At 41.7% G+C, this 132,139-nt stretch overlaps 7 protein-coding genes and 2 long non-coding RNA genes across 15 annotated transcripts; 5 read left to right on the top strand and 4 right to left on the bottom strand.

The window, feature by feature from the left end:
- Window positions 1-13,567: 13,567 nt before the first annotated feature.
- slc17a9b (solute carrier family 17 member 9b) lies at window positions 13,568-25,561 on the bottom strand. The gene is made up of 13 exons (XM_030423763.1): window positions 24,995-25,561; window positions 23,093-23,290; window positions 22,558-22,697; window positions 21,742-21,841; window positions 21,236-21,366; window positions 21,003-21,099; window positions 20,104-20,200; window positions 19,192-19,279; window positions 19,064-19,098; window positions 18,795-18,910; window positions 17,196-17,251; window positions 17,073-17,102; window positions 13,568-16,670 (listed from the first exon to the last, which is right to left on the bottom strand). The coding sequence occupies exons 1-13, from the start codon at window positions 25,120-25,122 to the stop codon at window positions 16,492-16,494; spliced, it is 1,395 nt and encodes a 464-aa protein (XP_030279623.1). The 5' UTR covers window positions 25,123-25,561; the 3' UTR covers window positions 13,568-16,491.
- LOC115585421 (uncharacterized) lies at window positions 25,330-25,941 on the top strand. Its single transcript, XR_003984705.1, has 2 exons — window positions 25,330-25,463; window positions 25,550-25,941. It is a non-coding gene; the product is annotated as an uncharacterized LOC115585421 (long non-coding RNA).
- Window positions 25,942-27,748: 1,807 nt separating this feature from the next.
- On the bottom strand, window positions 27,749-30,277 carry LOC115585255 (glucose-induced degradation protein 8-B homolog). The gene is made up of 5 exons (XM_030423497.1): window positions 30,150-30,277; window positions 29,696-29,825; window positions 29,383-29,579; window positions 29,067-29,264; window positions 27,749-28,870 (listed from the first exon to the last, which is right to left on the bottom strand). Exons 2-5 carry the CDS (start codon window positions 29,811-29,813, stop codon window positions 28,697-28,699), a joined length of 687 nt encoding a protein of 228 aa, XP_030279357.1. The 5' UTR covers window positions 29,814-29,825; window positions 30,150-30,277; the 3' UTR covers window positions 27,749-28,696.
- Window positions 30,278-31,851: 1,574 nt separating this feature from the next.
- On the top strand, window positions 31,852-55,520 carry dnah12 (dynein, axonemal, heavy chain 12). Its single transcript, XM_030423496.1, has 73 exons — window positions 31,852-32,072; window positions 32,222-32,309; window positions 32,415-32,441; window positions 32,543-32,732; window positions 32,816-32,885; window positions 32,985-33,143; window positions 33,260-33,455; window positions 33,829-34,017; window positions 34,151-34,304; window positions 34,390-34,481; window positions 34,596-34,774; window positions 34,854-34,989; window positions 35,091-35,216; window positions 35,305-35,439; window positions 36,017-36,210; window positions 36,289-36,532; window positions 36,613-36,798; window positions 36,887-37,087; window positions 37,236-37,430; window positions 37,531-37,652; window positions 37,741-37,876; window positions 37,960-38,106; window positions 38,258-38,377; window positions 38,672-38,828; window positions 38,935-39,107; window positions 39,221-39,373; window positions 39,467-39,706; window positions 39,899-40,144; window positions 40,264-40,383; window positions 40,475-40,584; window positions 40,698-40,881; window positions 41,030-41,170; window positions 41,265-41,348; window positions 41,543-41,731; window positions 41,859-41,978; window positions 42,135-42,323; window positions 42,400-42,551; window positions 42,713-42,851; window positions 43,007-43,173; window positions 43,269-43,524; window positions 43,624-43,920; window positions 44,148-44,326; window positions 44,467-44,659; window positions 44,805-44,966; window positions 45,068-45,262; window positions 45,504-45,637; window positions 45,728-45,890; window positions 45,984-46,064; window positions 46,156-46,332; window positions 46,418-46,549; window positions 46,668-46,757; window positions 46,849-46,989; window positions 47,078-47,319; window positions 47,415-47,562; window positions 47,674-47,813; window positions 47,960-48,174; window positions 48,270-48,462; window positions 48,556-48,748; window positions 48,863-49,035; window positions 49,599-49,739; window positions 49,841-49,999; window positions 50,122-50,417; window positions 50,509-50,762; window positions 50,869-51,009; window positions 51,105-51,242; window positions 51,318-51,551; window positions 51,662-51,850; window positions 53,080-53,183; window positions 53,273-53,477; window positions 53,597-53,734; window positions 53,828-53,919; window positions 55,033-55,100; window positions 55,213-55,520. The coding sequence occupies exons 1-73, from the start codon at window positions 31,852-31,854 to the stop codon at window positions 55,404-55,406; spliced, it is 11,928 nt and encodes a 3,975-aa protein (XP_030279356.1). The 3' UTR covers window positions 55,407-55,520.
- Window positions 55,492-56,282, bottom strand: LOC115585256 (uncharacterized). The gene is made up of 2 exons (XR_003984678.1): window positions 56,183-56,282; window positions 55,492-55,623 (listed from the first exon to the last, which is right to left on the bottom strand). It is a non-coding gene; the product is annotated as an uncharacterized LOC115585256 (long non-coding RNA).
- Window positions 56,283-56,462: 180 nt separating this feature from the next.
- LOC115584356 (homeodomain-interacting protein kinase 2-like) lies at window positions 56,463-60,904 on the top strand. Of its 3 annotated transcripts, none has more exons than XM_030421717.1 (12): window positions 56,463-56,583; window positions 57,324-57,524; window positions 57,839-58,030; window positions 58,124-58,305; window positions 58,452-58,575; window positions 58,729-58,839; window positions 59,003-59,083; window positions 59,187-59,335; window positions 59,517-59,704; window positions 59,789-60,165; window positions 60,296-60,390; window positions 60,476-60,904. In XM_030421717.1, exons 1-10 carry the CDS (start codon window positions 56,578-56,580, stop codon window positions 59,899-59,901), a joined length of 1,347 nt encoding a protein of 448 aa, XP_030277577.1. In that variant the 5' UTR covers window positions 56,463-56,577; the 3' UTR covers window positions 59,902-60,165; window positions 60,296-60,390; window positions 60,476-60,904. The 3 variants fall into 3 exon arrangements, with proteins under 3 accessions (XP_030277577.1, XP_030277578.1, XP_030277579.1); XM_030421718.1 differs by having other exon boundaries at window positions 60,479-60,904; XM_030421719.1 differs by having other exon boundaries at window positions 59,792-60,165.
- Window positions 60,905-62,800: 1,896 nt separating this feature from the next.
- On the top strand, window positions 62,801-70,583 carry asb14b (ankyrin repeat and SOCS box containing 14b). 3 transcript variants are annotated; one of them, XM_030421715.1, is made up of 10 exons: window positions 62,801-66,784; window positions 67,202-67,365; window positions 67,460-67,512; window positions 67,597-67,728; window positions 67,836-67,994; window positions 68,079-68,324; window positions 68,421-68,589; window positions 68,679-69,213; window positions 69,296-69,449; window positions 70,163-70,583. In XM_030421715.1, exons 2-10 carry the CDS (start codon window positions 67,241-67,243, stop codon window positions 70,339-70,341), a joined length of 1,752 nt encoding a protein of 583 aa, XP_030277575.1. In that variant the 5' UTR covers window positions 62,801-66,784; window positions 67,202-67,240; the 3' UTR covers window positions 70,342-70,583. The 3 variants fall into 3 exon arrangements, with proteins under 3 accessions (XP_030277575.1, XP_030277576.1, XP_030277574.1); XM_030421716.1 differs by having other exon boundaries at window positions 62,801-66,335; XM_030421714.1 differs by having other exon boundaries at window positions 62,801-67,365.
- Window positions 70,584-71,859: 1,276 nt separating this feature from the next.
- On the top strand, window positions 71,860-85,812 carry tasorb (transcription activation suppressor b). 2 transcript variants are annotated; one of them, XM_030423155.1, is made up of 23 exons: window positions 71,860-72,267; window positions 73,839-73,984; window positions 74,089-74,181; window positions 74,268-74,340; window positions 74,726-74,817; window positions 74,909-75,043; window positions 75,173-75,297; window positions 75,429-75,460; window positions 75,849-75,954; window positions 76,170-76,273; window positions 76,531-76,640; window positions 77,111-77,183; window positions 77,309-77,383; window positions 77,678-78,535; window positions 79,006-79,316; window positions 79,415-79,517; window positions 79,761-80,647; window positions 82,393-82,515; window positions 82,754-82,913; window positions 83,006-83,114; window positions 83,196-83,374; window positions 83,545-83,679; window positions 83,918-85,812. In XM_030423155.1, exons 1-23 carry the CDS (start codon window positions 71,985-71,987, stop codon window positions 85,153-85,155), a joined length of 5,550 nt encoding a protein of 1,849 aa, XP_030279015.1. In that variant the 5' UTR covers window positions 71,860-71,984; the 3' UTR covers window positions 85,156-85,812. The 2 variants fall into 2 exon arrangements, with proteins under 2 accessions (XP_030279015.1, XP_030279016.1); XM_030423156.1 differs by having other exon boundaries at window positions 83,921-85,812.
- An 8,160-nt stretch (window positions 85,813-93,972) lies between these two features.
- LOC115584475 (amphoterin-induced protein 3) lies at window positions 93,973-100,135 on the bottom strand. 2 transcript variants are annotated; one of them, XM_030421916.1, is made up of 2 exons: window positions 99,927-100,135; window positions 93,973-97,973 (listed from the first exon to the last, which is right to left on the bottom strand). In XM_030421916.1, the coding sequence occupies exon 2, from the start codon at window positions 97,923-97,925 to the stop codon at window positions 96,528-96,530; it is 1,398 nt and encodes a 465-aa protein (XP_030277776.1). In that variant the 5' UTR covers window positions 97,926-97,973; window positions 99,927-100,135; the 3' UTR covers window positions 93,973-96,527. The 2 variants fall into 2 exon arrangements, with proteins under 2 accessions (XP_030277776.1, XP_030277775.1); XM_030421915.1 differs by having other exon boundaries at window positions 98,906-100,135.
- Between the last annotated feature and the right edge of the window lie 32,004 nt (window positions 100,136-132,139).

The following is a 132,139-nucleotide window of genomic DNA, read 5'->3' on the forward strand; positions in this document are numbered from 1 at the left end:
TTTATGTACATGTACGCTGCATGGACAAACAAACACAGACAGAGTACGACTAATGTGTGCAAGAAAAAAATGCGTATTTGTGTCAAAGTTGTGTGCGCTCGCAGACATCCACGTCCACTTCCTTGCATGCCTCCCCCTGTAGGGAAGAGCCATCTGAAGGGGTTTTGGCCCTCTGCCTCTTTGTGTGGTCTGAAGGGTGCAGAGGCAGAGAACTCGCGCTCACTTAAACTAATGAGAGTTTTAGATGCAGTCAGAGAGCGGTGTGAGTTAGTGTTCCTCAGCCACCCGCTGGACATCAATCGCCCTGCGGCCTGAAGGGGTTTGCTCACATCCCCTGTGCTAAACTACACCCATCCCTGCACTTTGCACACACACACACACACACACACACACACACACACACTTTAACAGGCCCACATTCTCGGACACAGTTGAGGCATCCTGAGGAGTTAAAAACTTTCTGTGATGCGCACCAGAAAGAACATAGTCTGGAGGAGAGAGAAGCAGGAGTAAGAGGCGAACACTCGGCTCCTGAATGGCAACATTGTGATTTTGCTGCCTACAAGAAGTGTAACACGACAACAAAACTAAAATCTTAGGTTAAAGGATAAGTTCACCCAGAAATGAAAGTTCAGTAATTATTTACTCATCCCCGTGCCGACGGACAGTCAGGTGAAGTTTTGTAATTCACGAAAAACATTTCTGGAGCTTCACAGCTAAACAGCATTTCAGCATTCACTCTTAATAATTGAAGCAGATGGGGACTTGTTTTAAAAAAACAACAGGAAAACAAACATAAAATGGCTGCATCCTTTTAGCTTAGCAGCCATAGTGAAGATTTCGGCGTTGAAAAGGGTGTGAATAACATATTTTTCAGATCAATTTGGGTTCTTTGTCTTCCAGAGAATTGGATTACGCCAGACTAGCTGTATGGAGCCATTTTATACTTTTGTTTTTGTATTTGTTTTCTTTTTATTCAAGTTTTTTTTTATTAGTATTATTTTACCCTACACTCTGTGGTGTATTGACCACTTAAAGTGCTGTGGAGCAATGTTGTTATGCGAGTATCCGTGGGGAAAGTAAGCAAATAATGCAATGCACATTGCTGCCCCTGCTTGTAGCTTTTCTGTTAATTGACAGTTGAAGTCAAAAAGTAAAGCAAATTTAAGTAAAGAAGAAGACGACTGTGAGCTTGCAAACATGAATACAAACAAAGCATGGTTTTATATATTCAGTAAACATATTTGCCAATGTTTTAGGCAGCAGGGACTGCATTCAACATATTCATTGGGGCCTCAAGAATAACCACAAAATTCAGTAACACTGAATGTAAACATAGATGTGTTTTTTTTAACAAGGAAGCCCTTACTGCCACTAAGGGTCATTCAATCAAAACAACAGAGTTTGATGATGTCATAAAGTAGCTATGGGTCATGATTATTGTTTTCTTTAATGATAAACATCCATGATTGCAGATGAAAATTCTTAACAAGTGAGCAATACGAGCAGAAGCAAACAATGGACTGGCTAGCCAGTTAGCTCACAGATTTCCTTCTTCACTCTCTTATATCATCAGGAGTTTTCCGTGTTTCCCTAGAAGTATAATGGTAACAAGAGGGGTGAAAGCGATATGACATCATCGACAGGCAACCAAATTAAACCCACTGTTACCTCAAAAAAAATTAGGATTTCTCTGGGTTTGAGAATTGTTGAAAACATTGTGGATAATGTGATAATGTAAGTGCACATCTCAACAAAATATATATAAAAAAGGGTGTTTTAGATGTTTTAATGCACATAATTATTATTTTAATGTTACACTATTATTTGTGCCTGTAAATTTGATTACAGCTAAATGCAGCACAATCCAAAGCTCACGATGGTGAATGCCAGTGAGGTGTTGTATCAACTCTCAAAGTCAAAAGTGTGTAACGTCAATTTATTAAATTGGATTTTATTTTAACATTATATTTCAGGTGTCTTTAAAAACACCACATATTATGGTTCATCACATGAAGACCACAAACTGTGGCTCTAAAAAAGTTATGAAAGAGCGTACCAAGAATCTCATCAGAGATTGAACCTTATAAGCTTTGTGTTTATTGCACAGCTATTGCATTGTGTTGTATTATATTGCGCATGTATTCACATTTGTTTGTCCATTGACATTCCCATTGTAACACAGACAAAAGAGTGGCAGCCTCACATGTTGGCTGTTACTGATGAGACCAGAATGTAAGATTCAGACGGTCAATATTTTCTTTGTCGCACGTTAATGTGATATTATCTATCAAAAGGCCGTAAACCTTTGACTGACGCTCCGATTTATTCCCCTTCAGAGTCACAGGATGTTCACAGATTAGATATCAGATATCTCAGGTGTCCTGACATGAATTCCACCGTCCTTATCTATTAATTCCGCCCGCCGTGTCTACATCTTTTCGCAAAGTACAACCCCTCCCCCCCACAAAATGCAGTAAAGACAAAACGCATTACCACCATCCCTGTCTGTCCTTTTGTCTCTTCTCCACCCGGCTCCTCTTCTGTCAGTCACCCCGGTGCCCTAAAACTGTCCTAAATGACTTAATCTACAGAGCGACAGTGCTCCACAGAGGCTGCTGAGTGAGAACGGTCTCTGTGTGCTGTAAGGGGATTGCTGTAATTACTGGGATCTGTGCACCGTATTTATCTTTTCAAGGGACGGGTGATCCTGCCATAAAAAGCCCAACATTTGGCAGTTAACTAATGCACACCATTAGATTGATTGTGCTGGATTTGTGTTTGTGTGTGTATGTGTGTGTGTCCCATATTTCCCCTGCTGCTGTCATGCTCTGTGATGTGTGTTAAATAATGCTCGGTTGTTCTCTGTAATCCTGATTAAATGGGGGTTAATGTGTGTCTGTTATACTTTTTCATGGGCTCTCCAACTGTGACCTTCTACAACTGAGGAGCGCGTGTTAAAAAAAAAAAAAAGAAAAAAAAAAAGGATCTGGCTCACGAGATGAGACGGAGGGAGACGCAGGTAGCATCGCCGGGTCTGTCTGTATTCGCTTGTCTCGCTGTCTCTCTACGTGGGAACGAGGGAGGCAGAAAGACTGACATTTCGTCGCAAAATAAATAAAAACCATTGTCTGACGTGCTCTTTTCTAAAACATAAACCCCTCAGCAGCTTTCAAAATCTGACATTAGGAGTACAATAAAAGGGAGAAAATAATGAAAGAAAATGAAATTATCACTCTTCTTGGATGTGGCAGAGAAACAAACAGATTGACCACGCTCTTCTTTCCAAAATCCTCCCCCGTGCAGGCAACATGTTCCTCACGTCCATCTTGGCTGTTTTTTCAGATATTTGGTGTCAGTGTGTGTGTGCGTGTGTGTGTGTGTCTGTGTCTGCCTGTGTGTGTGTGTGTGTGTGTGTGTGTGTGTGTGTGTGTGTGTGTGTGTGTGCGTACGTGTAAATGCGCGCAATGGTTTTGTGTGTGTACGGGTTGTGAAGACGGAGGCTGCACCAGGCTGTCCAGCCTACACACAAACCGTCCCGTCGTTAAATCACCTTACTGTTCCATCCACCATCCACTGCCCTGAGCATGTTTTTCATTTGATGTGTGTTTTGGTTGAAATGAAAGACACACGGGGAGAGGAGAGAGAAAAATAAAAAATGCAGGGTTATCGAGAGAAGGGATGCATGAACACTGGATGTCAGAGTAACTTCGGACGGCGTTCTCTTTGCATTAATAAAACTAACTTTCGCCATCTTTGTCACTTCAAACTCTCTCTCTTACACACACACACACACACACACACGCACACACGTACACACTCTCATTTTAATCTCTCTACTCTGTCCCCTTTCTCCCACTTGTTCCTTATTAATTTTTATGTTTCTGACCTCGGAAACGGGCATGAGTACACAGATATATTATAGTAATTATCTAATTTTACAGTGCCATTAAATGTCACCGAAATCCAGAGTTATGACATTAATACAATAAAGAGGGTTTGGGCCAGAGGGATGATAACTTAATACAGGGCCAGTCAGTAACAAACTGCCTACTGTGGACATTTGCCAGTTTTTTTTTTGTTTTGTTTTTTTTCGTTTTTAACATAGTCAGTCTTTCGTAGTTAATCTGACACCGCATGATAAAAAAAATCTAATAACATTAGGTGAAAATGTCCGTGCAGTGTGTGTTTCTTTATACGGAGCGGAAATCACAGCACAAACATACATTTCACATCCTCGTTTCTGTAGTCCGATGAAGTTTTCCACCAGAATTCAGATTTTTACAACATATTATATTTAGATTCTCCTCATTTTCCCGTATCCTGGCCGGCAATAGTGTTATTTACTGTGGCTCTGACTGAGGCACATTTGGGAGCAGTTCAAATTCAAAGCTGTGCCAATCTACTCGCTCCTTTTTTTGTCTTTTTTTTTTTTTCAACCCCCCCCCCTCCATCGCCCTCTATTTCTCTCACTCACTCTCAACTCGCTTCTATGTACCTATGTCCCAGTAGATGGAGATGTGAAATATTTAAACGTACTTTGTTGTTGGGGGACAATGCACTTCAGCAGATGGGCCATCGCCGCACAGACCCCAATGTATGCAAATCTCCATACAAAGCAGCCCAGGATGTTTTCAATATAACACAAGTGCCTCAGGCCCTGTTTTAATCCCTCTTTACCCGCAGCCAATGCACTGTTTCATCCAGTCAAACGCCTTAAGCGCTATGTCAACTTGGACATCTGGCCACATAACTGAACCCAAAAAAAAAAAAATGTGCATGTGTGTTTGGAAGGGAGCATGTTTGTGGAGGTTTAGAAGCAGAGATAAAGGTGATATAGTGCATGCTGTTGACGGAAATATCTAGAGATGAAATCGGCCGTGGCATCAGGGCATCATAGAAGCAGGCAGTGTGGTTTCTGAGGTGGATTCTTCGCCCTCTACACCCGGGGAAACAGGTGCCAGTGTTGCTTTCTTCATTGTCTCTTAACTTGTTTTGCTGTTTTCTCACTTGTTTTTCTCACCCCCACCCTCTAGGAATAAAGCAACACACAAGCACATGTGCATGTGCGTGCACAGATGCGCCGGCAAACACACATTCGTGTGCACAAACGTGGCACGGTAAGACACACATGCTGCCTGCAGACTTTCTGGTCAGAACACTGATTTCTGTCGTTGTGACATCTGAAGGGTGCTACAGCACAGCCAGACACCTGGATACACATGGCATCCTTCACTACTGTGTGTCAAAGACCACCAGTGTGTGCGTGTGTGTGTGAGCACGCATGTGTGCGTGCGTGTGAGAGGGTTTTGTGTGCACGCTAGGTGTCCGTTAGACGTGGGGGAAGGTGCCATAGGAGGCAGCATCTCCTGAGGGTAACTCATCAGCTTTTCCTGGATGGACCACAAGTTCAGACGCTTGTGGCAGTGTTGCATGTCCTCATTGACCTACATGATACAGAATACATGTGAACATGTACTGTATGCGCCACATACCTGCATGCAAACATGTTTACTGCAAGATTCATGCACTCACCTGGGAGAATGAAGTCATATCTGTTCATGTTAAACCTTTGTCAAGGAATATGAGGATCAGATGGTTTATTAGCTCCAATTTCTAATTAAATATCACCTGAATTGAGGTTGTCAAGGAAAATAAAATAAGTAAAAGACAGCAGTTTATATTGTATTTGTGAAATACATTATGTGTATATTGAAGACTGAGGTATTTCATTTGCACCTTTAAGTTTTAAATTATCTCTGGTTTATTTGCATAAACGACACATTTAATGCGCAAAATCACAAAATGAAAAAAACATATTTTAAAAAATAATAATAAATAAGTACTGCATGTATAAATATATATTTGCACAATATGTTCATACTGTTCATTATCTCTATATAATATCTGAAAGAGGCTAACCTTTATAAATAGCGTGAATCAATTTAACAGTCAAGTTGCATTTCAAATCCAGGTCCATCCAGACTCTGTAATTTATGTCATGAAGACTTGAGGGAATGTAATATAAGGTAATAAGTGTCCTTCTTGGTGAAATGGAAGTTATTACTAAATTGACACGTCTGATTTCAGTGACTAAATTACCAGTGATACCAAATATGCTCTCTTCATTTAAAGACTGTATCTACAGAAGAGTGGAGAGGACTGATGGAGAGCTTTGTCACATGGTGCGACGACAGACACAAGATCAATACTAGCAAAATCAATGAGCCTGTGGTGGACTACTGCCATGCTGTATGTCCATGTTAGTGTGTAAGTTCATTGAGATAAAACAAAATCCAGTCAAGTTCCTTGTATGTGTTCACAAGCACGCCTAATACAGCTTGTTCTCATCAAACACAAAGAAGCTATAAATTATAAAATGTTCAAGGTGGGCACCCGAGAAAAGCTGACCTTTGACCTTTTAGACATAAAATGTCATCACTTAATCAATTTTATCCTGATAGGCATTTAGTGAAATTTTGTCAAAATTAGCAATAGACTTCTTGAGTTATGGCTAGGAAACTGTTTAGTGAGGTTTCAGTGAACTTGACCTTTGAGCACCAAAATCTACTCAGTTCATCCTCGAGTCTCAGTGGACATTTTTTGCCAAAATGTTTTTAAAAATCTCTATAAAGGTGTTCCTGAGATATCGCATTTACAGCAACAGTTTTGTTTTTTCGTTAGCAGCCAGTGTTTACCTGTATCATGGAGCATTATTGAGACAAAAACAGGCTGACAAATAGTGAGGAGGCTGGCTAGCCAGGTGCTTAGCCAACGTAATAACATTACGCATGCTACCAATGTGAGCTAAATATGTCAACTTCAACTTCCACTAAACTAAACTATTACTAACATGTAAATTAAAATACGTTTGGCCTTTCTTTAAAGATTTTTGTTTCAGCCTGCTAGCTTGGCACATTCATGCAAGATGCCTGTGCATGTGTCATTGATGATTAGCGACTAGAAAGAGGTAAGCAGAGGTAAAATAAAAGGTTCAAAACACTACAAATGAGAACTATTGAGAAGAGAAATGTGGGGAAGGGGAATATGTCGATCACTTCTGATGAAAATTAAGTTGACGACTATGAACCGAGCACAAGTGCTAGTAGCCGTGCGACGCAGCGGAGCTAAAACATTCGCAACGCTAACGTTAGCAGCAAATATTGCCAGACAGTAAGCTTAATATAGTGAGCCTGCACTACTGTATTTTAATATTTTCTGAGGTGGGTACACAGTATATAAAGTTAGAGAAACATGGAGTTAGCTAGTTCATTCATGCTAACTTCCTGTGGCATACTAGAGTAACTGTACTCTAGGTGGACCAAAATAATGCCTCTCACATTTTGAACTATATAATTACATTTTTTCAGAACGGAAGAGATGTGAAACGTCTTCAAGAAACTGAACGTCCAGTTGCCTACGATACAACACTTAAGAATTACCATGACCTGGATGACTGGGAACCTTCATCACAATGCATATATTTTAATACATATCACATTAAAATGCTTTAATAGCATTTTATTTTCTTGGTTTCTAATTTACCTGTAACTGATGTATTTGGAAGACATTAATAAATACCTGCAGTATGTTATTTATGGCTTAATAAAGCCATCTGGATAAAAATAGAGCTGCACTCTGGTAATGAATCAATACGGAAACATAGTCTAAATATTATATTTCACATCCCTATTCAATCTCGCTGCTGATTTTCATCAAATTGTAAAATGGGTTCAGGTTATGAGTAGCCACTATATATATCGGAGCTCTGTAAGCATATTCCTTTTGCACTGTGTTTGTAGCTGGCATGAGAGAGACCGCCTGCAGCTTGTGTGATGGTCTGTGGATATGTGTGGATGTGGGGGGGCTCGTGTGTGCATGTGTACTTAAACCTCAGGCCATGAGACTGTTGTGTGTCTGTGTGTGTGCCTCATTATGTGGATGCGGTTGCATGAGTATGTGTGTGTGCATGTGTGTGTGTGTGTGTGCACACAGGCAAAGAAAGAGTGTAGGTGAGTGCAGAAGACAAACCTGTCAGTTTCACAGCTGGTTTCTCTGGCTGCAGGGCTCAGGCCGGAGCAGGGTGACACTCAGCATCACAGCACCACAGCACAGGGCCCCGGGTAAACACACCATCATATACTGTAGGCCGATGAACAAACACACACACACACACACACACACACAGACACACACGCGTACTTTGGTTCGTTGCCCTCGCCCATAAGACCAAGAGAGCAGTGAAACACACCACCTGGGCAAGACATCATATCTTGTCTGAGATTTTTTTTTTTCCTTTCCTTTTTGGCTCGATGGAGGTGTGAACAACATCACAGACCAGATTGCCTGGCAATGGACTGACCATCATGTTGTAAGGAAGGGGTGGGGGGAGGTTGAGAGGAACACAGAGTGAGAGAAATAACAAGAGAAAAGTATAATGTAAGATGAGAATGGCTCCCTTTTTTATTAGCTCTGCTGAAGGACGGCGTTGGCTTGTCTCCCCGCATCATGAGCCACAGTTGCTTGATCGGGACTATCGCGGCCGCTCTTGACGCATTATCGATGATAGAGGTTGATGTGGACTATTAGCTGGACGGTCCCTTCCTGCGTCGAGAGTAGATTGGTGTTCCCATCCTTTGGTCTCATTCCGCCTCTCGCTTCAGAGCGCGTTCCCGAGCGAAAAGTGACGACTCTCTGTGGGGAAAAGAGCCCCGGGCAGTCCCACCCTTCCCAACCAAAGCATCCCCCCACATCCCCCGCCATCCCCGCGCATTTCCATCGCCGCTAAGATGGAAGTGATGGCAATTTTCTTCAGGGTATTTAGAGGATGTTAGCCCCTTTTTCTTTTCAGTTCTCATAACCAGTGTAGTTTATAAACAAAAAAGCACATCAAGGTAAGACGAAAAAAAAAAGGACAGCTTCAGCACCGAGGAGACGTATTCATGGCCGGCGTGCAGTGTTAAAGCGATGGCTATGATTCTGTAGAGAGCCGATGAGAGGCCAGAGCACAGGTGTGTCTGGAAAAATAAACAGCCACATTGTGAATTCTGTTGACATTTTGGGGAGAAAGACCCTAAGTGGAGTCAATTATAAAAATAAAAGAAACATGTTGACAGGAGCATAGAAACTGTGTTTTGACTGCTGCTGTCAAGGGAGGTTCCCCTGTCTAAAGTTTACACAGCAAATGATTATGCCTCAGTGATTCGGCCCTGGATATGTGTGTGTGTGTGTGTGTGTGTGTGTGTGTGTGTGTGTGTGTGTGTGTGTGTGTGTCGCTGTATGTTTGAATGCGTGCACTCTGCAATCAACTTCTGCTAAATACTAATTACTGAATACTTAGTACGGATGCCCTTTCTATTGGAGTCCCTTTAGTATAAACATTCATTATGGCTCTTTTTCTCCTTTGTAGCCACATCATCATTATTCCATCGCAGCCCCCGAGGAGCGAGACAGAGCTGAGGCCGGGGCCGGACCAGGCTGGGGGAGAAAACACTGCAGAACCAGAGTGCCAGGACCTGGGAATGCACACAAGTGATATTTGTGCGCAGAGATCAAAAAGCGTTTACCTTTAGATGTTTCCCTGATATGAATATTCAACATCCTTATTGAAATCTAATTTGGGTCTCCTTGTCTCAGGGGTCTTTTCATCAGTGCCTGTTGCCTGAGGCCACTGCTGATTGACAGCCAAACTTTAGTAAAGAGCAAGCAGGAAAAAAGGGGAGATCTGGTGGTGTTGGAGATGTGAGCGGTGTGAAGCCGGGGAGAGCTGGAGCAGATGAGTACTGTGTGTGTATGGGGGGGGGGGCTCTTTTTTTTTTCCGACGGGGGTGGGGTATTTAACCTCCTTGTGTGCATGCACAAACAGAATGCTGCAGATTATCAGGAGGCAGGAGTGAATAAAGCAAATCAGAGGTATTCAACACAATGTCATTATTCAGGTTTTCTCCTCTGTTCATCTCCCTCTGACCTTTAGTTGTTAACACACAGGTATTATTTTGTTTGTATATTTCTAGTATCTGAATAGAGCTGCAATGATTTTTTTTTTTTTTGACGAGTTGATCAACAGAAAATTAATCCGCCATTATTTAGATTACCAATTAATTGTTTTCATCCTTTTTTTCCAGCAAACCAGGCCGAATTTCCTCTGATTTCAGCCCCTCCAGGATGAGGATTTGCTGCTTTTCTGCTCTTTCATATCATTTCAAACTGAACATATTTGGGTTTTAGACAAAGAATCTATTTGAAGGCATCACCTTGGATTCTGGGGCATTTTGATGGACATCTTACGCTATTTTTCAGATTTTTGGGCGACTCTCAGATGAAAACAATCACCAAATAATTCAACGATGAAAAAAGTATTTCCCTAAATCACGTAAAATATGTTGTGTGTGTTTTTTTTTCTTTTACAACAATCAACTACTGACTCTCTGCCTCGATTTATCCTCACTACACCAAGTATACTTTTCACTCATAATCAATCAAAATGGATTCAAAATATAGCAATGAATGTGCTCGATATGCTTTTGTAAGTTTTATAATTTACTAGATATTTGATCCGATAATCAGTAGACACAATCAATGAGTCAATCGACATAAAAATTAACACGCAACTTTTCTGATAACTGACGAATCCTTTAAAATAAATTTTTAAGCATAATTATGAGTTCCAGCTGCTCATGTGTGAATATTTGCTGCTTTTCCATGTGTTGCTCGGCTGAAACTGACTGACGGCAATTTGAATGTTTACTGTTTTCTTTTTTTTTGTAGCATTTTATAGTTGAAACGATCGATGGAGAAAACAATGAGCGGACTGAGCTCTACTGGAAATAACTGTTAGTTTCAGCCACACTAAAGACAAGTTCAATAAAGTCATTTTCAGACCGTCATGTTTAAACTATGGCAGCATTCACCTTTAATTAAAAACCGATTGGAATTGTTACGGGTGAATTGGAAAGGATTTGCTATATTTAAACAGTTGTGGGAGTATTTCATTTGCTCTCCACTTGTCTTAAAACGAAGCATCTGACGCTTCCTGCCGAAGGCACGGCACCATATTGTTTTCTAAAATTACATTTCTAAACATTTGTTCAGTAATTCGTCTCCGTTTCTGACTAAGAACCTGTGAACTCCAGAACCATTCATTTGGCAAAAATACGCCAAACAAAAAAAAACTAAAAAAAAAAATTTATGTACTCTCACTCTGACTGCAGGGGAGAAATGGTCTGCAATGATGGAGTGCGTTTGTGTCTTTATTTTTCTGGCTTATATAATAACAGATACAGAATCAGCCTGAGCTGCTCCTTTCCTGGTGCGGCTGTGAAAACAAACCCTGTTGAGATGGATTTAAACCGAGCATACCTGTGGAGCCTATAGGGGCAAAAATTACTGCACAAAAACTGTCAGTGTTGGATATTATCATTATTGTTTTTTCTCTACAGACTAATATTCTTATTACTGATGGGCTTGAATTAGGAACAAGTGATGCATGTGCACAGCCACACAGCAACACACACAAACCAACACTGTCCTCATCTGGCCAGTGGGCTGAGCACGGTTTAATGTTATTATTGCGCAGGTGTGGGTCCCGTCCCTCAGGGTTCCATTAAAATGATGCCCCACTCAATGGCGGCTCCATTTGCTCTTTAGATTTAACACAGGCCATATGTCTAGCAGGAGGCAAACAGCTGACGGGGTTTAATTGACAGAAATCAACATATTTGGTTGTGTGTGTGTGTGTGTGCTGGTGTGCTAATGGTGGATGTGTCTGGGGCGTCGGGGGATCCCTTTAAAGGGTCAATTATGTATCAGAACAGAGTTTGGAAAGCAAGGAAAAAGAAAAAGGGAAGAGGGCAACAGAGAAGAGAGAGAGGCAGAAGAAGAGATGCTGATGGCAACAGGAAACAAGAGGAGCTCACAAAGGAATCAGAGTAAAACTCAAAGCACAGTTTAGCATTGCAGGACATAACCGCCGCACATCAATCTGTGAATACATTTCCTTTATTTCCAAGCTGACATTCTTGTCCATCGCAGGAATACCGCTGTGTACAGAGTGTTAACTTCATGTTTCATCTAGCTTCACAGGGACACTGTCCCCGGCTGCAGTCAAATCATGTAAAATTACCTCTGTCACAGAGCTGATTTAGGCTCAGGAGGGGAGCGAAAACAAATGAGTGCGTGTCCGTTGCCGGGCCCTCGAACTCAATCAGACCGTGTGCGACACTGAAATAATTAGATTTGACGTTATATGCTCACTTTGCGGAAGCAATTCTTGGATATATCGGAAAGCCAGAAGAATGGATAAAAGTAGTTCTAAGTCATGAGGGATAGCCCAACATTAGGCTAACAGGCGCAACGCAATTAGCACATAAAACCTGTCAATGGCCCTCAATATCACGGCCCTCTAAGGAGTGGCAGACTTATAGAGCCTCCTGATCTACTACTACAAAGTGATTAATCCTCCACACACAATGACCAGTCTTAAACTGGGCCTCTATATCATTAGGTAGTCCTATATGGCAGTTTAGCTTCACACTAATTAGCATTCAGATCAGGGAACGGAGAGACGGGCCCCTCCACCACAGAGGAAGGACATAGGATGAGATGGCGACACAGTGAAATGTCATTAACTTGATGTTAATTACTAATTAATGGGGCTATTTCATTTACATGTATCTCTAGCTCTCTGATGGGGCCTGCCTTTACTGGGTTACTCTTACCAGCCGACAAGTTGGGGGAGGGTTTATCTCCCCTCTCTCCTCTCCTCTACACTCCCCTTACACTGTTTCATCTCTGCTAATTAAATAGTGGGCCACTCATCATGATTATGTCTGCTTTTTACAACACCATTTTCTGTCAGGGAGAGCACTCCAATAAGTGGCCGACCACCTCTTTAACACCGTGGCTGTTTTTTGTGCGTTGCAAAAAAAAAAAAAGAAAAAAAAAAAGCCAAATCCACTGCCAACTCACTCCACTGACTTCTATCTGACTTGTTACTTTCGCTCACTTGTGACCCCTCCCTTTCTCTTCATCGCCACGCAGCAGCCACAAGCCACCCCCGTCTCCATGGCAACCTGAGCTGCTCGGTCCCATGAGGAGGGAGTGGGTTGGGTTGACTAGCGTCTGGCCATTCACACGTGGGCAGTGCCAGCTAGCCAACATGGCACACAGCATCCTGCCATATGGTGCCACCACATACGTCCTGCTAGCCCGAACTCGGGGTTTGGGCCTGTAGTGAGCGGGACGGGCCTGCACTAGAACCTATACAACAGCTGATCCACATGCGTGATTGGATATACTGGTGTACAGACAAATAGTTCTGAGTTTCATTGTGGAAAAAAAAAAAAAAAAAAAACTGCATGAAGTGCTAGACTCTTGTGTAATCATGGGTGATATCTGCAGTGAGCTAAAATTAATCTTTCGAGATCATGATTATAAAAAGCCTCTATTATACATGAAAGGAAATGTTTGTAAAGTATCTGGATTGCTGGATGGCACCATGTCCGCCCCTCATCACTGATCCTGCACTGCCTCTCTGTGGCACTGCGGAGAAAATACACGCACACGCCGATGCTGACAAAATATATTTTTATTCAAAGTTATTGTATGCTTTTAAGTAAAACATATCTTAAAAGCATCTGAATACTGCATTGTCTTGCATTCATGTGTTTTGTTTAGTTTAGTTTTTTTTTTATCATACATACCTTACATGTTTTTTTAGAAAAAAAAAACTAAAGGCTTTCAGGACAGAACTCCAGCTTTTTCTCATGTTTACATTTTGCGGGACGTCAACATAGAAACAGGGGAAAAAAAAAGGTGTACGCAATGAAGGTAGTTGTCATAAATGCACCTCTGCGAGGACTGTTGGGTTTCGGTTGGAGTATTTTGTGCAGTGCTCTTAAAGGTCTTGTACGGTCACTACAAAATATAGTGTACAAATCTAAGTAAGATATCGGATTTCAGATCAGATATCAAAATAAATTACTCTATATATTCTGTAGGTTTGCGTGTCGTCATGGCACACGCAATCTATACATGCTCGCTGTACAGAAAAATACATCTCGACTCTGAAAGATGTTGAGAGACGAGAGAGGAAACGTTTGAACAAATCCTCTTAAGTTTGTTATGCCACATTTGGTAACCACTGGCCCCGACAATGTAGCAAATAAAACACACTGGGCATTTCAGAAAAAAATCTAAATCTGCACTGACAAAATATGCAAACCAAAAGGACAGACTTCCAAAAAATCTAACGCAAGTCTGGCATTTCTATGGGAATAACAATAAATATAATAACACAAAAACAATTGTAATCATTCATCGACGAATCACACGAAAGAAACGAAGCTCCACCAAGGAAGGCAAGAGAAGGAGCGAAGTGCATTGATCAGTAACTGACACCGTGCGACCACAGTGAGCACATTTTACAATCCTCTCGTTGCTTCAGCATCAGGCACAAAATAATAAATGCATAGATTGAAGGTACAAGTGTCAAGTAAGCATCGAGGCTGGAAATGAAATCGCGTCAATGTGAGACAGAGACTGTAAAACTGCGCAGTGAATGCCAACACTTTCACTTCAACATTCAGCAGTGTTATAAAAAAAAATAAAAATACATCCAGGAAATGAAAGAACAGACTTCACCAGAGAAGGTCAACAACCTTCAAAATGATTGACTAACAATACCATGACTAAACGGGGGAGGTCCGACCAAATATCGCTGATGAGACTGCCAATACATGCTGTACGGGACGAGATCAGGGGGCGAACGGAAGAAATGTGTCGATAGAAAAAAATAAAAATAATCAGTCGTTAACATACTCTCTGAAGTGTGTTCTTTTATGGTCTGGTGGCATTTCTTCATCAAAAGTCGTACGACATAGATATGTTGGGTTTTTAGTGTTGCTCTCCATGCACCTCCCATAGACTTCAATACAGGTGTAACCAGTCCGGCACCAAAGAGGGATTCAGTGACGTAATGACCCTACTTTCTTTTTTTAGCTCCTAGAGTAACAACGTTGTCAATTGAGACAATAAGGGTGGATGAAATGCAAAAAGGCCGCACAGCCTGCTCTTCTGCCAGTGCAGCATTCCTCAAGAAAATTACATGAACGCGTTTTTGTTTACTCAGACAGGAGAGTGCAGCACACTTGCGATAGCTTACTACGATCTGCCGTCATTTCACCCCGTAAATGATTATTTTCCTGTCATCTAGTTTAATATAATGCTGTCAAGTGCGATACCAAGGGCGGATCCAATGCAAAAAATCTGGAGAGCTTGTCTACCCGTGCAGTTTTCATTAAGGTATTAACATCAACAAATTTCTGTTTCCTCAGACAGGACAGTGCTGCTCATAGAAGAAGAATAAGTGAGGCAATGAGATCGATCCATACTGCATCACACTTTTGATAACTTACTCTGGTTTTGCCATCTTACCTCATAAATATAGATTTTCCTGTCATCTAACTTAATATATTTTTCTTTTCTAACAAAATTAATTTGACACCAAAAAACTCTCGCCATATAAATACTACATAAGTACCCAAAATAATTAATTGAGGTATTTCTATTACATGCAACCACATAGAAGGAAAATAAAAAAAAATAATCCATTAGCTTTGGTATTTTCGACTCCAAACATGTTCCTTATGACCTACAAACAGGACAAACGCACACGGTCAAAGCCTTGTTGCTTTTTTTGTAGTTGATAAAAGGTTCCCATGACCCCTTAAACCACCTCCAATTTGTAACGATGAGATGAGCCCGTAACCATGAAGCTGGGGACTATAGATGGTAAATCGTATAGGACATTAGAGCGCCTGCCAAGTAATTAGTGCCTGGCTAATGAGGTGTCACTCAGACGGTTCACTTAGCGATGGGTGAACGGGGCGAACTAATAAAAGACTTCAGGTATGAGAGGCTGGACTCTCCCCGCATTGCCCACCGTGTGCCGGCGCCGCCTCCCCCCTCGTCCCTGCAGGGTAACAACGTACCACCTTGGCCTGTGACAACTGTCAGAGAGCCCCTGAGACGAACACACCCATCACTCACACGGCTCCTTCGGCACAAAGGAAAACCGCCACCGGATGACAATTTCCATGACATTTTTTAAGTAACACATTATGTAAAGACAAGTGTAAACCACCGCGCGCTGCACAAGCTGGGACCTGGAGGTAGTCTGGACCGTTTTTCTCCTCTAACCTTTCTCATTCCACCTTGAACTAACGGATCATCTGATAACACAACTGTTTTTTTTTTCTCCTAGGATTCATCACTCAAGGCCCACAAGACTTTCCAGTATCATTGTGCCGGCTTCTGCTGTGTGCTTTTCAGTAACTGCTGCAGTGCTTCCTCTGCCGGACGCAGAGCCGATCAAAGTCATGCGCAGGATTCATCCGTGTGCCACTAGCTGTCCATTGGCTGCTTCTCCAATGCTCTCCAAGCTGCTGGTTTTTCCTAAAAGTCGTATCTCTAGTCCCTCTGACGACCGACGGTTTAGATGTGGATGTTGTGGTGGCGGACCTTACAGGCGTCGATGTCCACCCGGCGAGCCTCAGCGAAGGCCAGGAAGGTGCACAGGCCCAGCAGGTTGACCGTGGTGATGAGGGCGAACACGGTCGCCCACGAGCCTGTGGCCTCGATGAGATACCCCGAGAAATACACCATCAGGACCCCTGCAGGATCACACACACACACACACACACACACACAATAAAAAGCATGTTAACACAAAGATACAAACAAAGCACGGAGCAATCTTCTATGTGATTGTGCAGTTTGTTTTTTTCCACAGAGAAAATGTCACAGTCCATTACACATCCCTCACTGGACTGCTAACTGTCATCCTCCGCTCCCTGTATTATTCATCTGACGCAAAACTTCGTTACGCTCCCTTGATGAAATATACATGGCACATAGGAGCCAGCGCGACTGACGGGAGACACATCAGCTCAGAGTTTAAATCAAGAGAAGCGGATGAATTATTTCATTAAATGGAATTTTTGAAGGCTGAAACCGAAATTTGGCAAGCTGCGGTTGAAAGATTCATCACAGACGTCTTTTGTTCTCAAACTCACCTGAGAAAGCACCGCATGTATTCATAACACCTGGAAGAGATTCAGATACAAGCATGAAACATTTTGAAAACATCATTGAAACTTGCTGGAGTGTTGAATGAGTGAAAGCTTTTTCTGACTTACCAAATAAAGCTCCTGCACAAGAAGGAGCAAGATCTTGAACATTTACAGACACACCGCTGCAATAGAGATACACGTTATGAGTCATCTTATGAGTGCACACAATGAACTGACCCAAGAGTAATAACAAAGAATTAGCAAGATAAATTGCAGCCATAAATAGATTAGAACAACATCAGAATAGAAACTACATGTCTGTGCTCTGGGAACTGTATTGTGGACGGTCTATATTCTTTTCCCAGCCTGCTTAGCATCGACTGCATCCATTTTGTTCCTTGCACGTACAGTATGTACTCATCAAGTCCGGATCCTGAATGAAAACATACACTTTCTTTCATGAGAAAGTAAACGTATTAATGTCTGGATCCACAACTATAAAATAACCAAAGTACTTGAGTCATAAATTTGAGTAAAATTAGCAGAAAAAAAGTTGGTTTTACATGATATATAGTGTTTAGCATTACGTATGTAACTAATAAAAAGTAACTACAACTAATACCATGTCTCACAAATATTAAGTATCTTATTTGTATTTTTAAGATATTCCCCAATACATGAAAAACAAACAAAAGACCAGAAAAAGAAGGAAATTCAAAATTAGAAGCAACACTTAAAAAGCCACGCTAAAAGCAAACTACTAGAAAATGGCTCCAAACTAGAAAAACCTAACAGATAGTAAAGTCAGGAAAGGAAGGTCAGGAGGTCACACCACAGCTGATGATTCTCCCTCATGCTCACTCTTTCCTAGTAAGCAATCATGCATTTACTTTAGAGGACTTGAAAGGATTAGGGCTGGTGTTGTCATATATTTTTGTTATTATAAAAAAAACTCTCACGAAAACCTCGAAACCAACAGTGAAAAAAAGTATTAGCAAGTCTGAGCAGTCAAAGTTTGATTTATCTTATTCCTCTGTGCCATAGAGCTCCACTGTTGTCCAAAAGCTATTAAAAAACACAGAAATGAGCCACACTGTGACATTTCCTGAATTACCATAAACACATTCACGTTAGTTTATTTGAGTCAAACCCACTCATACCGTCTCGCTGCCATGAATACTCGCTGGCACTTGTTACCTCTCCTCTGAAGTGCTTTGTGTAGTTATATATTATTAACAAAAGAACACATCAAGGATTAATGAATAACAGTTTTTAGCAGGTGTGACCTTTTTCCAGGACCAACGGGAAATGTCCTTAAGTGGTTAAAGCAAGAGTGCAAAACACAAAGCAATTCAATAAATCAGCGGTTCTGTGTGGGTTGAACTCCAGACTAAACTCTCTAACTGCAGGCCTAATATAAGCAGAGATGCTGCCAAGTTCTCTCTGGATAAAACTGGTGGAGCTTAGTACTGGATAGCGTAATTTGTGACAACAAGCAGACTCAAACACTGAATGAAGGTGGTGGAAATACAGCACTTTAATGTCTAAGAGGCTGTGATGAGGTTCTGTCCTCATTGTGATGGAAAAGAAGTTACTGGTTTCAAATGGTGTCACCAAGAAAGCAACATGAAAACATGAAATGGACACACTGACCTTTGCGGAAAACACTTTAAATCACATTTAAATCTAGAAAGAATGTGTTGGAGTGTGAGGGCCAGTCAGTACCTGTGACTGAAGGTGGTGAGGCCCATGGTGGCAGACACAAATGCTACAGCCCAGGGGAAGGTGGTGTTGCCACACAGAAGAAGGGTAAACACACCGGACACACCCATGGAGAAAAACTAACAGGAGGAATGATTGCACACAAAACCACACAAATTAAAAATCTTACATAATACACTATGTACAAGTGTAAAGAGGAAAGAGGACATCCACAATGCGCCTAAACACATAACATGTACACATAATAACAAGACAGCTGTCATATATTTTACCTGCATCAACTTCCTCACTGAGGCTGTATCGAAGCCTGCGGGAATCAAGAGAGAAATTAGGAAAATTACACATCTGCTTTACGGTAAGTGTAAGTGTAATTATGATATCTGCTCCTAAATTGTCCTACCTTGACTGATGAGGTGGTCAGACAGGCAGCCACTGAGGAGGGATGAGGGGATGGCCACCAACCAGGGAATGACATTGAACACCCAACCCTGGAAGGGCAACATATTTTAAAGGCAGGAACAGCAGGGAACTCTAGGTCATTTCTCACAGTACAGTGTGTTAGGTCACTTGTCCCCATGGTTAGTCCGTCCACCACTGTAATATGTGGTCATGAGACATTCCTGGTGCCCAGAGGATTAAACCCAATGACTTTGGTGATCCCCTTACTTTTTCTCTACAGCCACCCCCTCCTGGTTGACATTTTAGATTTCAGTGAAATGTCTTAATGACTGTTCGATGGACTGCCATCAAATTTTAGACATCAGACATTCATGGTCCACAGAGGATGAACCCTAATGAATTTGACTTTTCACGTATGTCAAACTTCTTATTTATCTGGTTTAAAATGCTTGAATGATTTTAGTCTTTTTAAATATATAATATGCAACATTTACACATCATTATGACTAAAAATTATAAACCATTTATATATATTTTGTTGAGCTGTGTACATACATTATCCCAAATGTTTTCCAAAACAGTTCAAACCAAGATAAATATCCACTTTTAATTCAAGGTAACAGGGCATGTCATTTGCTCACCTGTCAATGGCGTCATATGCCCTTGACTGCCTTTAGTTGCTAACGTGAAAAAAAAACTTTTATAAGATTACATACATGAACACCGAACTGCACCTTTTTTTTATTTTTTGAATGAGAGACCCCTCGCAGCAAAATTGACATAATGTGTGTTACTATAACGCTCCATTATTTCTTGATTTCAACCCTCCTGGCTGGTTCATCTGAATCATTTTTCCTGTGATCCTGAGGTCAAATATGCGATCAAAGGGAAGATGGAAAAGTAGACGGTTTACCTTGGCGTCGGGGAAGGTGTCTCTGAAGAATGTCGGCAGCCACGACAAAAGAGTGAAGAAGGTGCTCGCAGTGCAAAGGTGGGTAACGATCACGGCACTGGTCAGAGAACAGAGAAAGAGAAAATAAGTACTGATGTGTACTGTAGGTATGCAGTGTTGCTAACAAAGATGATGTCCTATTTCTTTGAGCAGGTGTCATGACTTGACAGAAGTCTGTGCTTCTCTATTCCGTCTAATTTACACCTGTGTTCAGACAGGTAGCATGAAAGCAGCAAGAATTAGGGATATTTTAAGCCTACAGCTATCAAACTATCATCTTATCCATTACTGTCACAGTGGAAACATCAAATACTGTAAAACCGCAGAGGGTCTCCCTGTCACTGAGAATAGAGCATATCAGTTGCACTGCAGTGTATAAATATCTGGGCCGCCGGGAAAGACGGGAAGGACATGGAAGAACTCAATATCAGAGACAGTAACAGACAGCTGAGGCAACCAGGGACTCGGCTTGCTATTCTCAAATGTGGTACTAAGCTGAATCTTAGTCTACAGTAACGATGGTCTTACAGAAACCTGCTCGCTCTCACCGAGTTATTATCTGTAAAGATGTGATGATTCATACGTGTTTACATCTTTCCTCTTAAATTATTCTGACAAAATCTATCCCCTGACTCATATCTCCATGGTTGGAATACACATGCAATCTGAGTTAGGATGTTGCTGTGATATAGCCACGGGGGTGACAGTAGAACTTCCTGTCAAAAAATGACAGCTGCTCGTTCATCTAATTATGAGAGCAAACAAACAACTTTGTCCATGAAAGAAGAGGCTACACAGAATATGAAAGGCACAAACACACACACACACACACACACACACTTCCTTAATCTTTATCTCACCAGACTGAGGGTTGTTTAAGCAGCCGCAACCAATGTCTTTTGGACAGTTTGGACTGGGGCCCACCACTTCCCAGGGACTCCAGGGTGATGATAGGCCCTGCAAACAAAGACGAACACCGGCCCATGGGTATACATGAGGACACTGACTCCAATTATACAAATGAGCAGCTGCGAGATAAGAGCGTGCAGTGTCGCTGCAGATATACTGTCAACACTGTTAGAGCCTGCCTTGCCTTCTCCTTTGAGCAGATATTTCCACATGCAGTAGGCCCACAGGAGTGAGAGGAGACCAGACACATAGAAAACACTCTCCCAGCCATACAGGTCCAACATGAGGGAGCCAGCCCCTCCAATGATGAGAGTGCTGAAAAGAAAAAGACACAGGAAAAAAAACACACACACACACACACACACGCACAACAAGACATGACAAGTCAGACAAATACACCCTTGCAACACGATGTTTTAACATGGTAAAGTACTGGATTAGACGCATAAACGGCATGAGCTGCGTTTGGGAAACAGGCTAGAAACATGTGAACTGTCTGCACATTTGCATAAAGATAAATAAACCGCTATTTTTAAACACTAACAGGTTTCAGTAATGATTCTCTAGAGCACAAAAGCCACAGCTCTCAAACAAACCCGTTCCTCTCCACCCTACACGACAATGATTTTCTAGGACAAACATTCATTCCCGTCGCACCATTCCCTGTTTGTTGCACAACGCTCGACTCACCCCAGGTAGGAGCCGCTACCCACGGTGCTCATGAGGAAGCCTCGCTCACTTTCCACCACCTTTTGAGAGCACAGACTCGCCAGAGAGGGGTAATGAACTCCTAAAAATCAGGACACAAAACGTGACGGGTTACTGTTTTGATAGAAGAACGAGCAAGGAAGTGTTGGGACTTGTTTGAGCACCTGTTCACACAAAAGTAAACACGTTCATCCGAGCAATGTGACTCACAGGAGATACTTTGGCGGTGGCGTGATCATGTAGAATCCAGGAACATTAACTCCTGAGTTCGAGCTCACTGCCAGAAGCAATTTAAGGACAGTCCTTAATCGACCTGCCTGTATAGATTATTAATTCTTGTTTCTCAAGCCAAACAGACAAACACAAAAGTAAAGCTGGCCAAATAAACAGTGTTAACGATTTGGGATTTCCCGCTGTGATCAAACTACGGGTATGAAAATCGGAGCTAATGCGACAACGTGTTTAATTTTTTTTCCCCTCAGATCAGATCAGATCAGTTTTAGCTCCTTGAGGGGTTTTTTAACAGGTTTAATGCCGTAAGTAAAAAAAAAAAAAAGTGACAAATGACAGACATTTAATCATAAAAGAAACTTGTGCTTTCATGTCCCTAAACACAGACAGCAAACTTTTTTACAAGTTGCTTAATTACACTGTGCACGCCCCATTTTTTTTTTTTTTTTTTTTTTTTTTAACTGTCTAAAAAGAGCAAAAAGCCTGAAGAGATTAGATGTTTCACCTCAGCGGTTTACACTAATCTCAGGTTGCAATTCACACTCTTTCACAAGCTGTCTTTCTCACCTTGCAACAAGCCCATTAGGAAGCGGGCAACCGTCATGGAGAGGATTGGCTGGGAGCAGAAGTGGGCCAGGACGGGGGTGAAGGCTGTCATCGAGCCCCAGGCTGCTGCAGACAACAGGAGGACCTTCTCACCTCCGACCCTGCAGACACAAGGCAGTCCGTATGAGCTTTCACTTATATTCTTACAGGGATCGTTCCGGACTATTACATTTGGGACAACAATCCTGAAATAAATAAAAGTCTTCATGCACACACACAGCCTGACATCTGTTGATGACTTTCAGTGAGCCTTTGAGCTTTGACAGCATTAAATACAGAGTAAACATCTGGCTTTATTCGTTATATTATCTGCACGCGCTAAGCAAACACAAAATGGGGCCATCTGCATCACATCCAGGAAGTGTCTCTCATGCAGATGACACTTAACAAGCCGGAGCTTTAACAGGTGGCAACCCACAAAGAGGTGTCACTGTCGGCATTCACATCACAGTAGACATCTGCGTAATGCCGCCTTCTTATCTCAAATGTTTCCCACCTGTCACTGACGTAGCCCCCAAACACTTGGGTGAAGCAGTAGCCCCAGAAGAAGCTGCCCAGCACCATGCCGGACTCCCTCTTGCTCCAGTGGAACTTCTCCGCCATGCTGACGGCGCAGATGGGCATCGCCACGCGGGCGCAGTAGAGGAGGCATGTCCCGAGCAGCAGCACCGCCGTCCATACCCTCGCCACCGGCCTGCAGAGAGAGGGACGCAGGGTGGATAGTAGTCAAGGCAACATTTGGGGACAAACCTTGGACTCGACTGATAGGGGATGTCTTATCTAACTGGGGGGAGGGAAGAACTGCTTCCAGTCAGAGTGTTTTTAACTAGGGGTAGACCGATTATCGGCCCTGGACGATTATCAGGGCAGATATTCAGAAATGTATGATTATCAGTCTCAGTCGATAACCGATGAAATAAACTAATTTTAAAATGTACATTTAATAGCCTATAAACACTGAATCTGCAAAGTAACTAATGTCTAAATTTATCAAATAAATGTAGTGGAGAGGAAGTGTGAAAATGCAGAAAATGGGGAAACTCAAGTAAAGTACCTCAAAACAGTTCTTGAGCAAATTGTATTTAGGTTTATTTCATCAACGGGTGACGCAAAGATTTAAATATTTACTGCAAACGAATATCAAACCCAAATATTGTTTTTCAGTCTCCTTAATTTCAAATAATTTAAATCAGAATCGGCCCTGAAAAAGCAATATCAGTCAACCCCTATCTTTAACATGTCGCAGCTTCCGTCTTTATCAGAGTTAAAGGTCCTGTGTGTAGGATTTGACAGGATCGAGAGGCAGAAATGGAATTTCAACTTTCATAATGATGTTTTTTCTTTGGTGTATAATCACTGGAAACTCAGAATTGTTGTGCTTTTAGCGCCTTTAAATGAACCCTTGATATCTACAGAGGTAGTGGGTCTGTTTCCATGGAGGCCGCTACGTTGCAGTGCCATGTTTCTAACACAGCCTGACTGCAAATCAATTTTTTGGGGGGGTGACAACAATATTAGGGAGTAAAAGAATTCTGATATTGATCAGCCGATGTGCACACATTTTTTTGTTTTTTTAAATGATCCCTCAAATGTGATTATAAAACACTTTTGACCATGATGTGTTACAGGGACAGGATGATTTACAGATTAACTTTAACTTTATTGTCTAAAATGATGACTCAGTCGTTTTAAAAATTAATTTGTGCCTTTCTCCGTAAACATTCTACAAACAGTAAGTAACAAGCAAGCACACAAACTTTTCATGCAGATTAGAGTTTAAAAGGGTTTTTTTTATTATCATTTTGATGTTTCTTATGCGATATTCTGTAAATGCTTTATGGAGACGCGGCTCCTGGCTCTTAACAAGGACTTTTCAATGTTTTTTTCTTGCAGGTGAGGTGAGGGGTGTTCATCCGGTTACAACTGGCAATCTAGATGTCAACCAAGTCCTACATACTGCACCTTTAAAATCGATGAATCTAATCTGATCTAATCTGACAATGTGCATGTGGAGTTAAGTGCTCAATCCCCCCAAAAATGTAAGAAAGTTTGACACCAAAACAAAGAATAACTGAGTAGTTTGTTAGGCTGACTGATTTGTCCACAGACGGGGCACCACTTCCTCCCTCCTTATTGATGATACGTGTCATTCTGCCATTAGATATGGTGCCACAAAAAACCCTCTTGTGTCTATGTTCAAGATAACAGCTCAAAAAGCTGCTCAAACACAAAAAGAACCAATATTGATTTAGACTTTAAAAAAAACAAACACACATTTCCCTTTGACACAGAAGAGCCTCGGGGTTGGTGAATTAAATCAGCCTGTTGATCTGTTTAGAGTCAACACGAGACAAACAATCAGAACTCGGCTCGGCTCGGCCGGTCGGACGTGTTTTACCTGGACCAGTTGGTGTTGTGCTCGGACCACTTCTTGTTGGACCCGGGCGCTCCGATCTTGTCTTGGTTCTCCTTGTGACTGACCAGATCTGGACCAAAGTTCTTGCCATATTTTTGAATAACTGCCATTCAACGCGAGCTAACGGCAGCCTCCCTCCTTCTTTTCTTTTTGTAAAAAAAGAAGAAACAAACGTTTCGGCTGTTGGCACTCTATCTGTTTCCGGTCGATCAGTGAGTCAGAAAAAAAAGAAAAAGTAAGACGTTTAATGGGCAAGGGGAGAAAAGTATCTGCGGAATCACATCACGGGTTTGTCGGTGTTCAGATACATATCCAGGGCTGGACTCTCAGGCGATGGTCGCGGAGCTGAGCTGTGGAGGAGAGCCTGTTTTTCCTGATGCCCCCGAGGAGGAGTGATCCACGTGTCAGTTTTCCTCCTCCCGGCCGAGTCACGCAGTTCTTCGCCCGATCGGTAGGGTTGTTTTTTTTTTTTTTTTCGTTTTTTTAAATCAGGAAGTGATTTTACTCTTTTCTACGCCGTCTTGTCATCCGTCACAGTGTCTCCGAGCAGGCCAGAGAGACGGCCCTGGGCTCCTCTCCTCTCCCCATCGTGACGGTGCAGTAATAGAGACTGTATCTGTGTCGTCTCCGGGAGCATCGTCGCCGTCGGAGGAGACACCAGGATGTAGTCTCCTCCTGACCCTGTCCTCTAGCCGGATGAGGACCGGTGATGGTGGCGGAGGAAAAAGCTGTGTGTATGCGCTACCTAAGTAGCATGCAAGGTTATCTTACAGCTGGTCCCGTCTTCTCCTGGAGGTTCGGGGTCGTTACATAACATTCTGCATTCACCGCAACTTTTTTCCAGCAGCAGCAGCTCCGAGTCCTGCGCGATCCATGAGTCAAGTTAAAGTAGCAGCACTGCAAAATAAAAAAAAATCCGATCCATAATACTCCAATGGGCCCTTAAGCACTGTACTTTTTACTCAAGTAGTAACACATCTAATTGTTTCCATTTCACGCCACTTTCTGCTTCTGCGCCAGTGCAATGACCGATGAGTGAAATGTTGAACCACATGTATCTGACAACTTTAGATTTAATACACAAAACATGCATCCAAAAGTCAAACTTAAAAAAATTATATACATAACATACATGTGTATTTATATACAGCCTAGTCTAAAAGTAGTACTTCAGTAAGAAGTGAAAGTCAGTGATGAGTATAGTCGAGTAAAAGTCTTCAAGTATCTGACATTAAATGTACTTTGGCCTAACTTAAAGGGGCACTTTGTAGTTTGGGAAAATAAGTTCAATCTCAGAATTTGAGTATTCACAATAAACAGGAGGTGATGATACACACTTAGAAATGTCAATCTTTCCCGAACTGAATAAACAAGGTGTCCTCAATTAGGTCCCCAGAACGCTAGAAAGTTGGCAGGGTCCGCCACATGTAAACTAGGTGAAATAGTATGAATTTGTGTTGTCCTTTAAGGTCAATAGTCGAGTAGAAGTCTTTTTGGATCTGATGTCAGATGTACTTGGGCCTAACTTACAGGGACACTATGTAGTTTGGGGAAAATAAATTTGAAAGCCAGATTTGTAATATTCACAATAAACATGAGGTAGCAATACAAACTTGAGAGATATTAATCTTTTCCATAACTGAATAAACAAGCTGTCCTCAATAAGGTCCCCAATACACTGTTGGACGCTAGAAAAGCGGCAGGGTCCGCCAGAGATAAACAAATTGAAACAGTCTGAAAATCAGTCATAAATACAGAAGAGATTTTTGTTAAATCTGCTTCACTCTAACACTGGAGTAGCGCTCAGTAGAGCGCACACCTATGCCAAGGCCCATCAGTTCTCTTTAATTAAAAAAAAGAAGCCTAATCCAGTATCAGAGATCCAGATTTTGATTTCGATCTGCATCAAAGGTCCTCACTCATAGATACAAACCACCTAAATATGCCAGATTTTTTTTTTTCCATCAAGACCCATGCATATTTCCAAGAGAAAGTGTTGTAAAATGCCCTCACAAAATGTCCAAGAAAGTGAAAAAAAAAAAAATCTTGGAACCATCTCTTTATCTGGAAGTACACTGAAAGTTAATGAGGTCTACTCTGGCCCAAGACCCATCCTCCATCCGAGATAGTGGAAATCTGTTCTGTAAGTTTTCTCTTTAATCCTGCTGACAGACCAACCAACAAACAGACACAGGCAAAAACATAACCTCCTTCACAGGTAATAAATTAATTTAAAAATGCATTGCTTTGGTTCTGATGCAGCATGTTAAATGTAGTGAAGTAGAAGTACATAGTAAAATAAATGTAAAGTAGTTGAGAATAGAAATACTCAAGTGAAGTAGCAGTACCTCAAAATTACTACAATTTATAGATTATGATTGGTCATATCAGAACATTGAATGGATCAAATTAGCACCATCAGAACCAACCACAAGAGCAAATGCGTCTTACACATTACTGTATCAGTATTAATAATTCAATATAATACAGTATACCACTCACAGGGGATGTTGTTTTGTATTATGAGTACTTTACTTTTGATGCTTAATTACATTTTGCTGATAATACTTACAAGCATGATGTAAGTAGTGAGGCAGCAGTGTGAAGTGCCATAAAATTGAAACACTCCTGTAAAAGTACTTTACATTTGTACACAGGTGCAATGCTTGACCCTCCACCTCTGCTGCTGTACCCCCCTCTTTTGCACAAATTTCCACAATGAAAAACACGCCAACCTTTTAAGTTATTGATGACTTGTGCCGTTTAAAAATTCACTTTTATTGCAAAATAATATCCCAGCAAAAAAAGCACATCAAATTTTGCAAAAGAGCTACTTATTCCATACACGTAAATAATCCATCTGTATAAGTGTCTCCATGTCTGTGGACACGGATTTATCCGTTCACATCTCATAATATAATCTGTGATATTTTATGAACAGTATGAAACCGAGGCTGCCTTTAAGCTTGCACATTCACAGTACGCTGCAAAGTTTTTAGCCTTCCAGGACTCTCGCCTTGTCATACGTCTTAACTTCTACTGTGATGTATAGCTTGAAAGTTGAAAGTTTATCTTGTCTATATCAGCATCTTTTTGTAATATCTCAAGCAATAACGCAGTATGAATCTAAAGCTGAAAATTTAACTTTCAAAGTCACAGTAGTTTCAAACATCCCAATATCATGGTTTGGCTGTTGCCATCACATAGAGTACTAGCTAAAAGACTACTAGCTGAAATGTGTATGATATTTGTAAGGAAAAAGTTTGTGTTTATTTGAGGCAGTGCACACTGAGCCAACCATGCTCCCTAAACATCAAACTCAGCCCCTCCTAAGTGGTCACACACAGAAAGTGACAGCCTAATTTAGGCTTTATTCACACCCTCCTATGCCAACAACTTTCCCTGCCAACAGACAGAAAAAAAAACTAGTGTACTAATTGTACATAACAAATATGTAAATTATAATACCGAGTAAAATAATGGTCTGCATGTTACTTAAGTGTGAGAAGTCTTTTTAAAATTCCGTCAATCCAGTTTGCACATTCTAAGTTATTAAAGTATCAAAAAGCAACCCTTACAAAAAAGAAAAGGTTGTACTCTACATGAGTCTGTTTGTTGGGGTATAAATAGATAAAGGAAATGTGTCCATTTTGTAATGCTGTGGTATGTTTTCACTCTGGGTCCTTATTTTGGGTCTTCGATGGTTCCCTTGCTGAGGTCTGTCATTTTGGGATACTTCACTTTCTTTTGGTCAAGTTCATTTTGAGCCCACAGCAGTAGCTTCAGGAGCTTGGCCAGCTTGGGTGTTGACTCTCTGTTTTCATAGTCTAGCACACACTGATTCACTTCACTCCATACCTGAAAGACAAAGACATAGTCACAGTTATTGTATAAATTCAACATTCAACAGGGGGACATAGAGAGTCATAGAGCTACACTAACAAACAACGTTTAAATAGATCTTTTCCATTTATATGAAACTGACACATTGTAAAAAGAAGGACACGGGTAGTGTGACACAGGTATGAGCTTTACCAAGATGCATTGTCTCTACCTTCTGTCTCTGCATCATATTAAGAAGATCTCCAAAAGGTGACTCTTCTGGGTTATCAAATGCCAGCAGGGCCAGCGTCCTCTCCATCTCAGTGAGACATTCCCGGCTCTCCTCCCCCTGCTCTGCCAACTGAGACTGGGCAAATTCAAGGGCAGCTTCTGTCTCCCTCAAGCGAATCAACTCGATCAGATGCTGCTGCTGCAAGAGCAAAAAGCCAAACGTTGCAACAAGGAGTGAGATAAACAGAAGTAGAAAGACAGGTGGTAAACATTATGTTGCTGAAAGTGCCAAATTAAAGACTAGGGTGCTACTTTACCTGTAGGTGAAAGTAGAGGTAACGGTTGGTATCCAGCAGCTCTGGGTGCAGACTGTTGATCAGTGCAATGGCATCCTGGATCTGTCCCTTCAGGATCATCTCTCTGATTTTAATTCTTTCATCTAGGGAATCCAAGTCCACACTAGGCTCTATTCCAGACTCCATCCTGAATTTCTCTGCTGCCTCCTTGAAGCCCTCTGTCGAACAGAAAACGTTGTGAATATTCCACATTTAAGCACCTCATCCATGTACACAAATGATCTACATAGACAACTAAGAGCAAACGTGTGATCACAAAAAAACGACACTTCACCTGTCACCAGGTAGTTCATAATGAGCCTGTTCATGTCAGCTCTCTGAATGTGGACATTGTTGAGTTTATCCATCCACTCCTCCCTTGTTATGTCCTCCGGCTTCTCTGCATAACTCATTATGATAATATCCTAGACGAGTACAAAAGGATTATTTATGACAGAATGTCTAAATGACTTAAATTCACGGTCAGAACAACTATGTAACGTTATAACGGTTTGGGTTTTTCAGTTTATACCGGAAATTATAAGTCATGATAGTTAGGGCCTTCGATGAATAACACAACATTGAAGCCTGAATATGTCAACACAAATCAAAACAAAGACAACTTCGGCCTTTCGGCGCATTAATATCGAATAAACACATTCAGAACGAATACTGTTCTGTTGTAGTGTCTTCTATCGACATACATCTAGAGTTCTATGTAAATAAAATGGCTATTTAACTCCAAATACCTGAAAATTTTGTTGCTACTTTCCAGCAGTAGCTAGCTAGCGAGCGGAGCAGAGCCTCTTCTTCTTCTTCTTGTTCCTTCAGCCTGTTTCCGGTGCAGCTAACTACACACTGCGTGTACGGCTGCCCCCTATAGTCAGTTTAAAGAATTACATGATCATATCTTTAAGGACTGTGATTTCATTTAGCCTGACCTGAGGATATAATGTGTGTTTAAAAATCCTCCATGTAGTCTCCTAATGGCCAGGCAAAGAAGAACTATTCAGATCTTCAGTGTATGGATTGTTGATACAAAAATTATTAATTCTAAACACCATGCTTTTGCAGGGAATTATTTTTTTCTAACATCTATATTTATGGAGGAATAAGTTCTCAGATCCTTTATTTAGACTAAGGTTAAGTAGCAATACTACATTGTTAAACTTTCCTTTGCAAGTAAAAGTCCTATAAAACCCTGCATAACTAATAAATCAATATGTAAGTAGCATTTTACCGTTGTGGCTGATCAAAGATGTTTTTATTTTTAACTAAATCAAGTTAGCTGGCCCAGTGGTACACAAACCAGAGGTTGGCCCCCTTCAAAGGGTCACAAGTACCATATAGTCAGAGTCAGCCTACATATTTCTGCTGTCCGATTCTGCAATGTATTCATTCAGTGGCTTAGATTTGTTGATCCAGGTGTCGGTGATGGGAATTTGAGGTTCGTCCAACTGGTTGGTCCACATGAGTCTACAAACCTACTTAAGATAGTCTCCCCCATCCTCTTTTAAGATAACCTGATAAAGGTCTGAGCACCAAAACATTCTTTCATTAAACGTAATTGCAAGTGGAGTGGACAGTGTGCAGAAGTTGTTTTTTTTTTTTTTTTCCTGAGCAGCAGCTTGTATGTATGTTTGACACCTGTCCATTCCTTCTGCAAAAACTGGGTTGTGCCAAGAATATTTCACATGCCTATGTATTACATTAACACAATGTGTTTTACCACTGTCTGACAATCTCTTGCAAGCAGTTTGTTTCAGCTGTAAGAAGCAAAACATCACCAATACAGCTTATCAATAAAACTGGCTGATTTATTACTGCATGTGTTTCTTGTGTAGTTTTTGTTTCTGTCAAAGTTTTATATTTCAGACAACAAACCCCAGCTTGGAGAAAACTAGCAACAGGACAACATGACAACGCTTTTTAGGGTGGCGAGGCTATGACCCGCCCTACTCTGTCTCTGATTGGCTAGTATCCCATTGCCTTCGTTGATTTGGTTGGTTAGGTTTAGGCATGTGGAGTTTGATTGGTAAGAATATCAAAGTAAGCCAATCAGAGGGAGAGTAGGGCAGGTCACACATCCTGGGGCAAGAAACAAAACCCCGTTTACTGTTTCCATGGTAACGACGCTGTTCACGTTAGTACTGGAAATTCCCTCAGATGCTAAATCGAGTAAATGGACATCAGTTAACAATATATAACTAACCAAAGCAAGAAGATATTGAATGCACAAACAGGTAAGCCGATAGCAAGCCACTTGTTATTCACTGCAATTAAGTTAACATTTGAGCTGGCAGAACAACTTCGACACACGCTAGCTTGTTCAGGTCAAAATGTAAATAAGATACCAAGATAAGTTAACGTTAGCCAAGTGAACATTTGTAACTTGGCGTTTGCTCTTCATTTTACTGTTATTTTTAAATTCTTAGTGGCTTGTTGTCAGACATGGCTACCTCTCACGAAATCGTCGATGCCACAACGAGGGAGGGCTTGTCGAAGTTTCCCGTCCTGCCCCCGATTGGAGGCGCTCGGCAGTGGGTTGACGTTGACCAGATCGCTGCTGCGAAGGACGAGATAATGAGGAAGCTAATGGCATCTAAAACGGCGACCACCCGGCTGAGGCACAGACGGAATAAAGCGCAACAAGAGCAGCGCCATATGGTTTTGTATGTTTTGTTGTCGGCTCAACTCTCTCTACAGAGTCTCAATGATTACCACAACTGATGATCCGAGTATCTAACTTTAACATGATATCATTATAAAGGCCATTGGGTGTCCTGCGATCTGTTACAATTTGATGACTGAATTGTCACAGGGTGTCCAGAGCAATGGAGGCTTACAGACAGAGCAAAGAGAGGGAAGCAGTGTGCAGCCAGCCGCAAGAGCCACAGTTTCCACCTTCTGTATGTCAGTTATCTATCCACATAAGCACACATTTAAAATGTGCACTTACAAGCCAATATTGCTAAATACAATGTGGTATAAATGTTTCAACATTTGCTTTATAGATGCTTAGTGAGGCAAGGAGGCGCAGGGTAAGTTTGCTTTTTGATATTTAAGTTTGACCTTTGAGCGGACCAAGCCATATTTATATGTTTGCGACACCTTTGTTATATTATTTTGGTCCCATGTACAGATGAACTACCTGGCCCTGAAGCGGTGTGTAGAGAACGGCCCGTATGCCCCAATCCAGCAGCAGTGGTTGGACTCCATTGTTGCCCGAGTCATGCCTGAACTTAAGGAGGGCCCTGACAAAAAAAGCCTACTACAGGCCCTCTGCAAAGAAGTCAGTGACGACTTCCGCAATGTGATTGTCAAGCACACAGGTATGAGACCATTAGACCAAGACCATTAGTACGTGAAATTACAGGTGAACCACCCTTCACTATGTCATAATCACTCCCTGTAGTGGACACGGTACTGAAGGATCCAGAGAAGGAAGAAGATATCTCAGGAAAACAGACAGCTACCACGTCAAGGTGAGTGTCTAAATCTATATAAGTGATTCATGCAAAATAACCGCTCGAAGTTGTTCATTTTGAATGACCTATTTGAAATTCGTGTCCAATCTCTTGCAGGATTCTTGATTTCTCCCAACCTTGGCATGACAGCTTCATCAGAAGTCGCAAGATGATCCAAAAAAATTTGCACATTCTCCATCCCGTAATGCAAACTGTCTTGGAAATTGGTTACACAACATTCTCCCCACTGGTACTGGTTGATCTCTCATGGTGCAGGTTTGAAAAGCCACCACAAATGCAACATGGCACAGCAAATGCTGTGACTATGATCATTTTCCATGAAGATTTGCTCAAGTTTTTCTGTGATTTCATGTTGCCTTCTTTTGGTTTAGGGCTTCAGGACCTGTGGACTGTAAGAGCCTGCAGAACAAAATGGCTGTGGTGTGTAAGAGGACAGAAGATTCCATCATGAATACCTGGTTTCCCAAAGTCATCCACTTATTAACAAGTACTACAACACTGAAGGGAGTTAAGGAGGAAAAACTGGACGCCTTCTACGACTGTGCGTCAACCCTCATCTCCAATCAGGTGATAAGATGCTGCTGACTTGAATTTGACTTGAGAAGAGACAAAATTAACTATTAAAATTATTTAAATCAGGGTTATGTAACCCATGATTGATATTAAAACCAGTGCTTATATTGTTTTATGCTGTATCAATTGTTCGATACACAAATCAAAAGACCACTAAAATACACTGACAATTGAAACATGTCAAGGTTTGGGTTTCATTTTATTTTCAAGGAATGTTGTAAACTGTAATCAATTTAGTTCAATTTATGCAAATGCTTTTATGTTTATAACTGTGTAGTATTAAAGTCTGTCCACCTTTGTTATTTCCCTACAGTATATGTGCTGTATATAATTTCGACTAATGAACAGCCTTTTTCTGTATTCCCAGTTGAAATCACTGCTTCAGACCAGTGTAGAGGAGTTTGTCAGTCTGTTTGATCCAAACAATCACCACCGCTTGCCGCTTTTTCGCATGGCCTTGACTTTTGATGATGAAAAGATGGAAATTTATCCCACCCTGCGAGATCTGGAAGCTGCCATTTTTGAGATTCTTGATTCCATCACGAATACACTGCAGGTGAGGGGTTACGTGTGTGTGCGTGTGTGTGTGTGTGTGTGTGTGTGTGTGTGTGTGCATCAACCACTTTATATGCTCAGTTTTCTCGTTAAATATAGTTTGAGCTAGATTTAACAAAGATTTTGATCTACAGAAAGTACAGACAGTCGAGTCATGGCTGGCACAAGGCCCACCTTCGTTTGTGGATGCCAAAGTGGCTGAGCACATCCTTGCTTGGGCTCGGGTCACTGTGAAGGCGGCTGTGTGGCAGAATCTAGAGCAACCTGACAAACACTTCCAGAACTATGGTGATATTTTATAATCAGCGTTTTCTATCATCACACCATTGATTTTAGTTTTATTTTATGCTGAATTTTGTTCCTTATTTTGCAGTTGACAACTATGACTGGCTCGTCAATGGAACTGCACAGGCTCGAGTGGAGCAGTCCATGGAGGAGGAGCGCTCTTTTGATGAGTACACTAAGGTAACAAATCAAAACATGTAATTCATGCTCTGTATACTGCATTATAGACCTATTCTCACTTTAGTGTTTTTCTGATGACTGTCTGTCAATGCGTAATCCCACCGCTTTTTAAAGCAAGTGGAGGAGTTTCGTGCTGTGTCGAAGGAGATTGTCAGCCTCCCAGCAAAAGCCCACTTCACAATGGTCCATCTGGACTGTGAAGAGCTGAAACAGGGGCTGGCCAACAAAGCCAAAAACTATGCTGAAATACTTCTGAAGAAAATGATCACCAGCCACCGCGAGCAAAATCGACAGTGAGTCACTTCTTGCATTCTTCCTCTGTGTTTAAAATGGTCTAATTTTCATCACAATGCCTTTTGTGTCCATTCACAGGATCTGCTCTGAATTTGAGACCATCAGAGAGAACATTCTGAAAATACCAGAAAATACCGAGGACATGACTCAGGTCATAGATTACATTGGCCTAATTAAGACAAAGGGTCTTGCAGAACTAAATGGAAAAATTAAGGTAAATAAGAGGATTCTCTCTCCCTGTTGTTTCTTACACAAATGTATTTCAGTAATCTTTCATCGATTCCAACATATTTTACTACCCACCTGTGTTGACAGGAGGCATACTGTAGACTGATCTACCTCCTGGATGTCCACATCATCGAGCCAGAGGATCTGGAGCTTAATTCGACAGTCTTTCTCTGGCCACAGAAAATCCTCCATGCATTTGAGCTTAGTGATGAGGTGATGCTCTAGCTTTTGCAGACAAGAGTATATCATAGTTGTTTTTTTAAGGATGACCTGATTCTTGGACATCTGTGTCATTTTCCAGGTGTTGCAGAAGGCCAAGCAGAGAGGGCAGGAGGAGCTGCTTGCTAAAAGAGAAAGACTGATGGTACGCCTGGAAAAGTTGGGGCGCAGGATAGAGGACTTGCCACTTTGCTCTGAGCTGGATATGATGCAGCAGGTACAGAGTCAATAGCACGTTTAGATAACCTTGAACAAATAATTACGACATGTTATCCTTGGCATCTTGCTTAGAGTAAATTAGGAAAATAAACAGCATCCTCAGATTTCTCTGCACAGTGTAATGTATAGCAACTAAGCTATACAGCAGCCAGTTAACATTAAAATTTCCGGACGTCACTGCACCTGGCCAAGAAATAATCCTGCACATAACCCATCATAAAACCGCAACTGTTGTTTTTACTCTTCAGTTTTTTATGAATCAAACAAACAAGCTATAACATGAGCCTTAGAAGTCAGTGGTTTAGCTGTTTCCACCTTTATCAGTCTTCATGCTTTGCAAAGCTAACTGCTAACTAGCCCCAGCTTCTTGAACAGACACATTTGAGAGTGGTATTGATCTTCTGTTGCAACTCTCGTCAGGAACACAAATCAATGCGATGTACACATAAACATGAAACAGAAAAAACTTGCAATTTTACTGAGGTTCTGTAAAACACAATTTAGTGTGGTTTTCTGGCAATACTGTTATCATATCATATGATGAATAACTGTCTTGTTGTCACTTTTTTGGGCAGTATGTAACAGATATCAAAACAGTTCAGAAACTTCTCCAGGAGGCTGAGGAGGAGATCATCATCATTAACCAAGAAGAGGCTTTTTACAAAACGGACCAAACATGTTACCCAGAAGTTGAGGTTGTCAGAGACACTATTGAATTGTACCAGAAGCTTTTTGGATTCGTGCTGAAGTGGCAGCACACGGAGAACAGGTCTGATTTCAGTTTGATGCATGCTGTGTTTCAATTAAACACTTCCATCTGATAACCTCTAATCTTCTTTGCAAATAGATGGATGGATGGTTCCTTCCAGGACCTAGATGGTGAGAGCATGGACGCGAAAGTGGATGAGTTCTTCAGGGAGATCTTCAAGATGCTGAAGTTTTTCCAACAGAAACAGAATAAGGCTGAGCAAGTGATGGAGAAGAGTGCAGGGAGACTAAAGCGACAATCTAGTGTAGACGACTCGAGGAAGCAGGAGAACCCCACAATAGTTTTGTGCTCCACTGTAATGGAGCAGATCAAAGAGTTTAAGGTATTGTATGTTACTGTCCCTCCAAAAGGGCTCATTCATAAAGTCTTGTAAGATGATGCTAAACCGTTATGTTTCCGCAGGACCATATCCCCGTGGTATCCATCTTGTGTAATCCAGGCATCAGAGCTCGTCACTGGGATCAGATGTCAGAGATAGCAGGATATGATCTCACTCCTGACTCTGGGACTACACTACGCAAAGTTCTCAAACAAAACCTGGCACCTTACTTGGAAGCATTTGAGTCGATCAGTGCTGCTGCTAGTAAAGTGAGAGCCCCTGAAATGTTGTTTTCGCCTCCAAAGACAATAATTAATCTTAATGAAATGTAAAATAATATACTATGTGTCTCTACAGGAGTTTTCACTGGAGAAGGCCATGCAAAACATGGTCAGTATTTGGGATGGTATTTCTTTCCATCATCAACCTTACAGGGAGACCGGAGTGTCCATCCTGACCGCCTTGGATGAGATTCAGACAATCCTGGATGACCAGATTGTGAAGACTCAGACTATGAGGGCCTCACCATTCATCAAACCCTTTGAAAAAGAGATCAAGGTTTTGCTTCAATTTCTTATCTACCTAATGATAATGAATAAATACACACTTTGCACAGTATTTTTTTTCCCACCAGATTGGAGTACTGTAAGTAATTTTGCCTTAACCCAGCCCTGCAAAGAAGAAATGGTTTGTGTTGTGACTTCAGCAATGGGAGGAGCGTCTGCTTCGAATCCAGGAAACCATCGATGAATGGCTGAAGGTGCAGGCCCAGTGGCTTTATCTGGAGCCCATCTTCTCTTCTGAAGACATCATGCAGCAGATTCCAGAAGGGGGACGACTATTCCAAACTGTTGACAAACACTGGAAAGAGATCATGAGGCATTGCGTTAAGGACCCGAAGGTAATTGTCAAACAAAAAAGTTTATGGTGGGCACATTATTCCATAGAAAAAGAAAATCTGAAAGATGATGTTTGTGTCAACTAGTGATTTGTAATCGTAGATTCTGCCAGCAACATCGCTGCCTGGTTTGCTAGAGAAACTGCAAAACTGTAACGACCTCCTGGATAGCATCATGAAAGGACTGAATGCCTATCTGGAGATGAAGCGTCTCTTTTTTCCGCGGTATACTCAAAGATCTAGCTGTATTTCTTTGGTCCAATTCTATTTCAACATCACAGACTTTGATACTTGCTACCAATGCTGCTGACAGGTTCTTCTTCTTATCCAATGATGAAATGCTGGAGATTCTGTCTGAGACCAAAGACCCACTGCGAGTGCAGCCCCACCTGAAGAAGTGCTTTGAGGGTATTTCCAAACTGGACTTCCTGCCCAATCTGGATATCCAGGCAAGTCAGTCACACATACAGTTATCGTGAGATGACACGACGGTTGATGAACTTGTATTGAATTGCATACTCTTCTTGCCCAGGCTATGTTTAGTGGCGAGGGGGAGCGTGTCCAGCTAATCCAGCACATCTCCACGTCTGAAGCCAAAGGAGCTGTGGAGAAGTGGCTGGTGCAGGTGGAGGATTTGATGATTCGCAGTGTCAGAGACGTAGTAGCCCGGTCAAGGCTGGTGAGATCAGTGTGCTTCATACAATAAATAATACACAGTGATGTGATTTGTTAACTCCAACACCATCATGCTGTGTATGGATCAAATCCTGTACCTGGGCAATGTGATGCTCCTGTTATGCGTGAACATAAATATGACTTTGCACTAACAGGCCTATGCTGAGACTGCACGGAGCCAGTGGGTCAAGGAGTGGCCTGGGCAGGTGGTGCTGTGTACCTCCCAGATTTTCTGGACCTTGGAGGTTCATGAAGCCATCAGCGCGGGGCCTGATGTATGTTTTATGCCTTTTGTTTTTGTTTTTTAGCTTTTAAAAATGTTTTTTCTGAATGTAAAATAATTAGAGTTAAAATCCAAATTTCATTTACCAGTAGGAAAAACTTCAATCCAGTCTAATATAAGAGTCGTAATAGTACATATTAATAATTTTGATGGTGATGACTAGAGGTACAAAGCAGTGATGCTCCTGACCAACTGACCTGAATTCTTTCTTTTGACGAGTGTGACAGCTAAACAGTATCACCTTTGGAACACACTATGATAGTAAGTGCGTTTTTGTTCTCTGTAGGGTTTAAAGAACTACTACCAGCAACTCCAGAATCAGCTGAATGACATTGTGGAGATGGTGAGAGGGAAACTGGCCAAACAAACACGGACCACTTTGGGAGCGCTGGTCACAATTGATGTCCATGCCAGGGATGTGGTCATGGACCTTATTGAGAAAGGTACCTCATGGCACAGAATGCAGAGTGGTCTGTAACAGGGCAATGCATTAGTTTAGGAAAAGCACCAAGAAAAAATGCTTGAACATTAGGTGTCTGTTCTTAACAGGTGTATCACATGAAACAGACTTCCAGTGGCTAGCTCAGCTTCGATACTATTGGAGCAATGACAACGTTCGTGTTCGAATAATCAACTGTGATGTCAAGTACGCCTACGAGTACTTGGGGAACTCACCACGCCTTGTCATCACTCCACTGACAGACAGATGCTACAGAACCCTGGTAAAATATCTGACACCCCAGTTGAACACGAATACATGACACCTTTATCGTAATAATGCTGAGCGATGAGATATTTTTTACTATTGAATTCAAAATCTCTCCCTCTGGTTTAGATTGGGGCTTTCTACCTGCATTTGGGGGGTGCACCTGAGGGTCCAGCCGGAACAGGAAAGACAGAAACCACCAAAGATCTCGCCAAAGCTCTAGCTGTGCAGTGTGTGGTCTTCAACTGTTCCGACGGACTGGATTACCTCGCTATGGGCAAAGTAAAACGAACAGGGCATTTTGAATAGTATGGTCTTAATTCTGATGCTGAAAACGTATTCTTTTAACACGTATATCGGTGCAATCGCACACAGTTTTTTAAAGGTCTGGCTTCATCTGGTGCGTGGGCGTGCTTTGACGAGTTCAATCGGATTGAGCTGGAGGTGCTGTCTGTAGTGGCCCAGCAGGTTCTCTGCATCCAGAGGGCCATCGAGCTGAAGCTGGAGTACTTTGACTTTGAAGGCACCATGCTCAAACTCAATCCCAACTGCTTTGTGTCCATCACAATGAACCCTGGTTATGCAGGACGCTCAGAACTCCCAGACAACCTCAAGGTCTTGAATCTATGATCTAATATTATTTATAAGGGTTCGTTACCAGAATGTTGCCTGTTACCTCTTTAAATCTTTGCTATTATTGATGATATTAATTGACTCGATTTGATTCCAAACCTTCAAATCATTTAAGTGACTGCCCAACATTGGCAGTAGCATATTAGCAACATTTCCTTTCACTTCTCTGTGCAGGTGTTGTTCCGAACAGTGGCCATGATGGTCCCCAACTACGCACTGATCGCAGAGATCTCTCTGTACTCATTTGGCTTCCTTAATGCCAAACCACTGTCAGTAAAGATCGTGATGACCTACAGGCTCTGTTCAGAGCAGCTCTCCTCACAGTTCCATTATGATTACGGCATGAGGGCGGTCAAAGCTGTGCTCGTGGCCGCAGGAAACCTCAAGCTCAAGTTTCCTGACGAGAATGAGGACATACTGGTATTTGTGCTGAAATTAATGCATTTTTTAAACATTCTGCGTCTCCCCATTGTAAACGTCTTGAGATTGTCATTAGATTTGCAGTTTTTTATTGTGTTATTTTGTGTTGTAATTTCCAGCTCCTGAGGTCCATAAAAGATGTTAATGAGCCAAAGTTTCTCTCCCATGATATTCCGCTGTTCAATGGAATCACCAGTGATTTGTTCCCAGGCATCTCCCTTCCGGAGGCTGACTATCAGGTCTCTTTTGTCCTAACTCTAATACCTGTGTATTTATAAATGTTATCATGTATATTATAATCAGTTTTTGTCCTTTCTGTGTCCTTGGCAGCTGTTTCTGGAGACTGCTGAAGAGTGCTGTAAAAATCACAATGTACAGCCAACACAGGTCTTCTTACAGAAGATGATCCAGACATATGAGATGATGATTGTCAGGCATGGGTACGCTGAGTTTCAGTTTCACTGCCACCATGCTGTGATGACGCTTTTAGCATTTAACATGTCTAGAAGGAAGTGTTTGAAACATGATTTTGCGTTATAATATTCTTTATCAGTTTCATGCTGGTGGGAGAGCCTTTTGCTGGGAAGACCAAAGTCCTACATGTTCTTGCTGACACCCTAACTCTCATGAATGAGAGAGGGTACGGTGAGGAGGAGACAGTCATCTTCAGGACACTGAACCCAAAGTCCATCACCATGGGACAGCTCTTTGGACAGTTTGACCTAGTTTCCCATGAGGTAGACCGGTGCATTGGATGTCTATTTCTGTCTCACAGAAAAATATAGTATTTATGTATTTCATTCATAGAACTGATATAAACCTAGAACAAATGGGGACCCTTTCTTTCTCTTAGTGTTTTCATTGTTTGTTTTCCCTTGATAATAGTGGACTGACGGTATTGTGGCAAACACATTTCGGGAGTTTGCTTCTGCTGAAACACCGGAACGTAAATGGGTGGTGTTTGATGGTCCCATCGATACGCTGTGGATTGAGAGCATGAACACTGTGCTGGATGACAACAAAAAGGTACATGAGACACAGTGAAAACAATTGATTTTCATACTTATATCTTTTTGACAAACTGGAGTCAGATCTTTGTTGTGTAACCCTTCCTCTGCAGTTGTGCCTGATGAGTGGCGAGATCATCCAGATGTCCAATCAGATGAGTCTGATCTTTGAAGCAATGGATCTATCACAGGCCTCTGTGAGTTAGACAGTTGGAGTTTAATACATTCTTTATTTGATTATCCTATGCTAAGTAGCTCATTTGTTGAATGGTAACCATTTTCCTCGAATGAAGGGTTAGCTTCTAACAATCTAGCTTGATTGGCAGAAGGTAACCAGATGTTCTAAAAAGGTATTATTTTGGCTTTGTGTGGTTGTTTTCTCCCTCTGCAGCCTGCCACAGTCAGTCGATGTGGTATGATCTTCATGGAACCGTCTCAGTTGGGCTGGGACCCCTTAGTGATCTCCTGGATGAATAATCTTCCAGATCCTCTGCAGAGCCCAGACAACCGCTCCCTGCTGCTGGAGCTCTTCCACTGGCTCCTGCCGCCCACCCTCAGGATGCTGCGCAAACACTGCAGAGTAAGTGACCCTAGGCCCTAGAGCAATCCAGACTATAATACCTTCTGAAAGTTTAGAAGTTTACATTTATTTATGCAGTATATAATATACATATTTTTTTCATGCTCGGTTATGGTTCTGTTAACAGGAAGTTGTTCCCACTAGCAACAGTAACACCGTGATGTCCTTGTGTCGACTGTTTGAGATGCTGCTCACTGAACCTGTGAAGACGAATCCTGGGGATAAAAATATTCGCACCTGGATCATGGTAAATAGACTGAGTCAATTCAATATTTTGATGGATATTATAACCTTATTAATTCAAACTCTTGCTCTGTACCTTCGCAAACATTTGCACCTCCTTGCTCCATTCCAATTTATATTTTTGTACATCACCTCCCTTCCTCCTCCTTTATAATTACAGGCAGCTTTTGCCTTCTCCCTGGTGTGGTCCATTGGCGGCAGCTGTGACTCAGACAGCAGAGAGAAGTTTAGTGGGTTTTTCAGAGAGACTGTGTCCGGAAAGACAGAAGAACATCCTATCCCCCCCACTGTGGGGAAATGGGAGTGTCCAATGGATGAGAAGGGCCTGGCGTATGACTATTTCTATGAGGTACTGTGTAATAACATCACCCAAAGGTGTATCACATTGTCTACATAAGTCAATCTCACTGTAATCTCTTGCACAGTTTAAAGGCAAAGGCTGCTGGCTTCACTGGAATGACACCATCAAGAATGTCAGCCTTGGGGACAAAAACACCAAAGTTCAAGAGATCATTGTCCCCACTATAGACACAGTTCGGTACACCTACCTCATGGACCTTTGCATCAGCTATGGAGTGTCAGTATTCTAGACGTTCTCTGATACATACAAATGCTTAAAGTTTATTGTTTTTTTGTGTAATCTGTGCTCTGTATACTGCTTTGTATAGAGCAGATAATCAGTTAATTTCATTCTTGATGTATTTACATTTCAAACTATTCCTCTGTGTTTCTGCTTAGGCCTCTCCTGTTTGTAGGTCCTACTGGAACTGGGAAGTCAGTGTACGTGAAGGAGAAGTTGATGAACAATCTGGACAAAGACTGCTATCTTCCCTTCTTTCTCAATTTTTCAGCTCGCACCAGCGCCAACCAAACTCAGGTCAGAATGTAGGCGGCCTGGACGACAGAATGTTCTGGCAGAAATATTTGGATGGCTAGAAAGATGTTTTAAAATGTGAAAATCTAAACAAACTGGAAAGGGTGATTCTAATTTAAATTTTAAATCATTTATTTTGTATTTACTGCCTCTCCCAGAATATCATCATGTCCAGGTTGGATAAGAGAAGGAAGGGAGTGTTTGGGCCTCCCATGGGAAAGAAGTGTGTCATCTTTGTAGATGACATGAACATGCCGGCACTGGAACAGTTTGGAGCACAGCCTCCTGTGGAGCTTCTTCGACAGTTTATGGACCATGGAAACTGGTATGAATCCACTATTAGATGCTTATTTTATCTTAAAACAAGAGAAAAAAAAAAAAAATTCTTTCATGCTGACCTCATGTGTTTTGCTCTTGCAGGTATGACCTGAAGGATACCTCCAAGATCACTCTTGTTGACCTCCAGCTCATCTCAGCTATGGGCCCGCCTGGCGGTGGGAGGAATGCTGTGACGTCCCGCTTCCTGCGGCACTTCAACATCTTTAGCATTAATGCCTTCAGTGATGACACCATGGTTCGCATCTTCTCCAGCGTGGTGGCCTTCTATCTCAGAAACAATGAATTTCCACCTGAGTATTTCACTATTGGAAGCCAAATAGTAACGGCTACAATGGAAGTGAGTCAGCCCCCCCCCCCCCGAAATACGTTTTTTACGTGTAAAAGGACATTATCAATCATATTTTGTGCTCTCCATGATTGCCTTTACTTCCTAAAGGTTTATAAGAAAGCCATGGAGAACCTGCTTCCAACTCCAGCCAAGTCTCACTACACCTTCAACCTGCGGGACTTCTCGCGTGTCATCCAAGGCTGCCTGCTGCTGAAGAAGGAGTCACTGGAGAACAGACACACTATGATCCGCCTGTTTGTCCATGAGGTTTTCCGTGTCTACTATGACCGCCTGGTGGATGACAAAGACCGAGTGTGGCTTTACCAGCTTATGAAGAGCAACCTCAAAGATCACTTCAAAGAGTCCTTTGACCAGGTGTTTGATCACCTAAAACAAGGCAGTAAAGTAAGTTGAGATACAGTTACGTTTGCTGCAGTGCATGTCATGCCCTCGATTATTATGTTTCACTGTAAATTCTGGAAAGAAGGAGCTGCCATTGCTGTTGTTACTCATTAGACCGTCACTCCCATTAGAATATGAAAAATCTGTTTTGTGCTCTACTTGTACAAAATATGTACATATGAAACAAAAGGCAAGAATCATATGTATTAAGTTGTAACATACATTTCCAGTTGGTTGAGGAAGACATGCAGAATCTTCTGTTTGGTGACTACATGAACCCTGACCTTGAGGGCGATGAGCGCTTGTACACTGAGGTGCCCTCAATGGAAAGCTATTCTCAGGTGGTGGAGACGTGTCTTGAAGAATACAACCAAATGCACAAGAATCGCATGAACCTCGTCATCTTCCGGTAAACAGCTTTAGTGTTAACAAGTCACTTCCACTACATATAAAACTATGTCTGAATCAAGGAGCTCAATGTGAAAATCTGACTTTGGCATGGAAACTTACAATTAGCTTAGAATAACATGTCTGCATTATGTACTGTAGCTATGTCCTGGAGCACTTGTCCCGGATCAGCCGTGTGTTGAAACAGCCAGGAGGAAATGCACTACTAGTGGGAGTGGGAGGCAGTGGACGCCAGTCCATCACCCGTCTGGCCACATCCATGGCCCACATGACCCTGTTCCAGCCTCAGATCTCTAAGAGCTATGGCATGACTGAGTGGAGAGACGACCTCAAGGTGAGCACTGTGGTTTAAGACAGACTCCTTGTTTTGCTATTACATGCATTCTTTTTTTTTATTTTTTTTTTTTATTACTGCTTGTGATTAAGGTTGTAGAAGATTTCAATGACACACTAACTGCCTGATTGTTCTTGTACTTTAGATGCTGCTGAAAAATGCTGGGGTGAAAGGACAGAAGACCGTCTTCTTGCTAACTGACGCCCAGATCAAAGATGAGGCTTTTCTCGAAGATGTGGACAGTGTCCTGAACACAGGGGAGGTGCCCAATCTGTTTGCCATAGACGAGAAGCAAGAAATCATGGAGGTGGACTGTCACATACCCTTATAGAGCAATTTATGACTTTCACAAAGGCAGTATCTGTTGTTATGTCTAATGGTACTATGACTTCTTCCCTCTTTCTCCAGACAGTACGTCCCATCGCCCAGTCTGGTAATAAGAATTTGGAGTTGAGTCCTTTGACTCTATTTGCCTTCTTTGTGGCACGCTGTAGAGAGAACCTGCACATCGTGGTGGCCTTCAGTCCTATCGGAGATGCCTTTCGAAATCGTCTGCGCCAATTTCCATCTCTTATCAACTGCTGTACCATTGACTGGTTCCAGGTAATATATTGGCATTGGCAGGGACATAATCACTTAAAGTTTGTAGATTTATCTTTAGTATGATAAAAAGCATATGACAGACAAAGAAAAAAATAAAAGCTGTCTTTGTATGTGACCTTAAAAGAAAGAAAACAGAGAAAAGGGAGGAAAATAAACACTATTCCTTGCAGTTCAGCAGTCTGCCCTTGCATACTCTTACTATTTTCTGATCCTCACTATTTTTTTTCCTCTTCCCTGACAGCCATGGCCAGAAGAGGCTCTTGAGCGAGTGGCCAACTCATTCCTGGAGTCCTTGGAGATGAGCGAAAATGAGAGGCAGGAGGTCATACCTATCTGCAAAACATTTCATACATCTGCCAAGCAGCTCTCACAGAGGTATGACAAGGTCACATATAAGCTTTTATATTCAAAGCTAAACTACATTCTCATGTCCTTATATTAATTAAACTCTTGTGTTCATTGTAGATTCCTTTCTGAGCTTGGTCGCCATAATTATGTGACACCCACATCCTACCTGGAGCTGATTGCAGCTTTCCGTCTGCTGCTCACTCAGAAAAGAGACACTATCGTGAAAGCAAAACAGAGGTATACCAATGGCCTGGATAAACTAGCCTTCGCTGAATCTCAGGTATTAAATTTATTTCACCTGAATTGATTTGCTTGTCTTGTCTACTTTGTGTGTTCAGTGAACCTTGTTTAACTCATCAGTATCCCACTGCAGGTTGGTGAGATGAAGAAGGAACTTGTAGACCTGCAGCCGAAACTGGAACAGGCTAAGATAGACAACCACAAAATGATGAAGGTGAATACATTTCACATTTGTTGGAGTATATACAGAAGTCTATATTTTAAAAAACACACTGGATGTAATTGCTCATTGTGATGACTTTCAGGTGATTGAAGTTGAGTCTGTTGAGGTGGAAGCCAAAAGTAAAGTTGTCCGTGTTGATGAGGAGGCAGCCACTATAAAAGCCAACGAGGCTCAGGCTCTGAAGAATGAGTGTGAGAGTGACTTGGCTGAGGCCATCCCTGCCCTAGAGGCTGCTCTCTCAGCCTTGAACACATTGAAGGTGAGCACCGTTCAACTGCAGTTTAGCCATTCAGATGGCTGCACTTTACACAGTGGAGTAAGTTGAGCTGCCTTTTTTGTTTCAGCCCTCGGATGTGACAATTGTGAAGTCAATGAAAAATCCTCCTTCAGGGGTGAAGTTGGTGATGTCGGCAGTGTGTGTGATGAAGGACATAAAGCCGGATAGGATAGCTGACCCAGCTGGGACTGGAAAAAAGGTTAGACTGAGAAAAAAACAAGAAATGCTGCCAAATCTCATCATAACAAAAAAAAAAAAAATTAACATTGCAACTGACAGTAACATTGCAGTGAATAACATGTGTCTTTATTGTCAAGATTCTTGACTACTGGGGTCCAAGCAAGAAGCTACTAGGTGATATGAACTTCTTACGAGATCTTAAAGAATATGACAAGGACAATATTCCTGTGAGTGCCAGGAAAACCACATCATGAATTTATTTTTTTAAACTCGTAGTTGTATTTTGCTGTGACTAATTCCTCTATTTCTTCACTCCAGGCCGCTGTGATGCAAAAAATCCGTAGTGAGTACATGACCAATCCTGACTTTGACCCCACTGTAGTGGCAAAGGCCTCCTCTGCTGCAGAGGGCCTGTGCAAGTGGATCAAAGCAATGGAGGTGTACGACAGGGTGGCAAAGGTGTTTCTGGCTTTTTTTTCTCTTGACCTGTCCTTATAATACATGCACGCATGTTTTTTTTTGCCTTAACCACTTTCTTTGGCTTTAGGTTGTGGCTCCTAAGAAGGCCAATCTGGCAGAGGCGCAGGAGTCCCTGGCTGCTACCATGGCCCTGCTGGACCTGAAGAGAGCTGAACTAAAGGAGGTCGAGGACCGTCTGGCTTCCCTTCAGAAAACATTTGAGGAGAAGACAGAGGAGAAGGCCCAGCTGGAGTTCCAGGTGGATATGTGTGCCAGGAAATTGGAGAGGGCTGAGAAACTCATTGGTGGCCTGGGTGGAGAGAAGACCAGGTCAGGATGATTCACTTGAATCTTCTGCTGTTGTTTTTTTTCTGCAAATAAGATGATTATAATATGCCACTGACTGACTTAATTTCGGTCTTTAGATGGTCTACGGCAGCAGATGACCTGCAGAACACGTATGACAACCTGACTGGAGATGTTCTCATCTCCGCTGGTGTCATCGCCTACCTGGGAGCCTTCACTGCCGGTTTCAGACAGGACTGCACCAAGTCATGGAACAAACTCTGCCAAGTAACAGTCCTCCTGTTCTATATTTACACTTTAGTAGCCACTTTCTTTAAGTTCAGACATATTTTATTGATTATTATATAATTTTTTCACCTTCCTTATCTGTATTCAAAGAACATTACATCATCAGATGACTTCTCTCTCAGTAAGACGCTGGGAGATCCCATTAAGATCAGGGCTTGGAACATCGCAGGCCTTCCCAGTGACTCCTTCTCTATCGATAATGGTGTCATTGTCAGTAATTCACGTAGATGGTGAGTCTGTGTTGCTGAAATGCTTTGAAGTTAAATATCTCACTGTTGTCTGTCCAAAACAAACAGTTCTTGGTTGAATGCACACAAAGCTTGCAGCAAAGTTGTACAATTCAATCTAAGATTAACATCATCCTTAATGTTTGTAGGCCCTTGATGATTGACCCCCAGGGTCAGGCCAACAAGTGGGTAAAGAATTCAGAAAAAGAGAACAACCTGAGTATAATCAAGCTCACAGACGGCGACTATATGAGAACCTTGGAAAACTGTATTCAGTTTGGAACACCGCTGCTGCTGGAAAATGTCGGCGAGGAGTTGGACCCCTCAATGGAACCACTGCTGCTCAAACAGACCTTCAAACAAGGTGTTTTTAATGTGAAATGACTGCAAAAGGGGTAATTGAGAATTTCAAAACAGAAATTGTGGAAGATTAGATCATTCATTTTTTGTTTCACCCAGGCGGTGTGGACTGCATCAGGCTGGGGGAGAGTGTGATCGAATACTCCTGCGATTTCCGCTTCTATATCACCACTAAACTGAGGAACCCACACTACCTCCCAGAACTGGCCACCAAGGTGTCTCTGCTCAATTTCATGATCACCCCAGAGGGCTTGGAGGAGCAGTTGCTGGGGATTGTGGTTGCCAAGGAGAGGTAGCACTCATAAGATGGTCCCATAGGTGTACCACAAAAAAATACTTCTTATCACCTATTGAGAGCGTTTTTTGTGATTCATCTGCTCTACAGGCCAGAGCTGGAAGAGGAGAGGAATGCGCTTATCCTGCAGTCAGCTGCCAACAAGAGGCAGCTGAAGGAAATTGAGGACAAGATCCTCGAGACACTGCAGTCCTCCGAGGGAAATATCCTGGAGGATGAGAGTGCCATTCAGATTCTAGACTCTGCAAAGATTATGTCCAATGAGATCACTAAGAAACAGGAGGTGTGGAAGATGCACAAATGACTCTCAAATGTTGTTAGGTGAAAAATAAGACTTGGACTGTGAATGTGACAAACCTGATATCTGGTAACTTCCTATGCTCTACATATTTCCCAGATTGCAGAGAAGACAGAGATCAAAATAGCAGAGTCTAGAGAGGGTTACCGAGCCATTGCCAAGCACTCCTCCATCCTGTTCTTCACCATTGCTGATCTGACCAACATTGACCCTATGTACCAGTACTCTCTCAGCTGGTTTGTCAACCTCTACATTAACTCTATTCAAGAAAGGTGAGTTGTGTTCCTGAAGCGTACTCTGTAGTGCCACAGGATGTAATGCATTGTGACAAATCTTCAAGTTTTTGACTGTGCTTTAACGCAGCATAAACACACGCAACCCACTTATTCAGATGTCGGGCTCAGTTTCTGTCTCAGTCAGAACTGGTGTCAGATTTTAAAGTCATTTGTGTCATCGCTCCTGGTACACATGCCTAAACTGGTGTAATCTTCTCCAGATCATCCTAAAGGTCTTTCTTTATAGAAGAAAACAAACAAACTCTTAACAGCTATGAAGACATGAGCACAGAGTGGAAAAAAAGTAATCCTGCACAGCCGCTAGGAGTGGAAGGGATAAAATGCAACTTTCTTCACTTGTCAAGCAGCCAATGTTTCCTGTACACACACGATTTTTCTACTATTACTACGATTCAGCTACATTTTAAAATTCGGAATGAAAATACTGTGATATCTGACATTGGGTTGGGACCATAACAGACTTTTATTGTGGATTGCAATAAAAAACTTGTAGGAGCTGGACATCTAAAGTTTCCTATGTTTTGTCTTTTATCCATCAGTAACAAGTCGAAGATACTGGAGAGAAGGCTTCGATACCTGATTGATCACTTCACCTACAACCTGTACTGTAATGTCTGTCGCTCTCTTTTTGAGAGAGACAAACTCCTCTTTTCCTTCCTCCTGTGCTGCAATCTACTCCTGTAAGCTCAATTTTGATTCCAGCTGCTAGCAACATGCTCACGTTAAGTCATTTGGATGTGATTTTCTATATCGATCACTATCTTGTTCTGTTTCCACTCAGAGCTAAAAAGGAGATTGAGTACTCTGACTTCATGTTCTTGCTCACCGGAGGAGTGGGCCTGCAGAACACCGTAGCTAACCCCGACCCTACCTGGCTGCAGGACAAGAGCTGGGATGAGATCTGCAGAGCCAGTGAACTCCCTGGCCTACAAGGAATCAAGTAAAAAAGCACCATTCGCTCAACCAAAAATGCTTTTATATTACTTCCTTTCCAATGTGTTGTTTGTTATTCTATATCCCTTTTGACTGATGGAGTGAATCTAAGTGTTATTTATTCCACAGAGAGGCTTTCATCAAATGCCCAGGTGACTTCAAGCCTATTTATGACAGTAGAGAGCCGTGCAACACTCCTCTGCCCACTCCATGGTGTGAACAACTCAATGAGCTGCAGAACATGATCATTGTGCGCTGTCTCAGGACAGATAAAATTGTGCCAGCTGTAACTAAATATGTGACTGGCAAACTGGGAAAGAAATTTGTCCAACCTCCTCCCTTTGACCTGAGCAAGAGCTACGCGGACTCCAACTCCACCATGCCGCTCGTATTCGTGCTGTCTCCAGGAGCTGATCCCATGGCTAGTAAGTCCCTTAAGTACCAATTATTGACTGTCAAGGTTCCATATACTGCTACCACTTGAATTTTCTAAGAGGCAACTCCTTCCATCCACAGGCTTACTCAAATTTGCGAGTGACAAGAATATGAGTGGTGCCAAGTTCCAGTCCATCTCACTGGGGCAGGGCCAGGGACCCATCGCTGCCAAAATGATATCCACAGCAATGCAGGATGGCACATGGGTGTGTTTGCAGAACTGTCACCTGGCTGTTTCCTGGTTGTCCAGCCTTGAGAAAATTTGTGAGGACTTCAGTCCAGCGACATGCCACCCAGACTTCCGCCTTTGGCTCACAAGCTATCCTTCACCCAAGGTTAAGCTCAACGCCATGTGTATGAATTAGTTCAGCAGCATGATGGAGCTTTATTCTGATTAGTCATACAAACTTTGAAAAATAAAAACATTCTCTCTGATATCAGTTTCCAGTGACCATCCTGCAGAACGGGGTTAAAATGACAAACGAGCCTCCTACAGGACTCCGGCTCAACCTGCTACAGTCATACTTGTCAGATCCTGTTTCAGACCCAGACTTCTTCAATAACTGTCCTAATAAGGAACTGGTGAGTGTATATTTAATATGTGACATTAATTTTTTTTTAAATCTAATTTGAAGGAGTGTCTAGGACATTCTCAGACTCTTGGATTTCCCCTCCAGATTTGGGAGAAGCTCCTGTATGGTCTGTGCTTCTTCCATGCTCTCGTTCAAGAAAGGAAGAAGTTTGGCCCGCTGGGCTGGAATATTCCCTACGGCTTCAATGAATCTGACCTACGTATCAGCATCAGACAGTTACAGGTATTCATTCAGAGTTTCCTCTGACACCTTCATTGCAGGAATAGTACATACATTAATTTTGTTGTACTTTTTTAGCTGTTTGTGAATGAATATGATGAGGTGCCCTTCGAGGCCATAACTTACCTGACCGGGGAGTGTAACTACGGTGGCCGAGTGACAGATGACTGGGACAGGCGCCTTCTGATGACCATCTTGGCCGACTTCTATAACAAAGACATCATCGAGAAACCTCATTACCCTTTCTCACCTAGTGGTGACTACTATGCGCCACCTAAGTCTGTATATGAGGACTACATCGAATTTATCAAGGTAAAGCCACCTGATATAACACAATTAAGGAAGATAAATAGCTTATTGTTGATTCTGTTTTATATACATATGATTTCCAACTGAATAGCGATTTATTTGCTGTGTTTTAGGATCTTCCATTCAGCCAGCATCCAGAGGTGTTTGGGATGCATGAAAATGTAGACATTTCTAAAGATCTCCAGCAGACAAAGTTCCTGTTCGATTCACTGCTGCTCACGCAGGGTGGAGGAGCCAAGGGAGGGGCGAGCTCTGGGAGTGACAACACGCTGTATGACATAGCAAATGACATCCTCACTAAGGTAAAACTAATCAAACCTCCTCTTCATTTAGCAATTTTCAGCCATCCTGGTGGCGAAGCTCTTGAGATAACAATATCGATCTTTAAAACCAGTAGTAGATGGATTGCCATGAAGTTCTGCATAGAAAGTATGAATCCCACTGATTTTGATGATCTCCTGAATGTTCCTGTAGCATAACCAACAAGTTAGAATTTTCACATATTCTTGTAATTATGTAAATACTTACTGACTTACTTGATAATGCAAGTAATGTATTCTCAGGTGATTGCAAATATTCACATATGTTTTCGCTTTTTATCCACTTTGATACGCTTCTTTGGTTTATGACCAAAATGTGTAAAGATATTGTCTTAAAATATCATTTTTGTAAGTGAACGTCACCCATAAAAACAGTACTTTTAGTAAAATTACTCATGAAAGTAACTGATGTTAAATTTACTTAAGAATCAAAAGTACAAGTGAAATATATACAGTATATTTACATGTATTTACTGTATATACTGTATACTATGGGCTGATAAATCCAGTCCTTGAAAAAAAAAATTAAAACAATATTATCGTAGATTACAACAAACATGTAAGCACTGCAGATAGATAAATGTTCTTTCTGTAATGTTTATGCAGATTTTATTTTGTCGACTGTAGTCTGCTGTAGTCTGATCATTGGAAGAACTTTCTCAATAAAAGGGAATTTAAATGATGAAAAAGTAGCTGTGTGCAGTTATATAGATCATTGAGGATGCCACACACTGAGATCACATCGAGAATAATTTTTCATACGAAATGTTGACAGCTGAATCAAACTGAATCTTGAGGCTAGTGTAGATTCACACCTCTAATGACTAGTACCTAAAGTCAGTCAAATTACTGTAGGTAAATATAGAGTTACATTCCATTACTGACTGATAATTAGTAAATGTTAGCATGCTTACATGCTTAACTAAGAGGGTTAATGGGGTTAACATAATAATTGCTCATCATCAGCATGTTTATGATAATTTTGTGAACCTGCCAGCATGCTGAATTAGCCCAAACATTGGTAAGTTTGGTTGGTTTCAGACTCTTAGATTAGAGACATGTTTATGTTTTGGAAGGAAATCCACACAGTGCCACTTGAGATGCAGCATTCCAGTAAGAAAAATCCAATGTCTCTTGATGTTTTACCTTATTAAATAATACATGTGCTGCATTGTATGTTTTTAAGTCGTGGACTTGCTTATTTCTTCCAGCTCCCATCTAATTTTGACACAGAAGCAGCTCTCTTGAAGTTCCCAGTGATGTACGAGGAGAGTATGAACACTGTGCTCGTCCAGGAGATGGAACGCTACAACACGTACGAACAAATAGCCCAGTGTAGAAACTTGCAGACATACAACACATCATCGCATAGTTTATAGGACTTTTTTGCCTTCTCTCTCTCAGGCTGTGCAGCACGATCCGTGTGAGTCTACAGAACCTGTTGAAGGCTATCAAGGGTTTGGTGGTGATGGATGCAGAGCTGGAGGCTGTTGCAGGCAGTTTGATAGTTGGCAAGGTCCCAGAGAAGTGGGCCAAGCGCTCCTACCCAAGCCTCAAGCCTTTGGGCAGCTACATTACTGACTTTCTGTCAAGGCTCAAGTTTTTGCAGGTAAGATTGCTTTTATAATTATCATTTGGATGAACAGGAAAAAGGAATATGATTGAACAGAAGTTTTGTCAAGTTTGTTACTCCACTAATAGTTTTACTCTTACTTTGTGTGTCTGTAGGATTGGTACGACACCAGCAAACCAAACATATTCTGGCTGTCAGGCTTCTTCTTCACGCAGGCCTTTTTAACTGGGGCGATGCAGAACTACGCCAGGAAATACCACATCCCCATTGACCTGCTAGGCTTTGATTTTGAGGTTTAAAAGACACACGCTTTATAATCCGTCTGTCCCCAACATCTTCACATAAGGTATACTGATCTGTGGTTTGTTGTCATGATTTTTTTTTAGGTTCTTCCGATTGACGAGTCCGACACCTCACCAGAGGATGGTGTCTATGTTAATGGGTTGTTTCTGGATGGCGCTCGATGGGATAAAGCAAGGTTTTGTTTTGTTTTATTTGTTATATACTGGATCATAAAAGCAAACTGCGGGGAAATTAACTTTATATAAAACTGATAAACCTAAAGCAACATATATGTAAAAACTGGCATTTTGTGCAAGTTTCTGAATACAACACCACCGCCAATAAGTCCTAGACATAACGTAGGTAACTACAAACAAAATTAATTACTTATGTTTGGGCCAAACACGGAGAAAGTACTTGTGTCACATTACTTGTGATTATTAATTTGTTATTACGTTACTCGCGCGGTGCCCAGCTCTGCCAGTTTCACCATCTGGAGCTACATCTAGAAGACTGCAGCTTCCAGCGCTACCTGACACTGACCTGTGCCCAGTTTTCAGCTGCATGGCGCCTGTCCATCTGTCTCTGTCCAGGAGCAGTTTCTTAATTGGTTTGTTAAAATCAATATATAGTGTCACCAGCAAGTAGACACAGACTGAATTCATCTGTTTTACCACATAAGTATGAACCCAAAACGAAGCGATTTTGCTTTGACCTGACTAATAAATGGATCAAAAAATGGCGAAATGACAACAATCATAAGCAAGTACTTGCTCATAATGCCCTTTGGTCTGAGCACTCCAAGAAAGATAGTGCAGAAAGTTATAGGGTGGCAGGGTTCTCCCCAGACGGTGGAACAGCGGCGCTGCGCCGCTCTACCGCTCGGTCAGCGCCGCTATACTCCGCGCGTGACAGTGTCGTCCGTCCGTCCGTCCGTCCGCCGTCCCCCGGTTGACGGCTAGGAGCTCCCGGCTGACGGCGATGAGCGTCCGTCCGTCCCCCGGCTGACGGAGTTGATGACCGGCTGTCCGTACGTCCGTGTCTCCCCCCCCCGGACTGACGTTGACGAGCGGTCGCCCCCCCCCCCCCCGGACTGACGTTGACGAGCGGTCGCGCGTGCACCCCCCCCCCCGGACAGACGGAGCGCCGCTATACTAAGAATTTCTGGGGAGAACCCTGGGTGGTCTAGTTGCTGAGAAAGAGACATTGTCCATTACAAGACACTATCAATGATTTTGACACTGTTTTAGTAATAAAAGGGAGGGCTACATCATGTTGCTTTAGATATTGATTGTCTCCCTGTCATCAGTGGAGTTCTAGGTGAGCAGCACCCCAAAGTCTTGTTTGACGTGATGCCCATCATCTGGATAAAACCAAGTAAGAATTATATTTTGTACACTGCCAAATGTATACAAATATTAAATGCATGGGTTCCTGACTTTCTGCTTTCCATTTTCATTGTTTTTTTACATTCTTCTTCCTCTTGCAGCCCAAATGAAGACCAGTGATCAGCCTCACAAGCTGTTTGTCTGTCCTCTCTACAAGACCAGCGAGAGGAAGGGCACCCTCTCTACCACAGGACACTCCACCAATTATGTGATTTCCATGACGTTGCCCACGAGCAGGAGCCCTCAGCACTGGATCAAGCGTGGGGTGGCCATGCTCTGCCAGCTTGATGACTGAAAACAGTTTAAGACTTTAGCACTTTACTGTGACACATGAAAAACCTTTATGCCCGTTTTTTTCTCTGTTCAATCTCTATGCAGAATTAAAAATAAAACCAGTGTCTGGCCTTTATTATTTGTTTCTGAACAGAACATGTCTGTGGATTCCTTTGGACAGGGAAGGGTTTGGGTGGTGAAGGACCATCTCCAGTTCAAATGCCCCTCTAATCCAGCTCCTATAACAACACAAAGTTATATGGATGTTGGAGTCCAAATAATTGATGCCTAAATCCATTTGGAAGTAACAAAATGTGCATCGGATACACTGCAACTTTCCAATGGAAAAAGACAACAAGTAAACCTCTTGGTAATAATCATCATTTATAAATTGTAAATAAAATTAGGTCATCTATACATCAGTGACTTAAGATGAAGGACGCCTGGAAGATATATATAAGTAGAGGGTAATACTTTATATTTCAGCCATCATTATGTGAATTTTTGCAGAAAAGGTTAAGGTTACGTACGGAAGAAGAACGATAAATTCCATAAGAACAATAGTGTGATTGCTGCATTTTTTGCATTGCTGAAAAATGTTACATGAGTAAAGAGTAAAATGATAAAAACCCAGTAACTTATTTAAAAATATGCCTGTACATTATCAGAGCACATGTGCAAATACATGGGTGACTGTGCCTCAGTGTCTTAGAGGCTGGTGGTGCAACAGTAACTGTTTAATTTTATAGTGTAAACTTAGTTTGTTACGATATATTTTTTAGTTCAACTCTTGATCACCTGAAATTTGTGGCGACACACTACTGACTTTATTGTAGGGTGTATCTCCCAGTGAACCACTGACACACCATCATCACCCAACTAATCTGTGTCATTTTTCACAACTCTGGTAAAAATGAATTCATTCATTCATATTTTTGCTGGATGTACCTCAGAGTACATGCTTCAGCGTATGTTGTTTACATTCAAACTGGTGTTGCTACGAAACCATATTATTTAGAACTGAACTTATTCCTTTCATCGCGGAATGTTTTAGAACTAGTTCCAACCCAGTAGGCACTCAACTACCCTCAAGTAGTAGTAGTTGTAGCAGTAGCAGTGGTAGTTGTGTTAGTAGCCTCAACGAATACATCTTCAAAGTGATACAGAGTAGTCAATCGTATTCATCGACCACCATGCAGGTAAGTCACTACTTCTCTACTGTTTTCTGAGTGCCAGTTTCCCTTTATTTTACAACCAGAGTCACCAGAGAGTAGAGATGAAATATGATATTGAGCCAGCTTTACTGCAATCAGCATTTAGAGAAGGACTCTGTATGTTTATTTAAAGTAAATTGATCTTAAATTTAACAACTATGTGCTGAACATTAGTACTAAGAATTAGAAAGTCTTTTAATCATGAAATCCATACACGATTGTCTATGTAAAGACCTAAAGCAATGGTTGAGCATGTTTTGTGCAAACCAATAATTGACAGAGTAGAAACCAGTGAATAGTAGCAAAAATAAATATACACGATGTCATTGTCTGTAACCACTTTATCCCTTTTATGGGGTCGGGGGTTTGTTGCTGGAGCCAATCCCAGCCAATCCCTCCAGACAGGGGCAGGGTACTCCCTGGACAAGTCGTCAGCTCATCGCAGGGCCCTCAGGAGCAATTTAGATAGATAGATAGAATTACTTTAATGATCCCAGACTGGGAAATTATTTATGGGGTTTCAGTATCTTGCTCAAGGACACTTTGACATGCAGCTCAGCTCAGCCTGGGGGAGCTGGGATTTGAACCAGCCACCTTCCGATCACTAGCCGACCTGCTCTGCCCGCTGACCTACAGAATATACACACAATGTACTTCACAAAATCTTAAACAAATGAAATGACAGTAACTTTTCCTTTTTCTTGTTTTCATCTGTTTTGTTTCAGCCTTCTGGGAGCAAAATGGACAGCAATGAAACCGATTCACCTTTGCAGACGAACCCCTACGGAATCCCCGCCAAATATAAAATCTGGGAGGTTGTGGGAGAGGGTTGCTTTGGAAAGGTGGTGAGATGTTTGGATAAGGAAACCAAGGAGACTGTGGCTATAAAGATCCCTAAACACTTGGACAATTCTTCTAAGAAGGAGGTGGGAAACTTTGTTTATTTTGAAGATCACAGCCAGAAAAGATTTTGTATAATCAAAGGTGCAGTAAGGAAATTGATTGTAAAAACAATTCATTTTACTTAGTTAAATAATACCTTATCAGGTAAAGCTATCTAACAACGTTACTATGTAAGCCTAAAGTGATTACCTGTAGTTTTAGAAACCACAATTTGAAGCTCTGCCTTTCAGCGCTCTCCAAGACATCCAACTTTAACAGTTTCCCCTGACTGCACACATGCAAACACTTTAAATTGCAAGCAAAAAACTAATCATGTCAAACTTGCCTATGTCCCCAGGTTGCCATGCTGAAACGTTTCAGGGACCTCAACCTTGACAAACTCAACATTGTCGAGTTTATTGATAGCTGGCAATCCCCTTCTGGAGATGTGGTTGTGTTGGAGGCGTTAGATATATGCCTAGATGACTACATTAAAAGGAGAAGACAGATGCCGATGCTTCTGAGTGACATCAGAAACATCATCCAACAGGTATGAACACAGCACCATCAGATGGAAAGCAAACCACCGAGCGCTCTGTTAGTTTTAGGCTTTGGTACATTCTTACTGACATTGTACTTTCAGTTGGCCACAGCACTTGACGCGCTGAAGGGGATCGGGGTGATCCACACTGATCTTAAACTCCAGAACATAATGATGGAGAATCATCGTATGCGACCTTTCAAAGTCAAGCTGATAGACTTCGGCTTGGCCATTCCCACATCAAAAGCCAGACAGGGCATGCATCTGCAGCCACTCTCTTTAAGGTAAGGTAGCTTGTTTTTATAATCATACTGGACTAAGTTAGTAGTCAGTGCCTCCTTCCTGTGACATGTTATTTCCATGTGCTCCCTTTCCAAAATATAGCCTAATAATTAAAACATCCTGTGTTATGTTTCTCTTCCATATTTAGGTCTCCGGAAATTATTTTGGGCTGTCCATTTTCTGAGGCCATTGATATGTGGTCCCTGGGCTGTGTGATGACCAAGATGATCTGCGGCCATCTACCGTTCTCAGGAGGATCTGAGTTTGATCTAGTAAGTCATCTACCATGCTCAATTTGTCAATTACTTGCATTTTTCACTTGTGCTTGTGGTACTCCATGTACGTCCCACATGTATGATGAAAAGTCTAAAGCTTGTTTTGCTTCCTCTTGCATATTTTGATGTAATGCTGTTTATTATCTCCAGCTAAGGGCCTATATTGATGTCCTGGGTCAGCCAGCGGACTGCTTTTATAATGATGGTCGAATGACAAAGGTTTTCTGCACAAGGACTGACTCCAACACCTGGAGGCTCAAGGTACCACAAGTAACCTTCTCTGACCTTTACAGAAGTTATTCAATATTTTACCAAAATATTTTCTTCTTAACATAACATGTTCAAATTTTGCAACATTGACCAATTTATCATTCAGTTAAATTTTAAGGGAACCTTAATATTAACACTTTGAACCTTCTTTTAGACAAATTTGGAATACAGAGGATTTAAGTTGAACAAACTCCACAGGAGCCGCAAGTTCCAAACTCTGGATGATCTGAAAACAGTAAGTGTGAAGTAACTTTCATTGTAACTATGATTGATTGTCTTTTCATTGTCATGAGGATGACTTGACTGATGGTGGATTTGATTGTTGTTTCCTCAACTAGATGCGTGAGGAGGAGAAGAACAAAGATGAGGCTGTAGAGCGAGAGCAGTGTATCGAGCTCCTGAAGGCCATGCTGACCATTGATCCGGATGAGAGGATCACTCCCTCAGAAGTCCTCACTCATCCATTCATCACCAGAGACTACCCGAGGTAAGTGTCTGCGTATTGTGTTGCTTTGTTAGTTGGTCATGATTTATAATTTGATCGGTGTCCTGTCGTTTTTCAAGGACTTTGATGTAACAGTGAGTGTGTCATCTGGTTATAAAACTCATCCCTCGGTTCGTAGGGAGACAATGCATTAAAGGAAATAACCATTGGTTGGTTTGTTTAGTTCGCTGGTGAGCTTCAGTGAGTGGTCAAGTGTTGAAGTCTCGGCTTCGTCAACCGATGAGTCGGTCAACTACAGTCCACCTCCCACAATTCTACCATCAGGTGTGATCATGGTTAAGGCTGCCCCACCCGAGAACACACAGCTGCTGGATGATCAGCCTTTGATACGTGAAGACCCAACCGCATGTCGTAAGCAACAGTCACCTTCACTTGTGTCTGAATTGTTGTACATTTGGAGTATGGCTGAGGTATTTAATGTCCTTTGATTTTCAGAAGACATCGGGACAAAGAAGAAGAGGAAGAAGAAGGAGAAGAAGAAGAATATCTTCCGACGCACCATCTCTTTGATGAGGGAAGAAGTTCAGCTGCTTTGTTGGCTGTGTTGATGAGGATCAGGGATGTGTGAAGTGAATTTTTCACATAGTCGTATGGTTTACTCCGGGTGCTCCGGTTTCCCAATTTACTATAGTGTAGTATTTTAAAAAACGTGTGTGTGTGTGTGTGCGTACATCACACCAAGAAATTTAGGCATCAATTCTTCAAATGAGGACTTTCAATGTGACCCTCCTGCCATTCCTCTGGAGGATAAAGACAGCACCAACATTCAACCACAACACACTGCTGCTGGAAGATCAGGAGAGTGCAATTAGGTGCGATGATGAAAATACAATCAGTTGCCCTTTCATTCACTTCCAAATCAAATCCACATGCTACCAAGAGCTAGCTTCAGCTTTAAGATGTGAGGACATTAGCAGGAATAGCAATTTTGTGTGTGTTTAGTTTTCAGTCCAGGCTGAACAAGATGTCAGAGTCCTCAGTGAGCAACACTGAAAGTAACATGAAGTCTGCGATATGTGAGAACCCGTCTGCATGTGGTAAGTAACAGTCATCTTCACTTGTGTCTGAATTGTTGTACATTTTGGAGTACAGCTAAGCTATTTCATGTCCTTTGATTTTCAGAAGACATTGGGTCAAAGAAGAAGAGGAAGAAGAAGAAGAACTGCTTTCAATGCATCTTCTCTTGGATGAAGAAAGACCTTCGGTTGCGGTGTTTCCTGCACTGTTAGTGACGTCTCCTCACTGCATGTCCAGCGACTTAGCTGGAAACATTGGTAGGGCTGATTTAGCTGCAATACAGAGTTTTAAAAATGCGTCTGCAACAACAGCAACAGGATGGATATGCTGGCAGGCGACATGAGAGCCCGGTGAGGAGACGTGACTGACAGGGCAGCGCAATCACTTCGACTACCTGAAGAAGACCTAAGAATCCACCTAGATTTAATATTTAGCATTTAGATTTAGATTTGATATTGAGATTTAACATTTAGCATTAAGATTTAAGATGTAATATTTAGCATTTAGATTTAGATTTGATATTGACATTTAACATTTAGCATTAAGATTTAAGATTTAATATTTAGATTTAGTTTTAACATGTATATTTAAGTTAAACATTTAGATTTAGATTTAGCATTTAGCATTCAGATTTAACATTTAGATTTAATATTTAGCATTCAGATTTAACATTTAGCATTAGGATTTAACATTTAATATTTAGATTTAGATTTAACATGTATATTCAAATTTAACATTTAGATTTAAGATAGCATTTAGATTTAGATTTAGTGTTTAAATTTGGATTTAACATTAAAGTGAAGCGGGGCAGCTGTAGCTCAGCGGGAAGAGCAGGTCGACTAGTGATCAGAAGGTTGCTGGTTCAAATCTCGGCTCCGGGCTGGGCAGAGCTGCATGCCGAAGTGTCCTTGAGCTAGATGCTGAACCCCACGTTGCTCATCAGTGAGGGCCCTGCGATAAGCTGGCAACTTGTCCTGGGAGTACCCTGCCCTCGCCCTGAGACGAGGCTGGGATTGGCTCCAGCAGCTACACCCCGCGACCCTATGGAAAGGGATAAGCAGTTACGGACGATGACATGATATGACATGAAAGTCTCGCCAAAATGCAACCTAGGCTTTTTTTGTGAATGTATATGAGTCAAACCTTTGTGTAAAAGCATAATAACGACGAAAGAGGCACTTTTAAGATTTACCATTTTTTTGGGGGGGGGGTCAAACTAATTTATAATGGGAGTGCTTGGGGCAAATTAGTGCTAGCATCAAAATCGCTATTTTTAAAACACTAAGAAGGCTCGACACAACATGTAACTTTGCTCGTGGTATCACCAGGGTCTCTACACATGAACACGAGCATTGAGAACATTGTTTGTGTACACAGAGTTTACTAAAAAGAGAGTTTTTGGACAACTCACATTAGCAGATGTTTCCACCGCTTGCTGCCGTCCTGCCAGTGAGAAGTGTCGATCTCTGAATGCAACTTAACATGGAGGTGAGTTAAGGTGGACCGCTCCTAAAGCTTAGTTCCATATAAATGCACAGATAATCCATTGTTTTGTCATTAGCAAAAAACAATATTGACCTTGAAGTTGAAAAAGGAGACTCATGTAAGAAACAATACTAAAATCAAAAGCCGGAAAAGTCACGTGAGATATCGCTTGGATAGTTGTTGCCAGAAGACAGTAGCAGTCCACCTTAACTCTCCTCCAGGTTATGTCGCATTCTGAGATCGATGCTTCTCGGCTGCCATGACAGCAGCTAGCGGAACAAGCGACTGCTAACGTGAGTTGTTCAAAAACTTTCTTTTTAGTAAACTCAGTACACAAACAATGTTCTCAATGCTCGTGTTCATGTGTAGAGACCCTGGTGATACTACGAGCAAAATTTCATGTTGTGTCGAGCCTTCTTAGCATTTTGAAAATAGCAATTTTGATGCTAGCGCTAATTTGCCCCAAGCACTCCCATTGAAAATTAGTTTGACCCCAAAAATGAAAACACGGTGAATCTTAAAAGTGCCTCTTTCATCGTTATTATGCTTTTACACGAAGGTTTGACTCATATACATTCACAAAAAAAGCCTAGGTTGCATTTTGGTGAGAGTTCACTGCATGATTACCACGAAAGAGGCACTTTTAAGATTGACCATAGTTTCATTTTCGGGCAAGCTAATTTTCAATGGGTTGCAGGGGCACTTTTACGCAAGCATCAAAATTGCTCTTTTTAAAACACTAAGAAAGCTCGACACGAAGGTTTGACTCATATTCAATCACAAATAAAGCCTCGGTTGCTTTTTGCCGAGAGGTTCACTTTAAGCATTTAGATTTAACATTGAGCATTTAGATTTAGATTTAACATTTAGATTTAACATTTAACATTACGTTTAATATTTAACATTTAGATTGAACATTGACATTATATTTTTATACAAGAGAAGCACATATCACAAAGTTCACAAATATTACTGTAAATCTGGTCAATAGTAATATTACAAAAATTCACATATGTTTTTTAAATGTGGTTTGTTGCTAAATGTGGCAAAAAGTTTGTTTATTTTAGCATGCGCAACTTCACAATCTTCGCCCCATAGTTGTTGTCCTTCATTTGTACTTTGCATTGTTTGCACTTTGTTTCAGCCCTTCTTGTCGCTACTGGGTTTTATGTCCTCATGACATGTTTTGTTTTTTCTGGATTTCTCTGCTTTTGTATCATTCAGCTTTGTTTTATTAATGCTCTCTTTTTATTCCTGCTATCCTGTTGTCTGCATTTGGGTCCTCACTTTCAGTGGTGGTTCTAGACAAATTTTATTTGGGGGGTCAATGGTGGGGCCAGTGTTTAATCAGAGGGGTACATCAAACAACAGAAACAAATTATATTTAAACATTAAATACTTTAATTTTGATTTACATTAAAATCATACAAAAGTTTATATTGTACATAAAAAATGCATCGATCGAAACAATGAGGTAGGGCCATCAAACATTTGAAATTAAATACAGTAGGACAATGCTGTAAGGACACTGCTTTGCAAATGGCATGTACAAGAACACCTTTTCTACATTACAAACCTGATGGTGCAGTCCTTGATCCATATGTTCCTCTCTCTGTCCCTATATGTTTTCTTCCTCCTCAACCTCTTCTTCATCCTCACCCTCTGGAACAACTCCTCTTGTTCTCCCACTTCCAGCTCCTCAGCTCTCTAAATACCTTGATATGTTTCTCTCAATTTTTTATTTACTGGGGCAAAAAAGGCTGCAATTTCCCTTCCTCATTAATGATGACTACTAGAAGAAGAAAAACAATTTAGAGGCATACATCTCATTTCACAAGTCACCATCCCTCCCTACTTACCATGGGCAGATACTGTTGATTAGTTTACTCAATAAATGTATAATTTATCGAAATGCAACAGTCAAGACTGATAAAGTTATCTGGTTAACTTCACATCAATGTGTAGAACTAGCTAGGATACTGACATTTGGATATTTGCTTCTGCTTCGATGAGTTTGCTTAGCTATTTAAACATAGTAAGGCCAGAAATTTACAGACTTGATTTTCTTATCATCTTATTGTCTTATTGAGTGAGGTACAACAGTGGCACGGTTATGTGCAACAGATCACTTTACGAGATGAAATTGTTTTTCTTCCCTTCGCCTCGTGCAACAAGACATTACTGGCCCCTGTAGGCCCCCATGTAGAACTGCCATTGCTCACTTTGTTTTCCAAACTGTAATTGTAACAAAAAGTATTTAAAAAAATATGTGCAGCTCATTCAGGAGCAGATCTGATAGCAAACAATCGCATATATCAATAATTGCTTTGAAAAGCCCCCATATCGCCTGAATCCACAATTACACAACCATAGCACATTTCCTCCCATCGTTACAACCTCTCACCTGTAATTGCTTTGAATGACATTTTGTCATTAACAGCAACAAACTCACCTCGGTCGCACTTCATTCGAGAGTACACTAATAAGATGTAATGAAGAGGGCTGTCAATATAATACGTTAATTACAATTATCTAATTATAGAAAAAACTATTGGTTAAAAACATAGATTAATCACGCTCTATGATGCCTGACCAGCAGTTTTGTGAACACTATGGAGGCAGATGACTAAAACTCAACTCCTGCTGGAGTCTCTAATTGTAAACATTGTTTTTCAAACCAAGATTAATTGTTGAATTGATGCCACACCCACAGCGTAGTCTGACATGCACCCAACCTCCCCGGAAATGTAACTGCGGGCCAAAAGGAATGCGTATGGTTAGCTTGCAAGCATCACATTTTCCAACTTCTGATGGTGCTTAGCAGTGGGCAAATAACTGAGAAATAGACTGAACTCTTCAACTGTTGCAGTCTCTGACCAGCCAGCTGCCACTCCTCTTGGATTACACTACTCCTTCGGAGCCTCTTTTCACTGCCGGATAGTCTCTGGGTGAGAAAGAGCGGGCAGGTTGAATGTCTGGCAAACATTGGCTTGCTGAAACCAAGTTGTTTTTCCAGCCGTGTGATGGTATTGGTTTGATTTTGGAGGTGGTTCTTAACTGGATAAAGAAGAATGGACAACAATTTTGACCAGTGGTTCCTTAAGTCTGAATCCAATATAACTCCCAAATTTCTGGCAGATGTTTGCAGTAAGTGGCCAAGGGTACTGTCAATGAGGCTGATGTTTTGGTACATTTTGCGATTTTTGTTGAAGAACATTTTGTGCCATCCAACATTTGATGTTGTTGAGATAGTTAAAAACAGCAGCTAGGCTTTTTGGGTCATCAGGTCTCAGTGAGAGGTACATTTGTGTCGTCTGCATTGCAATGAAAAGAAACATTATGACAATGGATGATGCTGCATATGGACTGAAAATTAAAATCTGATCTAAAGATGGACCAAGTACAGCTTATTACGTCTTATTAGTGTACTCTACAATAAAGTGTGACCCTCAATCTCTTGCTGCATTTACTTGAACTCGGACATTGAACTTCCAACCACCCCAAAGCTGTATGTTTTTTAATGTGCTCAAATGAGTTGGACATTCTTAAATGTCAATAACTGTTCCAGAAAAACTTTGATAAATCAATAAACAATTAGACTGAATTTGATTCCTCAACTGTCATAACTGGGTAACTGTGTACCAGTTACTGACACAGTTGCCCAGCGCCTACACTGTGTAAGTAGCAAACATACTTACATTTGGATCACTCAGGATCACATCCCTGTCCCTCAGAGATGATGAGTGCCACTGGTTAATATGTGCCAGGCCCTGGCGCACCTGGCTCTTAAAGGGAATGGGAGATGACACTCGTATTGTTTTGATTTATGTTTCACCCAAAACCCATCCATGACTAATTCATAGTCTAAATACTACTTCTTTGCACACAGATTATCTGCTATTTGGACTTGGGCATGCACTAAATGCACGGAAGTCTATAGTGCTTTTGACCCTCTAAATAGGGCCCTTATAGTCATGTGCTGTACCAGTTATATAGCTCAAAACCAAATGTAAGAAAAAAATAAAATAAAATCTTTGGCCTGTAATGATAACCAAGGTCAGCAGTAACAAGGAAGGATGATGTTTCACCAGTGCTGCCATAAGACTTGATGATCTTGCTTGTAAAGTGCTATTTATTAGCATGAACAGTCTCCACTCTTCTACAGCTCCACCTTTCTGGCCTGTTGGTACCTTTGCTTCCTCTTTCTCATGACTCACTTGCCTCACCAGTTTGCAGCTCCTCATGACAACTTGTGAATGCCTCACAAGCTCTTAAGGATATAGCATGTAGGAATTCTGCATTCAAATGTCTAAAAACATCCGCACCTTTCTTATACTTTCCGTATGTTGTAACCAGCTTATTACATTGAAATCTAACAACATCTGCTGTTAACAGATTTTGCTTTTCTCTAGCACTCAAACTAGTGCAGCAAGAATATGGGTAAAATCCACTTTTCATATGAAGGGTCACCAAATAAAAGGTGAAAAAAAATGAACTTGATAAAGGCCATATGGTAATTTATACATACTGTACATTCAAACGCATTTGTAAAAAGGACAATGTCAGCATCAGTATTTAAGAAACAACGTAATGAAACTATTTATGGAAGGTGCGCAATAAAACCCGTAAACTAATGAAAAGCTAAATGAATATGAAACTAGTCCACAAAGCTATCTTTTGTTTATAATTGCTGGGGTTTTTTAGTTTTTTTTTCTTGTATTTCAAATAACGGCTTATGTGCTGTGTGTGTGAGCTGAATGGTTGTTGCAGTGCTTAGTGGGTCAAAGCTAGGCGCTGGCTGTGAGGACCCCGTGATCTGATATTTATAGTGGGGGAGATATAAATAGCTGCAGCATGTGTTGGTACAGAGAGGCACACTGGCTCGACTGTTGTAAAAGCCACAGAAGGCGCACAGCCATTTGACTGAAGGTAAACACCGGACAATAAATGATAAATGCATCAAGAGAGGGATTAAGTTTGCTGTTTAGACAACCTGTTGGACTGTGTGGCTTGTAGCTGTTGAACTGAACATGTCACTTGTGGTTCTGTTGAGGTGTCTTGTCTTGGTCAAAGTTTTGTGAATAGTATTTTCTAGTTTCGTATTTAAAAAATGCTCTCAATCAGTCATATATGCAGCAGGAATGCATTTTTTCAAGCCACACTGGGATAAGTACTGTAAAATTGTCTGCAGGGGATCTGCTATTAGAGGGGGGAAGTTAAATGCTAATGGGCAAAAGAGAGCTGCACTTTGCTCTAGTTCATTCTTCCCTCAGGGGAAACACTTGTTGTGTTAGTTCTCAGGTACCAGATTTAACGGTCTTGTTTACTGGCTGTTTCACCCCAAAGCAACCTCCTTCTGTGCACATACCCCACCCGGACTGACAGATGAACACAGAGACAGAGGATGACTTTTATCAATCGGAGGACGACTTGGATGAAGATGAGGCGACGCAGTATATAATTGAACAAAGTCTGATTCAATATAGAAAGCTCAAAGGATTGAATCCGAGGTAAATCTCTGACCCCCCCCCCCCCCCCCCCCCGTGAAATCTCAGTAGTTTGAGTCTCTTGATCATTTGAATCCTTTTTTATTTGTTGCAATAGCGATCTGAAACTCAGCGACGACCCTGATGAGATTTTCAAAGCAATCAAGGAAGGTACGCTGATGTCATTCTTTAACCTGTCAAAGCTGATATAGGTCGTGAAGAAACACTTCGATATAATGTCTTCTTCGTGTTTAGGTGACGAGGATGCACTCACCAAGATGGTCGTGCATCCAGAGTCTGTGTCCAGAGTTGATGAACGAGGATGGATCCCACTGCACGAGGCTGCAGCGCACCAGAATAAGAAAATACTCGAGATTATCTTCTCAGGTTATTAAAGGAAAAGTTCACATTTGACTTTACTTTTACCTAACTTTCGTTGTTTGGTCAACTTATCCTTTAAAATGCTGATAAGTCATTTTGTGTTTGGCTTCCAGCATCGCCGCCTGGTGCCTCCCAGTGTCGAACCCTAAAGGGTGAGACGCCAATGTTTCTGGCTGTGGTTCATGGACTCAGAGAGAACGCCACATTCCTGTTACAGAACGGTTGTAGCCCGGATCTCCAGAATGATGAGCAGGATTCTCCGTTAGTGGCAGGTATCTGACATCTGGATTTAAACCTCATTTAACAGACCTAAGGATATGCGCTGGTATTTAAATTAATCTCTCTCCTACTCTCAGCTATTCTGAATGACCAGTATGACTTGGCCACGCTGTTGCTCCGCTATAACGCCAAAATAGACCAAACAGGACCGCTGGACCGAACGGCTTTACACGAGTCTGCCTTTTTAGGCCTGGAGAACTTTGTGCATCTGCTCCTGGAGTCCGGTGCCAACCCGAATGCGTGTGACATCAAGAAGAAAACTCCACTGGCTCTGGCTGCACAGAATGGACACCTGAATGTGGTAGAGGTCCTGTTACAAAAAGGTAATCATAACAATACATTTATTGCCTTAGTTTTAGAACAGATTCATCTTTCCATACATAATGTTGTCTATCAAATTATCTGTGTTCATTCTGGAGGAGCCAGTGTGTGCTGTGAATCAGAGTCAGGCACAATCCTGTTTGAAGCAGCGGCATCAGGAAACCCTGACATAATCTCCCTGCTGCTGGACCACGGAGCAGATCCCAACAGGCCTCTTTACAGTGGGCACCTGCCGATTCACCGTGTGGCCTACCATGGGCACATACTGTGAGGAATGTTTATGTTACAGAATCTAGAAAATAGAGTTTGAACTTTGAACCACTGTCATGTTCTTAATGTCGGCTCCTCTTTCACAGGGCTCTGGAGCACCTCATCCCGGTGACGAAGCTGGATGCTGTGAAGGAAAGTGGGATGAGCCCTCTCCATTCTGCAGCTGCCGGTGGACACGCTCATTGTGTGGAGATGCTGCTCAAAGCTGGCTACGATCCAAACTTCATGCTGCACCCAAGGGTGCGCTGCAACTATGATGATGAGCGCAAGTCGGCCCTCTTCTTTGCTGTCTCCAACAACGATCTCCAGTGCACCCGCTTGCTGTTAGAGGCTGGGGCAATGGTGAACCAGGACCCAATCAACTGTTTGCAGGTGGCTCTTAGACAGGGCAACTATGAGCTGATCAACACACTGCTGAAGTCTGGGGCAAATGTAAACTACTACTCCCGCGTCAACAGCACTCACTTCCCATCAGCGCTGCAGTATGCCTTGAAAGACGAGGTCATGCTGAGAATGGTACTCAACCATGGATACGATGTTAAGCGCTGCTTTGACTGTCCTTATGGGGACAGCTCCCATGACTACGCTCCCTGGACAACTTCAGTCATCAAAGACATGGTGGTAAGGCGAAGCTGGTCTGAGATGTGGACGGATTCCTCAGGAGAGTTTCTCTTTCACTGGGTCTTTCTTTGTCTCCTTCTAGTTCTGTGAAGTGATAACAGTGTCCTGGCTGAAGCACTTATCTGCTCAGGTGGTTCGCATCATGCTCGACTACACCGACCACGTCCCCTTCTGCACCAAACTTAAGGAAACCTTGATGGAGCAGAAACAGTGGCTGGAGATCTGCCAGATTCAAAGTGAGAACTGCCGCGATCCTGTTCTAGTTATTTTTTTTACCTGTCAGGAACAGAGTATTGATGACTTTATGTATGTGCATCCATGAATGATGGCAATGTGCATTTGTGCAAACCATGTTGAAGTTTACATTTCTTCAAGTTGTAACTTCTTACGGGTACATTTTCAGTTTTATCTTGTGATAATGCCGTGTCAATGTCCTTGTTAGGTTTAGACGCAAAAAACACGTGGTTATGGTTAGGAAAAGATCATGTTTTGGCTTTGGCTATAAGTTTTAGTTAGCGCAAACTCTGCTGCAGTTAGCCCGACTTCCCATTAAAAATATCAGATTTTACTCTCGACACAAACACGGCTGGAAATTGTCCTGAGTCTTAAAAATACCCAGTGGTGTGATGGTTCAGAATGTTTAAACAGCACGGGGGCCCTCATCAAAAAAATGTCCGGTGGTTTCACACATACTGATGTTAAAACACAGTCTTGTGGTCACTGGCTTGTTAGCCTTCATGCTTGACTGCCCTCTTGCCTTTAGCTCCACCACAATCCGCTTGGGCTCCTGATGTGAAAGTCAGATCATAAACATGTTATGCGAAGTTGATATGACATGTTGGCATGTAGCCCATGAGACATTCAAATGGAACACGTCAGTGGTTTGCAGAAATGTGACCTGGCAACATTTTATTAGTCCATCGACTAAACTGACTTTATTTGCTCTTAGGAAATGCACGGAGTCTGAAGCACCTGTGTCGGCTGCAGATAAGGGATCATCTCAGTCGCCTGCGCTTGAGGGCCCCGGTTTTTATCAACTTCCTTCCTCTACCTCCCAGGCTGAAAGATTACCTACGCTACAAGGAGTTTGATGTCTACGGCAGAGGCAGCATCGTTAACCCACTGTGAAAACTCAGGCAGTTATCAAAGATGACCCTGTCATAGGGGGACATTAACTGTCATTACTATAACGATCCAGTAGTCAGTAGTTATGTGTTTGCCTTGATATTGTGTGTTTTGAAAAGTACTCTTGGTTTTTACAAGTACATGTTTCATTAACTGTGATATCATTCGTACAAAACTGTGTCTTCTTTTCAGCTCTTAATTTGAACGTTTACAGTGACATGGTGTTGCCTTGTGTAAAGATTTGCTCTTTGTTTTGTTTTTTTTGCAAATGGGTCCTTACAAAAACACTTTGACTAAACTGCAAATAATGTATTCTTAGTATTACAACATCATTTCACACTCAGACTTACATTTTCTAATGTGAATACAGAAATGTGCAGTAAAGCATAAAAGCTGGTATCCAATTAAAACGTATACAATGTGATCAAAAACATCTAAGGTTGCATTATTTCTTGAGTCTTTATCGTGTGCTGAAGAATCCCTGCCTCTTTGTCATCACCTGGTGGCAGAGTGAAGTCTTACATGAGTGAGATCGGTCTAGTGGTTGCACCAACCTTCAAGGGCGTACAGTCAGTGTGCACATCAGTGGCAACACACTACCTGTCTCAGTGTGTAGGGGTAACCTGTGTGAAAAGCTGCTACAAAACTTAAAAGTTATGCATCATGGTACAAGAATAAGACGATGCAGAGTGAGCTCATTATGTCAAATCAGGTCATTCATAGCCTCATAATATTCCTACTTATTCAGCTGCATCCTAAAACTTACCGGCACTCTTATTGTGCATTGTTACATGTTGGCACTACTTTAATTTTAATTTAGCAACATTAAAAAAAAATCAACAAAAAAATAACAAAGATAACAAATGATATCCAGCGCAGGGAGATGCAGAAACCCCACCGGGTTTACTTGACTACATCAATGATTGCATGCTTACTTATAGTCTGTGTTTGCCTTTTGAGTATATTATATCCATTTATTTGTTTATTTATTTCATCTATTTTATTTATTCCATTTCTTTATTTCACTTATTTTATTCATCATTTCTGTTCTTCAATTATTTGTTGTTGTTTTTTTTTTATATAATTATTTAGCTATAAATGCCATTTATTTAATTCGTCCTTTTCAATTTAAACTAATATTTTCGTTTAATTCTACTTCCTTCTGCTTTGTTTTGTCAAAGCACTTGTAAGCTGTTTTCAAAAAGTGCTATATGAATACATCTCATTATTTGCGTCTCAACTATATGACACAAAAGGTGCCTGCTTTTGGCCTCTAATGTTTTATAAACGACATGGGTAGGTAAAAGGAGAAGGGTCTGCGACATACATTCTGTATATTTTACTATTTCTCCTAAACAGCTGTAAACCACGGCTTATTTAAAGATATATAAATAGAAACGCTAATAGACGCTCATTGAAACCTACATGACATGCAGTACCAGCTCTATGCAGTTCATCTACCCGCCGCTGGGTGGCGCGGATTTTCTGGTATGTAAACAGTGACGGCAGCGTTTTGCAGTGGTGGAGAAGAACGTGTACGTCATTTTCACAATGGCGGAGGCTGGGTGAGGAGGAGTGTGTGTGTGTGAAGCGGCGCCGTAATCGTTAGAGCTACATTGCCCGTATTACGTGCACGGTGCTCGAAAATGGCCCTGAACCCCAACGCGGTGGGGAAGAGGAACTCAGAATGTGCCGAGGCGGACGATCTCCAGCCGGAGGGCGGCGAAACCCCGAAGAATTCAGCCGCCACCTCGGCCACAGCCAACCAAAATGGCGATCAGCCTGGATGTGGAGACAGTGTAATGCCCGAACAAGAAGCCCCTGAGCGGCGGAGGAGCGTGCAGGCGGACTCCCGGAGCTTTAGCAGTTCACCCTCGCCGGGCCAGAGACCGAATTTCCAAATCCCGAGGAAGATACGCGAGCGGAAAGGTGGTGCCATATCGCTGCAATTTTGAACACAGCCTGTCCTGTCTTTCATAATTCTGCTGCTGCATGTTGCTAGCTTTGCAAGCTAGCTGACTGACTGGTCACTCCACGCTTTTTAAAACGAGCTTAACAAACATATTTAAGCGACATTGCGGGTTGGAATGGAGTCAGCAGCGTGCGGTGTGAGCACTTGGTTGGTGCAGCGTGAGTTGTGTTGGCAGACAGAGCTGTGGTGGTCCGGCTCAGGTACCAGAAGTTAGCCAGGGTCCAGAGAGAGAGAGAGGGGGAGAGAGAGAGAGAGGCAGGCAGCTAACAGTTACAGTTACAGTTCCTGTGAAGCCGCACTTTTGAGGACTGCCCGGTTGAAAGCCTACCTTGTCTGGTTCCCCTCACCTGTTCAAGGAAGCATAGTCTCAGTGAGTAATGCCCCTGCTGTCATGAGTGTGTTTTTTTTTTTTTCCCAGCCATCTCCTGGCAACTTGTGGGTGTCTCGTTGACCTCAGTGAAGGGCATGGGGTCATCCACCCCACCAGTCTATTTAAAATGTTTTCACACTACCATGACACTTAAAAATGAAATCTAAGCAGGGCTGCCCATCCCTTATTCCAGCTTGATGCCACTGGCATTTCAGAGCATCCCATTTACACCTCACCTCAACACACTCATCAGGGTTCAATACCCCCCTCCCCCCTTCCCATAAGCCCACATCGTGTGTCAAAAAGGTGGTTAGGCGGTGTCTTGTGCCCCCCCAAAAAAGAAAGAAATGGCAGTTGCATTGTGGTTGTTACAGATCTTGCTGGGATACATCAGTTATTTGTGTATATGCAAAGTTAGGGGGGAAGCTGGGCATGGCATTCTGATCCTCTAATGAGCAGCCTGACTGAGCCCTCAGCAGTTTGCACATGTAACGTATGAGATGTTCTTCCGGCCCAAGTAGGAAACTGAACAGCTGTGGGACAGTCTGTGCTGTGTGTGTGCTCCACTGGCATGTCTCCGGTCTACATTCTTTTTTTTCCCCTTCACGCGATGTTTACCACCGATTTGCCAACAGCGTGACGCCAAAAATTTTGCACCCACGTTACCTGTAGTCAACAAGGCGGTTTCACTTTCCCTCTGTTTGGTTTGACGTAACACACCTACTGTAAATAGAGACAGCTGCAGTCGATGAGAGGGATTCAAGAGTTACAGTTGTCGACAATGTTTTTCTAAGCCTAATAACTCCAAGTGCACATTTTGGTAACCTTTAACAGTTTAGTAAGTTCAGCGGGGGTCGTGCTGGTTCGTCGCAACCCCTGCTGACATGTGTTAAACATACACAAAGAATTGTTGCCTGCAAGCACCAAGTATACGTCACATCATCCTGCACCAACTTTTATATTAGAGCTTAAGTCTTAACTGTGTGTATCCTCTTCTTGTTTATTACCCTGTAAACAAGAGTATAGATTAGATTGTTTGATTTAGTATTTGATTGTTTGATTCACCACTTTTAGTTCTGATCCTCCTCTGCACATGTGCACGGATCTATGCCTGCAGATGCTTTATACTAATCCTCCAACTCACTTCTGTGTGCGCAGGCTTGTACCACTTTCTGCCCCCAGACAGCCGGGAGTTTGAGGACCTCGCGAAGATCGTCTCCTCGTGCTACTTGGACTCATCGTCACGAGGCACCTTCTCTTACTGCAAGGCCCGGCTCATACACAATGAGCTGCTGGAGAAGGAGGTACAGTCTTCAATGTCATATGTTCTACTGGAGAAATGTATGTCAGAGTTTGTGAGTTTCAGACCCCTGGGTCTAATTCGCCGTTTCTTCCGTCTGTGTGCCAGTTCATCGAGAAGCGCAGAGAGATGAAGCAGGAGGGGCGCACCGATCAAGAGCTGACTGAGTCGTACTGCTTCCTTTATCCAGACAAATCCAAGGTATTGACCATGCACAAGATGTAATGTGCGATTGTTTACTTGTTTTTACATGTTTCTGAGCTTTGTATGTTCTCTTGCATGTCCAGCTCCAGTGGATCTGCGAGAAGGGTTTGTCGGTTGGCCACTCCAGGATTATGACGCTAGGAAATCCATCAGTGGGTAAGTTGGTCTTGCACTTTGGTGTTGATGTAAAAGAAGACTGTATTGTAGTCCATGGAATGATGGATTTTTGCTGTCATGGTTATATTTTGAGGGTTGCAAGCTCCATTAGATCCACTTTTTCATTTTGACTTACTTCAGTTTGTTATTGATGAGCATCTGTGAAAGTTAATTAGCATTTTGCGTAGATAAAGTTAGAACTGAAGACAGGTAACACATGCACCAACAACAGAACTTGATTGTTGTTCACAGCTGACCATCTCCTCAAGGAAAGAAAGCTTTGTTTGGAGTTTTTCCTCAAAATATCAACAAGCCATTATCATAATCGTGATTTAATTTTCTAATAATTTTAACAAAGTATCATCTATTTCTTTTGTCCCTGTAGGTGTTTATCTCTCCAAATATTCAGATTTGTTACAAATAAATCCTTTTGAAGTCGGCTCGTCTGGAGACATGATCGTTTTTAAAGTCATGAAGGTACGGCTGCCGTTCTTTCTTCTTTTTGTGGTGCTGACAGATTTGATTGTTTGTGGAACATCAAGCTCACCAGTACATTTTTGTCTCCCAGGGCCGGATAAAGCACATCCATGAGAACATGCCTAAGAATGCTATAGAACCTTCACCCAAGTTTGACGGTCACTTGTCTAAAAGTGCCAACAGGGTTACGTCTCTGCTGTCTTACAGGGCTTTTGAGCTCACGCAGGTAAACACTGGTTCTTTTTCGGTCTTTCATTGTATGATTTGTGTTATCGAAAAAGATGTTTTCAGTTTATAATATCTTGTACGAAATTTGTAAGGGGGTTAATGTGTCTCTTGTCTTTTTTTATTTTAGCAATATTTTTTCGAGTTTGCATTTGATGAGATCAAGGCACGGCCCCGGCACGTGTGCCCCTACGCTGTGGTTTCTTTTCAGTACAAAGGCAAGGAGGCTGCAGCAGCTCCTATGACTGCACACAGGTGCGTATTCCTGCAGGAAATGGTGAAACTTGATGAGTATTTTTAAGCAGTTGAGCAGGTTTGCAAAACATCTGACATCTCTACAATATCCTTTGTGTGTAAATATTTGCTTTTGTTTATATTCTTAACAGGTTTAACACCATTTCCCCTGAAGGAAGTAGAGGTAAAACTTTTTTGAATCTTCTGTATTTAATAAGTATGTAAGAAACAATTAAGTCTGCGTGTGTTGTCATGGATCGCTGTTATGTCTGTGTGGTAAAGGCCATGTCACTTGAAGTAGAAAACTGCTTTAATTAACTACCTAAGAACTAACTTCCACACTTTGATCGACATGCTGACTGCAAGTCATTTACGCAGGAGAGCATTTTAAGTGCTACACTCTCAGAATCATCCAAATTGGGTTCAACAACCAGTGCAAACATCTCTAAAGAAAGAGTATGTGTCAAAAATGTGGCTTTTCGTTGACAAACCGGCAATTACGAAGTGTTACGAAGCCCACTTTATCTTTGTATCATGTCTGGCCTTGACCTGTGCTGTTGACATCATTGCAGGGAAGAGCTGCTACACTGTGTGGAGTGGTCCGCTAGTGAACAAGGGCCAGGAGTTATTCCCAATCTGTTTACGATCCTCCTCGCGCCCCTACCTTCCTTTCAAACTGTGAGTAAATCTTCAGCCTCGCAATATTCTGTTTCTCTCCAGAAAACATTCGCAGTACCGGAATTTCTGCTGTTAATCATTAAGGACACTTTTGGCCACGATAGATATTTATGTGCTTAACATGTAACACTTGTGCAGTATTCAGACACTGATTTTTGTTTGCTGGAATTATTTCTGATTTGTTCTTTGTTTAATCTGCGTGTGTTCCTCTGCAGGCCTGAGAAGCTGGAGGTGAATCGGGGAATGCAGCTGGATCAGGTGAAGCGAAAGATTCCCTCTGTGCTCTTTTCCTGGGACACCTACAGCATATCTCGGGAAGGTCAGTCTGGACCACATTGGCCTATATCTCATAATTGAATGATAGAAAAATGTCCTGGGGATGTTGGTGGCAGTACATGGTCTGAAATCCAATTTCCAAAGCTATTCTAAATGGCTATTCTAACTTGTGTATGACAAAAACAAAGTTATCTTGCCTAATCCATTGAAGTTGAAAACAACCGTTTTGCATTCTTTCTGATTAAAAATTGCAGGTTGTGGGACTGCTTTGTAATTTGACTTGCTTTTCTTTGTCCGCAGTGATGAAGTGCGGGATGTCCTGTAGTCTGTTTGAAGTTGTGGATGGGAAAGGCAAACCAACCAGCGGCAGCTTGGCAGCATTGGTCAGCAAACTGGAGAGGGACAGGATGGTGAGTAATCCTTTTGCTGTTTACCTGTCGGGTTTTTCATGCTTGAAGATTCTCAGAAGATACAGATTCAGTTCACTGAAGAACAGTTTGTCAACAAAACAAACTTGGTACTGAATTGAGTTCAAATATTCTTAATTGGCGATCGAGCGGCATGTTTCAGGGCTGATCTACAGTTCACTCAAGATCTGAACACAAGTATTAACACGTTTAATTAATTTACTAATTGAGTAATTGTTGCAACTTTTGTTTTTTTTTGTACAAGTAGAAAAAGTCGGAGTAAAAACATCTGTCAAATTGTTTTCTTTTTTCAGTTAACCTAAACAAATATAATAAACCTGCAAATGTAGTACAAGTGTACACAAGGGATAAGTGCAGACCTGTCCAGAAGCAGACTGTTATTATGACTGCTCACGTTATTTGTTATAACAACCTGGTGTCTCTGACCGCAGTGTCTACTCTTCCTTATTCAGGTGCTGGTGAAGTCCCTATTTGACAGGGGATTTCTCTTCCTGCTGTCTTCAGCTCAGATGGTCGAGTCCAAAGGTGCCAAAAAGCTTTTTACTCTCCTCCTCACTGTTTCACTGCTGTGTCAGTTGAACACCTACTTGTTCCCTTGGGCAAGGGCTCAGTTCAGCTTTTAAAACAGAATGTTGCTGTTTGTTTTTTAGAGCGGCGGGGGCGGGTGGAGAAGAACCTGCAAGCATTATTCATCTTTCAGGAGTCAAGGATGGTTGTCAAGTATTGTAAGTATTATTCACTACCCATCATCTGTGTTTCTGACTGGCTCCCAGCTTCTGCATGAAGCTCCCAATTGGAAAGTTTTATCTGTGAACAGGCAACATTTGCACCTGAGAAAGATCTCAATTCACCCTCCTTTTTTTCACCAGAAAATATAAAGGTTTAGATAAAGTTAAGAGGCTACAATGTTATAATCGTGATACCTGTTTTGGCTATTATTAAGCTCTTGTCTCTAAAGACTTAAAGACTGCAGATGGACATCTTTTATCTGACACTGACATGTGTGTCCTCCATCGTAGCAACAAGATTGTTCGAGCCGGAGCCGTTGACAGTGGAGCCCCAGCCTGCTATCCTGTCCTCCATGGAGCCCTTCATCCCTGCTCTGCACTATGCCTTGTTCAAGTTGCGCCCGAACCCAGGCAAGGATGTGAGCTCTGGGGTGGAGCGTCAGGCCACTGATTACCTAACTCGTATGGATTCAGGCACGGTTCGGCCTTTCATTCTGCCAGACTACAAATATAACGTGGACGATAGGACCAACCCTCTCCCAGTTCCCAGACACAAATTTAACATGGATTCTGTTCTGCGTACCTATGTCCACAACCCCGCCAACTACATTTTACCTCTGAACAAGGCAAAGGACATTATTGAAAGGATACGGAACCCTGTACCCATACCCGTACCCACACCTGCTCCTGCCCCTGCCCCAGTGGAATACAGCCCCGTTTCTGACTGGGGCGGTTCGGACAGGGGCTCGGACAGGGCAGAGAGACCACCAGAAAGGCTCCCCCAGGAGAAGCCTCCTCCGGAGAGGCCTGCACATGAAAAGCCACCCCCAGACAGCAGCAGACGGAAGCCAGGGTTGGCCCATTCTAACGGAGCCCAGTCACAGCACAAATCCCATGTCGAATCCCAGCCTCAGCCCACTCAGAGGTTGCGGCTGTCCCAGAACGAGTATGATAAAGACAAGATGAAACAGCTGCTCAAGCTGATCCAGCTCCACAAGAAAGCACTTGTGAAGGATCCTGAGAAGGAAAGGGGGGAGGACGGGGCCTGGGACGCCAACAGTCTGAAGAGGAAGTTCGAGGGTGATGAGAGGGGAGGCGTGAACAAACACCAACGCACGGATCCTCTGAGCAATGGAGAACCTAGCAGAGGTGAGCAGCGCCGCAGCTGTCTATGTAGCTTCATTTAAATAGTGTCATTTAATTTGTTTTTCGAAAATGTCCACCTGCTGCCTCTAAAGTCAATTCCTCTGAAAGAACACAGTCTGATCAGTTCCCCGTAATTGCACTATAAATTAAAAAGACATTGCTGCCCATTGGCACTTTATTTACAAGCAACGAGTGAATTGGTTTACATCAGAAATTAAATGACTCAATGATTTGATTTCTATGACTCCATAGTTTATATTTTAAAATCTGTTTTTGATGCTATTCCAGATAGCTGTTCCAGTGTTTTTTTTCAGGCTCATGTGCACTCAGTCAACGTCTTGTGTATCCCATGTCACATTTCCTGTTTACTCCACTTATTATCTTTAGTTCTGAGGATATTCTAGCGCACTAATATACCCAATATTGTTAAAGCCTCAAATTTATTGTGTGCATAATTATGTGTGTTTGGCTAGGAGCCCAAGCAGATGAGATCGGAGATGAGGTTGGACAGAACGACAATCTGACCGCAGTGATGGAAAGCATGGGTATTTACGACACTGACCTGAGGGCTCGCGGCAACGCCAATGCCTCAACAGTCAACGAGACTCAGCGCCTCATCAAGATCCTCCTGGCAACCCTCAACAAAGCTGTGGCTCAGGGTTCAATGCCCGTACAGCCAAACCACGGTGAACCGTCGACTGGTTCAGTAAGGGTGGAAACTGCCATCTCTGACCCCGATCTTGGGAAACAAAATGAGCCAGCATTGCAAACAAACTACACAGAGGTGAGATATAAACAGCTGCTTGTTATTGGGGAGTATCTTACCATGTATTAAATGTGTTTGTATGGCTAAAAATGATGACTGGTGTTTTCTCTGTTTAGGAGGATATGGACTGTAGCCCTGGTAGTCCATTTAGCGGAGGCTCACCACCAGAGCAAGCTCACACCTCAGATGACCCAACCTGGGTCAACCCCACCAATGAAGGTACATCAAAGCAGCTGCAATAATGAATTCATTAGTTGTCATCTTATAAATTGGTTGCCAATTATTTTGATTATGGATTAAAAAAGCTAAATTCCGCTAACAACTAATTGTTTAATCAAGAAAATACACAGATTAATCAACAGTGAAAATATTAACAGCTGTCAGTACACATGGACCTCTCCCTTGTTGGTATATTGAGATCTGGGTATCACTGTGACAAGTGTTCTGTCTGTTTTCCTCCAGACAAAGCACAGCCTCTTCCTGAGCCAAAGCCCGAGCTGAAGTCCGAGCCTGAGCCCGAGCCTGAGCCAGTACCCGAGGCCGTGACGGTGACCGACAGCCACCCAGAGCCGAAGACGCCTGCAGCTGTGGAAGTAAAAAAGGCAGCTGCACCACCCACGTTACCAGCCTTAGAAGAAGTTCCCTTCAGGCCATCCATCAGCCTGGACACCATACTCAACCAGGAAGTTTACAGTCTTACCTCTGACATTAAAAACATCATGCAGACTAACCACATCTGCTATACATCGCAGCTACCCCCGCGGTTGCCTCCGCGGCACTACTGGCTGCCCAACAGCTGCTTTTCAAACTTTGTCGTACCCTACGTCTCCCCCGTCTCCGTTCAGGGGCATGTCAAAGCACTGTGTGAGAAGATGGACAAGTTGATCCCATCGCCACCTGCTCCACCCAAGGTCACTTCACCACCTCCCCCAGTGACGATATCTAATCTTACAACACCGCCCCCCACCCCCATCCAGGCTTCCAAAACTAAAGCAGAGCCCACTCCGACGAAGAGCACCACCTCCTCTTCTCATAGTGTGAAAACGGTGGCTGTCAAAGAGACACCATCCACGAAGGCTAAAACAGAAGGCACGTCAGCAGAGTTGGGGGGAGAGGTCTATTCTCCCTCTCAAGTCACAGCGAACTCTCCACAGCACAACTCCCAAAATGCAGGAGCTGCTTCTGGAAGCGGGTCCGGCCTGCTGGCGGGCAGCCTTATTGGTCAGCTAAAGCCCGAGGTTTTCAGCAGCCTGGTGGAGATCTTCAAGGACGTCACCAAGAACACAGTCAAATTCTACATCTACTCTGGGGATGAGGGCGAGGAGAGTACTGTCTGCAAGGAGATCAAGGTATGAAACAAGGTTCTACTGTAGTCTTAAAAGAAGAACAGCAACACATTATCAATTTATCTGTAGACCTTTTCAATAAATAGTGAATCAATAAATTGTCCAATTGTAAAAAATGTGCTCCTCACAAGTTTCTAGAACTAGGCAGTGGAAATTTCATGTCATGATTATGCTGGTCAAAATATTTGCAATTCAAAATATTGTAATAAACTTTATTTATATAGTTTTTCTTCTATATTACAAAGTGCTTTAAAAGAAAATGAATATACAGCAGATAAACAAACAACAAAAGGATTATAAAACATCTGGGTGTAATCATTTTACTAAACTAAACTTTACTAAACTAACTAAACCTTGTTTTATCACACAACGGTTTTTAGAGAACATTCAATAGATGCTAATGTTGTAGTATGTTATCCTGGTAATCATCAAAAGAATCATTAAAAGAAAGTCACTAAAACATACTGGAATCATACATACTTTACCTTTACCATACTTAACCTTACAGAAACAGAAACGAAAACACATAATCTTATTACATTACAACAAGGACACGTTTTGTTTTTTAGTGAACATCCTTTTAGTTGAAAAACACATTTTAAATAAGGTACCCTTAATAAAGAAAGAATGAATAAGAGGTAGGTACTTCTTTCCTTCTTGTTCTTTAGTTAGGAATTCATAGTATTTTCACACATCACAATGACATTTTGAGTCTAAAATCCCAGCTATGTTAACAGGCTTGGGATTTTGAAATGACTGGAGAGTTGTCGGCTTGCTCTTGTTGCAATTTAAAAGTCTTATTGCGCCTGACAGCTTTTTCAGTTCACCCCTGAGGATATTCATGATTATACAGATTATGGAAATTCACCATGATCAACCTGAGTATTTTTTTATCACAATCCACAATAAAATGTTATATCCTACCATCCCTATCTGGGCTAATAGCTGAGGTCTTACCCTTGCTTGTTTTATTCATTCAAAAGCCCCAAAACCCAAAATATTGAATGTACATCTTAGTACAAAATGCTCACATAAGAGAAGCTGGAATTATCATACCACTGCCTTATTATTTTTCTTTCAATTAATCAAATCGTTAACGCAACAGGCCTGTCACAATAACTACTTAGTTGGAGGATATGCTGTCCCAGAAATCATTAGGATTAATGGTATTAATGTAATTCTTAGAGCATATTTTGCCACTGATGTAATGATAATATAATAACATAATAATGCACTTACACCCTTTCAAAGAGCAATGAATTTTAACCAACAGTATTAAGACTTTGTAATTGGAATGTGAATGCATGTTAAAATATGCTAAATAAATAAAACATTAGTAAATAAAATCACACAACTACAAAAAACAATATAAGATATGTATGATAAGTCAATAACATAATCATCCCGACATGCCTACTTCAAAGTGTTAGTATTGCTGTGATTTTGCATCATCTCCTTCATCTGTCGACATTAAATCCACAGATTTTATTTCACCCCATCTTTGTAATGTACTAGAGCAGAAAGCTCTTTGGCTTGGTTAAAAAAACAAAGGCAAACACAAGTCAAAATACAGATGTACTGTGGGAATGTTGAAGGCTTCTCTTGTTCCTCTTTGCCACTGTGTGTTCATGTCTCAGTGCTCTTCTTTTTCTGTATCTGTCAGTCAGTCAATACTTGTACGTGTAAGAGAGGAGGACACTTTCATCTGTCTGTCTCTAACAATTACGCCTCTCCTGTCCGTCACAAAGGAGTACTTGAAAAGTCTTGGCAACAGCGAGTGCAGCCCGCAGACGTTTCTGGAGAACAGCGGCAGTTTAGATAAGCTGCTCATCATCATTCAGAACGAGGACATCGCCGCACACGTGCACAAGGTACGAGGGATTTCTCCCAACCCTCTTCACGTCAGTCACTGTCTCAGCTCACCCGTCAGTATTTCACATGACTCTGCATCAGCTGATCCTGGCATAGATCAAACATAAATAATGGCACTAGTTGGATTTAAACATCTGCTGCAGAGTATTGTGTTTTTATCTGATTCAATGGTTAGATTTTTTTGCACAGTATATCAAGTTCTATCTTTATTAAAACAAAAATCTTTTCTTCCTGCAGATTCCAGCTCTGGTTTCTTTGAAGAAGTTGCCTTCAGTGAGTTTTGCTGGAGTGGACACGCTGGACGATGTCAAGAACCACACTTATAATGAGCTGTTCGTGTCCGGAGGCTTCATAGTGTCTGACGAGTTTGTCCTCAATCCTGACCTCATCACACAGGGTGAGTTCAGCTTTTCATTGTAGCATCTGTGCAGCTTCTTGTATCAGATGGATGATTTCTCATACAGAGCTTGTGTTGCTTGTTTTGTCCAGACCGTTTGCAGGGGCTGCTCAAGTTTTTGGAGGAGCAGAGCACCCCTGAACACCCCTGGCAGTGGAAGGTGCACTGGAAGTCCCAGAAGAAGCTGAAAGAGATGGGGAGGTCAGTGTCTCAGTAGAAGCTTACCCAAAACAATGCATCAAAAACGCTCACTGTGGATCTACTTTTGCCGTTCTCTTATAGGTTAAACACCAACGCCATGGGGCTGCTGAACCTTCTCACAGCCTATCAGAAGAAGCACCTTGTGGAGTTCCTCCCTTACCACGAGTGCGACACCCAATCGCGTCAGGCTCCAGATCTGGAATGCCTAATCAAGCTGCAAGCTCAGCACACACAACAACGGCACCTTATCTTCCTCACAGGTATCGTTATCTCTGTTGTATTGTTGCCGTTGCCTTTTATGTTTCCTAGTTGAATCAATTATATGCATGATAAGAATGAAATGATAGTGTTTAATATTGTTTTTTATAACTGTCCTTGACTCATTTAAAAGCGACCTTTGCATATTGTGTTGTGTTTTTTATTTTTACAGAGAGGCCATTTGAGATGTTCCTACAGTACTCCAGAAACGGAATAGTGATCGGGAGCATTGATGACGTTATGAGCGGCTTTCACAGCCTGATTGGCTCCATCAATCAGAATGAGCTTCCAACGCCCCCCTCTACTGGTGGGTAGCATGAAAAGCAGCACTAAATACCAAAACACTTGGGATTTCATGTCATTTTGCTGTAGTGCATTTGCTTTGCTAAATTGCTTTTTTGTTCTTTACAGTTATCTGACTGGTTAAACATGTCTCTGCTGCCCAGCAGAGTTTTGTGCTGTTAATGCATCTGTAACAGACTTGTTTGATAATATCTTCCTCTCCACTTTTCCATTTCTCTCTCTGCCCTCTCCTCTACTCCCAGTAGTAAATGATGAGTGTGTGGAGGAGGAGGACATGTCATTAGACTCTGACGATGGTGAGCCACCCACCATATCGGATCCTTCAGAGCAGAACCAGGAAGTTGCGAAAGAGGGCAAACCTCCACAGCCGCCTCCACCAGAGATGGAGGAATTTCGTCCTCCGCTGCCAGACCAGCAGATCACCCCTGAGAGAACTCCAACGCTGCCCGACTACAGCTCTCTCAAAACGGCCATCTCTCAGTTCAAAGCCGCCAACCAGATGGGTATAGGGTCTTCAGACATTGGCAGCTTGTCGCCGGGAGGTTTTCCTGTGAATCCCCACCAAAGCTTCCTGTGTCCTTCAGCCTCGTGGTCATCCTACACTGGCTCTTCTAGCTATGCTGCCTCCCCAGCCTACCCTGCCTCGCCCTGCAGCAGCACCAATGAACAGGAATACCGCCCCCCAGTCACAGCCTCTGCCACAGTCCCAGCCCCCCCTGTCATGGCCACACCAGGACCTCTAGCCAACCTGGCTTCCCTCCCCCTTGAGGTCAAACCTCCCCCTCCACCTCACCTCATGATGCTGGGCCACACATATGGCTCGGACGCTGGAGGAGCTGGGACTGCTGGGAACTCCCCGCTCACCACCTCCCTCCCTTACACAGACAACCATGACACGGCCCAGCCAGGTTACATGGCTGGCATTCCTAAAAATGCTAGTGGGACCCCAATGCACCACGACAGGACTCTCAGTGGACCCGGGGAGGGTGTATGGGGGACAGCAGGCACCACTGCTGTTGAAACTGTTAGCAGCCAGGGTGTGGTCACATCTGGCCCAAGGACTGTGGAAACCCTTGGAGGTAGCACCCCTGGTAGTCAGGGGGGCAGGACTCAGGTGAATTGTGCTGATAACTCTGGAGCTGCCGTGGGCATTCCCGCAGTGGCCACCAGGGGGGGCTCAGTCATCAGACATAAGCTGCCTCCACATCCAATAAGTGGTGTGGGCTATGGCAGTATAGGTGGCATCCCTGGACCGTTGGATCATGGGCCTATGCGGGGTGGTATGGGTCCTGGTTCTTTAGGGGGCTTTCGTGGGAGAGGAATCCCACCAGGAGGACTTTGGCCTCGGCCAGGACGAGGACATGATCGGGGCGGCGGGCCTGGAGGGGGACCCTGCTCTTGGGGTTACCCAGGAGGCAGGGGTGGGGCACAGGATTACTACTCGGACTACATGTACTCTCATAATTATGCCCCTGAATAGACAATCAACACGAAGGGGGAAGACGAACACCATACTCCAGAGACTATTTGAGCTGGCTGAATGTATATATTTCCTTGTCAAACACATTGATTAAAATCAGTAAATAAGGTTCCTGGTTTTCTACATTAATAAAAATTGATACAGGCGGTGCCGAGTGTCCTACTGTCGTGTAAACTGTATGTACACTCTTTCCATGTGAGCTATTTGAGACCCTGTTCAAACCACTATATTTATATTTGCCAACAAATGTTAATGGCCTTCCAGCTTCTCGGAATTTATCATGTTAGTTCTGTTTGTCCGGTTTTGAAACGGTTTGTGAACAAGGGGAAAGGCTGATATTTTTTTAAGGAAAAAAAAAAAAAAACTAGTGAATGCAGTTTCACTTTTGCTGTTGGATTTCTTTTTTATTTTACATATTTGGTTGTCCTAAATTCTATTAAAATAAAACATTTCAAATCTTGTGTGTGTGACCAGTTTGATGACAGTGTCAAACGAACCATTAAAAATGTAAATCACAGCTGTTTTACTGTCCTCTCACTGGAACGCCATATATTATTCAGCAACCTACAACTATGTGCAGTATGAAAATGGACAATTTTAACTGAAATACCTGGAAAACACACCGAAAGTGATAAAATAAAAATATTTTTACATGAATCAGGTCACATTTCTATTAGAAACTCGACTCTTTTTTTTTTCTTTTGACCATGACGGAAGGCACAGGGCACTGCAGCAGAAATCTATTTCCTCCTGCAGGATTAGCTGTGTGTGGGAAGCGATTGGGAGGAAATGCAGCACTTTTAAATGCATCTGAGGATCCATGCTGAGTGCTATTGACCTCTTAACTCTACCACCACTGAAAGCATCATTAGGAAGGTTGATGTCCTCTTGGTGTGGGCTTTATTGTATGGTTTCATTAACTCAGTGGACTATCTGGTGGACAGAAACACCAGAGGGCGCTGTTTCCTATTAATGTGGAAAATAGGTTAAGGCTTCATCTCCAGGGCCCTATTCCAGTTGTGCAATAGATATGCCATGATAACTTTGGAAACTGTGGGAAAAATCAGTTGCGGCCAAGACACATCACACACTGAGCAGGGTGTTTTTTTTAATGTATTTTCATAACAGCACCATAGCGCGCGCGCACACACACACACACACACACACACACACACACACACACACACACAGAGTTGTATTTTCTGCCCTAAATACCCACAATGAATACAATCTTAAACCACTGAGATTAGTTTTGAGGTACATAACTGAACTCTATAGATTTTTTAAAGACAATTAAATATAATACAACAAAAAATGATAAACTGAATAACAGATTTGGGCTCGAGTCATTGTGACTTGTACTTGAGTCAACTTCAGTCGCTTGTTTTGATGATTTGCAGCTGGACAAAAAATTAGTGACGTGACACTTGGAGGTTAAAGACTTTCATCCTGACTTGACTTGAGATGTGATGACTCGCATGACTTGTCTGTGTTCATTTTCTGTTTTTATTATCATAATTATAATTTTGTTTTTGTTTGACTGTTGCTGTTTTAAAGTGATAGGGGAGGGAATAATTTTTTTAATGAGAGGAAATTAAGAAACAAATAAGCTTTCATTAAGTTATTTATATTATTATATTTATTTCACTGAATATTTATTATTAGAATGCAGATATAATGAACTGCCTTACTAGAACATGTTAGATAAACTGACAATATCATTATTAGACACCTACCTTGTCTTTTCTCTTTATAAAGACTGGACACTGCAGGTCAGACTGCAGTTTCTTTGGAGGGAAAACGTCACATGACTTGGGACTTTCCTCAGACTTGGACTAAATGACTTGAGTCACATCTTGATAAACAAAATCTCACTATAATCTTTAATGGTGGTCTATAATCTATTTGATCAGTGTATATATACCAATACCTGTCTGTCTAATAAAGGGCAGGGATATACAATTGTTACTTAAATTAATTCACATGATTTCTGGCCCACTTGTGGACCAGTAGAAAAAAAAACCTGACACAACATTGACATGTCAACTAACTAGCTAACCTGTTAGCAGCATACAGTTACTACTATGCAGGTTACGGAGCAACATTCAGTCGAAGTTGCTAATGTCTCTGGATAATTGGTGAATGTAAGTCTATAAATTTAGCTATTTTTTGTTTTCCACCGACCCCTGTGGGAAATACATTGTTTTTTTTTTGTTTTTTTTAGCTGCTAACGCTACAGGTAACCAGGTTAACTAGCTAATGTGGCTATTTGCTAACTTTGTTTGTTTGTCATCTGGTGGGTAGTGAAGTTAGCTTGTAGTGGGGTTATCGGTTTATATGTGTATATATATTATCAGACGATATATTCTGAGTAAGTTCTGGCAATTATTACGAAACACAATGAGGTGAAATAAGCTATGGTGCTCAGTTGAGCTGCAGAGTTGGGCGACAATTCTAATGAAATTAAGAGTATTTGTTACAAGTAAAAGTATATTTAGTCAAATACTGTACCTAAGTCAAAATTTTAGGCACTTGTGACTTCACTTGAATATTTCCGTTCTATGCCATCATATGTTGTAACTCCACTGCACTTATTTTACAGCTGTACTTACCAATAGTGGAATGTAACTAAGTACTTTTACTCAAGGGCTGTACTTAATCAGGCGAACAGTTACCATTTTGAGGAATTTTACTTTGTACTTGAGGATTTCCATTTTACACTGCTATATACTTCTCCTCTACTATGTTTTGGGGGCAATTATTCTTACGGCACTACATTTAATTGATTACTTTAGTTACTAGTTACTTTGCAGATTGCATGCTCCATCAGAGCCAAAATAACTTAATTTTACAATCAGATTTTGAAAAAGAACAGACATATTACAATAATCCGAAAAATGCGGAATGTCATCAGATTATCGGCCTGTCGACCTATATTATACAGTTCATACCTACTTTTACTTGTACATTTGATAGGCTACTTAAGTATGCTTAATATGTGATTTACTTTACCAAATTCATATTGTAAGATGATACTTGAATATGACTGGTGGGTGTCCTTTTATGACTCTGGTAGTTACTGGATAGTTTTCAGATTAAGATTTTACATGAAACAACACAATGTGTTTATAAAATATCAGCTACAACACAGATTTCACTTTGGATTGTGACCCTACAGAGACGTTCTCCCTCTAAACATCTCACAGTTTTACAAACAGCAGCTGTTCCTGAAAAACTGTTAGGTCGATATAAACCTTGTGTAGCAGACCTTTTGTTTTGTGTTTTACAAGTCCTACCTTATTAATCATCTCTGGACACATTATAGTTTTGTTTGATGGGCTAGATCTTTATTGCGGGAACCTGGAAGTAAAGAAGTTATAATTAGACACGACTTGACTGACTGCAGCAGTAGAAAGCAGCTTATGCATTAATGCATCAGTTAACAATGTGATAACAGCATGAATAATATATCAGTCTCAGGGACCAGTTTCCTGCAAAATTAGTCCTTTTACTTTAATACTTAAAGCGCATTAAGCTGATACTACTTATAAACTTGTACTAAAGAAGGGTGTTGAATAAGGGGAATGTCGTTAGTTAAGCAGGTGCTTGGTATTAAACCATAGTATTGGCCAAAAGGAGATTTTGACCTGATGGTGGCGCTAGAGGAGTTGTTAAGGTGTGACTTCATCCAGAGGGGAGCATGGATTCTTAAACCGAATTTCATGGCAGTCTTTTCAACGGCCGTTGATACGTTTCACTCATAACCACAAATGTGAACCTCATGGTGGTGCTGTAGGAAAAATCAGAGGATCTAGTGGTTAACAAACTATTTCTGCAGGGCCTTCCTTTTGTAGATAACAATGGGCCTCATTCACCAATATCTTCTTAAGAATCTTCTTAGATTCTTTCTTAAGTTGTTCTTAAGAGGTTCCTTAAGAAAACCCTACGTCAGATTCACCAACTCATTCGTAAGCCTCAGAATTGTTCGCAGCTGTGTTCTTACATCGATGAAAGCCACAGGAGCAATATATATGCCATTGTTTTCAGGCCTTGGATGGAGAAATGCCACGTATAAATAGGGTGGGGGGGGGTTACTAATTGATGGCATGTTTCCAATTTACTTGATTTATCTTAAATCATTGGCACATTTAATTTATTTTAGAATTTACATTCTTTGTAAATTACCAAAAATATGAAATAAATAAATAAATAAATAAATAAATATGACAGAATTATCACTGTAATATTGCATTTTATTGAACTACACAAGAGAAGAAAATACAACCATGCCAACATTTCAGCACTGAAATGTGCGTAAGAGTACTCCTGAGCGTTCATAGGATTTGTTCTTGCCTAAGAAAAAATCCTAGATAAGAAAAAATTCATGAATGCCACAATCTTCGTGAAATCTTCATAAGTGGGACTTAAGAACAAATTTGTTCGTAAGAACAGTTTATGAATGAGGCCCATTGATATCACGCCACGCGTGTTTTGCTTGCAAACCCCTACAGAATATATTTTAAACATTGTCTATAGTTAGTATAGAACTGCAACTACAGTGTGACATTCTACTGAAAAAACAAAATAAGGAATAAGTCACCTTTTTATAGTGGAAGCATTCAAAGTGCATCATGCATCTCCTTTCTCATAATAAAGGGAAATTCTCTAATGTCCCTTCATTATTTTGAAATGTTGTTTTTGCATATGTAATCTAACAGATATTGTGCAACATATATATGACACAGAGGACTGTAAAAACTAATATAGGTAAGAATGCAGTTAAAGTCCGTGTAAACCAAAATCAGCCATTTTCTTCTAAACACATCAAACAGGTCATAAATGTGTTTACTTAAAACATGTAAAAGCCATTCGGCCATGTAGAATTTAATTTTGGAGCTAGGCTCACAAACAGTTTTTCAACATTTCTGTGTTCAGGATTTAATGGGCGGGTCAGAAATCATGCAAATCATGGCTGCATTACGTAACGCGGCCATATGATTTGCATAAACCCGGCCCTGCTGCGGAAGTGCTATAAATACGTGCAGCGCGTTGGCTTTAGCGGTTCTCCCACTCGCTCTCCAGTCTCGGATAGCATTGCTTACAATAGTTTGCAGCTAGCTAACCGGTCAACCAGTCAGCTAACCAGTCATGTCTCCTCCACATCCTCTGCATCTTTCCTGGATGCCACAGTGTGCAGGGTGATGGCGCTGTTATCTTATTTAAGTTTCCTTCAGATGACAACGTAAGGAAACGGGGGAGTCCGTTGACGCTGGTCAACTCCGTCCCGGTTTGCATCACCCTCCCACCGATGAGGAGATGTGGCCACTGCTGACCGCCGCTGACACTCTCCGTCCCGCTGACGGCGGGTCCCACCTGCATAATGTGGCCGCCGCCGCCACCAGCGCAGCTGCAGCCGACCCACTCCGTCCCGCTGACGGCGGGTCCCACCGGCGGCATGTGGCGGTAGTATCAGGGCCGCATTATTGATGAGCCGTCCCAGTGTGAACGGATAATCTGGAGGCGCGGAGCGAGGGCGTGTTGGTCTGACAGTCTGATAACTGCACAGGTCCTTCACTCAACTAAATACAGAGAAATGTCCCACAAAGCAACGTTACATGACCGAACAAAAGTAACGTAGTAACTGTAACTGTCTTTAGCAACTCATATGAGGAAAACAAATACCACAGCTGTATGTGGAGAAGCGTCTGTCCTCCTGTCCGTCCCCTCCCTGTCCTCCCGACTCTTCCTCACATTTCTGCTCACAAAACAGCGTCTGTCACGCTTGTCACAAGACTTTAACTCACCGAGTGTTTGACGAAAATAAATCACCGCGACCGCCAGCCCTCCTGACCGAGACTACAGGAAACTGTCCCCCAGAAAACAGCCTCCGTCCCCGCGAGTGACAGAGTCAGACAGCGTCCTGTTTACTGATGGTGATTATGTATAATTATGTAATTTAGCGCGAAAAACTTCACTCCGTCACTTTCCAGGATGTTTAGTGGGTCAGGATCTCAATCACTACACGTTATAACAGCATCTATATGATTATAAACTGTCCGCGGGTTTAGATAGACAAGGGGAACACCTGGGGAACACCTGGGGAGACACTGACGTTATTAACATGACGTGTAGCCCCGCCGCATGGGCGTGGTTCCAGCGCCTCTAACTGACACGCCCCCAGCGTTTCACAGCAGAAAGAAGTGCTTGTTTTTCCATGATTTTGAGACCTAATTTTATATACTTAACAATTTTTTTAATCTTTCAAATTTGGTTCAGTGGTCAATGATACATGTTTCTTTGGTGTGACAAACTCATAACACAATTTTTTTGCCGCTTTACACGGACTTTAAGGAGTTCATCCCGAAGGGTGTTTTTTAACCTCTACTGTGTGACCTCTCCTGGGGATATGTGTTCTGACAATGGTTGATGTATAACACATTACCTATGGAAATGTACCTATATGTTAAGATAATGTTTAACCTGAGGTGCATATGGAAATGGTAGGAATGTTACTTTGATTGAGTTCACAGGTAACCTTGTGATTGTCTGTATTGGTCTTTGCAATTATAAAGGAGGAGGAAAGACTGCCTCTCTTCAGTCGTCATCTATGTGCTGCTGATGAGTGACTCTTACTTGCAAGCAATAAAGAACTAGAGGAAATAGAGAAAGAGAGGTGAAGTCACGCTGATCCTATTTGAATTGAATTTAAAACATCATTTATCAACTCCTGAAAAAGTCGCAGTTTCCAGTAGAAATAATATTTTATACAGTGAAAGTACGTAATTATAAAGACCACATACCCAACAGCTGACTAACCCTCCTTTGGGTTTTTAGCCTTTTAGCTGTAATTACAGCCAAACTTGCTGGGATTTTTCACCTTTTTAAATACTTTTTCTGTCCCAAACTGATGGCCATGTGGGTGTTTTTGATGTATGTTGAGTGGAGGTTAGCTCACTGAGCAATTCTTCAGAAAAGTAAATGGTATATTATGACCTCTGCAACATTAACCCTAACCCTAACATTATATGTGTAATTCATAGTACATTTCGAATGGGATGAAAACATTATCATCATGGACTGCACTTTACTCACCCTGGACAGTTTGGATAGTTTGCCACATCTGTCCTCCTAGAGCTTTTCAGGCTATTGGCGTGCATGACATATAAATATTCATTTTTCAAACAGTCAGACCTGATTAAGATTCAAGTGGGATTGAAAAGTATTTTTTTCTTTTTTTAAACCCCTGTGGCGGGGAGTTCATGTGTGGATGTTACCCTCTTTTTATTTACCAATTTGTGCACCAATGCATACAGTAGTTGTCAGGATATTTTTGTAAAGTTGTGTCAACCTGCTGTTGGTACGCTAAGGAAAGTCGGCAACTTCATCCTCTGGGGACCATCAATGTCCGTACAAAATGTCATGGCAATCGATCCAGAAATGGTTGACTGACCGACATTGCCTCCCTAGAGTCATGCAGCTAGTATGGCTAAAAACAACCATAAAGAACATTATTGAGCATCACTGACACTATGAGATATTATAGGTAGGGTACCTTTTTTCTCTCACAGTTGAGGTCTTTTTTATGGAAATAATAAAGCCATATTTCATCAGAGTTCATTTTTGTCTTTTAGTGGACAAGTGTGACAGGTAATAACAAGGGTTGCACCATTACCACATGATACAATAAAGCTTGTAGATGAAATGACATGAGCTGAGATACACAGAGGAAGAATAAAAGACAAGAAGATGTTGTAGGAAAAGAAGTGGTCATGAGCAATAATATAAAACTTCAAACATGTTGACTCATTGTGTTTGTCCAGTCTTATCATATCCAGCTTAATTTTACTCACTGAAGCATATAGCGACCCCCGGGGATACTTCTTCTAACATGCTGAATGGCTTGGATGGTAGTGTATTACTGCATGTGCTCTTTGTTTGTTTGCAATGAAATATGATTCATGTGCAATGTGCCCCACAGTGCTGCGACTGGGACCAGAATCCTGCCTGACATATCCGACATCCAGCTGCTTCATTGTGCTTCGAAAACACAGAACATGGCCTGTGTTCATATGCGGTACAGAGGTATGATAAACAACCTGTCGTCCGTTGTGCAGCAATCCACATTTATTGTAGTCTTTTTTGGGAAGCAGCACGCCTGGCCTCCCAAAAAAAGGATCCACAGGATTGTATAGCCGGTAGGTGGACTGTCCTAACACTGATGCTGTTCGTGTTTCTCGAGTGCATACTCCCAAGTAAGGTGTCCAATTAAAATGAAATGAGGATTTTTGTCGGTTTGGTGACATTGCGCCTCAAATGAGCCAGTGTATGTGGGCAGTGCAGCGCCTGAAAGATGCGTATGTATCTGCCACAGCTGGATGCCTCCACTCCAGCCTGATGACTATTTTGACAGTTCAGTAATAGCCCCTGTTGACAGTGAAGGCAGCCCTCACTAGTGAAAGCAATTCAACTGAAGCTATTCAGAGTAAAACTCTCCCTTTCACAGTAATTAGATTCTTGAATAGGATGATTCTGAATCCCTCGGAGCTCAGCCGAACTAGGGAAAACAATTAATCTGGAACAGGGAGTGCATGCTTTAATTGAGGCCTGATGGAGTGTTTTGCTTTGGAGAAGGGTATCTTTTAAAGCATCAAGGGGATTTTCCTTTACATCTGGGTAATTTGTTAGAGGCGTTCAGAATAATTTGAGCCATGCAACCATGTACATTTCTGTGTAGCCTGGAAATTCAGATATTATTTCAAAGTGTAATTATTGGATCTATTAATGTGAACAAATGAAACAGAGATTATGGCAATGATCCTGATTTCAGCAATCTAAATCTGTGTATTTATTACATCCTAATGTTTGAAATGAGCAGGAATATCCGTGACAAATTCACAGAGCAAAATCATCATTTATTGGAGTGCTTTTTATACCTTTTTATTTTTTCAAAATGCACTGCCGAGGCCTCCCATCATCAGCAAAGTACTTGCGGTCACAAGGTTAAAATAAAATGCTGAATACCAAATGGCATCAGGATACCAACTTCACTCATTCTTACTCTGACATGCTGCCTACACAGAGGTTATTCCCTAAAACAGCAGTGTGCTTGCATAAGCAGGGTCACCTGTGGACTCCTCTGTGAAATAGAAAGCCCTTAATAAAACGCTCACATCATGTCCTTTGTTTTAACCTGTCTGCTAATCATATCAGAAACAATAAATCCCAACCCAGCTGTGTGTGCTGTGTCAGAGAGCGGAACCAGATTAGAGGGATTTAAAAACACTGAAATTGACAAAGCACCTGGTTTTCATCCTCGTGCTAATCTCCTAAAACCTGACCCCAACTCATCACACCATGTAATATCTCCACTACACTGCTGCTGAGAAACAACGGTTTCATGACAGATGCAGATACAAGATGTTACATCACACAGGAGCACGTAGCAGTATGTTGTCTAATCTTTGAATGTTGCTCAGCATCATGAAAAAAAAACACTTGATAACTTTGCTAAATATATAAAGTCAGTAGCAGTGTGATTAAACTGAGTGGTGGATCACGATACAGTCATCTCTTAGCCCGAGAGATTTTTTTTTGCGTAATCCCTGAGAGTTTAATAGTGATGAAACTCGCCACTGTCAAAGAGCGAGTCTGTCCCAGTTTCATGCACGGCTGCCCCTTTGATTTTAGATTTCCACCTTTATTTTTGTCTGTGAATTGACATTCAACGTGCACAACAATATCAGCCTCCTCGGCCTCGACAGGAGTCAAGTTTTAATTAAGGATTTAGAAAATAATCAAAGGCCCCTCCTCGTACAAAATGCTCTCCTTTTGTGAGATGTACCGTTGCTGACAACTTCCCTTTGACATTATATGAAGGATTACATCTAATCCTGTCCAATCTCGACACAATCCTTAGTCCCACCCAGTGTTTCTTTGCACTGAGATTAAACTGCAATTTCAAAACATTATGGATGCATGGACTTAAATAAATTGATTTGTTTCTTTTGAGGATTTTGTTTGTGTCATCACGTTTTATGCCTCCCTTCATCCCTGACCCCCATATGCTCTCCCTGTTCTTGCATGTCATCGACTTAATGTTCCACACGCATGTTCTTTCATGGCAGAGTGTACAAGGCCTTCAACGTCTTCTTTCATCTGTGGCGTTGCAGTGTGTAATTCTGTCAATTGAGGCATTTTACACGGCATAAAAACGAAAACAAGCCGTGCAAAGTAATGCCCCCCCCCTCGGGTTTGCGTCAGAGCTGCTTGAAGTGTTTGTCACTTCAGTTCAAATTTTGTGGTTGTGTTTGTTCCGCAGTGTTCAAAGTGCTCGGCTGTGTTTGATCAAAGAGATGCTGTCTTTGAAGAGTCGTCCAATTGCTGTTTGTTTTTGGTTTGTTGACACTCCTGATTTCTGTACTTCACTATTTGCCAGATAAGCAGCGCACCGATAGAGAGTCATTGTTTTTTCGCTGCCAGATTAATGCAACAGGTTTGCGCGAGATATGTATATGTATGATGGATCGCTGCAGGATGCGCCTCTGTTTTCTGCTAGATAAGAGTTTTAAATGTTTTGTGAAAGCAGTGGCGTCTGCAAACATTCCTAGCTTCTCTTGCTGTATCTTTATTTCCCCCCTTTTTTCTATGATGGGAACGGATTTTGCTACAATTGCCTTCTAAAGCAAAACTATATCAGCAGACCAGGCAGCTGATCTAAAGGGAATTCATCTTTTATTAGGAACACAGAGAACAGAAGTTTTCAGGAGTTCATGTTTAAGCTACATATTAAACGAGATATGGGCTGTATATTTAAAGTTATCTTCAGCTTGTTCAGTGCTGGTACCTGTCTTTACCCCACTAAATATGGAGCACCTAAACTCAGCTACGCTACACAGACTAAACTTACTTCCTGCAGTCCGTTAGAGTCATAAACTTGCAGCGTCTTTCTGGGGCTTTTAATCCGTGTTTAACACTTTCTGTGAAAAGTGAGCCAGATTCATTCCCTGATCCCGCGAGAAATATTCCCCCCAGTGCTATACACAGAGAAGTTATTAGCTGATTCTCAGGCCTGATAATGGCTCTGCTGTGATTTAGCAATGTCAGTACGCTGAGGGTAATAAACCAAAGTTGAAACTTCCATTTCGACTACCAGGCAAGATGAAAGAGAGGAGCGGAACTGGATCAGGAGATATTGCTTTCTCTGTTCAGGAGACCTTTTAACTGCAGCTGGCATTCCTGGAAAGAGACATGGTGTTCTTGTTTTTACAACATAAACACTCACTTCTGATTGCATGTCAAGGTTCATTCCTGAGTACGAGGTTTTGCTTTGTCCTGAGGTTCTGTTGTTTCTGCCTCACAGAGAAAAAACATGTTCAGGGTAAGCGTTCAGGTATCCATTCTTCTGCGACTTCACTAATTATTGGCTCCACGAATGCTACATGCTTGTCAGTTTGGATTTTGGACTCGTCTCTCACGGAAGAGGAGAAAGCAGAAGTTAGGGTGCTGGGGTCATAGGTCGCAATGGGGATAAGTGGAGGTTTGGGCTGTTTGCAGCTGCTGCAGCGACATGGAGTCATGTAGAGGTAAACGAGGATGCAGACCAAAGTCACCACGCAGCCCAGCAACGTTGTGTAGCCGGTGTTGAACGACTCTCCTGCAGGCGGCAGCACCGTCACATTCACTTCACGAGTTGCATTTAGTCCCTGTTTAATATCCAGAGCTGTGCACACATACAGACCGGAGTCGTTGACCTTGACTGCCTGGATCTCCAAGGTACCATTAGCAAACAGGCTAATTAGCGTGTCATTTATGCTGGTCTGGGTGATGTACCCCTTGCTGGGGGAGAACCATGTAAATGAGAGGTCTGTACTCATCAGGGACGTTTGGCAGTCCAGACGCACCCTCTCTCCCTCTGAAACCAACACGTTGGAGAGGAGCACGGTCACGGGCTGCGAGACGGCCTTTTCCACGGTGCAGTTGAGGAAATAACGGTTCTGTCGCAGGAACCGGATGGATGATCGTGGGTCCCCATTGATGCTGCAAGTGTGCTCATCGGTGAAGTCCTTCAGCGGGTCATAACCTCTCAGATCCCAGTGCCAGAACACACTGTACATGGTGCAGTCACAGATTAGAGAGTTGTTGTGGAGGTAGAGCCCCCGCTGTACCAACCCAGGCAAAGCTTTCACGTCCTCCCATTTCAGATGACTCATTCGGTTGGATGAGAGGTCCAGCATGGTCAGGAAGGGATGGCTATGGTCTTGGATGGAAAAGAATGGAAAGTGTGTGATCTGGTTGAGGCTGAAGTAGGCCTTCTTTAAGCTGCTCAGACCGGTCAGTGTGCCAGGCTCCACCTGTGTGATCTTGTTATTGAAAAGAAGGAGCTCCTCCAACCTCCACAATCCCTGGAAGTAGTGTTGCTGGACCACCTGCAGCTTGTTGGAGGACAAATCGAGGAACCTGAGGCCAGAGGCATTGCGAAACACCCCAGGGTCCAGTGAGGTGAGCTGGTTGTGGGCTAATCGGAGGTTTTCCAGTCTCGGCAGATTTTTGAAGCTGCCCGGACCCAGCCAGGACATGTGGTTGTGGCTGACATCGAGGGTGACGGAGGAGAAAGGCAGGGTCTTAGGTAGCTTGGCCAAACCGCTGGAGCTACAGCTCGCTGTGTCAGATACACAGAGGCACATGGATGGACAGATTTCCTGAGAGCTGTGGAGGAGTGAAAGCAGCAGCAACGACAGCAGGAGAGGGCCTTGATACAGTGCACAGGTCATGTTGCTGGAAGTTGGATTCTTCAAGGTTTCTAATCCCTCTGGCTGCCCCTGGTGCGATAAGAATCAAATGAGAAACAGCATGATATATTAAACAGCAATTCTTTTTCGACCCACCTGCTGCCTCGAGCCTTTCAACAGACACATATTATGACGACAAGGTTAATTCCATACACGAACTCTCAGTATCTATGGCAGAAGATGAAAAATGGTTCAAATATAGTGGCCACAAATCGCTTAAGCCCTGGAGAAATCTCACAAATACTTGAGTCAGACTACTTAGAGATGTTCCTGTGTACAAAGAAATAATACAGGCACTATTTTCTTTTTTTTCTTTCTTTTTTTTTTTCGAGCAGTAGGGCTGCAACTAATGATGATTTTAAATGATGTTAAAATGTTGTAATCATTTTCTCAAAGCCTAAGGTGGCGTCTTGAAATGTTTTGTTTTATCTGGCAAGCAGAACCACAAGATATTCAGTAAAGCTGCATCAATAAGCCTATTTTCCGCAAACTGTTTTGATAATCAATGAGTAGTTCTAGTAGCTTCCAGGCAAAAAAAAGTCAATCATTTGCTGCTTTTCATTGTCTTTTGTGACAGTAAGAGTCTTTGGCTTTTGGACTGTTGGTTGGACAAAAGAAGCAATTTGAAGATGTAATTTTTTTATTTTATGACATTTTATAAATTCAACATTTAATGTGAAAATAATGGCCAGATTAATCAATAATGAAAATAAGCTTTTGCAGCTCAAATTTTCAAATCGCTATTATAGAAGAGGGCTAAAATAGACAGTATTCACATGTGAGAGGCTGAAACATGGGAAACATGTCTGAAAAATGATTAATTTGATTATGAAAATAGTTGTCTAATTGTTTAATCGGCTAGTGCTGCAGCTTCAAACTATTGTCCATGAAGTCAGAAACTTTTAAACACGTCACTCGAGCTTAGTGTTTAAAAGTCGTACATGCGAAGGGCGATACTTCACCTTGAAAAGATGTTTCTTCGCAGTTAGAATCAGATGAACATAGTCAGGGATCAGTTCAAACTGATTTCCTGCTGCTGACTTGAAAGTCTGGATGATTTCAAGGGCAAAATGTGCGAAGAGTTAATCCCACTGCCGGACAAGTGAACAATTTTGCTCACTTATTTAATCCCAGTCTTTCCTGAAAACACGCAAAAAAACCCAAAAACCTACACGTACGAACCACAAATCCAAAGTAAACTGCTTAACGACAACATGAGACTCCAACTTTCACACGCTTTTTTCCTCTTCGAAGTTGTGTCCCATCAGTGAAAACCAACATCGCTGTCTAATCCTTATCTTCTTCTCAGATCCTCCTCCCCGAGGCTCTCGAGGAACAATGTCTTTTTGCCCTCCTCTCAGCCAAGTTTAAGGTCCCCCTACTGTCTTTCGCCTCGTCCCACATGAGAGTGCCGCTCAACAAACATCCTGCAGTGCTTTGCAGTGTATAGCAAACAGCACAGAGCTCACTTAATCTCCCACAATCCCCTCCTCCTACTATGTGTCATTTAGAGACCAGCCTTGTGTCTCCCTCTCTCATCATTAAGTAATGATGCTGGTGGCTGCCCTTCCCGCTCTCTCTTTCTTTCTTTCTTTCTTTCTTTCTTTCTTTCTCCCTCTCTCAATGATATCAGTTTTCTTGCAATATTCTCTTCCTATTATGCTCCATTACATTTCTTGTGTTTCCTAACCCTTACTAACAGATTAGTAGAACGTCAGAGCTTTCCACATAAAAATTACATGTGTTATCCGGTAACCTTCCACCGTTAATCCCAGAGGACTGAAATTTAGCTACTGTAATTTCTTCTTTGTGTGTGTGTGCGTGTGTGTGTGTGTGTGTGTGTTGTAATGTGGCTTCACTCATCGCTAAAAATACACCTCTTCTTGAATTCCCTGAATCCTGTACATCCCTCTTCGTCTCTTGCTGTATTTTGTCAGACCGTCTGACTGTGAAGCTCTCTTCTTACCTGTGCAGCCTCCTTACCTTGTCGTTTCTATTTCAGTGGTTTTCACGGGATAGACGTTGCCTTCTCCGCATACACACACGCACACACACACACACATCGACTCACACTTTCTATCTCTAAGTGCTTTAATCAGTACATCCCCTCCTTTCTCTCTGAGCCCCCCCGACATCCCTCCTTCCCCTTGGCTGTGAGGTTTGACTGGATATATGCTGTCCATGCTGCTTGGTCATGGTGGTCCTGACAGCTCTGATTTCTGTCACAGTGAATTAGCTTTGCCTCCCAGCAGCCACCTCCTCACTGCTACCCCCAAACCCACCCCCCTCCTCCCTGTAAGTGCTCAGGGCTTTGACTGACTCCCACTCACTCACTCACTCACTCTGTAGAGGCACATAGCCGATTCCCCGTGGGTTCAGGCTCTCTGGATGGGGTCCACTTCTCAAAAGGTGCCCTGATGAGAGCAGATGTCCACGGGAAGATGGATGCAGGAAACCAAGGGGGTAATGTTAGGCTTTCAATATATGATTTTCAGCGCTTAAAAGTAGGATTAAGGCTACGAAAACACATTCGGGTTTATGTGTGTTGAAATGAACAAGCTTTCACCGTCTTTGGCATTGTGGCATTACACACAATCTTGTCCCAAGGCTAGTCATCAGCTTGGCTGGAACATGTAAGAAATATATACGCCCACACATGTGCATCTGAGATATGTTAGAAAGGGATTCTAAACAGGCCTTCCTTGTAGGTGTAGGTGGTTTATATCATGGCTCAAATGGCCTCCAACTAATTTATCGGTTTTCCTGCAATTTGAACTTTGTCCTACTGCAAAGGAAACCTTAATCCGGCTAGCTTTTTAACTATTCATGTTTCATTGATTGTTGTAAGATATTATGTAACACGCTGCTTGTTCACCTATCATGTATGTAGCTGGTTTTCTAAGGACCCAGTTGTAATTGGATCACATAAGACTTATGAAAACCGGAGTGTTCATCTGCATAAGCTGGAAATGATTCATGGTTTGGTGCTCTCAGAAGAATATGAGCATATCAGACATTTAAATAAGGTACATCATTGTGCCAGCGTGATGTCAGTGGCTGCATTTGTTTTTAGCTACAGTATAATCGTGCGGCGGACGTGTTCTTTTTCTCAGGCAGCACTTATTTTGCTGCTGTTGACACAACGAACATTTCACCGCCTTATTATTTTAAGTATTGACTTCCCTTCTGCAAAGGATCCATCATTTTAGAGTGCAATCATTTGTCATTGTCCTTGGAGATCAATTCAATCAAAGCGTGAAAAGGTAAACAAGACGAAGAGTTGAGTTTTTGTGTGCCAAGGTATTTACTTAAATTGCAAAATATTTTTTTTTCCCTTTTTCTTCTGATTGCCTCTCATCGTCCAGTAATAATCTGTGTAGTCTCAACAGAATGAGGTCCTTGGGTCAATATTAACGCCTTACTCGTCTCTTTCTCCCTTTTTCCACTGAAAACATTCTGTGAATCTCTTTTTTTTCCCTCCATGTGTCTGTTTTCAGGCTGGACTGTGTGTCTCGGCTTGCCGTTCTGTAAAATCCCTAATCTAATCAGCATCTTTGTATCAAGCTGCTTTGCAAATCCCGCCTTCTTCTTCTGCATATATTTGATTAGACTCAGCGTATGCAAAGTAGTCCCGTCAAATCAGCCCGGTCGGAGTGGACCTCGCAGCTTAAACCCTGACCCTGCTGCATCCTGCCCCCAGCAGAAAGTGATTTCTCTCTACCATCTGCCGCAGAAGAGGAGGGAAAAAAGAAAAAGGAAAGACATAACAGCGCAGGGAAATGTCTGCTCTTATCTTGCCCTTGAGAAGCAGTGCAGCTCACTAAGAGTCAATAATATAAAGCTTTATATTCTCAGATGCAAGAGGAATATTTTTGTCGAACATTAAAGCCTTGGAATTTCAAAATGCAGGCATGCTTTTAAGACTTCTGTTATTATTTTTCCTCTATACTGACAGCGAAAATAATTTGTGGCTCATGAAGGACTTAAGGCAAAACAACTAGATTATAGGGCCTGACCAATTTCGGGGCCAATACTAATATTTGGAAGGAAAAAATGTAGGTTTCGATATATCAACCTGTGTACACACATTATTATTGGCAATGGTCCCTCAAATGTGGTTATCAAACACTTATGACAAATATATTTAACAGAGGCGGGATATTTTACAGTTGAACAATGCATTTCATTGTATAAAATTACATCAGTGCACTGAAACAGTAAACTTTAATGGGAGTCTAATCATTAAAAATCATCTCCAGTCATATTTTTCTGCAATATAATCTCTGAAAATAAGCTTTTCATATCGCTGCACATTCGGCAGCAAATACAGCGATACTGACAAATCTGTAATAGACCAACATCAGCTGATAATAGCAGCCAATTAATAAATCAGTAAGGCTATACTACTGTAAATACCAACTAGCTGCTTTACATATTCTTCTAATAATACGCTTTAATGTGATTTGAAAGATGAATTGAAACTGAAAATGGGTATATAAACGATGTCAAACTCAAGTCAATTAGCACTGGACCAATAAATTGGTTGGCTGATGTTATCGGCCTGTCACAGATATATTGGTATCTGCATTAGACCTCGATCAGTACTCTATTTTTGAGGCTGACGCCGATACTGATGTGAGAGACTAAACATTGCTGGCATCAATATATTTGCAGATATGCACACATTTTTGGCAATGATCCCTTAAATGGGACTATCAAACACAAGATAGGATACTTTTGCAGTTTAACAGTATTACCTAAAAGGACATCAGTGCTCTGAAACAATAAACTTCACTAGGAATTAATCATTTGTATTACTCAAGCATCTTTATTATGCATTAAAATCTCTAAAAAGTATCAGATGGGCTCTAATGTTTATAACTGAATGAATACTTGACAAAGTGGCAGGGCAGGAGGATACACAAGAAGAAGGCTGAGTGGCACATTAATGGACTGAAATATCCAAAAGCAACTCTGTAAACTGTGCAGCTGAAGGGTTTCCTGCCAATTATGAACCCTTGAACCTGAACATACACACCCTTGTTCAGTATTTATTCTGCCTTTCAACAGCATTTTGTTAGCCTGGCTGACAGCCAGACTCCCAAATATGAATGAGTCGGTGCCTGGATAAAGATTCGGAGGATTGAGTTTTATTTCCTTTTTCTCCCTGGGTGCATTTGCAGTCTCGATGAGCTCTCTGTTGAAAAGGAGCTTCAGACAGTGCAAGACTGTTTGCTTGTCACGAGGAGCTGCTCAGCTGCTCCATATGCTCTGTAGTCATAGCGATTGGGATGCATTATTTAAGAATGTCTTATGCAAAATCCCGACAAAGCTGGTGTGATAGTAGTTTTTATTGTTGACATGTAGAAAGTATGGGTTTATTTTCTCCAGGGTTTCTACACTCAATCCTTCTGTCGGATGTTGTGCACTGTAAGTGTGAAGAGACAAGAACACCATCTAGTGGTTTAAGACGCAACTGGAATGGTGAAGCACCAAATGCACTCTCCTTTTTAGTCACAATTACTAGTGTTGCATAAATGGATAAAAAAATATATAAATTAAAAAAATGTATGTCATGCGGATAAAAAGAATTAACAAGAATTTGGAGAAAAAGCAAACATCAAACATACCAGACAGATTACTAAGATAATTGCATAGTCAGAACTGAAGGATATTCTCACTAAACAATCTTAAAGGAGTAGTTCAGCGTTCTTGGAAATATAACTGAAATTAAATCTGTGTTTTTAAAAGATCCTTTCTACACATGAATTAAGACACACATTACAATTCTCTAATGTGTGTCTGGCAGAGTTTAAAAAGAAAAAAAAGGGATAATTACCACACTATAATAACTTATAATTGGAGCTATGAGCAACGTCATTGGAGCTATAAAAAAAAAAAAAATTATCTGCAATGAATGTGAAAACAGCCTTATAGTGTCTAACTCTCCACACACGCATCCTTCCACACATTCAACTGTAGGAACAGTCGGGATGACATGTTTCTGACTGGAGCATCAACACATAACATTATCAAAGTATCTTTATACAGATCTGTTAGATTATTTACTTTTATTGCGACTAAAAACATAATGACCTGGACATTCATTATTTAAGAAATGTACATGTCAGTGCTCTCTGCTGGACAATTTATGTAAATCACCTCAAGCCTACTTTGGCATTTGTACTGCAATGTGTATACATTTACAGTACAATACACACATACATCTCTGAAATAAACAAATATTGTTTGATGTATCAGTGTAGTTCTACTCCAAAGCTAACAGTATCCACCTACCAGCAAAGTGTAAAAATGTGTTTTTACCGAAAGACTCCTCAAGGATCCTGTTTTGATGATTATTATCATCATTATTATTATTGTTATTGTCTGGGAGCCCTATGATTTTAAAACTTTTGGTTTTGGTTTGGAGTACACAAAGATATAAAATAGGGCTGCATAACATGGACAAAAACGTAATCATGACAGATATCGCAACTGCCATAGAGTAATCTTTAGTGTGGATGATCATTTTCACTATCACTAATTATTCAATTCATGATGACATAACGTTTTTTTGGGTCTGTACCAAATAACAATGTGATCTTGTATCTGTAGAACAACATTTATTGGCCTGGGACATCAACACTACAGTACTTAGTTATAATGCTGTTGTGACAACCATTTTACCTTTATCAAATAATTGCAGCTTCTAACGATTTGGATATTGCACTGATGAGATTCATTGTACAGCCATAATACAAAACATTAATTAGTGAGCTATATAGGTGTTAATAGACACATTTAGATAGATAGATAACGTTATTAATTCCCAAAGGGAAATTAGGTTATCATAGCATTACATTCGAGTACAAATACAATCAAAATACTAGACAAATAGACAAATATAGAAACAATAAAGCACTATATACAATATAAAAAAACCACAAAATACTATGTACATTAAAGTGCTTGAATAGCTATAGCTAGAGATAGAGATAGTTAAAGATAAAAAGAAAATACTGATGTGGAAGAGAAAAGGTGGTAAAAGTGGTACATGTGGTGCGAGAGGATAAGGTGCAGTGTTAACAGTGATAATAATTTAAAACATTTTGGAGTGTGCGTTATAAAGTCTGATGGTTCCTGTGCCGTTCCTCTAGGCAGTGGGGTTGAATGGCTCTGTTGCTAAAGATGCTCTTAAGCTTGTCCAGAGTTTTGTGGAGGGGTGAGAGGTACTGTCCATGATTGCCAGCAGTTTTGCCAGCATCCTGTCCTCTGCCACCTCCTCCAGATTGACAAGCTTAAAGCCAACAACACACCCTGAGTTCATTTCTTTACCTTGACACAGAGTCAGGCTAGCCATTTACCCCTACTTCCTGTCCTTATGCTAAGCTAAGATAACCAGCTGCTGGCTGTACAGCTTCATATATATTTTTTATTGGAAAATCTAATTCAACAAAATGTACCAACAACAATACATTGCATGCATATTCACGTTTTCATGCACATTTGCACATCTGCACACATTTGTCCTCTCTTACATACGCTTATTATACCTACATACTCACAATCTTGTGGATGCACATGCTTGTGAAGAAACCCACAATCATCTACATTCAGTTCTACTTCAATCTTTTCGAGTGGGATAGATTGCTTTACTTCAAAGTGAGAGATGAGAGGCTCCCAGTGTTTATCAAATGTTTCAGTTGAGCCATGGAAAGTAAATTTAATTGTGGCTTCATATTTAACAGAAATATATGAGGCTGTTATTGACCTTCTCATCTAACTATTTGCAAGAAGGGGAATAATAGTAGCCCCCAAAATATTGGACTATTCCTTCAGATTAATTCCTTGATTTTTTGCATAATTGATTATGATGATTGCATTCATAATAACATTGATAATCCGGGATACTTTCTGTTTTGATCTTATTCACACTAGGCCGAAGAATGTATAGTTTCATCACAGGATGTGCGATATTCAAGAAAGGGTAATTAATTCAAACATTTTTGCAACAACCTTTTACTATTTCATACAAAAGCAACACAAAGTTGATACATGCATTCACCTACAAATTCACACGCAATCATTCCACAATAATTAATTCCTTCCAAATAGAGCTATTTGTGTTATTATGTGGTAGTTTTTTATATTGAAAACCAACATATCACAGTGTCTGTTTTTTCTAATTTTGTGCAGCCTTATTTCACACTGCTTACGGCACGGGCAGACACCAGAACTGATTTTAATTTGAACTAAATCTCTGACAGAGGTAAAAATGTCAACCCGACACACGTGCACGCGTTTAGCAGCTGTGCTCCTGCTACCCATGAGCACAGGAATCGAGCATAACTCTTGATTATAATGCGAACCCACGTCTTTACGTGTGTCAATAGCGAGCAGCATGCAGGAAAGAGGGCTCGGGGTATGAACATCCCCACGTCTCCTCAACCTCTATCATCTGTGCTGATTGTTAACGGATTTCAATTAGGACTCACAGGAGTTAATATGATTGCTTGCTGTTTACCCTTTCTTGCTTCCTTCCATGGAAGCCAATTATGCATGAGTAGCAGTGGATGAGTACTGGACGCAGCTAATGGCTCTGCTTCTCCCTTTGTGTTCACATTACTGAAGGATATGGGTTGTGAAATGAGATCACTACTGACTACTGTGCTATCAGTGATTGTGCTATAAAACATTATGGGCCAGAACATAGTAAATTGTGTGACGTGACTGTGGGGTGGCAGGCTGTCTGGTCTTTTATCTTTGTTCTCTCATCTCCTTCTTCGTCTTTTCCCCGCTTTTTTTGTCATCTCTTGTTTCTCTCATCTGCTCTCATATCTCTTCTCTCTCCCCTTTTCTCACCCACTAAAAAACCTTCCACTTGCTCCCTTCCGTTTGCTTTTTACCCACTCTCCTCTCATCCTCTACTCCTCTCCTCTGGTTTATCCTCTCAATTCTTATCTTCCCACATCACTTTTTTACACCTCTCCTCTGCGCCTTTCATCTCCTGCCCTGTGGTTATCAAGAAAGACAGACAGGACATCAGCCAATCCTCTAGCCTTTTCCTACTTTAGATCACTTATGGTAGATTGACATATCTGGGAAAATCCATTATGTCCTAATCAATAAGGATTAATGCACATAATATAGGGATTTCATATATATCACAGCCGTAAAATTAATCATTATCTTATTACCATGGGAATCAATTGCCCATATATCATCTGAAATGCGTGATTGCATGTGAGCGCATGCTCATGCATGGCCTTGAATGCAGACATTCTCTCTGCTGTGCTCCTCTGTAAAGAATGAGTGAAGTTGAGATTCAGCAAATACGAGACAAAGTAGCAGTTGTTTTTATGATCTCTGCACGTATATTAAAAAAAACAAATAAAAGCAGAAAAACAGAACATCTTCTCCCAAAGGTGTGAGATGAAAACGACAATGTCTTCTGCGGCACAGGTTTATCTCACTGCACGCCGCAGTTGAGATAGTGTGATGGATCCTGCAGCCAGCTGTCTTCGCCACCTGAGCCACATCGCTGACGCTGGCGTGTCGCCTCTCTCCGCTCAGACAGACACACGGGGACATGAAGGGTGATGAGCAGTTAGCGGTTCCATCAAGGATCTCCGGGGCCATCCGTGGAAAATGAAACCATCTCTGAACAGGTAACTCAATTTAACTCGTGGCCGCCTTCTCTGGAGCTACAAGCACAAATACTTTCCCAGCTGATGAGATGAAGTAACAGAGCATGGCCGGACTCACTGAGTGCAACAGGAGAGGCCCGCTCTACCCTAATTGCCTGGACATGGTCAAGGGAGGCTTTTTCACCACTTTTACAGATGGTGAAGGGAAGGTTGGAGAGTAGAAAGGTTCTGGGTTTTCTCTTCTTCCTTTTCAATCAATAGAATAGACTGGCTTTAATCATGGAGCTATTGAGTGCTGAAGCTAGCAAAATGGAGAGTTGGTCTTCTGGAACCATTCCCAACTTTGCCCCCAGCTTCAAAGGCATTCTGCCTACACAGAAGAGGAAATACTGTATTTGGGCTAAATTTGTAGCCAAGCCTTCAAAATACATTTTTCAATTCCACTTTGAGCTCCACGCATGGAAATAAGCAGCTTCTTTTCTAAAAGGATGTCTAGAAAAGAGCACCTTATGTAAATCTGTCAGTTTTTAGCCCCAGGGATGGAAGGCTCACTCATATCCTTTTACGTAAGACAAAGTGGCAATACAGCAATATAGAAATACTCCAGTACGAGTACAGGCAATGCATTCAAAATCCTACCTAAACTAAAAATAGACAAGTGCTTTAATGTATCATTATTAAGTAAATGTTGATTGCACAATGTAATGGCTATAGAACAGTGACACCATTGGCATTTAGATTGGTTCTCTATAAACCTTGTTTCACAATGCAATTTTGTCTGCCACCAGGCACAAAATTATGTCTCCATTAGAGACTAAAGGAATGAATAAACTTGTGTTTTGTCCTGTGTTGTTAGTAATTGTTGCTCTGAGGAAAAAGGAAATTATCCAGTCCCTCTGCAACAGCATCGGCAACAATAATCCCACTTTGAAACACTATGGGTGCAGAAGTTGTCTGTTTCAACTTAAAGTAAAAGTATTATCAGCATAAAATACTAAAAGTACATCTACTCATTATGCATAAAATGTCCTCTCTAGCTAGTATTTAATTATATATTGAATTATTATATTGGTTATGTCTGAGGTTTCCACAGTGGGTGGTGGACAGTTTCAGTGAAGGCTCAGTGAATGGAAGGGAAAAAATATGACATTATTATTATATTAGTATTAGTATTATAGTACTATAAGTATATATTAGAAATCAGGCCTAAATTTGTATGATTTGGTTAAAGAGACAGCTCAGACATAGTCAGAGATGATAAACTAATAATGCCTTTGGTTAGACTTTTTAAATGTATTTGTTGTGGTTTTAAGTGATGTAAAACCGCAATATAAGCATTCTTGGCTCAGTTGTTGAGCATCTGTGGGATCAAATAAAATAATAATGATCTCGAAGCATTCCAGGATCTGACTGAAACAAGGTAAGTAAACCGGGGGGGATGGCAGCGTGCCTTTATTCAAGCTTTGACTGAGGGGAGGCAAACCCTGTCTGTTTGAAAACTTCCTGGTAAAGTAACATTTTAATATTCATAAAGATATTTTAATATTTAATATACAGTTTGATCCAGTGGTTCCTAACCTTGGAGTCAGGGCCCCTTCAAAGGGTCAGAAAAACTAGAGTAGCACGAGATGATTAGTGGAGAGAGAGGAGATGTCATGTTTTATTTTATTTAATACACATGTTTATTTACATTTGATGTTTTAGACATGTGATTAATATATTTAAATCAAAACATCTGAGAAGATTCAAGGGAAAATCTCTCTTTGGTGGAACAGCTGATATATAGAGATCTAAAACATGTGACCCCCTACCCTGGAAAATACGTTTGTATGTTACTAAATTGTTTTCATAATAACGTTGCGGTGACAACATCTGCCTTAATTATATTCAGAGATATTTCTTTGAATTGAATGAAACTCTTTTGAGTGTACTGGGCTGAAGTCTCAATGACGTTGCTCAGAGTGGATGGCAGGCATACAAAGTGCAGGACTGTCACATCAGAATCCAAGGGTTTGCATCAAGGCCAACAAAAGCACTCAAAGCTAAGGTCGTGACTTTGGTTAAATCTTGGTTAGAGCTTCCATCCCAAGTCACAGCTGAGTTGTCCTGTATTAAAACAGAACATTATCTTTCGATAATCTTAATGACGGAATTAACATAACTGTTGAAAAAACCTGAATAATGCTGTCATCCCTGCAAGCGGATAGTTTATTGCAGGATCGCCTGTTTTGACATGGTACAAAATAAAATACATTGTAGATGAACATTTTACTGATTGGTTCAACACCAACAGTATACTTACATGTTCGTTATATAACAGCATTTCCTTGTTATATCAATAGAAATTTGAAAAGATATTATTTACACCCACTAAGCATGGTAGAGTTTGTGCACCCACTTCAGACAGGGTTTGCGCTAACAGTTTTAGCTTAGCGGCTACAGGGAAGATTTTGGCTTTACAAAATCTTTTCAAATAATTGTGGGATCTCGGGGCTTCTGGAGACTTGTGGACTCTGACATTTTATCTGACTTTTCATCAGCATGGGGTGAGTATAATGACTAAATTTTCTCATTTTTGGGTGAACTATTCCTTTAACTACAAATGACAGCTGCAGTTGAGTAAAATGTACAATATATCCCTCTGAATTGTAGACTAGAAGTATAAATGAAATAAAAATAGAGATAATCATCACAAAATTGTACCCTCAGCAGGATTTAATTGAGATTATGAAAACAGGTGAAGTTACATGTTTGGATTAAATTAAAGCAGTGAAATGGATCTTCGCATTATGACAATTAGATAGATCAACTCCCCAGAGAAGGAGGCGTCACTCTCACACCACTCATTAGAAACCACCCTTATTAGGCTATTTCATAATTGTTCTCGAACTAAATTATATAACGATCACATTGACCTTCCACCGTCCTGCTTAGTAGTCTGAGTTGGTGCGCTCGGGAAAGTCAGTTTAATGAGTGCAATCTAATGTGTGGCTCAATAATGCTATCTTCTACTCCATTATTAATCACAATGAAAAAGTTAGCTCTGTTAATTATTGCAAATGTGTTACAATGAAAATGCCAATGTGGCTCGAGAGCCCGCAGCTATTTCAGCGGAAGTGATGTATCGTTGGCGCTCCTGGAAGAACACCTAATAAAATGTCTCCCGTTAAAGTCAGGCCACAACAGCAGATAGCAGATATGGCTTTAGATGTAACAGTCTGTCCTTTATTCAAGTCTGTATGACTCCATTAGAACACATTAGATGAAACTTTAATGTTCCCTGTGGGCAAATTGGGTCATTACATCTTCATGTTAGAGGGGAGCTTTGAACATATAGCATGTATTGGCATCCTACGATTCCTATAATTGAGCAGGGGGTATAATGAGAAAAGAAAGCCTTTCCTTTAATAATGAAGTCCAGGTTCGAGCTTGTGTTACATTTTCTGCTGAAGTGTCCTTGAGCGGGACACTGACTTCCTCCCGCGCCAGACTTGCTGTTGTGCTGCAGATAATGGAGCCATTGAATAAACACAACAAGCGGACAGGCACCTGCAGTGCTGCTCATTGATTATTCACTAATGCAGACACTAATTCTACTTGAAAACAAAATGCGAAGGAAAAATGATGTGGTGCCGCCGGTTCTAAAACGGAGCGAGGCAGCCGTATATCATGCCTCTGTCTATCAGCCGCATGCTGTGAAAGTGAAGCAGAAGATGAAAAAGAGAAGGGGGTGGAGGGGGGTAAGAAAACAGGATTGAGTGAGACTGATTGTAGCCTGCAGAGGGCAACCATTAAGCTCACCAAATATCATTATCAGATTTTCAATAAGGTTGCAACCATCAGATAGTGAATGCAGACAGCGTTGCTGCTCTCTTACCGGCTCTAGCTGCATCAGGTGCAACATGTTTTTGCAATTCAATCTGGCTACAAGGCCAAGAGGAGGCTTTACTTATTGCTTGATCCCAGAACAAATCATAAGCCCAGCAAATATCAGGGGCCGGTCTGCCTTGGGAGTGGCTGCGGGCTCGGGGGGCTTGGATGTGCACTATTGTTTGAGTGATTACACAATGATTACCACCCGCTGCGCGCTGTTGTGCTGTGTGAACGCTGCGGTACAAGGGCACTTGGGGGATTTACAGTGTTCTTCATTATCAAAATTTAAATTGCTTTGCTGATAAAGTCTATCAGAAATGAAACCATATTTCAATAGATTATCCCTCCCACCCCCCGCACAAAGCACCAACACTTATCACAGGCCAAAGCTAATGAGAGATAAGAAACTAGAGATAAGGGAATTTGGCCTTGCAGGGTGCTCTTTTGCTTTTTGTATGCTTAGTGCTAAAGTAGCTGAAAGGTTATAAAACAGCCTCCATAAGCCAGGACACATCAACAGAAAGACGTTGGTTGGTTTGTATGAAATAAGAGAAGAGGGGCACTAAAGAATAAAAGTGGGAGCCCATCTGTCAGTGCAGTCTGGCTGAAGTTGCCCCTTGCCTCTCTGTTTTGATTATTTCCTTATCTCTCTTTTACTGGCTGGCTGTGAGGAACAGTGACCCGCTGGATTGCTTCCTAGACCATATTTCCTGATCTGACTCCGACATTGCAATTCATTTCTTTCTTTTTGAGGCTTAAAATCCCATAATTCAGTTAAACAATGACGTTCCAATAAAGAAATCTTGATAAAACAAAGTTCCATGTTGAATATGTAGCTAACATGCAGCCATGAGAGAGATGTTCACTATCTCAAAGGTTAACTCCATCAATTTAACACCGTAAGTGTGTTTACAAGTCTTGGGGAGTAACACTGCATAAAAAAAATAGCAATAAGCCTGTTGTGTAAACTGTATGTAATCTGATAAATTAGCCCCAGTGATGTAGTTTAGTGGCACAGCATTGTTGGTAATGTAGGCGCCGGGCTTTGACAAGGAATAATAATGCACGGAATATAAATGGAGATATCTCTGGTACTGATTTATTGATTGTGATTTAGTTTTTTAAGACGCCCGTGAGTCCAGCAGTGTTATAAGAGAGCACTGCTTTTCAAAACAGCCCACATTACCCATCTGCGCACTGGAGGCAATTTACCAGATTACATGCAGCTTCCTCTGGAGCCACAAAACGCTTTATGCTAGTTTTTTCACATAAGCAGTAGTTCTCCCCAAGACCTGTAAACGCACTTTAATGTGTCAAATATGTGGAGTTACACTTTAAGTGGGATTAATATGAAATCTGAATAAATTAAGAGGTTTTCCGAAACGCATCATATTGCTCAGCTCCTTTCACTCCAGCACAAAATGTTTCCCATATGGAAGAGTTCAACTGCTACGAGAGTATTTTACAGGTAAAATTCAGTGTGAGTGTGACATACAGAAAAACATCCGGCAGCATAAAGTCTCCACACAGACGTGTAACAGAACCGAGCTGCTATGGCTTCTTAATGTGGCAGAGCTCAGTACTTCTGCTAACTCATCAGCCAGATTCAGGATAGTTTCCAAACTAAAAACAGCTGAAGAGTGTCACTTCTGCATATTTTCAACAGCTCACTCTCCTCTTAATGAACTCTTTTCTGCCTTAGTAATGAGAAGCAAACATTAGAAACATTGGAGCAAACTACAAATATGAGCCAGGTTGTCCTTCCTCTCTTTTGGTCATTTAGTACCACTGGTCAGCAGGTGTCACTGAGTGTTACCATGGGAACGTTGGCTAGCAGGTGTCACTGGTTGTTACCATGGCAACATGGCAGGGTGGCGAACTTTTTAGGGTTTAAAAGAAGTCTGTTTTTGTTGTCATAAGTTTCTAATTTGAAGTAGACCACAAGCTAAATTAAATCTGGTACGAATCAGTCTAAAATAGGTTTGTGAAATCAGCTACAGAACCTGAACGCGTCTGTGTTTATAATTCAAAACTTTTGGACTTTAATGCCCCCCAGTGGCCATATCCTAAACTTACTGTTTACGTTGTTTGTTGTCACTTAAAGGTCCAGAGTGTAGAATTGAGTGGCATTTAGCAGTGTGGTTGCAAATTGCAACCAACTGAACACCCCTCACTTCACCCTCCCCTAGATGGCAGCTAAAAACACAGAAAACCCTTCATTCGTTGATATCAGTGCAACATTATCATGGACAGAATAGGGTGTGTTCCATATCTATAGTGAGTTTTTATAGTTTTTATATATTTTGTATAGTTTTCCTTGCTGTTTAGCCAGCCATTGACCATAGTATTACCATAGTAACCATGGTAACAGCATGAGAAGACGCACTCCTTAGCAGTCAGTGCTCAGTTTGGTTTGTCCTTTGCTTAGTGACGGTTATGCACACATATACATACATACAAGAATTGTTTTTTGTCCTGGAGGAGTCCTGGGGAACATCTTTGTTTGTCCCAAACACAATCTTTACAATCCCCAGGACGACAGGATAGCCTCACTCTCAAGCTCTGGCTATATCTTTATAAATTCCAAGGTGACTTCTTCATATTGCTTGTTTTATCAGACAGTCTAACAATTGAAAAACACAAAAATATGACACATACGAACATTTTAGAGGCTGGAACCAGTGAAATTTTGGCATTTTTGCTTTGAAAAAAATCCTAATAATTGATGTGATTAAATATTTGCCAATTAACTTTTTGGTTGATTGACAAGAGCTGTACTATCAGCTATAACATACATGAGAACTGCATCATGCGCTTCTTTGTGGCAGCTTGTTTGTTTGGTTGGGTTCTTGTGGAGTACATGCACAGCACTGGATGACTTTCAAAGACTGCACCTCTGAAACACATTGCACGTGTGACATTCTCACAATTTGCCAAACAATCACTCTTTGCCTTGTTAACACCTCTGCTGCGATTTTTCTTCACCCTGGATTGGGTCCTGTCCAAGTAAACAGTGTCTTTGAAGTATTCCCCCAATGTTAATAGCCATGGCACCTTTAATGATGAGGCAACAGACAAGGCCTGAGAGAAATATTAGCTCAGCAAGGTCATAGCAGACAAGGTCCCATCTGTCTCTGTGCAGCCTCGGTGGATCCCAGGCCCTTACATTACTGTGGCCCCGGGGCAGGGAAAATGGATCATCAATCTGATTTAGAGAGACTCCGGCCAATGCTGTCATTTCCAAGCAGAATAACACTAGTTTCTTCTCGCGCCACCTTTGCAGGTAAATTCATGATGGCTAGTGATGTTAAACTGTCTCATGCATGGCGTCGCTGAGCCTAGACCTTCAGAGAGCTTCACATAGCATTACATCACACAAACATGCCACACCGCAGCACTCTGCAACCACCGAGGATATCTGGGTGTAGTGCAACACTGCAGTCAGGGCAGTAAAAAGAAAAATAGAGCAGAAAGACAGAGTAGTTATGGCTGTTTATTTTTATATACTCTTGAATATACTACTGCTATGTATTCGGGGGTAATTCCCTGCCATGGTCATGAAGTTTAAGTCTGTTGGTAAACTCCAATAGCCAATCACTTTGCTCCAACTTCAGAAATGAGACACCGTGTAAAAGCGGATCAGTGATGCCTTTAGCGCAGCCACTTTCTCTCTACACTGTGTCTTGCACACACTCGCAAGCTGGCATACACACAAAAACACACACACACTTCGACACTCTCCTGCCATGGAATTTGGTGTTGTGGCTGACACAGTAGAAATTTGGTGTAAACGTCAGGCCTCTTCAGCCACACAGCACTGTTGATAATGAGTCTGTAATCCATTTGATAGCCTATAAACTGGGCGAGATACTTATGAGCCTCGGCCAGGAACGACAGCCAAACAGCACCCTGAGGTATGCATTAACATAAAGAAAGAAGCGTGAAGAGAGGAGCACCAGTGTAGTGCTGGCGGGTCACCACTCCTCGAGCCTCACCCAGTTGGTGGCTCTTTGCATAAGAGCTGTTTGAAAATGAAAGGGTGGGAGAAATCCCCACCCTTTGCCGATTTCTGTCATTTTCTTTTCACGCTGGTTTTTCCAGTCCCTTCAATCCCGGCTGTCTTCTTATCAGCCGTGCCCACCTATGACGCCCCGTCTTAAGCAGCTCCTGCATTAAGAAAACGGCACGTTAGTCTGCAGGTGTAAATTTGCTTATCTTATACAGGAGGGTGCTCACAAGAGGGAAGAGGTTGTCTCCACAGAACTAGGGCTTTAAGGGATCGTCTGAAAGCCATTTTCTTTTCTGCTCTGCATCCATCTAATGTGACACAAATCCCTTCAACAGAGAAATGGCTTCTCCATCCTCAGGTTGCTTCAGGTACGTTAGTTGTATTTTTCTGCCCTGTGTGTTCTGTGTTGCCTTCACGCACAGCAGAGAAACAGGATGGGGAACCCCAACTGTTACCCCTAGCTGGGTGTTTAAAAACCTTGGCAGCAGCCCAAGAAGCAAGCGGGTGGCCAGGCCAAGCTCGCTGTGCTCCGGCAGACTTTGAACCTGATTCCTACAAATCCACACATTGTTATTCACCTGGAACTTGCTGTTTGGTCGACTTCCAGACCCAAACAGCGTCAAAGCAGGTCTGCTCTCTGCACTTCTCTCACATTCAGCTGAGCCTTGCTCGCTTTTTAATACTCTGCATCACATCACACTTTCATACTAAGTCCAAACATCCCTGTAGAATTCCCTCCCTCTGCACACAGTGTGATAGTGTGCTTTGTTCTCTCTTGGCAAGGTGAGTATTGTCAAGGGATCATTTAATAAGAGAGGGATTGCTTGGAAAGGACAAGAAAGGGCCTCAGGTGGAGAACCTCCCTCTGATGAGGATTAGTTTTATCCTGCATATGCAAATTAAATTGATTAAGCCAGAGACAGCACTTCCCCTGCTTCAGTGTGGCATCCCTCTCCTGCAGGTAATCTCCTGAGAAAGTACTGCAATACAGCCTTGGGAGACAATGCTAATAGCGCAAGATGAACTGCCGTCATCATGACCATCATTTGTGGCTCACAGACAGAGGGGTGGTGGCAAATTACACAGACACGTCATTGTACAACTGGTGTTTGTTTTTCCTGATCCGCATACTGATTAACATGATAAGTAACATACTTCTGTATTCCTAAAATGCACTGACTGCTCCATGCAGTGCATGACTATACAGCCTTATCGTCTTCCCATGCTGGGACTTTTAACGTCTTAATCCCTCAGCATATTGCAGGAGATTATCTTTCTAAAATTAACTAGCCCCTTGAGACTGCAGAGATAGCAGCTGCTTTTTTGCCACTTGGCGAGTTTTCAACAAACAAAGTGGCTTATTGCATACGGGAGACCGCGCTCACATTAGCTTTTTAAAGGCTGTAAGATTATGGGACTACTGTGCTGTTTCCACCGCGCCTTGATTCATTCAGAAAGAGGGAATGTTTGTGTGCAGGTTGAAGGCTTCTTAAGATTTGTTTCGTTGCAACGGCGGTTTGGTAGCATATGTGCTCTGCATGTCGGCGCAGTACTAGGGGGAAAAAAAAGAAGGAATTCTAAAGGGCTGCCAATCCTACCTCAGTCCCGCTGTGTCTGGCATTTATGAGAGGTAGTCAATCTAAATTACTCAGAGGTAAACTTTAGCTGTCATATCCGATGGAATAAAAAACACGCTGTGTCGCCTTTGAAACACAATATCGATTAATCATGCTTATGGCTGTGAGTAAACAAGATTTAATTAAAGCACACTGATTATAATTCTCTTTCTTATATTGCCAAACAGCACCAACTAATCCTCTGCATAGCTGGGTTCCTGAGAAAAAAGACACATGACTGGACGCTCGGCATGATTTCTTTTTAATCTCGTACTCACCTTTTGCCATACACATACTGTAGATCCACTTCTGCAGATTTGATAGTTGCTTGGAAAAGGAGTTACTCACCAGATTTCTGCAGGTAAATGTCCACTATTATCAGGTCTGGAGTTGTAAATTTTGATAAATTGGTCATAAATTGATTTTGGATTATGCAGAAGGTAAGTGGTCAAATGGTCCCTTGAAGGTTTTTTTGTCGATTAATTAAAAAGTGAGCTAAAATGATAAAGTAGGCAGATGTCCAGCAGCAAAAGACATGTCTTACATCTTGACAGTGATAGGTTACATCTTGGTAGCCTATACAACTTTATTAATTATCAGTTATTATTTTTCTTTGCTTATTACAAAACAGGCCTTTCTATAATATAGTTATAGTGCTGTTTTTTTTTTAAGGACATCTTTTGAGTTTGAATGCATCTGCTAAAAGAATGTTTTTGAAGTGAAGGCACAAAGACTTGTGTTGTACTGATATTATCTTCTCGCTAATTTGTGTCAATAGGGATGCTGGCTTTTGTTCTTGCTACTGCGTTAATGGGAAACTAATTGCACAAAAAATAAATCATTGTCTTCAACTTCTCATTCTTATTCAGGGGCCCGAGGAGTCTTTCACAGCATACACTGGATATAAAAGCAGGAAAACAACCTGGACAGGCTGCTAGTTTATCACAGAGCAATCACACATTCACATAATAAGTCACACTTGGCCCTATGGGTAATTTAGAGTCATTAATCCCCCTGATTTGCATGTGTTTAGACTGTGGGAGGAAAGCCTCATGAACACGTGCAGAACAAATGTATAATTCAAATTGATGTGTTATCAACAGCAACAGGTGATAATCTGGGGTGTGGATTAGGTCATGATAGATATTTGTTAAAGCAGTGATGGAATGTAACTAAGTGCAATTACTCAAGTACTGTATTTTAAGGTATTTGTGGGCTAATTACCTTGAGTATTTCCATTTCTTCTATTTAATACTTCTACTGCACTACATTTTGGGAGGCAAGTTGTTTTTATTCACTGCATTGATTTTCTAATTTAAATTACTAGTTACTTTACAAATTACGCGTTGCTTTAAGTTCTGCATTTATAAAATAATCTGTTATTTGATATCAGTTAAGTATTAAGAGTACAAGTAAAAAACTATCTATTCTTAAGTAAATTTGTTGCCAGACAATTACTTCGATACATATTTTGTTTGTACAGGATACTTTTATTTAAGTACTATTTGTATGAGTGACTTTCACTTTTACCACAGTAATATTGTAGCATGATATCTTTACTTAAATTATTTGTTGGCACTTTTTACAACACTCTGTTGTGTTGTGTTTATATAATGTATCCAATTATGTGGATTTGTAGTTCTTATCCAACCAAAAATATCTTTTAAATCTACTAGGCTGGAAAAAATCACTTTACCTTAATGTCTTTGCTTCTGTGATTTTTGAAATATAGTGGTGCAATGTCCTTAAACACACAGTATATACTTTCTGCCCTCGTTTCTCAGTCAAAACAACTGAATCAAAAGACATAGTTTGATGACATTGTGAACTAGTGTGAGATCATGCGAGTTGTTTTATTAATTTTTCAACAACCACCATCACTGATGAAAATCTATGTGACGTGACTCAGGCAGAGAGAGGCTTGCTCACAGTCGAGGTACGTGTATTAAAGTTTCATTCACGTTATTTCTCATTTGCCGACTCCCTTCCTCACTCTCTGATGTATCATTTAATGGTTCCCCTGAAGTAAAAGCAAGAGGCGGCCAAATGAAACACACGGCTACCTTGAGTAAAACTATGGATTTCTAGTCATTTTTAGACATTGTAATGTGGAAATATTACATATTATTAAGTAAGTACGAATGTATGGTACTTTACACGATCCTACTACAATATAGAGGTAAATGCTTTATTTTATACTTCACTAATACCCTACACAAAGTATACATGATGTGTTGCTATAGAGTAAATAACAAAACAGTGTAAAGCAGTTGAAATTAGCTGAAAGCAGTCTGAATTAAAACTGCATTACAGTTTTGGGGACATTTCCATCAAAGGATTAGGGCTGTCATGATATCAGATTTTGACTACACGATTATCGTTGCCAAAAAAAACCTGTCAAATCTATTTTTAACTATGTTTACGGTGTCTTATGTCTCGTTTTTGTTTGCAAATAAATAACCCTCAAAATACTAGTGTGAGGGAGAGAGTCTGTAACAAAAAGAGCAATTACTGTCAGTTTCTTGGCTGCTAGTGAAAAGGTAGCCAGATGCACAATGCCAAACATCTTTGCTGGATTATTTAGACGATATTATCATATGTGTGTTATTAAAATTATGTAATTTAGTATATATACATTATATGTATATGTATTATAGGTATATATTATAGTAGACAAATACGATTGTGTTGGTTCTTGCAGATGACAGCAGAGAAATCGGGGTGCTTTGTTATCGTCCATATGTTTGTGTTGCTGACGGTGTTAAGTGTTGACAATGAAAACAGTAGTTACTGGATGTAACATTAGTTCTATGAATATTTGTTCAGTGCTTTAACAGCTTGTTATCACACAGTAAAGCAAATGTGGTAATGATGGTACTGTTAATATCCATGAGATGTGATGGCAATGAAATCGGTATACCGCCCATCCCTATTATCTGTTTACAGAAATAAGCAATGGGGTAGCTCTGCATTGCAGAATTTGTGGTGAAGCACTCGCTCAAGTTAAGGATCTGCACAAATACCCCTCCACTGTTGTAACATTGCCAGTTGCCTGACAGAAACTATAATGTCTCAGTGAATATGGGTGTCTGAGGTATAATTTCAGTCCCTATATTCATTTTTCCTCAACTTTACCCTGTAGGACTGACACACTCCACCGCTTTCACTGCCACCCAAAGAAACCCTCACCTCATCTGACTCACAGGCAGGTCTGTGAGTCTGGCGATGGTCTGGAGAGGCCACTTTGATCCCGAGGACAGAAGTAGGCAACTGAAGGCTACATAAAATGACATTAATGGGCCATCCATTCAAAGAGTAATAAGGGCTTGTATGGCTTTTTACCTGTATCAATGCTCGTGTGTGCTTTCATAGAATTATGCTCATTATTCACCATTTGGTGCAGAACTGTGTTCCGCTCCAACTCACTTTCTGGTAATATAAGCTATTTTATAGAGTGCATCTATTATCTGTAATCTGATAAAGATTTAGCAGCAGTGTATGGTTGCTCTGCTCCAGCCTCCTTTGTGTGCAGTAAAGCTGAGACTCAGACAAGTGAGTCATGTTGGAAGTGACAGCAGATATTTATCACTGCCACTGTTTATGTGGCGCAGCCTGCATGAACAGTTTTTCTTTTTTTCTGTACTGTCAATCTGAAGGTCTAAGCAGGAGAGTTTAGCACTAATAAGACAGCTTCAGTGTTCATCTCGCACGATCCAACCCTCTTTCTCTTTTCCTCTGTCAGATGAAGGAAGTGATCTGAGTGCGTCCCAGAGAGCCTCCCCGGTGATCACTGGGTGGAAAATAAAGCCGATTGCTTAAATAAGTTAAGAACAACCACAACCGTGTGTGTTGGCTAGATGTGTTGCAGTGGTAAATTTTTACCCCATCAATGTTTAAATGTGTGAAAATCAAAAAGCACTTGCAGGTTTTGCATCATGTAAACAGAGTGGAAGCAATTTGCTGCTGTATGCTGGCAAGCACCCACTTTTTCAAATCAGGACTTACTCCCATATCAGCATGCCTTTATTTCAAGAGAAAACATGATGAATAATTAAATAATAAATAGCGGAAGCAAGTCATCAGTACCTCAACTTGATTTAATTTTTCCTGAAGTGAAAGAGGAGCAGAGTATCTTCCAGTATACAGTTTGTACAATTTGTTCTTTTGGAAGCTTAAGCATCTTTCACTAACCTGTTTTTTTTTCTTGCTACATTTTCCACCTCTGTGGCTGAATATGGTAAGCAAAATTGATCACATATTTTGGTGTTTACCTGATTTCACTTCCTAAAAGCCTTCATGCCGAGAGTGCTCTCATAATGTTCTGCATCCAGTGAGCTACTGCCGACCAAGTGAGAGTCTTGATCACGTTAATGAAAGGCTGAAAAACATTTACTGCAGAATGAACTGCAGAGAAAATTACTGACCCTGAAGGGAATGAATTCCTATTTGCTTTTGGTCTCAGCTTGTGATCATGATATACCAACATCCCTGCAGCTATGTTGTGATTGCTGAGGTCATCCACTAATGGTTTGCAGTTTACCTTCACTGCACTTTCAAAATGACTTGTATCACCTTTAGAACTTCCACACTCATGTTTTAAGGAGGCATTCTGAAAGCACAAATCCCCCGTGCACGGCAATGTCTCCGCGGCCTTCATCAATTATGTCCTTGAGGCTCAATCTACCAGCATATTTCCACCCTCAAATGAATGGAAATCTCTATTATTTAGCTGCTGATATGGCTCCTGACAGCCCTTTAAGTCTGACAGGATGGGATCATTCATGATTCTTTCCTGCACTCTAGACCGGCACCGGCGTAAAAAGGGGCCGACTCTGGCCACACTGGTCATTTTATCTGTTCTGCTCGTTTCCTGCTAGTTGCATTAGCTTGCCCACTGGGGTTTCTTTTGGCACATTAAAACAGATTTGGGTTAATAATTGATGCTGCGATTTATGGACTCGAGTGCCCGAGGTTCAATTGTAAGCCTCCACTTAAAAAGAAAGCATGCCTTTCATTCCTGCCCTTGCCTCAGAGCGCTGTGATTGATAGCATCAGTTTGATGGTGTGCAATTTATTGTATAGGAGTCTTTTGAAGAAACGAACCAGAAGTATCATTTTTCAAACAACAATCGTTGTGATGTGATTATGTTTCGGAGTTTGGATTTCTCGTTCACACATCAGCTCAGGACAATGAGGAGAATATATTGATCTATGCACCATGAGCAGTAAATCTAATCTCTGAGCTCCTGGCTCTCCTTTGATGAAGAAATGTTTTCTGAAATTAATTGTCAATATCAACACCAGTTCGGACATGGTGCGAAAAGGTCTGTAGGATGTTAATCAATAGTATTGCTTAGGTGATCAAAAAAGGTGTGACATGTGTGTCAGCACTAGGCTTAGCCTTCTTATCACAGGTCTGCAAAGAGGCTGTTGAGAATTGTTGAAATGTCCGCCTTTGATAGCCTTTCCTTCTCTACACATATGGTAGGATTTAGAGCATTTTTCAACCGAGTGTCATTCAAACTAAATGTCTTTCACTGAAGGCCTTTTTTAGAGAAAATAACTTGCTGCACTCTGCACTTTTAACCAAGAATGAGTTCAATCTATAAAGGCAGCTGGACATTCAGTTGTGGCCTTAAAGGATTGGAAATTTCAGCTTTTCAGTCCATAACTTTGGTCCAGAGGAATATATACCTATTGCTATTTAATGTATTGTCATGAAATTTCAAACAGATATTCAAGGTTCCAAGGCAATTTATCGTATTGGCTTTGGTGATCTGCTGACTTTTCTTACTGCCGATTAAGTTAACCTTGTGAGGCAGATGGATACAACCAATCAGCGTCATGTCTTGTCAGCAATGCAACAGTGAGCCTGCATGTCTGTAGTTCTTTGACATGGATTTGGCTTGTATACACCCTTGACATGTGGCTGTGTTAACTGTTGACTTTCAGCAGAATACATCTGTGGTTACCATGGACAGAAGCCTACCTGCTTGTACTGTAGTTGTATTGTTGAATTGATGGCATTATAAGAATGCCTATACAAACAAAGTAGCAGCCCACAATTCATGCTGCTTTTTTTTTAGTAGTAGCTAGCCATCTTCCCTAATCTACAATTCAAAATATTAAGTTGTTCATTACTCTGGTGCTATAACTCATAAAAGTCCCATTGTTGTTGGGGGCATGTTTGCATTTAAAAGCAGCACTGCACCTAAGTACAGCCCTACGGTGTGGCTGCAAACCACAAGTTTGAGCTCTCTGCCATAAATTGTGGTCACTCACTCATTTATCGATGTGGTCAGCGCTTGTCAAGTGTGGAACAAAATTGGTTTTCTCAGTGATGGCTGCATCTCGTCTAATCATATGCTTTTATGCAAATTAGGTTCAATGTGAAGGTCAGCCAACAATTATGTTCAGCAGCAATACTTTAGTAAAACATGCAGCCAGGTGAGCAGGCCCAGTTGTAGGATGTTCAATTCGTGACATACAGTGGACAGGCTGAGCCCATTTGGGATGCATTTTAAGGGCACCTCGGCTCTGGGTGGATGTTCTGCACATTTTCTTCTGCACAAATTCTTTTCTTTTTGGTGACTGTCAACCCTCTAACAATTTAGCAAAAAGAATCAGTTGTGATTGTCTGGCATTTCTAGCATTTCTCAAAGACTATAATTCCTTTCCTTCTTCAAGGAAATTAATAAGGGGGAAGAGGATTCATTCCCTAACAGAGCAGAATACAAAACAGGAAGACGTGTTAAGAAATGCACCTGTTTTCAATCCCCTGAAAAGAGGGATTGCTACCATTTCGAGCTCCATTTTAATTTCCTGTTTATTTCGCTCTCTGAAGCTTTGGGAACTCCGAAAGGATTTAAATGCCCTTCAGTCCCCGTGTCTTTCTCCCATTGCCTTTGATTTATAGATTTGATTTTCAGCTTGAAAGCAAAGAGGGAGAAATTCCAAAAGGGGAAAAAAAACACCATCATGACATGGAGGAGCTTAAAGCGAGCTGAAAGGTGGAGGAAATAGGAAGGATATAAAACGCCCATTGCCAGCTCCACGGATGAAATATGAGGAATTGTCGGAAACCATGTAACAAAATGTGATATGTAGCAAATGAACTGGGCTTTATTCAATCCCTGTGCAGCCATAAGAAGTCCCATTCTGCTCTGTCTGTATTGTGCTGTGCCCCTGTGTCGACAGGACTCACTTTCACTCGACACTGTCGGGCACCCATTAAATGCTACCATACACAATCATTCCTCCCTCCAAACTCTGTACACACAGTGTGCTCTCTGTTTCTCTCCTCCACTTTGAGCGGTGATTTTTCAGCAGGAAATGTCACTTAGGGAAAGGCACACTGATTTGACCGTGGCTCCCCTCATCTCCGTAGAGCATCCTAAACAAGAGACGACTATTTTCACCCCGTAGGTATGAATATATGCATTTCCTCACCTAGACTCACCCTCTGTATGTGAGAGATCAGCTGGGAAGGCTTAAAAAGGCACCCACTGTGCTGACAGTGAGGCGGCCCCGGGGAGAAGGCAGCTTTTGTGACCCATAGTTCCAGCCACAGTTCTCCTATGGGACCACTGGGCCACTGGGAGACCAAGGGAGGCAGACCGTAGCTGAGAGACAGCAGGGATACTGGGGGACCGTGGAGGCGCTGAGCTCATGGAACAGATAAACCCAGGGGATTACTGTCAGACGGCACGCTGCTCCGGCTTGCACATGGTCAAAATGAGGAGCGGTTTAACTTGAACCTCTTTTAATTGAGTACGGCCTTCAGCTAAAAGAGGTGATGCACGGTGTAGGAGGCAGCAACCATAAGTGTCGATCCAAGTGGATGGCTTTTAAATGTAAAGGTAGTGATTTATCGTTCCACCTTATGTGATAGCTATGTGCGGTAATTTGTACTGGAGTTAATTTCCACCTAATGAGTGAGGGAGATTAATTCATGTGCATGATGAATTGTGCAGCGGGCAAGCAGTCAGGCTAAGCAAATTCTTGTTTAAAATGTGTGTGTGTGTGTGTGTGTGTGTGTGTGTATGTGTGTATGTATGTGCGCGCGTGCGTGCGCAAGAGTGTGCATGTACCTTTGTGATGCTGTTCAAACTGTGGGTAAAGACTGCAGGGGCACTTATCTGAAATAAGTAGGCCTGCCCTCCACCGCAGTCCTCGCTAGCAGCAGCTCCATATGGTAATGAGCTGTGTAAGATGAAGAAAATATGTTATTTGCAACACAAACAGCACTGCAGTTAATTCAAACGGCATAGGCATAATCCACTTGCACAGTTTCAACGGCAACAACAATTTCTTCTCAAGTGTAAAGTTCACTGCTAAAAAACGGGAGAAGGAGCTCATTTGTTTTGCGATAACACAGTGAGCAAGTTTGAAGGCTTGTGCAATGCAAAATACGTCAGACGCTAAGTCACTGTGGTGGTTTGTGACCAAGCCGACGGCTTGCCTGCAGAAGTGAAAGGGATGATGAGGTTATTATGTCCTTCTGCAGTATGTCCAGTGTTAGCGTCCTCATTAACATGAAGATTGTCTTAATCTGCCCAAACTAGTCCTTTCAAAGGTTAACTCCACCAATTTTACACTTTTAAGTGTGTTTACAGGTCACTGAATTCGAAGAGAGAGCCGAGTGCCAAATGTCAGCACGCTTAAAAGGTTAATTCACTAATTCCACACATCAAAGTGTGTTTACAGGTCTTTGGGAGTACAACTGCATGTGTGACGAAAAGTAGCATAAAGCCTCTTGGCATGTAATCCAAGAAACTGCCTCCAGTGAAGTCACTACGTGGCACTGTGGGACATGTAGTTTTTCAGTTCAAGTATGAAGAATGATTGGAATTAAAAAGGCGTTATCTCTGCTTCTGCTGTATTGATTTTGATCATTTGTTTTAAACTTTCCATAATGAGTCCAGTATTGTTATAGGAGTAGAATGCTAAACCAGTGGACTGTTTGCATTGCAGTGGAGGCACACATGCCGATGCAGCGGCCGGTAGCTTTCGCAAAATGTTGCAAAATGTTGCAAAATGTTGCAAAATGTTGTTTATTTAACTGAAATTACTTCAGCTTTATTGCTGAAACACATATTGCCTATGGCAGCAATTAATTAATCATCCTTGGAGAAGAAAGTGTGGGTTTTGGATGAAGAGCCGCAGACTTTGAGACGATCACTGCCCACGGCATCTTTCAACCATCATCCAACCTGACCAGCTGGGCTGCCCCAGGGAGGAGGGGTAAAGGAGTCGGGGTAAAAGTCATGCTAATCGAGTTTGGATGTAAGGATGCTCCTGGCTAATGTCTTGTCGCAGGAAAATGAGATGCACAAAATGGGATGGAAAACAAAGACTGCTGTGCCCACATCTTTACGGAGACCTGTCTCCACCAACACATCTCTAACCAAGGGATGGAGGCGAGCAGGCAAAGTTGATGGACAGTGTAAACCTGATGTCAAATTTTTTACGTGAATATGCCGACCGAATTTTCATCACTGACCCTTTGCTGCTGTCGACATTCAACCAGACACAAATTCTTAAAAAAATGCACTATAGAATTAGTTCCTGGGTCTACACTATACATGTTTATATATATATATACATATATATATATATATATATATATATATATATATATATATATATATATATATATATACATATATATATATATATATATATATATATATATATATATATATATATGTATATATATATGTTTTGCCTGAGTAACTCTATAAATGTTCTTTATTTGTTTGGCATGAAGTAGTTCCAAATTTCCATTTTGTTAAAAAACCCTTGAACACCTTGAACCTTGAAAAAAAAAAGCACTTTAGCCACCGTGTGACATCACTGGAGGCACTTTATCAGATTACACACAGCTTCTTCTGGAGCCACAGTGGGTTTATACAATTTTTTTCACGTATACAGTAGACCTGTAGACACACTCAGTGCGTTTACATGACACTCAAGAAAACCGAATTACTTAAGATGCATGTATACACCTTTGTCTGACTAAAATCGGACCGGATCGGATTTCTCATAGTCGAATTACACCACGTAGATTATTCGATTGAAAGTCGCATTACTCCTGCATGTATACGTTTCCAGCGGATCGGATCGGATTTTGCGTTCTGCGCAGGCGCGAGATTTTTCCCCGGGGCCGTGAGCTGGAAGTAGACCGGCGGCGGCGGCGGCGGCTTTCCTCCGAAATCACCGCAAGAAAGAGCGCCAGAGTGCACCTAGTTTGTGTAATTATCATGTACACCATATACGAAGTGTACAAAGATGTAGCTTCGTCTCGCTCTTCGTACGCCATCTTTCTTGAATGCCGAGGCAGCTGGTGACGTAAAGAGGTCAGCCGGAGGTGCTAGGTCAACACTAGTTGAAATGGGTACAGCGCCACCTAGCGTACCGGGGCATGACATGCTTTCGGCCAGTAATTCGATTTTCTCACTGGCATGTATACTCGGATAATTGCAGTTGTCCGATTGAGCAGCATTGTCGAACTATGGCTGTAATCTGACTAAGCTGTGCATGTAAACGCACTGACTGTAATGTGTAAAATCGAGGGAGTTACGATTTGAACATGCTGAAATTCGGTACCCAGGCGTCTCTTCATACTCAGTGCATCTCTCCCTTGCGTTGCATCATCACTGCAGAGCTGCAACATATATTCGAAACCGCAGTCTGTACTTCATGAAATGTCTACATTTCTGCACGATGTTTACCATGGAGACAAAACTCTATTCAAAACAAGGACAAGCTTCTGTTGTATAAAAACAGTCATCGCAGATCAGAACAGCACACATTGTGTTGAGAAAAATGTCCTGATGTTTATCACAGTGCAGGTTTATATCTTTCCCCAGAATTCTGTCTCTGTTTTGTTAAAAAAGATAAACTGTGGTTTCTTGGTAAAAAGAATGATGCTTTAAAGCACAAAATGATCATTAACTATAATGTTAGTAACTAGCTTTGTGTCACTTATCAGCTGATTCAGCGTTAATCAGGAACCATTCCTTAAAAAGGCAGCCAGTATGTTGATTCACAGATATCAAGGATCTAATCATTCAGTTAAATGAGGCACACACTGTGTGTAATGTCTGCCACTAGGGGGCTCTCTCAATCAAAACAATCAAAACAAAAGATTTAATTTGATAATGTGAAGTGTTGTTATTGGTAGACAACAACCATTGCAGATGAAAAGCTATTTGACGTGACTCAGACAGAAATATTCACAGGCGAGGTACTATGTCAAACTTTTATTCGCGTTACGTTTAGTCATGTTCGCTTCCTGCGTCAATCTCTGATGTATCATCTGCTGTCTCCTGTGTTTCCCCAGAAAGTAATCAGGCTCCAAAACTTTAGTACATTACCTCACCCAGTAAAAATATATCCTGTACAAGCCACAACTTTTGGTCCTTACACTTTAGTTTTTTGTCAAGATCAAACAACAAAATCAAGTTAAGTGATAATCAGAGAGCTTTACAGGTGCTGCAAGTGCAACAGCAACAGGCTAACTCTTCCCTCTTGTTTCCAGTCTTTACGATAAGCTAAATTAAGCTAAGCTAAGCTACTCTTTCAGCGCAATATCTTGCTGTCTGCTAAGTAAATTATCATAATCTTATATAGTCGTTAATTCAGAATTATTCAGAAACTTGACTGATCTTGAATCAAATCATTGTCCACGTGTGTGCAGATATTTAGCAAAACTACATTTTCCGCTTCATTTTGCTCTCTTGCTCACACATGAACAGCATTTTAGTCCAGCAAAAAAGAGATTTAAGAAAGTGTAGATTTCTAAAACTCCGTGTGGACATGTAAAACAGAGCATTTGGGAAACAGTGAGGTCATCACCTAAATTCGCACATGCCCATTACTGTTTTGCAAACTGCAACCGCGGTCTATCACTTTGCTTACATATGGTAAGTGCCACTGTTAGTTCCTTGTGAGCACTGTTAAGTCTAAATAGAGTTTTTTACAGTTTTGGATCATTTTATTTTAATAGAGTAACCTCATTATGCCTCTTCAGAATGTTCCTCTCTGGTGTTTGACCTACCTATTGGCCTAGAATCCTTGTTTAAGCATTTGTGTGAACAGAGATATTTTTTAAAACAAATTTATTGAGGACAGCAAAAATATCTGTGATTTGTTCCTCACTCATTTCTTGATAAAATGATTTATTTATTGGCGTTAACACACATCTTTTATATTGATTTCTGCCTTCTTTTGGCTGACAAACAGTTATGAAAGGTAGCGTGGTCATCGGTACCTGTCTCATCCTTCCTACGTAGGCATTACCTCACGTCACCCCTCCACCCACTAACACAAACATGCACACACGCGCACGGTGAGGCATTGTTATGAGTCATTCACAAAGACTGTGGATACAAATCTCCTCCATCACAATGCACCATGAAGACACTTGTGATAAAATAATTCACAGAGGTCCAGAGCTGCTCACAAGGTCGGCTAATTAGCTGACACAAGGCGAGAGGCATTTGCTATCACAGTCAAATTTGTGGCGAAAGTCCTTCTGGCTAACTAACACAGCTGCGCCCACTTATCACGTAAGTCCAGTGGACCGTGAGGTTAGCCATCAAAACAAAGGCCCAGCCACCCACTAATAGGGCCTCTGGAAGGCTCCGGGACTGGGTGGGTGTGAGGTCAGCACCTTTGGGCCCGTTACTGCCACATAAAATACCTCCTATCTTTATGGCTACCAAGCAGGCCTCCCAATAAGGAGCAGGCGCTGTCATGTCCGTAAGGAAGAAAAACAGCAGCAGTCGCAGGTTAATATTCCCTTTTTCTTGCTTTGACTTTTTGCCTCTTTCGAAGGCCACATCTCTGCGTAACCATCTGAGCAGACTCATTGTCATATAACCCTTGAGTTTTCAAAGATAGCCCAGGGAGAAAAACCTCTTGTTAGAAAGCTGCCCGCTGCTGTTATGTATTCCGGTGGTCACTTGGCATTATCTGTCTATCTTTCACATTTCAGAGTGTGAATGTCGCTCACAGCGGCATCTTTACAGAGACGTAATTAGAAGGGAGCAGGTATGACAGATGGATTACAATCATAATTGAGAGCATGGAGCGTCTATCGTCCTAGCTGCACTGCATCTGCTTTGTCTTTGGCATAAACAGCAAAAGAGGTAAGAATTTGTCTTCTCATACGGCATGCCTGTGGAATGACAAAACAGGGTATTTTTTTTTCTTCTCACAGGCACCGATTGTGCTCACAGCGACGAAGAAAAAGCCCGATTTTATTATTCAAAAGCAGATGGTTGGAATCGGGCATGGGGGCCCAGCAGCTCGGTGACCTTCATGTTGCTAATCTAACATTGCCCCTACATTGATCTAACATTAACACCTCGCTCCTCACCGAGTATGCATGACTCCAAACAGACCGGTGGCCCGCGTGCGTTCGAACAAATCACCTCGACATGCAATTACCTCCCGCGCTGGAGTTATTTCTTTCCTGTGGATACAACGGCCCCTTCATTTGAGTCTGGGAATTAAACAGGTTTCCAGGTTAATTAATTTGACAGACAGACCCCATTGTGCCTAGTGTCAGCCCGAAAGGAAACCTCATTGCCTCTTGTCCTGAAGGGTGACTTTTTATTGTGCTCTGATTCGTCGTTCCTGAAAGGACCGCTCAGTGCCAGTCGCGTAATTGACTTAAAGAAGACTGCATCGAGCAGACGTGTTATTGAATGCTTGAAACGAAAAGCTCCGGTCTCTCATAGGAGCCCATGGTTTATCTCGTGGGATGCATTGAAATGTAGTGCACCCCTGGCATATGGTTACCACTGCTGTATTCGTTTGGATGGTCAGCTATATATTGAACATCCACAATCTTCCGGGATGCATTCTTACTCCCACTCGCTTGTTGTTTTGTTGCACTTCAACCAATGATCAAAGTGAAATGGAATTTGTTCGAGTGTGTTTGTGTGCACGGTGGTGCACGCGTGACCGTGTGTCCGTGTGAAGGCGAGGAAGGAGAAAGAGGGAAGATCCAAACAGAAGTGTAATCTCAGTCTAAATCACACAGAACTCCCTGGGGGGAAAAGGCCCTCTTCCTGGGGTTAGTCAGTGAATTAAATCACGGCGAGGGCCCCATTTTTCAAAAGTAACCTTTCCGTTGACAGAGTAAGTGGGAGTCAGGCTCTCGCTGTAGAGTCCGGGCCGTGGAATTAGTGTCTTACGTGGCGACACCAGTCTCTCAGGGTGTCATTTGCAGGGGCTGTTGCTGCATTTTTCCAGGCCTGCCTGCCTGTCTCGGTGCGCTCACAGCGGAGGAGGCCATCTGCCTCCCTCCCCTCTCACATCCCTCATTTCTCTCCTCAGCAGTCTCTCCCCAGCAGTTCCCACACAGTTTCCTTCAATGTATTTTTGGTGCATCTCATGAATTTTGGCCCCAGCGTACGGTTTGTGCACCCAAAACCACATTAACATGCTTGGACTGGGACACGATTTGCCTGTTGAGGGATATTCATGCAATCAGGGCGGCTAATAGAGATAAATACACTACATGGCAGGATTAGCCTTGAATTAATCTCTATTCAACTTAATTAATTAGAAATTTGTCCATCCAAGCCTGTAATGTCAATAGGACATGTTTCAATTAGAGTTACATCGCCTTTTCTAATCTTTTAATTGAACAGAAACGAATGGAACGAAACATGTTCATAAAATGGGATTCTATGCCTCATAATCACTCTGACGATAGAGCAACTCTCAGAGGCTGTTTATTACTCAAAGATCAAGGAACTTAATCCCATAATCCACTCCGTGTTTCCCGTTTGACCGTTTCCCAGAGTGATGCTGTGATTTTTCCGACAGCGGCTGTGGTGGTGGCAGGTTTAAAAGTGGTCAGTTTCTAAGGTTACTTGAAAAATGAGGGCTCGTGCACGAATCACGCATCCACGCTGCGCTCAGTCGGCACCTTTGCTCACACTGTGAGCAAGCTGAACAAATACAGAAGTCATTAATTGATGCTTTTTCTTTTTCTTTTTTTTGAATCACACACACACACACACACACACACAC

The sequence above is a fragment of the Sparus aurata genome, chromosome 7 (assembly GCF_900880675.1).
Source record: "Sparus aurata chromosome 7, fSpaAur1.1, whole genome shotgun sequence".
NCBI lineage: Eukaryota > Metazoa > Chordata > Actinopteri > Spariformes > Sparidae > Sparus > Sparus aurata.

Coding starts and splice junctions, on each gene's coding strand:
- slc17a9b (XM_030423763.1), bottom strand. CDS start 25,122: ATGGCAGTTATTCAAAAATATGGCAAGAACTTTGGTCCAGATCTGGTC. Junction 21,100..21,235: donor ATATCTGCTCAAAGGAGAAG/GCAAGGCAGGCT, acceptor CTTTGTTTGCAG/GGCCTATCATCACCCTGGAG. Junction 19,099..19,191: donor TGACCACCTCATCAGTCAAG/GTAGGACAATTT, acceptor TGATTCCCGCAG/GCTTCGATACAGCCTCAGTG.
- LOC115585255 (XM_030423497.1), bottom strand. CDS start 29,813: ATGAGTTATGCAGAGAAGCCGGAGGACATAACAAGGGAGGAGTGGATG. Junction 29,265..29,382: donor ACCTCTACTTTCACCTACAG/GTAAAGTAGCAC, acceptor TTGCTCTTGCAG/CAGCAGCATCTGATCGAGTT. Junction 28,871..29,066: donor ATATGATGCAGAGACAGAAG/GTAGAGACAATG, acceptor TTTGTCTTTCAG/GTATGGAGTGAAGTGAATCA.
- dnah12 (XM_030423496.1), top strand. CDS start 31,852: ATGGCTACCTCTCACGAAATCGTCGATGCCACAACGAGGGAGGGCTTG. Junction 45,638..45,727: donor GCCAAGCAGCTCTCACAGAG/GTATGACAAGGT, acceptor TGTTCATTGTAG/ATTCCTTTCTGAGCTTGGTC. Junction 50,418..50,508: donor AGGAGCTGATCCCATGGCTA/GTAAGTCCCTTA, acceptor TTCCATCCACAG/GCTTACTCAAATTTGCGAGT.
- LOC115584356 (XM_030421717.1), top strand. Junction 57,525..57,838: donor ACAATTCTTCTAAGAAGGAG/GTGGGAAACTTT, acceptor CTATGTCCCCAG/GTTGCCATGCTGAAACGTTT. Junction 58,840..59,002: donor CCAACACCTGGAGGCTCAAG/GTACCACAAGTA, acceptor ACCTTCTTTTAG/ACAAATTTGGAATACAGAGG.
- asb14b (XM_030421714.1), top strand. CDS start 67,241: ATGAACACAGAGACAGAGGATGACTTTTATCAATCGGAGGACGACTTG. Junction 68,325..68,420: donor AGAGGTCCTGTTACAAAAAG/GTAATCATAACA, acceptor TTCATTCTGGAG/GAGCCAGTGTGTGCTGTGAA. Junction 69,450..70,162: donor GGAGATCTGCCAGATTCAAA/GTGAGAACTGCC, acceptor ATTTGCTCTTAG/GAAATGCACGGAGTCTGAAG.
- tasorb (XM_030423155.1), top strand. CDS start 71,985: ATGGCCCTGAACCCCAACGCGGTGGGGAAGAGGAACTCAGAATGTGCC. Junction 76,274..76,530: donor CTACAGCATATCTCGGGAAG/GTCAGTCTGGAC, acceptor CTTTGTCCGCAG/TGATGAAGTGCGGGATGTCC. Junction 82,516..82,753: donor TCGCCGCACACGTGCACAAG/GTACGAGGGATT, acceptor TTCTTCCTGCAG/ATTCCAGCTCTGGTTTCTTT.
- LOC115584475 (XM_030421916.1), bottom strand. CDS start 97,925: ATGACCTGTGCACTGTATCAAGGCCCTCTCCTGCTGTCGTTGCTGCTG.